The sequence below is a fragment of the Ylistrum balloti genome, unplaced genomic scaffold (genome assembly GCF_031769215.1).
Source record: "Ylistrum balloti isolate Yb309-2 unplaced genomic scaffold, AGI_CSIRO_Ybal_v1 Utg370010, whole genome shotgun sequence".
Classification (NCBI taxonomy): Eukaryota; Metazoa; Mollusca; class Bivalvia; order Pectinida; family Pectinidae; genus Ylistrum; species Ylistrum balloti.
In genome coordinates, this window is record NW_026782083.1 from 2,663,038 (window position 1) to 2,792,689 (window position 129,652).

At 35.2% G+C, this 129,652-nt stretch overlaps 6 protein-coding genes across 6 annotated transcripts; 3 read left to right on the forward strand and 3 right to left on the reverse strand.

Annotated features, from left to right (window-relative positions):
• The first annotated feature begins 1,620 nt into the window (after window positions 1–1,620).
• On the forward strand, window positions 1,621–13,983 carry LOC132548371 (NSFL1 cofactor p47-like). Its single transcript, XM_060212233.1, has 10 exons — window positions 1,621–1,728; window positions 3,313–3,464; window positions 4,725–4,817; window positions 5,289–5,363; window positions 5,895–6,039; window positions 7,176–7,285; window positions 7,869–8,006; window positions 8,891–9,019; window positions 11,490–11,549; window positions 12,836–13,983. Exons 1-10 carry the CDS (start codon window positions 1,621–1,623, stop codon window positions 12,966–12,968), a joined length of 1,143 nt encoding a protein of 380 aa, XP_060068216.1. The 3' UTR covers window positions 12,969–13,983.
• A 12,263-nt stretch (window positions 13,984–26,246) lies between these two features.
• LOC132548422 (uncharacterized) lies at window positions 26,247–29,538 on the reverse strand. Its single transcript, XM_060212286.1, has 2 exons — window positions 29,485–29,538; window positions 26,247–27,380 (listed from the first exon to the last, which is right to left on the reverse strand). Exons 1-2 carry the CDS (start codon window positions 29,536–29,538, stop codon window positions 26,247–26,249), a joined length of 1,188 nt encoding a protein of 395 aa, XP_060068269.1.
• A 3,404-nt stretch (window positions 29,539–32,942) lies between these two features.
• Window positions 32,943–33,869, reverse strand: LOC132548423 (uncharacterized). The gene has a single exon (XM_060212287.1). It carries the CDS (start codon window positions 33,813–33,815, stop codon window positions 32,943–32,945), a length of 873 nt encoding a protein of 290 aa, XP_060068270.1. The 5' UTR covers window positions 33,816–33,869.
• Window positions 33,870–41,609: 7,740 nt separating this feature from the next.
• On the forward strand, window positions 41,610–46,058 carry LOC132548424 (sulfotransferase 1C2-like). Its single transcript, XM_060212288.1, has 6 exons — window positions 41,610–41,628; window positions 41,968–42,123; window positions 42,875–43,213; window positions 44,047–44,150; window positions 44,985–45,162; window positions 45,923–46,058. The coding sequence occupies exons 1-6, from the start codon at window positions 41,610–41,612 to the stop codon at window positions 46,033–46,035; spliced, it is 909 nt and encodes a 302-aa protein (XP_060068271.1). The 3' UTR covers window positions 46,036–46,058.
• Window positions 46,059–48,921: 2,863 nt separating this feature from the next.
• Window positions 48,922–53,984, forward strand: LOC132548448 (sulfotransferase 1A1-like). Its single transcript, XM_060212314.1, has 5 exons — window positions 48,922–49,081; window positions 51,313–51,663; window positions 52,105–52,208; window positions 53,347–53,524; window positions 53,872–53,984. Exons 1-5 carry the CDS (start codon window positions 48,922–48,924, stop codon window positions 53,982–53,984), a joined length of 906 nt encoding a protein of 301 aa, XP_060068297.1.
• Window positions 53,985–63,893: 9,909 nt separating this feature from the next.
• On the reverse strand, window positions 63,894–64,997 carry LOC132548412 (FMRF-amide neuropeptides-like). Its single transcript, XM_060212276.1, has 2 exons — window positions 64,255–64,997; window positions 63,894–64,119 (listed from the first exon to the last, which is right to left on the reverse strand). The coding sequence occupies exons 1-2, from the start codon at window positions 64,995–64,997 to the stop codon at window positions 63,894–63,896; spliced, it is 969 nt and encodes a 322-aa protein (XP_060068259.1).
• Window positions 64,998–129,652: the final 64,655 nt, after the last annotated feature.

A 129,652-nucleotide genomic window follows, 5' to 3' on the forward strand; every position in this document is an offset into this window, starting at 1 on the left:
AAAGTACCTCGATGATAAGATCAGGTGTTCCGGAAAAGTAAGCGTCTTGTGCTTCACCAACGACATCAACCATCTAAATATCAGTCAGTCCAAGTAAGTTATAACACGTTCAATTATATATCGTAACATTTCCAATTGAGACCATATCAAACGTTAAATCACTGGTCCACGAAATCAATTCTTAATTCTAGCTTCTTACCTCCATTCTTTACACTAAAATAAAAAAATCTACATAGCTGTTTTGTCACGAAGACGTATATCTGTGTAAACGACAGAGCCTTGGTTCGTTTCACCTGCGCTCTATCGGGTCATCGAGTGTTGTAAAGATGAACATATATAAATTGAAAGTAAAGCCAGAAAAGTCCATGTGATTTTAAGTTCAAACGAGTCCAAAATTCTTGTTGTCCTAGCTGCACTGACATTCTTTTGTGCTATATTGTTTTTCCTTTCACCGAATCGAAATGAAACCGAAAATTGAGTTGAAATGAAAAAATGTGAATCAAAACTTATTTTTCTAAAAGATGAAACTTCAAGATTGGAGTCAATTCTGTCAATTCTGTCTCTGGGCCGCCTGGTTCTGTATGTCTGTACCAATGTTGCTAACATGAGGGGTCTAGAACAGGTCAAGGGTTACCCCCAGGTACAGGTACTTCTTATTCGGGATTACCTGTACTGATTTCTGATGGAGATGGAGTGACGTTATTTGATGTCCTAATGACGAAGCATTTAGCAGCATTTAAATTAATTTGCCAGGTAGTTTGCCATTTCTGGAGGTTTACAAGATCTTGCTGGAGTTACTCCCCCTGACCTTAACTGTATTAATAGGTCTCTAAAGGAAAACCGGTAAAGAGACGAGCGTCCAAAACGTACAGAGGTGAAGCGGAGGCGGCCTGAGAACTGAACCTTGCGGAACGCCGGATCCACCTAAAGAGAAGAATTGGTATCGTTGGTAAGGGCCTTTTGTTGTCGATGTAGAAATAAGGAAAACGAGCGAAAGGAGTCGTTGCGGATAACACAGCAGTTAAGATTGTGTAAGGCGTTGGTGGAAACCTTGACGAAAGAAGAATCAAGGAGTAGTGTGTCAACCTGTATGCCATATTAAATATTGTTATTATTTTATATCATCATCTCGAAGAGTTGTTATGAACTGTAATTTGTGTGATCGTTTGCGTCTAAAACCATGTTGGAAGTCAGTGAGATTGTTGTGATTATCTAGACGTTTCATAATGTTGCGATCTTCTCATGACAAAATAAACATGACAAACACGAGTAAGCCATCTATTCTAAATTTTATCATGTAGTTTCAATGAACGTGAATAGATGGCATATAGTTTTTTTTCAAAGTATTGGAGTGAATTTGGTTGGTATAGATTTGTCAGTAAGGGAGGTAACGCCATGTTTAAAACATATACACGAGCTTTTCAACTGAAGGATTTACCGGGGAGAGCATATTATTTGCATCTTTTTATCTGGTTAGGTGCATATCAATAATACAATGTTTACAACATACTATACACAAGCTTGTATAAACAGCGAGCAGTCTTAAAACAAAAGCGAAAGTAGACGGACGGAAATGGAACTCTCCAGTTTGAAAGTTATAAAATTCATTAATGCTTCATCATGGCTGACAACGTGAAGAAAGACCAAATAAGTAAATTTATACAGTTAACAGGCACCGACACCGATAGAGCTCAGTTCTATTTAGAGTCATCGAACTGGAACTATGAGGTAACTGGAAGTTATGCACATGTACTGTCCTCTGGCATTGGGATTGATACTTCATTTCCGTTTGTATAACTAGTGAACCGTTGAACAGTTACTGCCTTCTATTGAATGAAGAGGAGATGAAGCACCATCAAATTTGACTGTATACTGAACACAGACTTGGCCGTATGGCATATTCTGATTACACATTTATGGGAAAATGTAAACAAGAGAGCCATACACATCGAACAAATGGATATCGAATCAAATGTTTTGGCGAAGAGAGAAAAAAAATGACAAGAGTCATTTAGACACAATTTCAAATTGATTGCATGCTATTTTTTGCACCGAAACAATATACTCAAAGCGCACATAGGACTCAAATATGAATCAAATGAATGCTTACTTGCAAACAAATTGGAAGGATAGAATTTTAGCAAATGCCTCAAATTGAGCAGATTTGAAAATGTGCCATAACTCATTCTAAGCACAGGAATGTTCAGCTTTTCAAATGCCTGAATACCACATTCTGGTATGAGGTCATAATGATCATCAATTTATGAAGTTTAGTGAATGAAGTAAGCCTTTCAAATTGTCATAGCATTGCTTGCTGCAATAGGGTATCTACTTCCAAGTTAATTGAGTAAAGATCCATTCATTACATACCTCGATCTAGGACACCATGTTGTTTATTAAAAAGTTGATATACTTAGCACATGACTAGAAATGTACATGAACTGTAACATCTCTGATGAATTAACAACTTCATTGATGAAACCTGGTTTTATATCTGTATTTGACAACTGAAATACCTCAAAAATGATGACAAAGCATTTTATTGTCTGCCATGAAAGTAATTTCAAGATCAGAATTGTTTGTTTATGTTGCTACAATGTTTACAGTGATTTCCTGATTGTGTTCCATAGGCATCTAGTGTGTTGTATATGATGCTGCATATACATTTTTTTTATACAAATACAAGGCTAATGTGAAAATATGTAAATGTAGCAGTTTTTACAACATGTGAAAGTGCATGAAACATGGAATAACAAATTAATTGTACACAGTAGGATTATTGATGTGAAATGACCAGTGTGTCAAGGCTACAAGCTTTCGATAATCCCATATGTATACAATGAGTACTATAACAATTACACATGTTTCTGCGAAAAAGTACATGTTGTATACACTTTTTCCAACCTGGGTCATGCTTAAACCTGGCTTGTAACAGGCAATCTTAGTACTTTAAACAGCCCTAGTTTATAGTTTTTGAATTGTCTGGTTAAAACATCTGATTTTATTGGTAAAATAACTTAATTCTATACAGTGAAATCTCTATTCCTCTTCACTTCAAAATTCTGAAATTTGCTTAATACTTTTCTTAATACAATTTCTATTCATTTAACTACAGATGAAGAATCAAGATAGTGTCTAAATGGAAAAGTGTCCCTCTTTACATTTCAGCAAAATAAGTTCTCTTTTAGACATTTATCACAATATTAACATTTTTGATAAACATCTATGGTAAGTTTTATGATATAGGCAATGAAGTATCTTCTTTTGCAATGATGAAGAAAACATGGCAGTGAAACTTAATATTTGTGGCAGGTTGCTGTAGCTAGCTTTTTTGACAATGATGATGGAGATGATGATCTGTATGAAGCTCCTTCAGCACAGCCTCAACCACTGCCGCCAAAGTCTACACAGCCCTCAGAATCTTCAGCAGCAGCATTTCCACCCTCCAGCTCACGAAATTCCAGGTATCAGCTTAATCATATGTAGCAATAAGACTTATAATCTTACTACTGCTTTACTGGATGAGATTTTATATAGATTTATACTCATTTAGTTAGTCAAGCAATCACACTTACAGTTAACAAGATTAATATCTTTGAAAACTGTCTGTATGACAGAGTATAAATTCATGCCTCAAAGCCTAGTAATGATGCATGGTCACCATTTAATAGTGTTGTCTAAGTGTATTTGATATTCTCCTCATAAGTTATGTATCTTGTGGTACCTTCTTGTGAAGTTTTGACTCTACTTTGTTGGTTAACAGTGCATTATAACTTTTGAAATAAATTGTTTGCCCCAATACAGGCAGAGTTATGTCTCATAGCTAAATTTTAAGCCCATCATCATGGTCCATAGTTGGTACATCTGCTTTTCTGGAGAAGTCGGGAATGGATCTTTTTCGAACCTCATATGTAGGTTTCCCTTGGTCTCTAGTTGTGCATGTTCCATTTTGGGACAGATCTGAAAAACAACATGTGATCATCTTTTGTTGGGAGAGTAGTGGATTGTTATAAGTATTTCTGGAGAAGTGTTTGATGGGTCAGTCAGACTGATCAAATAACAAGATAGCTGACAGGCAGCCATCATGGTTTCTGACAGGCAGCCATCATGGTTTCTGACAGGCGTAATTTGATATTTAAAGATGATTATTGCTATTTCTTAAAGGAATTCTCAAATTTCATATAGATAAGAGGAAAGAATAAAAAAGAATGGAAAAGATACAACTTTTAAAGAATAAATGAAAATCAAACAATGTCGGGCACCAAAATCAGTCTGGGATCTCTATTTTATTCTATAAATATATGTTTTTTTATATGAAGGACTTTGGATTGCAATATTTTTCTATTAGTTTTCCCAGCTTAGATTGCAGGACGAGGCAGAAGTGACAATTTTCTTGCCAGAGAAAATTGATTGTTTTTAATATCCTAAATTTAGCTCTGGATCTTTTTGCTGTACACATGGAATGATAGTTTGTAGAGACCATAACTCTGTACATGTTTACTTCATTGATGATAGACTAAGTATATCTAGAGATTTTTATGTCTGAAACAGACTTGGTAAATACATTCTATGTCTCTAAAAGATACTCTTTATCACTAAAAGATGATAATGAACCATTAACCACATATAAAAGGGGGGATCCACCATCAACTCACATGTCATCAAAATGATGATAAGATTTTGGACATGGTTAGAAAATTCCCCTTTGAAAACTTTGCTTACAGATTTGCCACAATAGGAAATTACCAGACTCAAGAAAGTTCCTCATCAGAGGAAGATGAAGGCCAGGCCTTTTATGCTGGGGGTTCTGAAACCAGGTAAGATATTATCATACATAAGTTTCTCTGAAAGACAGAGGACGAATTATATCTGGAATAATTTTTCTTCCTGTGAAATTTAATTTACTTACTGTAATTTTATTTTTACCACATTTAAACCATAATTTGTATATTATTTAGTATCAACATTCATGTATGGTATATATAAAATTCCTTTCGTGTTACTTTCTATCTCTGTGTACACTTGACTGGTCATTTGTCTGACAAATGAGAGAGGTTGCAGTCAAGTCAAGCTGATGAATGAAACTGGTTGTAGTCAAGTAATGATACCCCTTCAATTTCTAACTGGTTATTTTAAATTCATTTAAAGTTGTATAGTTCAAAGTTTCTGCTCTAGTGACTTAGTTTGATATATCTAGTAGAGGAAGAATTTATCTGTTGAACACAATAAAAGTATTCATACATGTACATGAATCATTATGTAAATGTTTTGTTTCATTTAACTTCCAGTGGTCAACAGATTATTGGTCCAAAAAAACGTGATGGGAAAAAAGTGGTGGATAATCTATTTAAATCAGCAAGAGAGTAAGTGTTTGTAACATTAATCAGACTAACTGTAAATGGCTTTCTGGTTCAAACTTTATATCTTCATGTAATGTAGGTAACAAACTTGTTGTTTCTCAATACTGTGTGCTGCCTCATGTTAAAACACCCATCATAAGCTACATATAATGCTATATTTATATATCATATATACATATATCTTCCTCTCTACATAATTGGAAATCTACAAGTACAATAATTTATAGTATCGAAAATTTCTGTTTGAAAATAAAATAAAGATGAGGTGATTCAGAAATCCTCTTGATGAAATATCACTGAGAAGAAAACCAAGTATTTGTGTTTAGAATCTTATCCTACCCCAGGGATTGATTGGATTGATATACCAGTCTTGGCATCTGAAGAAAGCAACCTTTGCAAGTTACATATCAGCATCCTGTGAAGATCTTAAACTATTTTATGTCAGTAAGCAGGAACATAACCAATAGCAGCATTAGTAATATAAATGTGTATAGTAGCAAAGTCAGGAGTTTTGATGCCTATTTGTTTGGGTAGACATGGTGCTGAGGAGGTTGATAGGTCAGAGAAAGCACCAAAAAAGAGTATGGCATTTAAAGGTTCAGGATACCGACTGGGAGAGACAGAGGATGGACCAGCTGACATAGTACAGGGAGCCCCCATACAGTCAAGTCCTAGACAGGTGAGAAAGTGCTGAATTTTAAATAATTCAAATTAAAAGAAAGGTTTATCTGTATAAGACAAGTCCCAGACAGGTGAGACAGATTATCTATACAAGTCAGGTCCTAGACAGTTTACCTGTTACAGCCAGGTACAACAAGTTCCAAACATCCTTTTTTGGGGATGTTGTGATGGTGTAATGGATTTGCAATTATAGGGTTTCATCGCTAGATGATTTGGTACTGTATATCATGATTTCAAGGCCCATACAGGACAAGAATAAAACATTTTTGTTTCTTTATCAATTGTGTTACAATATCTAAAATACCCATGAATTAACAGAATGCACCATACATGTATACTGTAATGTGGTTGATCTGAATAATCCAGATTTTGATTACCTGTCATAGTTGTTACATAGTTTAATGTATGCTTTATTTGATATATAAACAAATGGTTTGTCAGTATTAACTAACAGGCCTCTGCTTTATTCAAGAAATATTTCAATGTTTGTATACCCCTGCTTACTTAAGGGGAAGAGGTACATATATATAGTAATCTGTAATCACTTTGTCTGTGTGTGTATCCGTCCACAAGTGAGTTCTCATTAACAACGTGTACAAGATATCTCATGAACATCTGAACAGGTTTTTATTCCACCATAGCATCACAACACCAATGTCTACACCTGATTAGATTTTGGTGGTTATTGGTCAAATGTAAAGCTCAAAGGTTGAAAAGGTCACTTTGTTATCTAAAGCTTATGAAAAAGTTTTCTCATGAATTCCAGAATAGATTTAGTTCAAATTGACACCATAGCATCATACTGCCAAGATTTAAACCTGATTAGGTTTAAGTAGTTTTTGGACAAGGTTAAAGGTCATCAGAGTTAGAAATTTAGGTAAAGTTAGATTTATTAGATGAAAGAGTATTTATTAAATCATCTGCTGTATATCGGATGTTGTACAGCTATCAAAAGGTACCTTAAGCAGCTGTAAAAACACAATCATTATAGTGAGCTCTTTAAAAGAAAGGTTCAAACGTTCCATCAACATTAAACTGAGTTCCTATATATAAAAGAAAACATTCTATGAATTTTGTATTAAGAAATCTTAGATGATCACAATTTAATTTGTATATTTGTTTCATTGCTTCTAGGTTGATATGGTGCTTAAATTGTGGAAAGATGGTTTTAGTGTGGATAATGGAGAATTGAGGGACTTTCATAATCCCACAAACAAAGAATTCCTTGACTCTGTGTCAAGAGGGTAAGACACCAGATATGTCATACTAAGTAATCTTGAGGCTTTGCACTGGTCAATACTTTTATGAAACTGTAAAAGTGAGGCTTGTAGGTATTTCTACCTGTAAATTCTTGTTATGCATTGTAATCATATTAAAGTTTTAAAGTTTGCACAATATCATACCAATGACTGAAAGAATGAATTCAAACATTAAAACATTTGCTGTCTGTGTTACTTTGTGTGTAGATGATGTATAGAATGTGCAGATAACCCTAAGTAATTACAAAAGTTTTTCCGTTTGTCATGTGAGCAGAATGTTATGTAATTTGTTAGTGATAGTAACATCATGTGAAAACAATGTAATTTTCCCTCACAAACAAATGACACAACAATCAGTACAAGCTGACAAGAGCAGAAAACTCTGAATTATGAAAAGACAGAAAAAGAAACTGTAATTTCCATTGGAACCAGTATCAAATTACTGAGATAAAATTAGCCCTTTTGATTCAAGTCTACTAGATTTTAAATAAAACGTTAAAAATATCATAGTGATCTTTGCTTATCAACACATAAACAAATATCTAATATATGCTGCATGTTTTGGTAGAGAAGTCCCACAGGAGTTGATAAGGCTTGCCAGAGGTGGGGAAGTGAATCTGAACATGGAAGATCATCGGCAGGAGAATTATGTGAAACCAAAGGAGGCCACAAAAGCTTTCTCTGGTCATGGAAACATGCTTGGCAGGTGAGTCATTGTGAGTCCCACCTAGGGGAGGTCACATACTGGGCAGGTGAGTCATTGTGGGTCGCACCTAGGTGAGGTCACATACTGAGTAAGTGAGTCACTGTGAGCCACACTTAGGAGAGGTCACATACTGGGCAGGTAGTTGATATGAGTCAAACCTAAGTGAGGTCACAAATTGGGCTGGTGAGTCCTTGTTGGTTATACTTAGGGAGGTCATGTATTTGGCAGGTGAGTCAGTGTTGGTCACACCAAGGGGAGGTCACATACTTGTCAGGTAGTCAATTTGAATCATATCTAGGGGAGGTTAGTCAGTGTTGGTCACACTAGGGGATGTCACAAAACTGTCAGGTACTCAATGTGAATCATATCTAGGGGAGGTGAGTCAGTGTTGGTCACACCTAGGGGATGTCACATACTTGTCAGGTAGTCAATGTGAATCATATCTAGGGGAGATGAGTCAGTGTGGTTCACACTTGATTGACTTAGTCAACTATGTTGACGTTGTCATCCTAAATATATCACATCAAAAAAATGTGACAAAAGGAAGAAAATTAAGTACAATAAATTGTGTCTACCAGTAGATATTTGTAAAATACTGGCCATTCAGAAGTGTCATATCTTTCTATCATTCCATCCTTACTTTTACCTAATTGAATACAATGTTTAAGATAACCATTAAGATTTGTTGACTTATTCATAAAAAAAGTTATCCCAGATTTACCATAAATCTATGTAATTTAATAGTTTGGATAGTGTGTGGAAAAATCTAACAACATAAAGGTAGATTCTAAGTTCTAAGCATTCTTTAAGTTTAAAGTAAAATGATTGATTTGTGGAACATGTGACAAATACTTTTGTTATAAAGCTTGTTTTCACCTGTGTAGCCCTGCACCTAACATAGCTGTAGCCTCCGCCGCAGCAGGATCAGCAGCCGCAGCCTCTCGTAGCAGTGTAAATGTCGACCAGTCTCGTCCTACCACAAGTCTTCAGATTAGATTGGCAGATGGGTCGAGGTAAGAACTCACATACAGATGGGAAAACTGCATGTTTGAAGGTTTGGTGCATTTTGAAATTTATGTTATTTCATTGAAACTAGTAGACAAATACAAGGGGTTGAAATAGATTTAAATATAGGGGGATCCAAGTGAAAGGTTTCTCCTTAATTTTCCGTTAACACTCACTGTATATAGGGAAAGTTCTCTCGCATTTCTGGCTTGCTTTAATCTTTAGACAGATTAGGTGGAAATGAAAGTTTTGGCTGAAGTTAGATGTGACGGTTGAAATATACGGCTTTGTGAACTTTACAGTGAACTGTGGTTGAAAGTTTCCCAGTATATTGATGTCCATAATTCTAATTTAGTAATTACTGTGTAATAGTAGAAGCTTGCCTTGTTACACCAACAAATCAAGTGGTATAGAATATGTGTGATGAATTCATGAGGATGAAGAAGTTTTGTCGCAGCTATCACACACTGCTGTAATGAAGCAGTTTTGTTACAGCTGTCACACTGCTGTACTTAAGGAGTTTTGTCACACCCTGTTGCACTTTAGTAGTTTTGTCTTAGCTGTCACACTTCATTCACTTTATCTCAGCTGTCAAACATTGCTGTACTTGAGTTTTTTTGTTTCAGCTGTCACACACTGCTGTATTTTTATTTGTGATGAAGCACGCTGTAAGTCAGGACAGGTCTTACAGGGAGATAAGAAGGAGAATAGATATCATAAAAATATAGCATTAAATTGTATGTGAGAAGCTAGCTGAAGTTCTTTCTTGCACACATGCATTTGTAGTTGTAGTTGCTTGTTGTACATCTCCAGTTTATTTTTGTATTTCTGTATTAGCTTGTTATTGTCTTCTTCAGTTTTGCGATAAAGAATGTGTGTACTGTAAGCTTGTGTAGGTCCTGTTTCAACTTATTAGTTGGTATTTTCCATTGCTTTGACATATTTTCAAAGGTATTAGTGTTGTTGTAAAAGGAGTTTACCCAGTTATCTGTAGCTTTGATGTATTCTCTGACTTGAAAAAAGTAAATTTTCAATGTCTAATTCCTTTTTGAGGAATGCTATCACTAAGCTCACAAAGAATATGGCCTTTATGAATAGAAGAAATGCATTTCAGATAAGCAAGGTTTTGACATTTTTCACAATTAAATTCCAGTTTTTTCCCCTTACAATGAATACAGGTTGTCTGACCTTTCAAACAGAAAGAATGTGTGGAGTTGTCATTTTGATGAAAATTCATGTTTCATCACATCTTGAAGCTTTTTGTTGTAGAATGTCACTTCATTGTCATCACCTTAATTAATGACATTGCCAATGATTGCCAAGGATTTTTCTGAATCAGGATATTAAATGTACATGTCATAGTCACATTTGTCACATGGTTACTGTGATGAAGATGTCAAGTTTACTCATACCCAGCATTTTGATAATAACTAAATCCAGCTTGGAATTCACAGACATATTAGGTTCTAGCTGTTTTTTCATGTCTGTTCAGAAAATTAAGATGAATGAGACACAGACAGGTAAACCAATTGTTCATGTTCTTCAGGTGTAGATTTTCCTATTGTATTTTTATTGCTCTGGCAGTTACATCAGTAAATCTTAACTTTAGGATCTTGTTGATAAACTTGAATATTTATGTTACTGATCTGTTAGATATAAGAAAATAAAAAGAGATTCAAAACAGAATTTAACTAATCCATCTGACTGGTAACTAATGTAAAACATGGTCAGATCTGGGTATGTACACACTATGCATCTCTCATGAAACAATTTTTGCTATTTGCTGTCTTGTGAAGTACTTGATGGAATTTTTGTATATATATTTACCATGGTGTTCAGTTGTGCAAGTTCAGTTTTTGGTAAAAAAGTTTGGATTTTGACAATGAAATTTTGACAATGTTATATATGGAGAAGATTTGAATGGTTCAGTCGCAAATTTCATGTGAATGTCCTCCTTGGTTCCTGGCTGTGCTATTTTGATGTATAACTCATCAGAAAGCAATATGACTGACAGTGAACCATCTTGGATTTTGGTGATGAAACAAGATTGCTATTTTTGGAGGACTTAATTGATCTTTCTTCAGTTTCATATAAATATTTTCTTGGTCCTTTGTGATGATCATTCAGATTTAAGGAAGATTGATGAGCATTAATGATTGGCTAACAAGTGGCCATTTTGGATTTTGAAGATGAAAATTTGTTATTGTTATTGTTCTTAAATTGCTCTTGTGCATTATGTAGGTTTCTATATGTTGGTGTTCCTTGTTTATTGATTATCATAAGGAGAAATAAAATAATGTTAGGGAAAATATTGTACAAAGAAAACAAAATACAGATGATAGAATGGTGGGTGCCAACATCTGTTGTAAAGTGTAATAATTTGAAACTTGTATTATTTTTTGTATTTAGTGGTGGTTTAACTGACATCCTTATTATTTACTCCCATTAATCTGACTAATTTTAACCTCTTTGTTACAGAATGGTGGCCAAATTTAACCACACACACAGAGTCAGTGATATCAGACAACATATAGTAGCGTATCCTTTTTACTGTATGTCTTAAATCAGGATTTTATTTGATTTCAATTTTTGCTCAGGAAGAGTGCGTGATTGACAGTACTTTACTTCAGTAAAGTGTTCTGGTTATTGTCTCTCATGAAAGGTGTCGCAAAGGAAGGTTTAATGTTTGTGTTAAATTCCAAATCATTCTATTAAATACAAATACAGCTACTTTATGATTATTTATCAGCATGTCACTTCTTAGTACGTCTTTTCAATGAAGATTTTAATGTATATCTGACAATTAATTGGACTTTGTTAAGTAACTTTGACTTTTTGAATTAAACGAGACTCAAACTGTATTTGTTTCCCATGGCACGACAAGATAAAAATCCATGAAAGCCAAACTCAAAGGGTGATAACTCTTTATTGGAATTGAAGATAACACAGAAATTTAATTTTTTGTCTGGAACATGTGTATCTTCAGTACATAATCTCTAGACATTTCAAGGAAACCAACGGTAAAGCAAAAAAATTGTTAAAATTTCTAAAACCAAAGGTCTTTATCAAAATGGCCTAGTAATAATAGGAACTTATTTATTGATTTGTAACATGTTATTACAAAACCACAAAGCCTCATTCCAAATTTTAGATAAAAACTTTGAAAACATTTGATGCTGCAGATAAAGAGAGTAACAGGTGAAAGTTTAAAGTATCCCCAGCCCACATTCCATCCTCGATACTTCAGGGATTATGTTAACTATCACTCCCTGTACCCCTTTAACATTTCATGGCAAATTTGAAGAATGTTCAGGGGAAGTAATTTGATTGATCTAGAGCAGGTGTCAGGAGAATGAAACTGACCAATCACAGACTGATACACTTCTTTGAAGATTACAAAGGAGCAACACCTAACTTCAAAGCCATTACAGTGTTCTGTTATGTGATCGAAACTCGTTATATATACAATAGAGAATCAAATTACAGGTAGTTCTTTTGTCTTATCCACAAGGTGTCTCACACGGAACCTGTAATGTTTTTAATGAAATGATACAGGGGTGCCAAGAACGATGTTAAATATTATCCCTAGAATGTTGAGGATGCACTATCCCTGCCCCATCCTTGCCACAATCCTGCACCTATCCCCAGGTTCATCAGAAGAGAATAAATACCAAAATATTTGTATTCCATTTCTCTCACTAACATCACTGTTAATATGTTTCAGTTTGGTGATATCACCATCATTATAAAAGATTCAATTTGATTATATATGTAATATTCCCAGTAATATACTATGGATCTGTCTATTCCTTAACTACTGCCAGAAATAATCCACAGTATGCAGGTGCACAATTTGTTCTCATGACAACATTTCCAAATAAGGAGTTAACAGATGAAACTCAGACACTGGAGCAAGGCAAACTTTTAAATGCTGTGATAGTACAAAGACTGAAGTGAATGTCTATTTATGTGTATTAGTGTACTTAGTCATTCAGTCACTACGAGAGACCAGGACTTTGGATTCATTTCTCTCTGTTCACAGAACTATTCATCAGATAAGAAACTTTGTATTCCCAAACAACAGACCTGTTGTTAAATTTGTTTTATATTAAAATGCCTCTTGTGTTAAAATAACATGAGATTGTACAGGTCTCTCATATCTAATGGTGTCAGTCTATCAATGTTAGTACAAGTATTCAGCAGCTTTGTAGCTTTTTATATGTTTTCACAAAATAAACAGGAAGTGATATGGCGGTTGTGAAAATGTTTGTGAAAGGTTTGAGAGATGGCCTCAGTAGTGATATATACAATTAGTGGTGATAATTAGGTTCAATTGATATCATCATTTATGCTGACGTATACATGTGTGTATGTTACTGTAAAATTGTTTTAAAAGTGTAAATGAAGCAAAGCTGTGAAAGAACTGATTTGAAAGATTCATGTATCTCTGTCAACATTTAAGGAGGAAACCTCACATCAGATTGTTGGACATATTTTTGATGTTCCTTAGTTCTGTACAGACTATTATCACATGTAGATCAATTACGTTTTATTCTATTTATTGATAAATAGTGATAGGGCATGAATCCTGAACAAAGTATACAGAAGTCAGATCTGTATACTGAGAACCTATGTTCTCAAAGCTCTTGGAATACAGGGATGACTTTGTCCTGTTTATTTCATTAAGGGATAACCTGACTTGATGTTAAATGATTTAGCCTAGGATCATCTGTGTGTATTGAACTGTGCCTACCAGCTACTGAAAGTCCTACCAAGACCTTTGATATCTGGAATCTGGAAGCTCTCTGTGAAATCCTGGATCATCTGAAACTGAACACTAGGATCACGGCACAAATTTTGCTACCCAAGTATACCCAAAAAATCACCGGCTGTATCTCTTCCCTGTCTGGACGTTTGGTGAAAAAGTTTCAAATTTGTTGTATGGAATAAATAGTTTTGCTTTAATTTAAAACATGTTGTCATGATTATTTAAAGACAGTTGTCTTTTAAAACCAAATACTGTAAAATAAGAGATTATTGTGGGACTCAATTTTCCTGATTTGTTAAAAAAAAAAATCATAGATACTTGATTTTGTTGACAAAAATAGCTCAATATATCTTCTTAGGCTAATTTTAACATTTCGTGAACATATCAATTCGTTTATTAAAAGGGCACCAACAAAATGAACGAAAATAAAACACTTCCAAAATAAATGATTTCACAGTAATTGGAATACCACTATTTTGATATTTTTTGTACTTTGTTACTCTCAGCCATGCTGGGCAGAATGCTTAGTTCTGCGGCATATAAATTGGTAGTGTTCATCCTAACATTTTATTATACTATATAATATACATCTCTTAGAATGGCTTTTCAAATCACTACATGTCCATGGTCTGTGGTCTGTCGGTCTATCTTTGGTCTGAAAACGTCTTTTTATCGTTATATCTTGAGAGGAACAGGAGAGATCTTTATCAAATTTCATAGGAGGTTCCCCTTGTTGGCAATGTTTATTTACACTATTTTTGAAAAGTATGACGAATCCTTCCCGACATTCCATTTGAATGTTCTTCCTGACCTCTGTGCCGTTTGATGTCTGATAAGAAAACATCTATTGGGTAACCGGTTGCCATCGTAGATGGATCTTTCTCAAAGTCTTATGTATGTTTTCCCAACTCCTTAGTGGCGCATTTTAATTCTAAGGCTGATCAGAAAAATAAAATCATCGTGTGGAGTCCATCTTGGATATTTTTAATGAAAGCTTGTTAGCGCTATTTCTTGAGAAGTTAAGAGAGACATTTTATCATCTGTAGGTTCCTCTAGGTACCTAGTACTGTGATGCCTTTTTATGCCTTTGATGCTTGAGTAATAAGTTTGATGACTTGTTAGGCATTTAGAACGGTTCCCATTCAAAATTGTATGGAAGATAATGTTACAATGATACTATCAATCATATACAAGAAGATGAAAATTCAAGGAAAAACTAAAAATAGTCACGGGCAAGGAACCCAAATGTTTTGTACAAACGATGATAACTTGGTAAAGAAAAAAATCGGAACAAGAAGTCCTCACAATTTCATGTATCTACGACATTCTGGCCACCTCTGAAGCGCCGTAAAAGATGAAATGATGACACCTATACATTTAAATCTAATATCGGAAGCTACCAATGGTATATAAAGACCTCACTATCAGATACAGGCAGTAGTTATCATATCGTCAAATAAATCAAAAACTCAAATTTTAACTCGTCGGAAATCAATATCTCGTTGGAAGTCAATAACTTATCGGAAATCAATATAAAATGGCAAGTGAAAACAATCAAGCAGGTGCCCTTAGATAAAAAAGATGAGCCAGTTTGGAAAATAATTGGGAAATATTCCGTCCAAATCCAAAACGAAAAGGGGTCATTGGAAATACTGAAAACATGAAGTAAAATCTACAACAGCGACGTCGAAAAAGACATATCTATCGAGGGATACCTTAACAGTGGAAAGCTGAATAAAGTTCCAGACGAAATTGATGAGAGGCAGAATACTCAACGTCTACTAAATTTGGGGCTACAATCCCGAGAATAATGACGGTTAAGGCAGGCATTGTAGAATACTCCACGATATCAACAAATGTGTTTATCATAGATAAGTAATTCAAGTTAACCAAGAATGACTGGTTAAAACAGTGTAGGATAGATCTTCGGAAATAAAGAGTTGTTCATTAGTAGAAAAATTGTCGGAAAATGTTAATCAGTTCAAAAATCGACTGAAAACTTGTTGGAAATAAAGAACACTCGATTCACCAAAGGCCGTTTGACATGCCTACCGGAACCAGAACGAACTACCAGTGATAGACCTGAGAGTATACGACCTGAAGTGAAGAAGACAATAGGATAGGTGGCAGGAAATCTAGAGGCCGCTGGTCAACCGATTTATCATCTCATTTGATCAGGGTCTTTTCATAATTTACTTTATTATGCAGAGTGGACAAGTATTTCGCTGTGAAGCACACAACCTTCTGACATTGTTGAAGTAGGAGCAAGTTCTTTCTGGTGGTTTTCCTAAATATAGATGCGACAGAAAGTCCTTAATGAGAACCATATCATTATACCCTGCAAACCATCATTACTGAAACACGCCACACAATTTGCTAAATACGCTGTGTGATACAGTATACTAGTAACAGGTCGTGGATTTATTGGATTTAATGATCTTCTAGATTCTTTATTTGTGTGTTAACTTTATTCTCAAAAACACAAATATTGAAACGAGTTGTAAATCCATAGTTGTAGCACCACTAGAATTCGACCTTTTGACAGCAGACGGGGAAAGACAGAAAAAGGGGTAAAAGTATTGAGTGTAAGTATAGCAAGGGCGAGGTGCTAAACACGTGGCACATGGTCTGTCCGTGGTTTAACCTACATGTATATATGGCAAGGTGTGAAAATATGGCATGGATTTCGGCCTCTACTAGTAGTACTCCGAACAGTACTGACTGTCTATCCGAGATTGCCTATGTCTTGGTTGTTTGGCTGAAACCACAGATACATAGTTAGGACCCTCGGGTTGCATTAGGCGAGACAAGGCAAGCAATTACGAAAAACACTCGGGAGTGTCGTTAAAAGAACGTGTTCGTTTCTTATCTACATCAAATAAAAATCACGTAATAATACCAACCAGTAATGACTTTGATTGCAAATTGTATTAACACTATTAGTAAAAACATCGAAATATTAACGTAATAAAATTCTAACTCCATCCTTTAAAGTTACCAACAACCAGCTTATACTGAAAAGCTGTGACACAGAACCCCGACGATTGGTGCATCTCATGGAACCTATTGCCAATAATTAACCTCAATTTTGAAATGCTCGCAAAAGCAATAAAGCTTTAAAGGTCATTGAAATGTCATCTGGTGCATCATTAGCCTTATAATGAATAAATATGTATGGTGTACAGTTCTCTACTAAGCCTTTCACACACAATCAACTTTTTGCCACCGACAGTTTGTCAGGTCAATATCGTGTGGGATGAACACTTCCACCATAGTGTTTGGCTGCGGCAGGGTGTACCATTTGTTCAACACCGGGTTCCAACACAGGTACTGGTTGTCTGTGACGGGGATCTTCTCCAAATGGTTCCTAATGCACCACTGTATAGACTGCAAATCACTGGACCTTGCGAAGAACAACCTAATAAGTTTGAATCCTTGTTTAGAATACCGCTCCTTTCCTAGGTATAGAATTGGTCCGTGTACCAAATCAAACACACGTAGACTGTTGATAACGACACGATCCGGACCATATTCCGCAGGTGAAAATGACGGTAGTTTTCCATTTAATAACGTCAATGATAACCAAACACCAGGTGGCGTTGCTTCTCCCGTGTCTGCAATAGTATACCATCCTTTAGTGTTCTGCTTACTCCTTTCCAGCACTCCGGACGTTTCTATCGCAGCCTTGTCCCACGTGTTGTGGTAAAATAGACGTACTTCCTGCCAATCTTCATCCATATTGTCAAATCTCTGTACAGTTCTATACTTTTAGTACTAGCACACCTTCTGATAATGGTTGACATACATAGTACTTATCCTAGTGTAATGAAGAATCGATTATTGATTCCAGTTACTGCTGTATCAACAAGTGAAGTCATCACATTTTCTTTGTTTCTCAACGCTAGCACACACCCTGATCACCTCGTAGCGTTAAGATATAGGATGAACTTACTTTGTGACTTGTTGCCAAAGCAAATATAGACTGCACTTATCGTGCCATAAAACAAAATTGATGTTTGAATTTCATATCGATAGCGATGTTAAACCAATATGTAGGCCTTCTGTGCAGTAATCAATAATTCGGTATAGGTCTGGTCCACCCATTCTGTCGTACAGGGTTACAACATTACCTTACCTTAACGTTACTCCGATTATCAGATAGTTCAATATAAGTGTAAATGAACGACAGACACGTAAATTATTACCCGAATGTTTATAATACATTCAGACCTACGATTCAATAACCCTACCATGATAAAGTATCGACGATTCGAGCCAATTTCTATTTAGGTACATGTGTATACACACCTTGTCTGTGTTAGCTACCCTAGGTGTATATATATAGCTGTAGATAAAATAAGTCAATCACACAACATATCCAGGTGTACACACATACTCGATACACGAAATAACGTTGATTGGTATTGTCACTACTCACTATGCCGCTGGATCCTTCTTTTAACATTTAATTGATATAGCAATATACCCACATACTTATACGAGGTTAACTTCAGGTAGTCTTCATGGTATTGTTTTTATTGATGTTAACCACTGATAGTTAAACACACGGACATCACTGTCTAAACTACCACACTCTGTTATGATATATTTCAGCAGTGATAAAGATTAGGATGTGATATTTTATGTATCGAAACTTTAATAAAAACATGCAGGTGTCACAACATTTCATAATCATTGATAAAGTGATAGGCCCGATTGACACGTTTTGTGTGTAATCTTCCTTTGTACGTTAAAAAATATTCCTTTGGTCAGTAAGGAGATTTCACTGGTCATACGCGTAAATTTCATGGAGAGTAATGTAGATTTTCTTTGTTAGAAGTAGATTTCACAGAGTAGTAATGTGGAGCCCTCGTGCACAACATTAATTCTAATGTGAATTTCCTGAAATCCCCCAGTGTGTTAAGGTAGATTTTTTTAGCTAGAAGCAGATTTCACAATATGTTAATGTGAGTTTTCATAGATAGAAGAAGATTTCACAATGTGGTAATGCGAGTTTAGTTTTCACAGCTTGTTAATGTAGGTTTTCCTGGCCAAATGAATAGATTTCACAGTATGCTAGTGTGAATTGTCTATGCGGGAAGAAAATTTCACAGTATTGTAATGTAGACTTCCCTGGCTGCATTCAGATTTCTCATTGAGGTAATGTAGAGTTTCCTAGCAAGAAGTAATTTTCACAGCTTGTTAATGTAAGTTTTTCTTACTAAAAGTAAATTTCACAGTATGCGAATGTAGATTTATTTTGCCATTTGAATTATTTCTGGAAAATGTATTATGGACTACATTTGGAACATATATGCCAATTACAACTTGAAAAACAATCCAACGTTTCAGTCACTCGGTTTTTTTTCAAAATTGTGTCATTGTTCTAGAGCTTATATAGCGGAACAAAAAATCACAAACTATAATGCTCACTTTGACAGCTATTGACAAATCACTTAGGATATTGATTGGAAGAAGTATACATTTATATGTACTTGTATTTTTGAATTGCTGTAACAACATGACGTGAGATCACAATATGTGCTTTAACATCACGCAAGATAACCTTTTCCGGTAAATGGCAGTAATATGCGATGCAATGTTCAATATATAGTGGACAGTATGAAAATAAAACTTTAAAAATGTGAAAGGTTACATTTCAGTTTATCAATTTGCTGGATAAAAGCTAATTAATTCAGTCAAGAGGAAATAAAACAGGAAAATCCACTTAAAAGGAAAACAAAGCCAAGGAAATGGACATATATTAAAAAACAAAAGGACGGCAACATGAACCCAACCGACAACGACATAAATATTCCAGAGGAAACACCACGAACGTAAAGACTTACTTCAATAACAATATATAAACGCCAGGAGTCACCTGAGACGTAGAACACTAAAAGGAAAACACTACAGTTCACAAACAAAACACTTAAAACTAAAATATCCAGTGCAAGTATGTGGCGCCTATACAAAAACTTTTAAATCAACAAAAGATGTTATTAACGCAAACACTTTTGTTGTACCACTAATACTTACTTACAAACACGTTGTTAAATATGAAACGTGAATTACAAGTAATATATATATTTACCTACATACATGTTATTAAATATGAAAAGTGAATTACAAATAATATATATATTTACCTACATACATGTTATTAAATATGAAAAGTGAATTACAAGTAATATATATATTTACCTACATACATGTTATTAAATATGAAAAGTGAATTACAAATAATATATATATTTACCTACATACATGTTATTAAATATGAAAAGTGAATTACAAGTAATATATATGAACCTACCTTATTAAATATGAAACGTGAATTACAAGTAATATATATATTTACCTACATACATTTCATTAGATATGAAAAGTGAATTACTAGTAATATACATTATTATTTTACAAACAATAATTATTAGTATTATATATGTTTACCTTCAAACATGTTGTTAAATATGAAACGTGAGTTACTAATAATAATATTTACCTACCGTGTTAAATATGAAAAGTGAGTTACTAGTAATAATATTTACCTACCGTGTTAGATATGAAACACGAATTACTATTAATATATATATTTACCTACTAACATAATATGAACCTTCAATGGATACATATAAAAGATAATTAAAGTCAATAACTGTTTTATAAACCGATATTATATAAGACCCACTATTACATATACATTTGTACAAAACTGACTACAACTGTAATTTTCCATTACACTATTGGAATCTATCGATGATGTATCTGTATCGTAAGGTATGTTTGTTATATAACAGAGTCTTTTCTCCATTAATAGGAGGTACACAGGTCACGAGCCATTTTATCAATGTAATAGGGAACACAATTCACTACCTATTGTTGTCTTTGTGATCGTATCCTCAAGCGTAACTGTTCTCACAGGTGTCACAGAGAGAGGAGCGGTGGTGATAGTCTACAGAATTAGTGTTGATAGTACTGTAGCGCTACATCTATCTATACCGGGCCTCCAAGGCAAGGCAGTTAGACGAGTACAGAAATCAAAACTGGGACACAAGATCTAGATTGAAAATAGCCGTTTGTTATAGTAAACGACATTTGTTATTTAGTTAACATTTTATCATATAAATAGACCCAAAAAATTTTAGAAGAGGATCCTTTATATTTGTTTATGTTGAAAAGGGCTTATTTATACAGCCAGGGGCGTAGCTTCCATCGACAGAAAAATCCCGGGCTTACACATCAAAAATCCGTGCATAGAGTATGTCGGACAAAATTACAAAACTAAGGTTGAAAATAGAAATCAGGGAATGAAATTTGTTGTTAAAAACTAAAAATAAAAAAAACATTTTTGAAATCATGAAATTCATTTTCGCCTGGGCTTACACATTTCTGCTGCGCTAGCTACGCCCCTGACAGCGATCCAGTTTTGTACTTCATGACATTAATCTGATTAGAATATATGAATAGATGTACAACAAATATACTGATTGATAACTTATATGGACCAAGTTTGTTCGATTTCTACGTATTTCAAAACTTAAGGAACATCATTTACAGCACATCGTTCACCGGCTTTTAGTGTATATGGCGAATGGGGTCTACCTATAGATTGAAGGTGGCGTTAATTGGTATGATGTATTGCAAAATACGAATAGTGTTACAAGCAAGCTCTTTCTGAAGTCTTTGTGGCCTTCAGCATAATCTGTGTCACTTTATGTCACCGGCGTATACTTCGGACAAGTTTTGCAAATCTATCAAAATCATTTTGATCAATCAGACAGAAAAAATACTCAAACATATATATAGCTCATAACCATCTTAATTTGGAAGTGTGACACATTGACACACGATACAGAATTAGATACAGGTTAGACGCTGTGAATAAAATGCCACAATAAAGCAATTTACATTTTCCTGTTCGGACCAAGATACAATGTAGGTCTTAGTCTGTTAGTCTGTGGGGTTATGACATGAAATTCGGATGGAGGTATAATAAGGATTGGTACTCAGTAATTTATAAAGCGTTTATTATTGATGATAACCCGAGAACAGCTGTCCAGTTGTTATCTCTGTATAACTGGGACGATAATGATGAATTTGATCTAATTGGGCCTACTTATACATGGTCACTGTGTATTGTCCAAAATCCGCCTCCGGATCCACCCCATTCGGTCAGTCGCGGGTTGACTATTTAAGAGCTCGTGAGTTTGATTTCTCACAGAAAGCGAAGTGAATATACACAACATGAACCGCTTATTCTTGACGTTGTTCATAGCAATACTGGCTTTTGGACCGACTCTAGGAGGCGTGGTCCGTAAAAACAAAGGTACGGTAATAAACACTAAATCATGTATGCTAGTGTTTCTCTCTGTTCGGTGTACAGATTAATTGCTATTCAGTGATTTGTATCTATCAATGGTTTGTAACTTTTTGGAAGGGATTTAAGGACGATCTATAATCAGCTGTAATTTGTTCACGGTTCAGAATGTACGCACGTATCTATGGTTCTATTGAATTTACTAGATATATGAAGATTACCAAAGTTATTTTGTTATGTGGCTTCTAATTCCCCATTAGAATTTGTAATTTGTAAATTGTGATCTACCTCATTCGACTCATGGGTTTCAAAATTAAGATTTGTGGTGTCACTGACGAGTTTTAGAAGGACGAAACAGCTGTGTGATGTAGCATCACTGACGAGTTTTAGAAGGACGAAACAGCTGTGTGATGTAGCATCACTGACGAGTTTTAGAAGGACGAAACAGCTGTACGATGCAGTTTAGTTCATTATTAGACTCATTTATATCTAATTTCAGATTTGTGTTCAAATCTAATATTCACTTGTGTGTCTTTTGTGATGTTTCTTCTCCTCATACACTCAACATATTGAGTATTGACCTAACGACATTAATCTATCTAAATTTCTTTCAGGCCCCTGCCTCTATGACTGTTGAGTTAATTGATATTTATTTGAATAATTGTCACACAAATGTCGAAAACCAGCGTTGTTGATAGATTGTCATCGTTATAGAGAAAAACGCATAATGACGAGGTTTTTGCCGGGAGATACTATGATAAACTCATCTGTATCAATCAGGATAAGGTTTGAAAGACTATATTGGAAATTTTAAAAAAGTTAAGAAAGTAAGTTAGAGTCACATAATTTATTTTTCATTTCAAATTGTGGAAAAAAATACTTTCACTAACCCGACAACCACGATAACCATCATAAAAGACAGGGAGACATTTTCCTCAATACGTTATCATCATGCGTTGACAAGTAACCTTTCTGATACCATACAAGTTAAAATGAAGTGAGATTAATTTTCAATGAAAGCTTCAGGTCTCTGTCTGATATTTGTCCTCATTACATGTATATTGATTCTGTGTTACAGACATGAAGGGCAGGTGTAAAGATAAGAATATGGGATTTGAGACGTGTCAGGATCGCCTAGCCTTATATGACAACCCTGTCACCTTCTGTGAACACTATTTTAAGGAATGCTGTAAAACATGCCGAAGTAGGTTTTACCTTTATCTATCATCTCTAACGTCTCCACTGAATAGAAGATAAGCGTATGCTTCTCTCTGTTTATTTAGAGCTCTTCATGGTGGATGCTCTCGATGGCACAGAAGCCGCTTGCTCTTCCGGAATACCAGCTCTTACTTTAATGATACTTTTCTTTGTTCGTTTTCCTCTTCGAGTAAAAGGGAAAACTGAACATCGAAAATGATATTTCAAATTATTCCTTTTTTTTCGAAATTTCTTCAACTGAAAAGAGTCGATTAAGATATTACTTAATGTATTTGAGTCAGAGCGCAGAATGTGTATTACGGACCCAAGTGTTCCGGAATTGCAAGCGTCTTATGCTTCATTATATAAATGTTTGTATTTGCGTTTGTATATCATTATAATGACGGTGGTGAACAGCTTCCCCTTTGTCTATCATTCCATATGTGATAGTATTACTGTTAGTGATATAGTAGACTCTGCTTCTCATCAATAAAACTAGAAATTCTTGTTGACGAATTATTCGCTTATAGCAATGATATATAGAGAGATTTTCGTATATCTAAACATTTAGAAAATCACTGACCGCGAGAGGTCTGAGGCACTTTAATGAAACGAAGGTCCTATAATATTCTGTGTATTCGGAATGCTGTTTATATGGTACAGATTAAAAAATTCAGCGTTTTTATCTTTGGAATACTTATGCTACTCGAATTTGCTAATCAACATTATAATGGTATTTATTATGGACGTTGATTTGTTTTGCCACTCCATAGATAGGTACAAAATTCATTAAGACCTTTCTGTTTTCAAGGTTTCGAGGAAGCCAGCGAATCCCTCGTGGAGAAAGTCCTGGAAGACTTGTTGAAAATAGAAAAACATCAATAGGGTACACATTGTAGGCTGGAAGAAACTTTAATATTCAAGCACCAAATTTTGTACATTAATAAAAATAAATTTTCATATGTATATATCCTTGTTATTATCAGAATTATAACATTGGAATATGTTTCAACAATACCAGCATATATCAAATGAGTCTTGATCCTTAAAACTAACAGCTAGAAAGTACATGTTAACAAAATCTTAATTTAAATCTATCAACATGAAAAACAGCCTTTTTCACTTTGAGAGCAGTCTATGTTTCTAGCATACAGAAAACACGCATGCTCGCTGTTGCTGAGAAATCTAACGTCGCAATAAACTGTTCAAGAAATGAAAATAATCTAAATAAACCTGAAAGATATACGAAACCGGAACATTTAAGCTATATTTAATCATCATACGACAATTATATGACAGCCTCCCTTCATAATCTCGAAAAATATGTTAATGTTAATCACAATGTACAAGAAACCCAACTCTTTTTACTTACATAACTTAAGAAAGGCATTATTACTGCATGCCTTTTGATACCCGAATATCACTTGAACAGCCAGTACTCAAGACATATCTATGTAATAGTAGTTATTTGGACACAATGTATCCCCTTATCTGCAGGACACAATGAATTATCAACAAAATTGATATTTAATGCCTCACACGGATGAGATTTGCACGACAGCAACCTATCATTTTACTCAGAATATAAGGGTTGGTCACGTGCTCGATTTTGATCCTGCGCAGAAGAGATACTGTAAAATATGAAGTTTTCTTGTAAAATTTTGATTCGTGACTTATCATATACCAACCAAAAAAGGCATTTAGTGGATATTAACAGTACTATCTACCCATGGAACACCACGAAAACATTTTATGTTAAAGTATGACGAGACGTACTGATAAAGACCTCATCATGCTATGAATCCGCATTGCAGGTTCATGACATCTTGTGTCCATTGATATATATATCAGTATACTCACAAAAATGACTCTGTACTCTTCATAGGTGAAATAGGTGTTTGGAGCTTGTATCGTCCACACCTATAACAATGGAAAATATCTGCATGCTTTGTCTGCATTTGCGTTGCTCCATAATTCGTGATTTATCCCAGGAAATCATGTATGTTTTACAATATACTGATTAACTACATCTCGCATCCATAAATATACAGTATCAAGCATTATCAGTATATCAAAAATGATTCCTTATTTTTGCTGAAATCTGTACACGTGATCCTGGTGGAACGTACCATTGTTATTTAGACAACACATGATGTGTTTGGAACGTACCATTGCTATTTAGACAACACATGATATTTTTGGAACGTACCATTGCTATTTAGACAACACATGATGTGTTTGGAACGTACCATTGCTATTTAGACAACACAAGAGGTGTTTGGAATGAACCATTGTTATTTAGACAATACATGAGGTGTTTGGAACGTACCATTGTTATTTTGACAATACATGAAGTGTTTGGAAAGTACCATTGCTATTTTGACAACACAAGAGGTGTTTGGAATGAACCATTGTTATTTTGACAATACATAATGTGGTTGGAACGTACCATTGTTATTTGAACAATAGATGAGGTGTTTGGAATATACCATTGCTATTTAGATAATACAAGAGGTGTTTAGACCATGTGCCATCATTATATGGACAAGCCCCTATTTTCATTAGCTCGGATCAGTCTGATTCAACAGAAATCATATAAAAATGTTAGACAGCTTCGGACGTATTTTAAAACTCTGGAATTATTCAACAGATAAGATTTCAGTAAACTGGATGATCACTGGACCGTCAAAAATTAGATGGATAGTTGGCACCAGTTTGGGCAGTAGGAGTCATACTCGAGTTCCAATGTTGTCCGCAGACTTTATTCACTACTTAAACATTGTAATGTTCTTTTTATCATAAACATTGGAAAATCAGAGATTATTTAGTCATGGCACCACCTTGGATAATAGGATTAACACTGGAATCGTCTGATGATCGACGTACTTGCTAAAGTTTGGAAGGCTCCTTTCACGACCCTTAAGATTGACTTTCAGTAGGCCCCGGTTTACTAAACGGGGGAAAATATTTCATCGGGGTAGAAACTATATATGGTATATCGAGAGCATGGCACAAGGTCATTTGTCGTTAAACAGTAAATATCAGAAGTCTTGTTATTAAGGTAGGCCGCCATTATCCCGAAACCACTCTTCGTTAAAACTAAAACATCACATTTTGCGAGAATTAAAAACTCTGTAACTACTTTTCTTGAACCATCGACCAACCCACTTCCACCTACAGGCTTATCTATATCCAGGATTGGTCCTTCCACTTCGAGGAGGTTTGTGAACAGTGTATTTGCCGTATTTCTCACGGCTTTAGAGTTTGTTGATACAAAGATGCTGTAATTGCTTGCCATCATTACCTTCAGTAAATTCCAGATGAGGTCCAGTTGCTCCTTGTTGTCGTATCTTTCGTTTCCGATTATCTTTTTCTTCACATCAACAGTTATGTGAGCGCATGCCAGTAGTTTTTCATTCTGTACGAATTTGCTTACTGTTTGAGAAATACTTTGAGTTGGTTGAAAAAAAGTGTTGAAAAAATTCAGGAAAATATCTGCAAAGTGTAATTCTAAAACCCACGGAATAAGATTAGGTAGAACGTGGAAATATCTAAAGCGTTCAGTGTAGTCCAAGTTCATACGAACAAAATCGACATCATGAGGGAAAAGTCTTCTGAGATTACTTAAATCATCTTTCTTTAGAGCATTTGGAGTTTTGCTAAAGAAATCCTGATAGTCCCAAGATCTGCCTGTTAGAATAGACGAATTATATTTCCAGTCAAATAAATTCGGAACAAGATAATCGGACAGATTAAAAGATCTTGTGCACCTTATAAGAAAATGCCTACGAAGTAAAACGGATATGACATAGGAACTGTATATACCAGCCATACGGTCTGACCAACCCCCACATGGTCCTGGATGTTGGTCATCACAATCATAAACAATGTAGCCCTTCACCGGAGGAATTATTGTTGATATAGGCGGGTCGGGTAACGAAGTTGTGCTAGTTTCAATATTGTCCTGGTACTGCGATGCGACAGATGGTAGAAATTTTGACGTTGACATTTTATACCCCATCATGAACGACACCATCACCACTATAGCCAGAATTACTAAGGACAGGAACAAAGTCTGCTTCTTCTGTAAAACAATAACAAGGCATAGCAGGTGTAGGAATAATCTTAAATAGTGAGATATCTTCTATCTCATTTACAAACGGGCAATATCCAATTTGCAATATCTTTATGCAGATCCGCCTTAAGGGCGAGATTCAAAGGGAGACAATTCATGTGTGTCAAACTTATATATATAGATATACATATAGCCATTATATAAGGTGGTTGTTTTTTTTTTAATTTTTCAATATTTGTTATTAAAAGACTGAAATCTGTGTAATCCTGATAGGAACGCGTTAGGACTTATGGCGTAGGGGCATGTAAAAAAATAAAAAAATATTCGAGACAAATAAAAAGAGAAACGATTATTGCACATCACTCAAATAGGCAATCACTCTGCTGTATAAAAGTCTAATATCCACATTTCACCAGTGTTTATACAACTCGGACCACAGTAGACACCATAACTCAGTTCTTCTTGTCAGGTTATGCGAAAATAACAGCAAACTAGGAAAGTCATTAATTACAATTAATATAACATCTAGTAATTTTAAATTGAGCACGAGATGATATTTATGAAGTATATCTTACAACACCAGCTGTACGTTATGATCCGGAACATGTGTATACGACAATGTTTATGTCCTGTTACATATTCTTATCGGGATTTTGTTTGGTATTTTTAATTATATATATAATACAAATAATGATAATAATAAAACATATGTGATGGTAATCAGTTGAGTATGATAAAATTTAAGTATCGTACGTGGTGTACAAATACGATGAACAAGTAAGGACTGCTGGAATGTAGACTTAAATACAACATGTTGATTGACTTTGAGGTTAGTAATGTGTAGTTATATAAGTAGTTTTAACCTAATTATTTATCTTAGTTATTCTACTATTTTTAATTCAGAAATATAAGGATGCTGTCGCTTTTTCAAAAGATAAAATGCATGGCTAAAACAGAACATAATGAATAATGAAAAGATAAATCGGATTATTGAATGACAGAAATCAGACAATTAATTGTTGTATTAGTCACAGAATATTTTGTAATAAAACATACCAACATTTATATGATTGATTGATATACGAGTGTCCCAGTACATTAACTTATAATGAATCCTTTTTCACACTCTCCTATCTTAATACATACCATTTCTGCAGATGTCCACAACACACCTGTAATATATATAGCCTCGTGATACGGGATTAATGTTAAAAAATGTTCAGTACCACAATACTACTTGAATTATCAGTAGGAAATGCAGCGAGGTCATTTGGCCGGTGTCTGGTATGCTTAACCAGCTAAAATCGCTAATGTTTACACTAGATTTTTCTGAAAAGTTCATGAAAATTTATAAATATTTATTTTGCTTCTTGTCTTCAAATGATTATTTGTAATCTCTCTAAAATAAAAAGAATTTTGAATTGAATGTTTCTATGTGAAAGATTCTTGTTTTCCTATTTGTTAAGCTTATCATGAACAATCGGGTGATCCTTGTATGTTGTATATCCATAGTGCGTAACAGGTCTGTGAATGGTTATATTACACCCTGATCAGCTGATTATATTGTCCCCTCTACAGTCCAATTAGAATATATCGCATGTGACAGACAATACTGGAGTAATATACATTTGAATTCAAGACGATATATATAATTGACCCATTACACTATTGTTTATACGTTTTATATGTACGTGAGATAACAACACTTCTCCAAGCATGTTTCGTTACATATGTTAGGTGTTAGCTTTCTGTCCCTCTTTTACTTTCTGTATAAATAATTAAAAGCAAAAATGGTTTTAAAAAGACACAATACAATATATATATATATATATATATATATATACGATATCCAATACCTACATATGTTGGTATTTAAAAAAGAAAAGTTAACTATCATTTTCATGTTCCTTTCTTGTTGTAAACAATAGTTTAATTTAACAATATACAGTATATATTTTTCTAACAAAATAGGCGGATGTTACATACAGATCCCAAGGCATAATTTAGCATTTTAACCAATCCATAAACAATCATCAGTTTTGACAGAAAGAGTAGCATTTAATAAAGGATATTACATTACGTCACATTTAACCGCATCGTAAATAAAACTTACGTGGGTAAAATACCCATCGGTTTGTGAAACTGATATTATCTCTAAAAAGTACATGTTGACGTTTTTGGAAAATCATCAGATATGTCAAAATTTCGCAATCTTTTGAATTAAGGGGCTATTGTACCTACCTCATCCAGATTTTGACTTCTCTTTCGATCTTTGGATTTTTCTCAGTCGCCTCCTAGGCTTCAAAATTTAGGCCCCTAGTATCATTGATTAGTCCTAGAAGGACGAAACAGCAGTACGATGCAGTTTGAATCATTGTCTGGTGTTCTTTATCGTACTATAAATTTGTGTTAATAATTTGTGTCTTTTGTACAATCTTTTGATGTTTTGTCTTAATAGCGCTCTGTGTCATACAGTAGTGCTTCTGGTATAAAGAAGTAGAAAACAATTTCACAAAATAAGTTGTTCCTCAGCTGTCGGCAATACGAATGTATGCGTAACGAGGAGTAAGGGAAATAACTCTTGCGATGTTCTTTACAAACTAAGATCCATAGAAAGCGTTATTTTAATTGCAAATGGGTTCAAAAGCTAAGCGTCTTCAAACCGTCAAATCTGGGTATTTACCAGTCATTTTAGTCTGTTTCCATGGAAAATGGAAATTTGATTTCTGAAGTAAAATGGGAATGTGTATTTATCTATCTTATATAGTAATTGTTTACATATTCTGCAAATTGTGTCGAATTACTTAAGAAAAAAAAATACCGACATGTTAGCAGAATCTTAATTTAAATTCAAATTAGACCAAAGTAAACGTACTACACCTCTACTTGTGATATATACAATTATCTGGATAAAGGAAAGCCGTTTAAACTGACCTTATACCCTCACATCTCAAAAGTTTACTTATCTAAGATTGGTCTTGATAATGACGGTGGAAATATGTTGTGAATACATCAACTTTATACATAAGAATAAACAAAGAATTCAAACTCTCATTGAGATATGTAAAAAAATATTTGAAAATAAAAGTTAAACTGGTTTAAGCAACGTATTTTAAAGATGAAACTCCAGGTATTAACCATACGTAAAGAAAATCTATAACTGTTAGATTCTATATTAGATGGAAATAGCATAACTTCTCTCAACTTTTTAACGGCTCTCAAGGATAAGTCTACCCCTATGTAGTGGTTTAGTTATTAGTATCAACAGATAATTTCAAATTTCAACAGACATATTTAAGAAATGGTCTAAATCGGAACTAGGAAGTAATCGACATGTAAACAGCATATAATGATTATAAAACACAGGACAGGTGCACGGACTGCAGCAACACGTGCACTACATTTCAGCATCAACAGATGTTTTGCTTCCATCCATACAGTTGTTTTTTTAACATGTAAGCACAGTAAATGCGATTGCTTGGTGTTTGACTCATGAGTGCAGTAAAAGTAATTTTCTTTGTTAAACACGATGTTTCACATAATAACGGAACGGATTTGTAGTATCGCATGAACTAGATAATGTTTGTGATGTGAACAAAGAGAGTTACAAAAGAAAGTAGAAACCAATCACAATATTTGTTATGTATAAATTAATAGTAGTAATAGGTAATATCCTTTTGAAAACTAGCAAATTTTGTTTTTTTAATATCAATTATCATTTATTCAGCAAGTGTATGTATATATTAATATTTATATGGATATCAACATGTACATATTTATTCAATTATTTTTAAATCCGCCATGGTTTAAGATTCCTGGGTTCAGCTCATGAAGAATTAGTTACCCTCATGTAGCACGGTTTTCATACGTCGCTCACTTCCGTTCCATTTGTAAAGTTATGTTAATACATTGCATTTTACGTGACATGAATAGAAACCATAGTCATATTGCATTATCTGGAAATATATGAATACAAATATAGATTAATAAATTATATTTGAGATATCTCTGCTAGTTCCAGAATAACTATGTTGTTTTTTGTGTAGTTCTTTTGCTATGTTCGCGTCGAGCATGCCGTTCGGCCAGATTTCAGCTGGTCTAGGAATGTTATGTTTTTGTTGTAGTGTGGTGTCGCTATTGACAGCTATGGGTAAGTGGCGAATAGTGATATGTTAGTATTGTTTTAAGTATAAGACTTTATAATTACACGATATAAAGTGTTTCAGACAGACTCGAGACTGATACAGCCGATGGCACGGCAACAAGCAAAGTAGAAGTCTCCGATAAATCTATTATCTACGACCAGTTTCACTCTCTGCATCCCTGGAACATTTCATGGCAAAATGGAAGATTCCATGTGGAATACCTCGTGGATAAGACGAGAAGAATAATTTGATTCTTTGGTGTACATCAAGCGAATCTCGGGGTCGCGTAACGGTGTGTTGTATTGGATTTGAAATTGGGTGCCGCTCCTTTGTGATCTTCAAAGGAGCGTGTAAGTCTTTGATTGGTCAGTTTTTTGTACTGCAACCTGCTCTAGACCAATCAAATGACTCAGTTTGTGCCTTCAATTTGTAATGAAATGTCCCAGGGGTGCTGAGAGCGAAAGTCATCGAGTATCGAGGATGTTGTTTTATTTAAGTTATCCAATGACACCTTAGTTTTTCTTTGATCTTTTCCTGGTGATAAATCCCATGCCATGTGATCACATATGTGATATCTAAAATATCGCATGGTTCTCTCTGATTTGTCCACCCCATTTCCAAGTGGGCGAGACAGATAAACAAAGACAAAGGAAAGATTTCGAACAAACACCGGCTTCGATGTTTCTAAAGTCTTTCCATACGTTGTCCAGCTCCGATATCTCTGACATCTACTAATGAAATGAATTTTACTGTAACAGAAAATGGGATGGGTCATAAAATAGCGGGAAAATCATCGACTTGACACTTGACACTAATCGGCTTTAGCTCCGCCCCTTGGCACGTGGATGAGAAAACCTCGGTGGTCATTGGATAAAACAGATATATAATTGACACTCGTAATGTATCGGATATATCACACTCATCCTTCGAACTCGTGTGATATATCAGATACATTACTCGTGCCCAATATGTATCTATTACAAATACACTCGTAAAATATTTGATAAATTATGCTGATAACCTTTCGACGTCCACATGTGGACTAAAGTCACAAGATAAATCTTATTATTTTCATCTGACGCGGACATCAATTTCCTATCAGGAGAAAATGCACTATATATATACATCTGTGATTGTACTTCTATTCCTCCATCTCTCCTCCCTTTATTTTCATTCTTCCATGTCTTCCTTTTTAATTTAACTGGCCATTTATCATAATCACAAAACATCAATATCTATTACACTCGTCAATCAATGGTGGCCACCCGTTAACAGAACGGACATTAACCAGGTTTTCGTTACCAGATAACAAAGCAGACGCTAGCCCGGTATTAGTTTATTTCACAAATCTTATATTGTTTAGTCTACAGCTCATAAGTCTTACATTAGCCAATTTCGAAGTTGGAGATAACGAGTTTCTTGTTTACTAGTATGGGGAAAGTATTTCGCCAGGGTAGTAATTGTGCAGTGTATAACGCGAGCAGGGCACGACCTCATCTTTCACTAGGCAGTATAGACTGGGATTATTGGTATTCAAGTAGGCGGACATCATTCCAAATCCACTCCTCGTTAACATCAAAACATCACATTTCGAAAGAAGAAAAAAATCTGTCGCTACTTTTTTGTAACCATTAGTAACACCGCTCCCAGCAGGATTTTGGTCTATATGTAGGATACGACCCTTGACCTCCAGGATCTGTTTGAATAATGATTTGGCTGTATTTCGCACCAACTCGGAGTCTGTTGCAATGAAGATACTATAATTATCCTCCTTTGTCTTGAGAAAATTCCATATGTGTATCAGCTGTTTTCTGTCTGTTCTTTGGTGATCTTGAGTTTCATTTCCGCCCATACGAATGTGAGCGCATGCTAGCTTTGTTACAGATCTTAATGTCTTATTTATAGTTTCGACAATATCGTCAACAGGTTTGAAGAGTGTGTTGAAAAATTTTACATAGATATCAGCAAACTGTAAATTAAAAATCCATGGGATAGCTTTATGTAGACTTTTAAATCTTCTAAAGTGTAAAGTGTAATCCCAGTTCATACGAACAAAAGTGACGTCAGCTTTAAAAATATTACCAAGACTTTTAGTATCCTTGTTTCTAATAGGAACTGGAACTCTGCAGAAGAAATTCAGAAATAAAGAAGTTCGACCAGAAAGAATAGAGGAGTTGTATCTCCAATCAAATGAATTGGGAATAATATAATCTGTAAAATTACTTGGTCGTGAGTAAGTCACAAGGAAACGTTTCTTTAGTAAAACGGAAATGACGTAAGCGCTGAACATGCCGGACATGCGATCCGACCAACCACCACACGGTCCCGGATGCAGGTCACCACAGTCAAATACAATATAAGTGTCTAATGGAACTGTTGGTCGCTCTGGTACGGGAGTCAAGGGGAGTTCAACTAAGAATCTCGCCTTGGTTGCTGTTTGTCTTTGGTTTAGGGTAATGAAGGGCCATGGTCGTTTTGATGCTGGTGTTTCAACTCCGGACTTGAACATAATTACAAATATGCCAGCCGTAAATGACATTGAAATACACAACAATCGTTTTTTCTGTAAACGAAAAGAAGAAAATATATTAGTATAGCGTGCTTGACCAACAACAATGAAATGAGCAGTGTGTGAAACGGACTTGTTTCCTTATTCTAAGTACTATGATAAAACTGTTCTATCTTCATAGCACCACTGATCTATTGATCCGTGAAACTGTCATCAGTGCACGTGTAGCCTTATTTTAGCATCATTGATCTATTGATCTGTGAAACTATTATCAGTGCACGTGTAGCCTTATTTTAACATCATTGATCTATTGATCTGTGAAACTATTATCGGTGCACGTGAAGCTTTATTTTAGAATCATTGATCTATTGATCTGAGAAACTATTATCAGTGCACGTGTAGCCTTATTTTAGTGTCATTGATCACTTCCTTTGTCTTTACTCATTGGTCAGTGGCTGTAGCAGGGCTGACCGGTAAGGGATGGTCCCAACTGGGGTACGCATTAACGCGTGATCACCATCTCTGTTGTGTCCTCATTGGTCACTTCCAATGTTAGCCAGATTCTCGACCAACGAGGAACGACCCCAGTAGGGCACTCGCGTGAGGGTACGCGTGTCTATTCAGTTCTGTTTGAGGTAGTCTAATCAAGTTTTAAAACACCCGTAGAAATTTTGCTGATATTGAGAGCTAGTGTGGAGATAACCCACAACTTTGTGCTCTCACCCAAACGTGACATGTTTGTAGTTTTGATGTTTTTATTATTTTGATATGTTTGTATGCAGTTTTCATCATTGTCTTTTTCAATTTTGTTGCAATGAATGCCAGATTGTTTTCCAGGGTTTCTCAACTCTTCCCAAGTTTGATCTCGGGTTTTTTACCCTTGGCGTGCCAATAATTGTAGCCATCTTTAATGCTCTTCAATATTAAAGATGGATATTGGCAAGAAATAACTGTTACATTTTATGCCAACAAATGTTAATATGTATTGGCATTTAAATTCTTATGGCATTAATAAATGACCATTTCAAAAATTCTACACTATGTTATTTTTATTGTCACTAGATTTATTGAAGGACATTAGCAAACAGGCTACAGGACCTGAACAGGGTCAGGACTAACATATATATATATGCTGCTCTGTCACTCCACATATTGTAAACCTGTTGTTACTTCAGGTGTAACCGTACTACATGTGATTGTATCGTATTGTATGATTAAAGTTTTGCCACTGTACGTCCTGATTCCTATAAACACAGGGAGGTTAATCTCTGCAATCTGTCTTCGTACTACAGATAGTAGGGACGGTTGAGCATGTGTTAAATAAAGTTGTATTAGGTTAGTGTTATTCTTAGTCTCAGCTATTTTGATTTAATAAAAATACCCAGACTTTGTAACGGACTTAATAACAAGCCGATGTCTATACGCATTTCAGAGGATATCACTCAATCTGTAATAAAAATGAGTTTATCGTGTTTTTTAACAGATACGGCACGTCAAAGCATCACAAACACAAATTGAGCATTAAGAATAAATTCAAAACGCCGACAAAGGTACTCAAAATAATGATCAGGTTAAAACTGAAATTTAAAATTTAAGTTATAAAAAGCAGACTAAGCTAAGCTTAAAAAACCAATGATCAGGACAAGTAGTTCAAACAATTCAAACGTGGACAAATGGAACCATTCCGGATGTGAAACAGCCTTTTCTCACATTTTTAAAATAGATATTCTTCATTCTGTTAAAAGCATTTGATTTTATTAATAAACTCGTGAAGGAATTTTTTGTATTTGTTTGTTATTTTGGAAATTGTGTGATAAAGATGGGATCTCATCAAAATTTTATTTGAAAAAAGACATATACAATTTTACCAATGTTTTTACAAGCAGTCAGTGGATAACAAAAGGAATTTGCGTTTAAAGTAGTTATTTGTAAAACACTATTCTTCATGATGTATGATGTGTGTCTTATGTACAATCTTTAAAATAGTGGTAGACACTGCTGGTGGACTTTGTCCCCGAGGTCGCCGTTACCTGCTTGCCACGTTTTAATTCACTCGAATAGTGGCACGGTTCAGAAAATATACATGTACTTGACGCTATACTAAAATTATCTGATGTATGAAAATTACAAAATTTATTTAATTATTTGGCTTTTGTATCTCCCCATCTAGTTTTTTTTATCACTTTGGATTTTCTTTAGTCGCCCCCTAGGCTTCAAAATTTCAAATGCTTTGCTAGATGGCATCCGTACCGTCTACGGCGAAGTCGGAAAATGGAACATAATAATCCTAATCAAAACCCCGTACTAATGAAGGGCTATTCATAAATAAAAAAAATAAACTAGTGCATGTTTCATCGCTAACAGCGACACAATATTTCGGTTTTTCCCTCTGTCACTGCGAATAGACAATGTATAGAGTAGCAACATAATGAAGTTACAAAATGGTATATATAAGTTATAAAAATTGTAAAATATATCCTTTACATACTTTGTTTAGATGTCAACAATAACTGAACTGTTTAATCCATTATATGTAAAAAAGAATCATGTCTATGCATTTATCGGACTATTAACGAGCATTGATCAGTTGTTGCGAAAACGCAATTACCCATTTCTACCTGATGCCATGGGTTACGTCCCTTTATCACTTATCGAGTCGTACGCACGAGAGCACACAGGTAGGATGGGACTCTCTTATCAAGGATCGGATTAGACGGGATCAACAACATCTACCGTTAACTATATATCAAAATAACCCATTACACTAAGGAAAGAAGGACAATGATTAGAAGTTTATTTTTAAAAATATTTTTCTCTACTGTGGCAATGCTTCTATCCAATACAAATAGATAGTACAGAGGAAATTTCTAACTCATTGAACTCATACATTTCATTTCTCATTAAGATTTATGACGCCAACATAAAGTCAACTTTGTCAGGACAAATCAGAAACGTATAATAGAGGGATTTGAGACTGTGTTTTTCTTCTTTTCCTGGTTGTTTCAAATTCTTGAAAATGCATGTTTATATCTATTTAGATATCTGATTAGGATGATTTTCACGAAACGAGCTAATTATGAGGCATAAATTGATATTTTCTGTACACTGATTGTACGCTGGAATATGTTGAATTAAAATACTGCTCACATTAACAATACTCATGGTTTTGCTTTTAAGATGAGATAACAAACCACAAACCAAAATAGAATATGAATCAAAATCAAGTATAGTCACCGTATCACTACATACATACAAACATTTATTGCGATCAAAACTATACTCATAGATACATTAAAACTACACAGAACATATCATTACACATAGATAATATGTACCAATTTAATCTAAACCAAACATGTTGCTAATAATTTAAATATTAAAAAATCATTAAGTACGAGTAAATCAGAATTACAGAATTACATACCAAACCCATGTTTGTACGTCCCAGTCCTTGAGTAACGACATTTTATATGAGAGAGACTACAGTGCTAAGCCCGTGACAATAACGGCTGGCTGTCCTATACGCCGAGTTACACTTAATGTGTCGATACACAATCCAGTTAAGTATTAAAGAAATAATAGATAACATTATAACGTATTCATGGAAGGGTGCCAATCTGACCCTTCCGGTGGCTAACACCTATAAGTTTGATTTTTATTATTATGAATATATTGAGTGAAGTTATCGTAACGTTACAAAGAGTAACACAGTGACTAGAAAACGTGCCAGAAAGCCACTGATTTAGTCCATGACAATACATACTTCATCAACAACATGCTTTACCTGGGTAGTTTTTTATGATTCTTGTTACGTTTTCACGATGAGAAGAACAGAAGTAAATACCCAGTTATATTGATAGACATCAAGTATATCGAAGTTAATTTTGGCAGCAAATTTCAAACATTTTTCTATCCTCTGTTGAAGCCATGCGAATTCATGTACTGTCCCAGTTTTATACCACTACCACAGACAACAGATTGTTTCTGTTAAATACTGTCTCATTTTTATACCACTACCACAGACAACAGGGTGTTTCTGTTAAATACTGTCTCATTTTTATACCACTACCACAGACAACAGGGTGTTTCTGTTAAATACTGTGCCAGTTTTATACCACTACCACAGACAACAGGGTGTTTCTGTTAAATACTGTCCCAGTTTTATACCACTACCACAGACACGGGGTGTTTCTGTTAAATACTGTCCCAGTTTTATACCACTACCACAGACAACAGGGTGTTTCTGTTAAATACTGTCCCAGTTTTATACCACTACCACAGACAACAGATTGTTTCTGTTAAATACTGTCTCATTTTTATACCACTACCACAGACAACAGGGTGTTTCTGTTAAATACTGTGCCAGTTTTATACCACTACCACAGACAACAGGGTGTTTCTGTTAAATACTGTGCCAGTTTTATACCACTACCACAGACAACAGGGTGTTTCTGTTAAATACTGTCCCAGTTTTATACCACTACCACAGACAACAGGTTGTTTCTGTTAAATACTGTGCCAGTTTTATACCACTACCACAGACAACAGGGTGTTTCTGTTAAATACTGTCCCATTTTTATACCACTACCACAGACAACAGGGTGTTTCTGTTAAATACTGTCTCATTTTTATACCACTACCACAGACAACAGGGTGTTTCTGTTAAATAGATAGCTAAGGAACACGTAGTTGATAAATCCACTGAAAAATACATAAATAAGAGTACGTAATTTAAGAAAAAAACAGGAAGTTGTAACGGTTTGCACTACCTTAATTTTATATGACAAATGCATAAAATGTTGAACATCAAAATTAAACACTTAAATGTACGGAACCAGGGAAGGGACGTCAAAAACAAAATGTTAATCCAAATACAAACTTTTCACCTACAAACAAACGCTGCGACAACTGATGACCTCAGAACTAGTCCTCTGTCAGCTTTTTCTTGTTCTACCTTTACTTGTAGCTAAAATGAAAGTGAAATTGAAGTCTTTGTGACTAGTTTTGGTAAGCTTCTACATAGATTCGGTCTCGTAAAAGAGGCACAGTTTATTTCCAATAGTCTGTTGATCGCCAAACCCGACGAAGATATTGTCAACCAAAGTTCCATCATCTAAACAATTTCTTATTTCACAAAATAAACTTCAGTAAAGGTTACAAGCACAAATTACACATAGGTCACAAACATAAATTACACCTAGGTCACAAGCATACATTACACCTTAAACGTCATCACAACTTTATAATTAATAAGTAAGTTTACCTGTTCCAAAAATACTCACTCACTTTACCATATCGTTGCAAATTTAACCATACTACAACACATAAGTTAACGTTTGTTTGTAGGGATCGCCCAATCATTGACAAATCGGGAACTATCGATCTCTAATAATATAAATAATAATATTCAGCTCAACCAAGGGAATATTGATACCTCGGAGGTCAGTCAACGAAACATAATATGTTAGAAATAGAGAGAAACGTTCTCATGTCAAACACGTGATCACTTATATGTTTAGGTAAAAGTTATTTTAATGAACGTGTTATATACCATGCAATTAGTTTTATTTACAACATTATATATCATTACATATCTTTGTATGTGTTTTATAACGTAAGCATTCTAAAATAATCATTAACGGTATTGGTATAACAATACTGTTTATTGATAGCTTGGTTATTGACAGTTTGACAACTTCTACAATATAATGTACTAATTAGTGGTGGATCATGGTGTCAATTATGCACAACTGATACTGTTATTAATATTTGTGGTCTACATACAATGCAGATGAATTAAACAGTGATAGTTGCGATGATGCAAGTTAACTATACTTTTACTTAAAATTTACGTTTGAAGTTTACTACTTTACTGGATGTTTACAATGTATGTTAACTATTTTTACTAATAGCTTACAATGTCAATTAACTAAACTTATTGATAGTTTTCCAAGGTAAATTAACTATACTTTTTATTGACAACTAACATTGCTATGTTACTCTACTGTTTGTGGACTATATAGTATGTCCGTGTGTTATATAGTGGCGTTCTACAATCACAGTTATATATACCCTGTTAACATGTTACAATGTAACTACGTTTATCAATGACCATCTATAATGTTAGATACTGACATTTTCTAATATTTATTATTATTTATTATCAACCCATAATATTACTAATACAGCTCATCGAGAAAAACAAGGACCATTCACTACATCTTGAAATACATATAAACGTAATGTGACACCAATATACATCTTACCGGCGAGATAAAAACATTACGTAATGTTATTACACATGCGCATCAGATATAGTAGAAAGTTAAAACACGCTGTAAATAGGGCAAACTTTAACGCCGCTTCCACGACAGTTCACAGCAAAAGGAGGTAAGTTTAGCGGTTTAGTGATCACACTATAAAAGTGCTAGCTGGATCACACTCTAAAATGTGTAATTCCACCATGATTAATGCAAGGGAGTTTGATGTTTCCAAAACAACTACACAATACTAAAGATGGACAATTAAACTGCAGTTATAACATATCGACTGTAGGGTTACGGTAAAGTTTGATATCAGGAGTTATCTCTCTTGTATTGGAGATAACGAGCATTCTTGTTTCCATCGATCTCATCAGTCAGGAGACTATACAGTATGATCTTTATCTATATTAAAATTGAAATATGATGCAATCTACATATTGCTTCTGATCATTTATTTAATTATATGAGTATATATCAACGGTCCTGCTCAACACGGACCAAATGATTATTCATCTTCTAGGCTATAATAGCTGTCACAAGGCCAATAGACAATCAATTACACTTTGTAAAATATATCTGACTAGCAGACATACACTGGATGGTTAGAGTGGACGGTCAATCCATTCTTAAAATGACCTTAAAACACGCTTACAAGTACACTTTTCTCTATTCCTGATGTTAGTTGCTTTTTACAATGTTGAATAACCGTGCAATGTCTCTAATTGTTTTAGTTCAATTTCTATCGTACGAAGGTTACAAATGACACATGCATCTACAACAGCAGGTGTCTATTTAGAAAGTCCATATAACCTCGTGACTTTATCGTCAGTCATCCTTCTTGATCAAATAATATTACATGGTGTTTACGTATTGTTATATGAACACAATGTTTCTCTAAAATATGTAACATATTTTGACGAGATCAATTGCACTTCTTATTTGTCAATATATATATAAGCATGTATTTGTACGTATTTGTCTGCAATCGATATTTTATATATTTTCTTGATATTTAATTGAAATATCTTTTTTTATTTAATTGATAAATAGATTAGATGGATCCTGCCATATTTTCAGAGTAGATACATTTCAGGGACATATGTTAAGGAACTCCCCTGGGTCCCACGGCATATTATGCTATACACTCCTAGATAGTAATGCAAGTCCTTTTTACAGTCAATTCAATTGCCCTATGCCAGAATATGTTATACACTGTTTTACAATAATATATATCTTATTTACAGACATGTCTGATACGTCTTGTCGTATGCCACAATATGCTATACACTGTTTTACAATAATATATATCTTATTTACAGACATGGCTGATATTGCCCTATGTAAGAATATGTAAATTGTTTTACAATAAAAGGTATCTTATTTACAGACATGTCTGATACGTCTTGTCCTATGCCAGAATATGTTATACAATGTTTTACAATAATATATATCTTATTTACAGACATGGCTGATCTTGCCCTATTCCAGAATATGTTCTACACTGTTTTACAATAATATATATCTTATTTACAGACATGGCTGATCTTGCCCTATGCCAGAATATGTTCTACGCTGTTTTACAATAATATATATCTTATTTACAGACATGTCTGCTACGTCTTGTCCTATGTCAGAATATGTTATACAATGTTTTACAATAATATATATCTTATTTACAGACATGACTGATGCGTCTTGTCCTATGCCAGAATATGATGGATATCTGTTGCCTAAGTTTGCACCACTGTTACCAAGTGCTGATACACAAATGACATCTATTCGGGAGTTCGAATCCAGAGATAATGATATTTTGATTTGCAGTTATCCAAAGACAGGTAATGAGATCGTGTATCTTTCTTGAAGAACCATTTGTTTATATGCTTTACCTGAATTAGTGTGTAGGATAATAGCGGTTTTCACCCTTATCTGTTCTTGGGTTCTGATCTACTCCCTGTTTGGTTCTGTTTCACTTTTTAGTAATAATACAAGTTTGTTCGCATTATAATTAATTCGAATATTTCCATGTGTTTGATATCATTATGAAATCATTTATTATCTAAAATTATGAAATTCCTATTGAATTTGGGATTGTTCATTTCCTTATATCGTTTCTGACGTTCATTTCGATCACCTTAGATTATCCTCAGTCACGTGGTCGGTTTAATCACTTATGACCTTCAGCATATGACCTTTAAAGATGGAACAGCTTAATTCAATATATGGCATCAATATATCTAATTCTAAATCTGTAAAGGTGCTGTTTCCTTCTTTGTCTTTTGTACAATCTCCTAACCTTATTGTATCCAAGTTTCACACTGTCGAGTTTGTTGCCTTTTCTTGTTGATTTTCATTGCATTTATTTTCAAACTACGGTACGAAACTTGTCAATAAAAAAGAAAGTTGTTCCTTGTCTAAAGAATAGTTCACAAAGGTTGTATATTTTAACTATTATAACAGAGAGATATATCACTTTAAATCAACTTCTGAAACTTAACAAAGAATATAGATGTGGTGTGGTAAACACCGTTATATTCCTCTCCAGTAAGATCTTACTACACACAAAGTTTTATGTGGTTTAATTGCCAGGTTCAAATTGGGTCTATGAAATCGTGTCGATGCTGCTACAAGGCCACTCAGCGTATATAAAGAATTTCAAAGCGGTCGGTATGTTGGAAGGCTTAGAACTAGGGTCCTTGGCTGACTGTGTGTCACCACGTGTATTAAGTTCTCACGTGCCGTTCCGCCATCTACCAGAACAACACTTGACCAAGGGATGTAAGATAGTTCACGTCCTCCGGAATCCTAAAGACACCATGGTCTCATCCTACAACCATTGTAAAAACGACCCACGTGCCAGTCACACTTCGGAAGACTTCCCGGGAACCTGGGACAACTTCCTCAAGGACCAGATGGAAAACAAGCATAGTAAGTTTATAATTATATAATTCATGTTAATTCTATTTAATACCAATACTCTCAATTAGCTTGTCCAACTTTTTATTCAAATACGAACATGGTTCACACATTCAGACACGCACAGCAAAAACTGCATCAGAAACATACAATGCATTACATTGTTAGATAGCAATTGTGCCACTCCGACGAGATGACACCAAGTCTTTAATGACTGCAGACAGTAGATTTGAATGTAGGATTAGTAGACAAAGATTGTGCCAGATTTAGCATTCAAGAAAGGTCCTCAAACATGAAAGAAATTGTATGATGTTCTCCCTCTATGTCTCCCTTTTTATCTATGATTCTTTCTATAATTGTCTGTCTGTCTGTCTGTTTCTCTCTCTCTCACCCCCCCCTCTCCCCCCCTCTCTCTCTCTCACATCCCCCCTCTCTCTCTGACATACAGAAAACAAGATACTGCTTGTACATACCCTAATAAGGTTTTTGGGAGGGTTCGGTTTGTAGAAGTGAAGTAAGTTGACTGGTCAGAGCTCGGATATATCGGTAAAGTTTAAAAAAGAAGAACACCGTGATACTTGTATTCTATATTAACTTTAGTCTAAAAAGAAATCCGGCGATCTCGAAACTTTCGTTACATTACATACGGCCCAATGTAGCCCCGGGTGGATGGTCGACTTGTCGGAATTGAGAGGGATGGATATTAAGAAGGTTTTTATTACTATAATATAGAGGACGCCATTCCGTACATCGCCATTTCGTTCGGTTTTCAAGAGGTTATCGGTTTTGAAAAGGTTCGGTTTAAGAATGTAATAATTTCCGTAAATGAACGCTTTACACTGTAGATATCTATGATGGTTTCTTCAAGTATGAGAAGGAGTGGGAGACAGCCAAACGTACCAAAGCGGTAACCAGTGTACATACACTGTTCTATGAAGATCTTCACAAGGTATTTGTAACAATTTTATCACTACTGTTTTTACCTTGTTAAGATGAATATCTATCCTCACAGAATATGAATATTCTAGTCTTTGTACCGTGGGACATTACATTCTATTATCCAGTAAAGCTTACCAAAGAATATTGGATGTTGCCTTTGTAGCCAAGGTCCATTAGTTCAAATTCTCCCTTTAAAGTGAAACATACAAAAAGGTAACACTTGTTACATTCCATCTCAATGTCAATCGCATGTTAATAATCCATAGCAAAAAATTGGTATTGGTATTCCTCTACACGACAGGTTTCCTGATAAGAATTGTGACGATGTCCAGCTTAGAATTTATAGCTACAGTCTTACTGCCTTTGTGATTAACAATTTCACTTTTCCTTAATCATGTAGAGCTTGATATCCAAGTCTCTTCGATTGTGGCAGATCATACTTTTCCTCAACCATCTTTCATATCATTCCGATACCAATTTTTGCTGATTCCGCCTATTGTAATGTACAAATTAATTATCATAACATACTTATTTGTCACGTATGATAATAATGTCTGATTAAAGTTTTACTGGTAGATATCCATATTATATCTATGTTTAAAAAAATATTTTCCATTACTTTCCTAAATGTCACTTCATGGCATTTATCTAGATTACGTTAAGGTTGTTATATCAGAATTATCGATCTTTAAAAAGATTTTATATCAATCGTGGCGCGTTTTTGGATTTTAAATCGTTTTGTTTCACATTTCGAAGATTTTTGGATTTTATTTGCTTATTTATTTTATGTCATAGTACTGGTAATTCACCTAATTTCGTATTCATTTTTAAGAATACTTTTTAGGATCCAGTGAGAGAAATAACACGATTGGCGAGGTACCTAGAGGTAGCTGCAGACAAGGGACTTGTTCAAGATGTAGCCGATAAATGCTCCTTTCAAAAGCTTCAAAACGCGGCAGTTACTATAAAAACCGGCGGAGCTAAGATTGTCGTGAATGGAAACAATTTACTGTTTAGAAAAGGTATACACTTGTTTCTAAAGAATGAGTCCCTTATGGCACCTATTAACAGAGACTTCTGACAAGAAAACAAAGATAGAAACCCAACACAAGGTAAATACCAAAGACTGCATTAAACATTGACGAGATGCTAAAGCAAACCGAAAAAAAATATTCCCGAAGTTTTAGCTGTCGGAGGACTGTATATACAGAAAATATTCGACTTCAAGCAGAAATGAACAATAAGCGTATATACTATATGTTAGGTACATGGATAACCAGTAGAGCTGGTAATGCAGTGAAGGTTATCAATTGCTTATTTTCGATCAGTATTAAATCCTTTTATAATCAACAGTCAGTGGTTTGACTACCACTCATCTGGTTCCACGTGGGGAAATGCATTGATAATACCTGTTTCAGAATACCTCGCTTAATATAATTATTAATTCACCTTTACCTTTTCTTTGTTCTTTTGACTGCTACTCGATCTTTTAGGACGCATTAGTTATAGCTTATATCGATCGCTCGATAGATCGACAGAGATCGAGAGAGAGAGAGAGTTAATTGATTTTTGAAAAGTAATTTTCACCAGGAAGTATGTATAGAAAAAGAGAATTGAAAATTTAATGAATTTGACTCTTTTGTTTTAACTTTGGTAACTCATTTGTAATGTGTCATTGCGTATGTTCATGGTCTTTGTACGAATGAGGTATACTTTGTAGTACCGTGTGTATCAATTTATTGGCTCACAGCAGTTGTTAACAGGTTTTCTATTTTCTAACAGGAATGGTCGGAGACTGGAAACATTGGTTTACGGTTAAACAGAATGAACAATTCAACGAACTTGTGGATAGAGAGCTGAAGGGATCAACTCTCAATTTTACCTACGAACAGTGACAGGAACAGTGACAGGAACAGTGACAGGCATTGGTATTGTGATGAGGATTGTCTGTATTACATTATGACATAAACGGATATATTTCTCATATTATTTTTCTGAATGTCAATGATGAGTGTTAAGTAAGATACTGTAATGTTTTTGTTAAACACATTCTGTTGCTACACAGTAAAACGTGAAACAATAATCTTTTCCAAACCTTATAAACATCTGAATATTGTAACATTATCTTCAAATCATGTTCCTGGTACTTATGAGAAAGCGGTTGGCGGTACTTAATAGGAAATTCACCAACTTTATAAGTGAGAAAGCGAACTAACCAAATCATGCTTCCGTGATCAACTCGTTAACAAATTCACGTAGGCAAGGAATTGCTATCAAAGATTTTCATCTGTTCAATGATGATTTCAGGATGAATATGAATATATCTATGAACGATAAAATATCATTCCTAATGTAACTGCTACAGTTGTATAGACTGACTATGTGTGTTGATATCTGATGTTAGGTATAAATACGTGTACTATACCGTGTATTTGATAATAATGTATTTAAATGTGCCGTTTAGTTACATGTTCCTTTGTAGGTGGTAGACACTTGTGTTTGACTTTTTCAGAAACAAAAAATAAATATCAATGTCTAAACAGAATCGTGATCAAAGCTCAAATTCATTTCATCTACAGGAAAATATGAACGAAAGAAAAAATCTACACGAAGACTCCTAAAAAGGACATAGATAAGGTGTTTTGGGAGATTTTGCGTGTTCTGCTTTATCGACGTCACCCGCCATGTAAATTGTGGTCATTCAAAGCAATGTCACGTTCTCAAATGAGACTGCGATCAACAACAACACAGCCAACAGATATCATAACAAGCATCAATCACATCCAACTTCATATCGCTTAAGGAAATAGAATATTTCCCAATTAAATCATTTTGACGACGGTAAATCTTCCCCATCATTTCACTCAACCTATATCTCTGGAAACCTGGTGTTTCAGTATGGGGGTAGTGCACCGCCCAATTCAGATTTTGACATTTCTTGAGATACTTTTGATGAAAGTGTATAATGCATTTTAATTCATGATTTTGCGTTTCTGTATCTAACTCCACATTTGTATTTTAAGACACTAAACACTTTTTTTTATATATAAGCTATAATATTTTGGAAACAAAGCGGATACTAAATGCTGTATTACACAATAGATTAACCCGACGATGAAAGGTAATGTATATAGGTATAGGTAAATATGTTTATAGGCATGCAGTTCATTTCGTGAGTTTGCTTTTCAGTAACTAAATTTGTATATAGATATACGATATGTTTATGTGTATAATAGATTAAAGTTTGGGAAGAGTGAATGATGACGCATAATTTGCAATACTGAATTATTCATGCGAGTGCTTGTCATTTTTTTTCATTATTATGTGACAATGAAATTAAAAAGATGATGCCATCACCATGGTTTTAGTTGAACGTATTGAATGATATTGATGACACGTTTTAGGAATGACCAGTAGATGATTTTACACCAATAGTGTTAAATTCATGTCATCAAACGTAAAAATATGGCCCTGAGAGCAATTGACAAGAATGACACAATTTCTGTTTGTGGGTAAGAAAAATTGAGCGGAAAAAAGGGGAATTAATTTTTGACAGTGTGTGCACTTCATGAAGACAAAGAGGTGTATACAGTTTTGTATAATTTTAATGAGAGGTGGAATTTGACATATTTTGTGATTTTATCTGTTAATTTGTAACGAGGCTCCTAACAAGAGAAAACCTCTATTTATAGCTTTCCTATATACTGAGTATACCTGGTAAATAACTTTTACACCAAAATCTAACCAATCAGAGCTGTGTACTGACAGCTTAACTGGAAGTACGATAACTCGACCGTTAATGTTATATATTGACATTAAAACAATTAGCAGTTAATAGTTATCAGTAGATAATTGATGGAATTATTGATTACGACTGATGACTTATTTGGCACATGTACTTCGATGAGCTTTAACGTTTCTTAACATTGTAATAAGATGTGCAATTGAAAACTATACACTATTTATTTATATTGCTGACTTATGACTTATTTATGACTTTGGTGACCTATATGCATGTATTAATATTGATATACTAAGAGTTGACAAGCAAGAGACGATTAACTGACCTCAGGTCTCTGTATTACTTTATCAAGAGACGATTAACTGACCTCAGGTTTCTGTATTACTTTATCAAGGGACGATTAACTGACCTCAGTTTTCTGTATTACTTTATCAAGAGACGATTAACTGACCTCAGTTTTCTGTATTACTTTATCAAGAGACGATTAACTGACCTAAGGTTTCTGTATTACTTTATCTTGGAACATATTGCAGTAATTCATTCAGTTGATTAAAGAAAATTTCTTTAACATATTCAATGGGTATCACTTTAGATGTAAACAAATGTACTCAATATATCGGTTAGGTGAGTATTTAGGCCTAAAAGTACGGAAGCGTATTCCGGCCACGTTGTGTTTTATTTTAGTTAATAATCTGAAAATCTGAATTAGTAATCCGAAATTGCGTTGCAATTTCAAAATTTCGGGTTAATATCTCAAAATTTCGGATTACTTACTCGAAATTTCGAGTTGCTATCTAGAAATTTCGAGATAAAATAAAACACAACGTGGCCGGAATACGCTTCCTTATAAAAGCCTTTTGCTATATACTTATTTATTAATATATTCAATAGTTTATTCGGGCGTGCATACACATTGCTATGACCATTCGGAATGGCAACAAGTATGTAGGTACAAAAAGGACATCCTCTTCCTACACATTTCTCAGACGTATTATCACCGTTAATACCGCAATACACTGTCCACCATAAAGACAACACCATGTCGGATACACCCCGGAAGTTTCCGATGCCACTATACGACGGGTGTATGCTACCATTGTTTCCAACACTCCTACCACGTGCTGACAAGCAAATGACTGCTATCCGGGATTTCAAGTCGAAAGAGAGCGACATCTTGATTTGTAATTTTCCCAAAACAGGTAGGATTGATAAAGTTTGATCTACTTTTAAAAGATATCATGTCTGACGTAATCTATCACATGTCTCAGATGTTGTTATAAACCTCAAATGTCAAACCTGTCAGAGAGCAAAACAAGATCACGCTTACGTAATACACTGAGAAAAGTGGTACAAAGGGTCAACCCATTTTGACCACGAAGAATATAACTGTGACTAGTTGTGGTGTAATCCTCTAGACACATTAGAGTTAGCTCATTTTGTGATGGTGAAATGGTTGTCATATGCTTATCTTTAAAATGACGATCGGTGACATTGCCTAGTTGTAGTTGGTGACACTCATCATTTCAACACGTAAAACACTTTTTATTTCTTGTAGGAACAACACCTAATGATAAGTCACATCAATCGAATTAATGTATTCTATCGTTTTGTGTTTTTTGGCATTGATACCAAAATGGAAACAATCCAACAAAATGACGTATTCATTTTCTTTTGACCTGCGGCTCTGATCTCTCTTTCACACGTAGATTGATAAAATGTCAGAAAACAAGTTCATGGTTCGAACCGTCTCAGGACGCTTTGGTTTATTTTTCACCAAAAGGAGTCTGTGGTGGCCATCGAGACACAACGATGACCTTCATTAATTGATTGTTTTCAGACACTGATCGTGTCTTGATAGTGTTTTGACGTCTCCTTGTTACATCAGTATATTAAGAAGGAATGAGGTTTGGTACAATCTGGAATTAAAGTTTTGTCAGTCATAATAATGTCATCAGGTGTCATCATGTAAATATGAATCCTATCTCCTGTGAACAGCCAGTATCAGTGGTAGATAATATATAAAGTAATGCAATCAGAATTATATTGTTCTAGTGAGATATAATATATACTAATGTAAGTATATCATAATCATATTGTTCTAGTGAGATATAATATATACTAATGTAAGTATATCAGAATCATATTGTTCTAGTGAGATATAATATATACTAATGTAAGTATATCAGAATTATATTGTTCTAGTGAGATATAATATATACTAATGTAAGTATATCAGAATCATATTGTTCTAGTGAGATATAATATATACTAATGTAAGTATATCAGAATCATATTGTTCTAGTGAGATATAATATATACTAATGTAAGTATATCAGAATCATATTGTTCTGTTATGTACGTATATCAGAATCATATTGTTCTAGTGAGATATAATATATACTAATGTAAGTATATCAGAATCATATTGTTCTAGTGAGATATAATATATACTAATGTAAGTATATCAGAATCATATTGTTCTAGTGAGATATAATATATACTAATGTAAGTATATCAGAATTATATTGTTCTAGTGAGATATAATATATACTAATGTAAGTATATCAGAATTATATTGTTCTAGTGAGATATAATATATACTAATGTAAGTATATCAGAATTATATTGTTCTAGTGAGATATAATATATACTAATGTAAGTATATCAGAATCATATTGTTCTAGTGAGATATAATATATACTAATGTAAGTATATCAGAATCATATTGTTCTAGTGAGATATAATATATACTAATGTAAGTATATCAGAATCATATTGTTCTAGTGAGATATAATATATACTAATGTAAGTATATCAGAATCATATTGTTCTAGTGAGATATAATATATACTAATGTAAGTATATCAGAATTATATTGTTCTAGTGAGATATAATATATACTAATGTAAGTATATCAGAATCATATTGTTCTAGTGAGATATAATATATATTAATGTAAGTATATCAGAATTATATTGTTCTAGTGAGATATAATATATACTAATGTAAGTATATCAGAATCATATTGTTCTAGTGAGATATAATATATACTAATGTAAGTATATCAGAATCATATTGTTCTAGTGAGATATAATATATACTAATGTAAGTATATCAGAATCATATTGTTCTAGTGAGATATAATATATACTAATGTAAGTATATCAGAATTATATTGTTCTGTTATGTACGTATATCAGAATTATATTGTTCTGTTATGTACGTATATCAGAATTTTATTGTTCTATCAATAAGAAATAAAGCTATGCGTATTAATAAGACAAACACCAGAGTTAGTAATTTAATTTCTAGATGTCGATAGGACAATGCTAATACAATTCAGCTTCACTAACTTTATGGTCTGTGAAACTGACTTTTCGTTTTCTAATGGATTTTTTAATTCAAAATTGACGATCATCTGTATTACTAGGGACTAACTGGGTCTATGAAATCGTGTGTATGTTGCTACAAGGCCACTCATCCTACCTGAAAGACCTTAAAACTATCGGCATGCTGGAAATCATAGACTTAAGTACCTTGACCGATATGGCTTCACCACGTGTACTTAGCACTCACGTGCCATTCCGGCTTCTACCAACACAGCACCTGGCCAAAGGATGCAAGATAATCCACGTCACCCGGAACCCGAAAGACACCATGGTGTCTGTTTATAACCATTATAAAATCGACTCTCGCCTTCGTCATCCCAGTACGTCTGAAGAAGTGGAGTTTCCGGGAACCTGGGAAAATTTCCTGAAGGATCAAATGGAAAACAAACATAGTATGTGAGAGATAAATAGATATTTCATGTTATTAACTGACATCGTTTGTTTGTTTGTTTGTTTTTGTCTGTTTTGTTTTTACTTTGCTAGTGTGCTTTTTTGTACTTTGAAATATTAAAACATGTAAGAGTAGAAAGTATCAATTACTTCAGTTAAACCGAGCACCAACCTTGCATGTTACAGTTTATAATAAGTTTTGTGAATTATCATTCTTTAATACCTATATAACATTCATCAGCAAGTTAGAAAAAATATATATACTACCTTACATCTGACCATTATTCAGTGAAGTCTTAAAATATCTATGCTTACCGTCTGTTCTAGCTCCAGATTACAAAATAATCCTCTAAAGCATATGCAATAGATAATCTCTGCAATAATTGACAAGGTGATTCACATGATTAACTTGGGTAAAATGTACGAACGGTTTTACAATGTAGATATCTATGATGGCTTCTTCAAGTATGAGAAGGACTGGGAGACAGCCAAACGTACCAAAGCGGTAACCAGTGTACATACATTGTTCTATGAAGATCTTCACAAGGTATTTATATATATAGTTGATTTATCCCTTAATTTATACTTATAAAAATACAAGCTAATTGGTTGTAATAATCACGTGGAATCATATTCAAAATGATACTGCTACAACGACGATTGCAAGGTGCGTGTAAATCATTCCGAAAGACTATTTTTTCCAGAACTTAGAGTTCCAATATATTAGCATTCATTCAACAATTATTCAAAGATTAAGGCGTATCTTGTAACATACACGAAATAAATGATATTAATATCAATTTTAATTAATCAAATGTGAATTGTGGTAATACTGATTTTGATTTTGATCAAACGCATCTCATCATCAGTAATTGAAAATTTACAAATATAAATGAAACATTTAACTAACGTTTGTTAAAAGCTCCAGACAACTTGGATTGAAATCAGTAAACCTCGTACAATGTCTCCGTATGGACAACGATTGATGCCATGATACCAATTGCACTTCTGAACCAAGACAACGATTGATTACGTGGTATCAATTTCACTTCTAACCCAAAATAACGATTGATGCCGTGATACCAATTGCATTTCTGAACCGAAACAACGATTGATGACGTGATGTCAATTACACCTTCATACAAAAACAACAATTGAAGACGTGACATCAATTGGACTTCTGAACCAAAATATAGAATACCGAGTTGTGAAACTTTGACTCAATCTCGATAAACATGGAAAATTATGGATGAAAGAATAATTTTCAAAGGATTCTCAAAATTAACGTAGAATATGAAAAACAAAATCTTGAAAGGTGTAAGTGTCTACTGCCTCATCGACGACACTAGGTATATGGTATTTAGGTATTATCGACGTTATGTCTTGTTCCAAATTTAGAGAGATAATGACAACTTGGTATGAAACAATATGTACTTGATTTTGAAATAAGTATAATTTATGTCGTCGATGAATCCGAATACACTGCCATCTCCAGCACACCTGCTCTTATCCTTCTTATACCTTTACAGGAATTTCCTTGTCAATTCTGTTTTTGGTTCATATTTACCCCAGTTTCATTTTGGTTTAGTTTCATTTAAGATTCTGTTGACACGTTAAGTATTTCTTTGCTTCCTTGATAAAGATGAATTAAACTGAATGCCGAGTACATTATGTATACTTTCCAGGCTCCAGTAACAGAGATAAAACGGCTCGCTGAATATTTAGAAGTACCTGCTGACGAGGAATTATTGAAGGATGTCGCAGATAAGTGTTCTTTCAAAAAATTACGAGAAGCAGCAGTATCGATCAAAACGGGCAACGTGCCAGTTACGGAAGGAGGAATCAAGTTTTTATTTAGGAAGGGTAAAGTTTATATCCTCTATTTTAATCTCTCCAGTACTACACTCTAGAGCTAAATTAGGGTCGCACTATTGAATCATTCTATGTATTCCAAACCGGCTGGAAACACTGCTAATATTCCACACTTACTATCATCTCTTGCTTTTTCCTGATGCATCACTTTTTGTTAACTTTCGTAGAAATCACATTGACGCCGATTCGTGCCATTTTATTTTCAACTCCACGTGTTCTTTCTGATGCTATTTAGTTACCTATTTGTCTTATATCCCATTTTGTACTTAATATTTAGTACATATAATAGAACCGAAAGTAGAACCATTATGATTAGCAACTAATGTTTTTATCTACAGGAATGGTCGGGGATTGGAAGAACTGGTTCACAGTATCACAAAATGAGCAGTTCAACGAGCTACTTAACAGAGAACTAAAGGGATCGAATCTCAAATTTACATATGAACTGTGATAGTAATACTTTTGGTTCATGCATGGTTGCTATGGTGGAAGAGTTGCTTCCCCTCGTCTTGGAATTCATATACATGTATAACATGGTGCACATAGCAAATAACTTGGATATAAAATAAGCCTATGTATTATGAGATATATGTTTCGATTGAACTCGGAACAAATATATATCGATTTCATTCTTTCAACCAAAAAACTTAAAGTTTTATGGGACTATTGTGAAAATGTGAATGGATGTTTCTTGTGTTTGACATTGGATATTTTTCGTTGGGTTGATAAGATCATTACATTGTCCTATTGTTAAAAGACATGGTCTCAAGCATAGCCTAGAAGGATGGAACTACTGTACGATAAGGTTCTATTCATTATTTGCCGATGTTGAATCTAATTCCTTTTTTTTAAATTTGCTATTCACATGTGTTGATTGTGAAATTCTTCATGTTTTTCTATAGCGATATTGATTGGCCGAATTTAAAGCACTATCACGTGCCCAAAGTAGCTGAGAGTATGTCAGTTCAGGTGTAAAAGTTTGAAAGTCTGATGTCAAAAGAAATATTCTGTTTTCTGGTAGGAAATGAATCTTCTTACTATATCTAATGTTTCGTTGTCATTAACCTAGTTCCTATATTCAGTTAAATTTGCCCATTTTAAATAGTTTTTATTTGCGAGATTGTACAAAGGACACACAACCGATTAGCATCTTTAAAAACTATATCTGTAATTTATTATTAGACACAGTACAGCCAAATATGAATGAAACATAGTGTCGAATCATTCATTTTCGGATGGGTCAATAGGTGTATAGGGGATGTTAATTTCGCTAATTCGTGGGTACTTATAATCAACGAATTCATATGTATGAGATTTAAAAAAATGCCTTGGTGGGCTTTCTTCTTTCCGGTACATGCCTTTGGTGGACTTTCCTCTTTTCAGTATTTACAAAGCCATGTCTCTTGTCGTCTTATAGCGGGCAGCAAAGATCTCCCATATCAGCCAACACAGCCGTCACTTACGGCATGGTCTGTATGTGAATGTACTATAAATATGGTGACTGAACACTACCTATCATCATGATCTGACATATATCTGTTTCTGGATCAGAACAACACTCATGAGTATCAATATTTTACTAAACAGAATTCGTGATCTCACATATAACCTAAACCTGTCCTGATTTATCGTTACTCATTGACAAAGAATATTCATTAGTCTGTATCATCTTCTATCAGTCACAAGCTATTGATCAGCATATACACCACACAAAAACCACTTAAATACTCTTGAAATATTGAATATTTGTAGAAACTACGAACCATCCGCGTACACATGGACACATTTATATATTTATTTCTATACACAGAACCTTTATATATATGTATGTACATGTAATCGCACCGTATGTTCAAGCATTGAAATGTCTTAATGTGTATTTCTTATCGTTATAAACGGCATAGATTGCTGGCAAATATCACAGGTTTAACGAACAGAAATCTCTCTTAATACGTCTGTAAGCGGTAACGGGGGATTTATTTTCTGCTTTGAAAATTTTATTTACAGTTTTTCTTGACTTCGCTGATATGGTATAACACTACGTACATAGAATTCAGAGTAATAGCTTATGATTACACGAATTTCGTAACAATTCACCGACTTTTGATTTATCTATGGATGTCCAAATCATTTGATATCAGAATCAGAGTGACGATGACTGCTGTTAGATTTTTCATGTAAGACCAAATACAAACGAGATATATATTCCTAAGTATCAACACAAAGAGCGTTTCATTGCTGGCTCGCCAGGTTGCTCAACCAAATCTTTATCAGAGTTTCTTACTATCATTCTTTGTAATATGAAATCAGGGATACAGTCTTACTGTCACACGTTTTACTTAAGAAGTGGAGGTAATTGTATGTGGATTTTAAAGAATTCCAATTTCTTTTTTCGATTTTTTGACCACGAATCTACACAGTCTCCTTGAAAGGAAGTCATTCTGCACACTTCCATACCCTTAAGTGAAGTAACGAATTCTCATATTATGAGAGCTTTCTTTTCAAGGAAAGGTTAACAGCGGTACAAATGCATTTTATATAATTATGAACTACACTGCAGCGCAATTCGTGTTAAAAATTGAGAAGAATATAACTGTGACCTTCTCTAGGCCGACAACTTGTTTTCATACGAGGCTGAATTTATCGAAGAGCTTATCGAAACAGATCACAAAGACCTTTCTTAGTCCTTCAGTTTCAGTTTTCAGATATATCTAGGACTACTTGCTAACAAGAACAAGAAATGTTTTGAACAAGTTTATTGTATATATCCACCAAAAAATGGGAAATCCAGGACATGACAGTTGTGAATATAGCAACAGTTCTGCTTTCTCAACCTACGGTGTTCACATGTCGCAGTTGATTCGATATTTCAATCTTATGCAAACATCAATTTTAGTTGTCATAACGATCTCATTAATGCATATTCTATTTCTTTGAGCGGTGTATTATTGGATTTGATGATCGTATGTATGCCAAGTGGTTTCGTTGTTATTTACCGTGTTTTCAAATGAGAAAATGATATGACACACTTTAACTGACAAAGACTGACATGATTGACCAAGTAGAAGATGCTTACTTTTTCGGAACACCTGGTCTTGTTCTCCTGGTACATGTTTTCGAGTCTCCGTGTGAATCTTTCATATGTTGTTATTTCTCCATAACTTTAATCGATTTTGTGTTGGAAGTTAGACCCTGCTTTCATGTCAATATTGTTGTTAACGTGACGACAGATATCGGATGTATTAGTATTCTGTCTGTAAGTTTGTGTTTTCTCTGATACACCTTTTAAGTTGATATTAACCCCTTAAAAGACTCAAATTAATTTTTTTTGTTATTTCTTTTTATTGCTTGGCTGTAAAAAAGTAATTGGCTAATAGAGGAAAAAAAATCTTTGAGAACGTTTTTGATTCGCGCCATATTGTCAACAAAGAAAATAATTTTACCTCCCTAACATATTTTGACATTTATTCCGACCTGCATGTAGATCTCCAGAGATTTGGCAATCTGAGCTCTTAGTTTCACTGACGGGTTTTAGAGGGACGAAACAACTGTATGATGGGGTTCAATTCATTATTTGACTAATACTAAATTAGATTGAAAAGGTGCTATTCACTTGTGTGTCTTTTATACAATATACAGTTGATTTTTAAAAGCTAACGTCTGTATTTACCAATACTTTCAATTTTTGTAATACAACTTCATTTTTAAAGTATTAACAGGAATTGTTGACGGTTTCATACTTAATAAAATAAACATGTCACCTTGTAGTGGTCATTTTCAATTTATAATGTAACATTCTATATGAAGGTTATATAGAAATGCTCTTATATGTATTCTCGCCGTGATCCTTTCTCCAACTAATTTGTTTGTACACTGTACCCTCAACGGCGTTTGACATGTAAAACATGTAAATAGAAACATGATTATTTAAATAAACCCAGAATTACTGTAGATGACCTGAACGTAATACCTCTATACACTTGTAAGTTAACCTGTAGGTCAGAGTAAGCCAGTCGATATCTTCCGATGGACAGATTGAATGTTGTGAATTTCAGTAACGCGGTGCTCACCTCACTAGTCTCCAATTTGTTTTAACGTGGCGAGGTGACACTTTTATCTGCCCTCTAATTCAATCCACAGCACAGGCGTGTCAGGAGGTGTGGCCCCTTAGAATCTCCCAGAATTCTCAGAGGTCTTAGCGGCCAAATTACGTCCAGGAAGTCACACATTACCACACCGACTTAGCATCTGCTTCAGGAAATTGAATCTGACACGTAGAAATGTCCCGTCAGCTCATACCGCTACAGTTACACAGACGAAACAGTCTGTATATCCAAAATTGTCATTTAAAACATATTTGAGTTATCTTCATCATTTATGTTGATTTAGTTTTTTCAGTAGCAATAAAAATTCATGTACATATGTTATTCCAATGCAATATATGATTTCTTAAAACAAGGAAGTAAAGTCAGTCTTATATCCGTTAAAGCAATGGAATTTTCAAACCGATTATCTTTCAATGAATTTTCAGATGCACACATATCTGACAACGCGTTGTTCTATAAGGCATTCCCTTAGGTAAAAAATAATAGTAATAAGAAATTAGAATTAAAGATAGAAACGTGATTTCCTTGAATCCTTTTGAAGTGAACTTCATTTCAGGGCATGCAAAAGCACACACATCTGACAGGTCGCTAGTGTCAATTGTAAATTTTGTTAAAAATCAAACTAGATTATCGTCAGTATTTCAAAAGATTTAACAATTGTTAGGCATTGTGTTGACGGCGTTTTCCGGCAATTAATTTGTATCAGGTTACCAGGTCACCAGGTCACCTTAGAGCAGCGCTGCTGTTTGCTATTATTTGGTAATTCTTGGTGCATTATGCAGATCGGGTTTAAGCTCACCTGGTCCGAAGTATCGGCGAGAATACGCCACGGCATGGCGTTCGTCGTCTGCTTGAAAAACTTAACATGGCGAATTACAAAGGTTAACTTCCTGCAGTATTTTGCATGCCATATTTTAATTCATTGACACGGTTAATAATATACTTTACTTTTAATATCACTGACTTGTCTCACCAGAGCGAAACCAATATGTGATGCAGTTTCATTAAGAAACTAGTTCTACAGCTGCTAATTATAAATTGCTTCGATATATGCTATTACACTCTTGGAGATGCATGGAAGGCGTGGCTGAGGTTTGCCCTAACTGACATACAATGTTTTATTTTATTCAAATACAAGGAGAAAATAAATGTCAACAAAATCAAAATCCAAACTCAAATTCAATTAAACTAGGGCAAAATACGAACAAAAGAGAGAAACTGAGATCTTGAGAAAGTACAAGGTGAATAGGACCAGGTGTTCCGGAAAAGTAATCTAAGTGAGTGATATATCGTTCTCAAAAGGGAACAAGGTACATAGCATGAAAGTTAACGACTTTGTGACCTGTTTTGGAACGGTTCAGAATATACACATGCACTGTTCTTTTGAAATTATTCATTATTTCACAAATGATTCAATTTATTGAATATGAGGCTAGTGCACCTTTTAGTTTTTTTTAATGTTTATTTCCAACATTTTGGATATCTCTCAGTCGTCCCCTAAGTCATTTACGTGTAAGATGTCAGTACCTGACGGACAAACACACTACACAGGGTTTCTAGTGATGCAGATTGATGAAGGTTATGGGAACGTATTACGATCGTTATATGACCTCATTGAGAAAGATTTTGTTTGATTGTGTGATAGGTAACACGTCCATCTTGGGAAGAATGAAATTACTCATATGGATTAACAAAGTTTAAAAAGAAGTGGCAAGAATGTTTGTAATGCTCTTCAAGTTAGTTTTTGAGGATGTCAGCAAGTAAATTATACCATGTGACTAACTAAAGTCTTGCATTAATATGCGTGGAAAATAATTAGAATAATTCTCAGATGGTGAGAGACTAACGACCTCAAGAACTATACAAGGAGAGATAATACTCTTTGGTAGTTTCATGATTTTTTGTATGGTAACATCGAGATAAACAATTACTGAATATCACGAAAGGTCGTTCACAGATTACCTTTCAGGCTTGGAGAATAACTGACCTCCGGAATATATCTTTCAGACAAGTCGTGCACATTTAATAAGCAGAGTAATATGAACAACGAAGGTCAAGGAGAGAAACTAGTTACTATCAAGAAAGGGAAATTTGCCTAGACAGTGGAGATGATAAAGAACAAGCTATAGTGTCATAAAGGACTTATCAACTACTGACAGAGTATATACCTTATGTAGCGTAGTAACAATCAGAGATATGTCTTCAATCACAATTTGTAGATGGAAGTGTATACCTAGCTAGGTTTATGTCCAGAATATGAGGTCAGTAGAATTGCTGTAAGTCTAAGCGATCTATGGCATTGATGTTATCTGTCTTCTATGTAATGTCACTCGTCCTTACAGTTATCTACTGTCAGTGTGGTAATGTTTACTGTCTGGTATGTAATGTCACTCGTCCTTACATGTATCTACTGTCAGTGTGGTAATGTTTATTGTCTTGTATGTAATGTCACTCGTCCGCACAGTTATCTACTGTCAGTGTGGTAATGTTTACTGTCTTGTATGTAATGTCACACGTCCTTACAGTTATCTACTGTCTGTGTGGTAATGTTTACTGTCTGGTATGTAATGTCACTCGTCCTTACAGTTATCTACTGTCAGTGTGGTAATGTTTCCTGTCTTGTATGTAATGTCACTCGTCCTTACTGTTATCTACTGTCAGTGTGGTAATGTTTGCTGTCTGGTATGTAATGTCACTCGTCCTTAGAGTTATCTACTGTCAGTGTGGTAATGTTTACTGTCTTGTATGTAACATCACTCGTCCTTACAGTTATCTACTGTCAGTGTGGTAATGTTTACTGTCTTGTATGTAATGTCACACGTCCTTACAGTTATCTACTGTCAGTGTGGTAATGTTTACTGTCTTGTATGTAATGTCACACGTCCTTACAGTTATCTACTGTCAGTGTGGTAATGTTTACTGTCTTGTATGTAATGTCACACGTCCTTACATGTATCTACTGTCTGTGTGGTAATGTTTACTGTCTTGTATGTAATGTCACTCGTCCGCACAGTTATCTACTGTCAGTGTGGTAATGTTTACTGTCTTGTATGTAATGTCACTCGTCCTTACAGTTATCTACTGTCAGTGTGGTAATGTTTACTGTCCTGTATGTAATGTCACACGTCCTTACATGTATCTACTGTCTGTGTGGTAATGTTTACTGTCTTGTATGTAATGTCACTCGTCCTTACAGTTATCTACTGTCAGTGTGGTAATGTTTACTGTCTTGTATGTAATGTCACACGTCCTTACATGTATCTACTGTCTGTGTGGTAATGTTTACTGTCTTGTATGTAATGTCACTCGTCCTTACAGTTATCTACTGTCAGTGTGGTAATGTTTACTGTCTTGTATGTAATGTCACACGTCCTTACAGTTATCTACTGTCAGTGTGGTAATGTTTACTGTCTTGTATGTAATGTCACTCGTCGGTACAGTTATCTACTGTCAGTGTGGTAATGTTTACTGTCTTGTATGTAATGTCACACGTCCTTATAGTTATCTACTGTCAGTGTGGTAATGTTTACTGTCTTGTATGTAATGTCTCACATCCTTACAGTTATCTACTGTCAGTGTGGTAATGTTTACTGTCTTGTATGTAATGTCACTCGTCCTTACTGTTATCTACTGTCTGTGTGGTAATGTTTACTGTCTTGTATGTAACATCACTCGTCCTTACAGTTATCTACTGTCAGTGTGGTAATGTTTACTGTCTTGTATGTAATGTCACTCGTCGGTACAGTTATCTACTGTCAGTGTGGTAATGTTTACTGTCTTGTATGTAATGTCACTCGTTAGTACAGGTATCTACTGTCTGTGTGGTAATGTTTACTGTCTTGTATGTAATGTCACTTGTCCTTACAGTTATCTATTGTCAGTGTGGTAATGTTTACTGTCTGGTATGTAATGTCACTCGTCCTTACAGTTATCTACTGTGTGTTTGGTAATGTTTACTGTCTTGTATGCAATGTCACTCGTCCTTACAGTTATCTACTGTCAGTGTGGTAATGTTTACTGTCCTGTATGTAATGTCACTCGTCCTTACAGTTATCTACTGTCAGTGTGGTAATGTTTACTGTCCTGTATGCAATGTCACTCGTCCTTAAAGTTATCTACTGTCAGTTGTCTGTGTGTTCATGTTTACTGTCTTGTATGTAATGTCACACGTCCTTACAGTTATCTACTGTCAGTGTGGTAATGTTTACTGTCCTGTATGCAATGTCACTCGTCCTTAAAGTTATCTACTGTCAGTTGTCAGTGTGTTCATGTTTACTGTCTTGTATGTAATGTCACTCGTCGGTACAGTTATCTACTGTCAGTGTTATAATGGTTACTGTCTTGTATGTAATGTCACTCGTCCTTACAGTTATCTACTGTCAGTGTGGTAATGTTTACTGTCTTGTATGTAATGTCACACTTCCTTACAGTTATCTACTGTCAGTGTGGTAATGTTTACTGTCTGGTATGTAATGTCACTCGTCCTTACAGTTATCTACTGTCAGTGTGGTAATGTTTACTGTCATGTATGTAATGTCACTCGTCCTTACAGTTATCTACTGTCTGTGTGGTAATGTTTACTGTCTTGTATGTAATGTCACTCGTCCTTACAGTTATCTACTGTCTGTGTGGTAATGTTTACTGTCTTGTATGTAATGTCACACGTCCTTACAGTTATCAACTGTCAGTGTGGTAATGTTTACTGTCTTGTATGTAATGTCACTCGTCCTTATAGTTATCTACTGTCAGTGTTTTATGTTTATAGTCTTGTGTGATGCCTTCTATCTTTAATACGAGATCTCATCATATTATTATTATTTTTCTGTACCGATTTACTCCATCAAGATATTGTTTAATGTTGCAATTTGCTAATCAATGAGAGAACAGAACAAAATATTTTAGTTATTCCAGTTTAAGGTATTTTCGAGAGAGATCAGAATAATGTAGGTACTTTGCAGAGAAAGCTGCTGTCTTTTACTGACAGATAATTTTACTTCCTTCTTGCTAAAGTTGAACAGCTTTGAGCAACATAGCTTTGTACCAGTAATTGTGGTCATAGTGAATTACATATAGAATGATAGATGATGACTCATATCTAAAAGCGATTTGATATAGAGTTAAATCTGTTGAAAATGAGTTTTATTTTATAGATATTTTCAATTAATCATTTAATATATGCATATGATATAATCTTGAAATTTCCAGAAAACTTAGAACAACAGAAACGGCGAGAACCAATGGTCAAATAATGTCGTCACTTCCGGTGATATTAGGATCTGTTCATTGTGTAGATTTGCTGATTACGTACTCTATCGAAGATCGTACGGTGCAGCATTTGCTGTGGCTTGAAATAGACTTTATGAATATGATGGTCTACTCTTTTACAAACATGTGTTCTATACTTATCTATTTCATTGATACCAAGCAACACCAATCAAATGGAGTAGTATAACCTAAGCAACACATTGTAAGATTCCGTTCTAGCTTCTGCATTCATGGAACCATTCATCTAGGGTTATTTTTGTTCTCAAAGGCGTGATAACACATTTCAGAATTAAATCATAACTTTGGGCGTCGTCGTATTTTTGCCTATTGAGAAGGTGTGATATGGGCGACAGTTTACGCGTACACAGTATTCCTTCATAATTTTGTTGTTTAGACTAAATGCAAAATTATTTCACCATCTGTCGCCAGACAGGAGAAAATTATATAACAGGTAGATTGATTGTTTATGCAAGAAATTAAGCATTTTGAGATTACTGTACTTGACATTCATACACACTTCAGTTCCAAATAAAGTTCTACGCCGTTTTCTGGTAGCACTGACTCTTAAATCTAAAATCTATATTAAAGAAAATTAGCTGATGTCGATTTTGTTCTGATCAATTTTATTCAATATTACATTTTGTTCATTCAAACATTTAGAAACAAAACAACAAAAAGAACAAATGCTGAAACACAATATAAACCATACATAGAAAACCCATTAGTTTTAGCGAACGGGCCCCTATATGCCAACCCCTAGGAATACTGAGCAGTTTTAAAAGTTAAATATACATATGAAAATAATATTCTGTTAACATATCTCATAGTAATATCAATATATGTGTTCTTTCCGGAAAGAACATGCGCAATCTGTATATACATAATAAGTTTATTTACAATATAATAACAACGAATCATCTTCTTTGTCTCGTCACGTGTCATTTGGCTTAGAAGCATAGATGCCTCATTGCTTAGTCTATATGTTTGGTTTATCTTCCGAATCTCATAAATCGTTTCTCTGCTTCACTGTCACCAGAACTGTCCGAACGTCCAAAACGCATGAAGCGTTTATCTTCTAATTGACCTGATCTACCAAATCGCATAAAGCGTTTGTCTTCATTTTGTCCTGATCTACCAAATCGCATGAAACGCTTATCATCATGATCAACAGATTTTCCAAATCGCATGAACCTTTTTTCATCGTCAGCGCCACTTCTGCCGAAACGCGTAAATCGTTTATCCTGGTTGTTGTTGCGACCAAATCTCATAAAACGTTTCTCGTCTTCTCCAGCTCTGCCAAATCTCATAAATCGTTTGTTTTCTTCCATATCACTATCAGTTTCATCAGACCTCTTTCCAAATCGCATGAATCGTTTGTCTTGTTCCATGTCGGTACCGGCGCGTCCGAATCTCATAAACCTTTTATCAGCTCCATCACGCCCGAATCTCATAAACCTTTTATCCTTTTCGTTCTCAAAATCAGATTTCTTTCCGAATCGCATAAACCTTTTTTCATCAGCGCCATCACGACCAAATCTCATAAACCGTTTGTCTGCCTCCATTTCATCGTCAGATCTTTTGCCGAATCTCATAAACCTTTTGTCTGCCTCCATTTCATCGTCAGATTTTTTGCCGAATCTCATAAACCGTTTGTCTGCCTCCATTTCATCATCAGATCTTTTGCCGAACCTCATAAACCTTTTATCTGCCTCCATTTCATCGTCAGATCTTTTGCCGAATCTCATAAACCGTTTGTCTGCCTCCATTTCATCGTTGGATCGTTTGCCGAATCTCATAAACCGTTTGTCTGCTTCCATTTCATCGTTGGACCGTTTGCCGAATCTCATAAACCTCTTGTCTGCCTCCATTTCATCGTCAGACCTTTTGCCGAACCTCATAAATCGTTTGTCTGCCTCCACTTCATCATCAGATCTTTTGCCGAATCTCATAAACCGTTTGTCTGCCTCCATTTCATCATCAGATCTTTTGCCGAATCTCATAAACCGCTTATCTTTACCCTCATCACCTTCTGTATCGGATTTTTTACCGAATCTCATGAAACGCTTTTCATCACCGCTTTTCCCAAAACGCATGAAACGTCCAAATCGCATAAAACGTTTTTCCATGTCGTCGTCGCTGCTCTCATCACCAGGGGTACGGCCAAATCGCATGAAGCGCTTGTCTTTGTTTTCATCTGAATCATCTGCATCGCGTTTCTTTTTGTCGGTATCTGCTTTGTTTGCTTCTTCCGATTGTTTTCCTGCCTCTGCAATCTCGTCTACGTTTTTCACTGGCTGTATAGGTTCAGCTGAACGTTTTCGTCTCAGCTTCAAGCCAGTGGTTCGTTCAAGACTTTCGACTTTGTTCAGTGCATGTCTGAGCAGCTCTTCCACTCCTTCGCCTCCACCGTTCCTGCCGAATCTAAGGAAACGCTTGTCTTCAAACTGGACTGGATTTCTTCCAAATCTAAAGAAGGCATCACCAGTTAAGGCGCGGCCGAAGCGCAAGAAAGTTCTTTTGTCTTTTGTGTCTTCATCGGCTCCTGAAATAGAGTATAAATCAGATAAGATTTTCCGGTAAGCTTGTAAACAATAATTTGCACTTACATGTATGACAAATTAAATCAAAATACGGTTGTATAGAAATTATCAGTCGGAATTGAAATATAACCGCTTCTGTTATCATCGGTCCTGTTATCATATACCTAATACAACACACAACAAATCGGTCCTGATATCTTATACCAAACACAAGTAGGTCTTATCATTATATCCTTATCGCAACACACAACAAATCGTTACACAACAAGTCAGCCCTGTTGTCATATACTTAATACAATACACAACAGGTCATTGAAAAACAAGTTGGTCCTGTTATTATATACTTAACGCAACCAGTATATTTAATACAACACATAAGAATTCGCTTCTGTTATAATTTGCTTAACACAGAACACAAGTCCCTCTTGTTATCATATACAAGTTGCTTGTGTATCATAGACTTAACACAATATTCACCACGACGGTCCTGCTCGATAAATATTTGTTATGGAACACAACAAACTAGCCCTGTTATAGTATATTTAATACAACCCGGCCTTGTTATTATATACTCGATACAATACACAAGTCGCTATTGTTAGCATATACTTAATACAGAATAAAATTAGTCGTTCATGTTATCATAAACTTTATACAATACACAAGTTGCTCCTGTTATGATAGACTTAACACAGAACAAATCAAGTCGGTCCTTTTATCTGATACCTAACACAACACAAAACAAATCGGTCCTGATATCATATACTTAATACAATATAAGTGCAAAGGAACCAGAGCAGTCTGGTTTTCGATGGAATGGCAGAATGTGCTTTAAATGTGTATGGAGACGAACCTCTCAAACTTATCGTCAACATAGCATGTATGGTGTCATACTACTGGCTATCTTTTCTTCTACTGTTTATATTGCCCATGTTATATTCAATTTGTCTGAAGGCGTGAATTCCCTAACTCACAAATCTCGAATACACATTAGCAAAATTGTAATCTTATCTATGCAAAATGAATGCATGTTGAAGATAAAAATGGAGGTACTTATATATTTACTTAAAAGCAAATTTAGTCATAATACTGAAAAACCTATGAGTGGACGGTAAGCCAGGACTATTTATTAAACATCGGTGATACCACTAACACGGCAATGTTTTCCTCAAATTCCTTCTTAATTCAGAATCTATCGAGAGCATAATAATATCATAAATATCATTTTACGTGAACAAAATATCCATACAAAGGATTGGTTTGAATCATCACCTTGAAAATAAATCTTCCCCTGAACTGAATAATTTACATCATCGTCGAGTGACAGATTGTATCAGGCGGCTAAGGTAGTGAGAAATACACTCACAATGGACAACTCTGGGAGTATACGCATTTTCTTTGAGCACATGGCCATACATCATACTGTTGAATATATGCAAAATGACCTTGATTGATTTATATGAGGTTTGTCGCATTGTCGGAAAGAACGAAACCCATCACAAACAATTTACAAAATGGCAATCGTGAAGTCCATTGGGGATGTAGGCACACTAGAAATAAATTGCCATTTTCCATACTGTTCTGAGCAAAAAATATTTTTTTAGATTGTCCTTGCGAGCTTAGGACTAGTAAGTAAACCCAGTGCGCCGATTTTCAAGTAAGCTATCTGATCCAATGCCGCCACCGCGTATTCAAATGATGTCTCAGGGGACCGTAAGGTCTGGCCAGCAGTCGCAGCCAATCAGGGTTGATCCTGTCCTTGCGTGGCCAAAGGTCGTATAGACGTCAAATCTTGTTATCCATAGTCATATACGACCATCAAATGCATAGTGGATATCTCTAATCATATCAACAGACCGTTTACCCTTGTCAAAATGATTCAACAAAATATTGCTTTCCTGTATTCACAGAATATACACCAGGACATAAATCGTGTATATGTAAGTGGTCACCGACTGTAATGGCGTTACACGAGGTAATGGGTCTGTAAACAGAGGATGGTCCGTCCAATGATACATCAGGACACGCTTAGAAAATATGTTTGTGGCACTTAATGTCAAAAGTTGGTACTAGGTGACTTTTACGTCATGGAAATGACACGCTTTTTGAAGTATGATATTAATATACTTATAGAAACATTGGTGTCGCTTAAATAGAACACAGTAATGGAATTAATCCATTGTTTGAACTCGATATCTACCATACCGAAGGAAATGCCAGCATGTTAAAGATTAACAGAAATGCTATTTAAAAAAAGAGCAGAAAGAAAAATTACCTGAAACATTGACGATAAACATACTGTTTCAAAATGATCGATTCAGGAATTCTAGAACGTTCTCAAAGCTGGAAACGGGATAGTGATTCCAAAATTCAAGGCAAGCGAATCGGCTTTAAAAGGTCCATATTATCATGCGCAAGGAAACTGCACATGCATCATTGATAAAAGTATAGTCATTTCGGCATTGAATTAAATCAAACTTCCAGCACACAACTTTCATTTTAAATTCTGAATAGAAATAATTGTTTTTGTCCGAAATAGAAATAACTTCCAGAAAGAATTGAAACGTTTATAAAATGTTTTTTTCGCATCTAATCGAGTTTTTATTGATTACCAGTAAGTCAAATAAAAGCCAAAACATATGTATATCCGACCAAGTTCTTGTCTCCAATACCATCAACCACTAAGTGAACATATATACCTTCCCTAACAGAACGTCGTATACAGATCAACTTTATATCTTAGATAAGTAAGAAGCATTCTGCGAAAAATAACCATTAAATGAGAGAGAGGCCATTTTCTAAATGGCGAATAAATGAAATCATAAAAATTCTCCCATATACAGAGTCAGATTCACAGCATGCACGCGACGGTACTCTTTGGAATCAAAAGTATTTTGTAGTTGCAAGTCGCGACACAAGTGGCAATCTGGCCTTGCGTCTGTCTCGCAACAAATCTAGGATCTTTGAAAAGAGTATGTAGCGAACATACAACATAATAGCATATATAGATAGTCAGTATTTTAAGCGTCCTGTGGGGAATTTTATTTGGATATTGGCATGTAGAAAACATGTTTTAAATTTTGTTTACAATGTAAGTTTTCACAATCGATAATTTGGAACAATTATTGGCGTGTGTGTTCGTTTCCCTTTATTTCCTTTACGAATACCCTTGATTCTTTTTATGAATACCATTTGATTTCTTTACAAATACCCGTGATTTCCGTTACAAATACCCGTGATTTCCGTTACAAATACCCTTGATTTCCGTTACAAATACCCGTGATTTCCGTTACAAATACCCGTGATTTCCGTTACAAATACCCTTGATTTCCGTTACAAATACCCGTGATTTCCGTTACAAATACCCTTGATTTCCGTTACAAATACCCGTGATTTCCGTTACAAATACCCGTGATTTCCGTTACAAATACACGTGATTTCCGTTACAAATACCCGTGATTTCCTTTACGAAGACCCTTGATTCTGTTTACAAATACCCTTGATTTTCTTTGATTTTACCCTTAAAAATGGCGGGATAAACAAACTTATGTAAGAGATGGAAAAAATTTTGTTTATATGTAAAACATAGAAAGTTAGAAAAAAAAGAAATCAACGAAATATGATAGGATTTAAATGATTAATTACTGATAATACTTATAACAATTAACAAGCATTTAACTTTAATTTTATCTCTTTCGATTCATCAGAGAAAATCATCATTAGGAATTAATAAATGAAAAAATTCTAATAAGTTTATAGTCAACAGTTTGTAGTAATTGCCTCCCGATCAATGGATTATATTTTGAAATCAATCAACTTGATAGTGAGAGTGCTCAGTCCTCTGCAAAATATTTGTACTAAAGATTTTGAAATCGATATTGTCCATAAAGATAAAGCCTTCTCTCAATTCTGTTCCCTTCAAACTACTCCGCCATATCTACCCTATCCTCTAACTGTAATTTCACCCTCTGTAATATAACTGAAATAAGTCTACACTATTTATGCTTGGTGGTTCCGTTGTGGTTTTACCTATAAGGGGAATTAACATACCTTATTTGTAAGTCGACGGAGGATAATTATCAATTTTTGAAATGCAATAAGTGGTTTTTCCAGTTTCTTAAATTGATGACCTGAAAACTAATTTAAAAGTATCATTTGAGGGATCGATACATTAGTATACAACCCTCTAAACATACTGCCTCCAACATCAACTTTATATGTGACTTTCATAATCAATTCTCGAGATATAGAGCAATTGAAAATCTACATTTTTTCAGCGCAACCTCAGAAAGGACAACACTCCTTCAATCGTTTGTCATATTGAAATTTAAACGGGTAAGACATTGAATCGTTTTCTTTTAAACAACTTGAACATCCGTTTTCAATGCGTGCACAGCATCTAATTTTTCACACATTTCTGTCAATTTCAAATTTTCTTCCGTCGCCACCTGAGTTTCGAAATTTAGACGTTTAGCATCACCGATGTCTCCTAGAAGTACGCATTGTCTTTATGGTGATCTACTACTAATTCTAACTCTGTGTTGAACGGTACAACTCACTTGTGTGTCTTTTTCTTCAGCACTTTATCATGTTCAATGGTCAATAAAAGTCGAGAGTTATTCTGGGTTCTCAATCACTCGTACTAAATCACGAATCCTGCCTTGTTTTTGTTGGTTACTGACAATTGAGGAGTAGTGTAGCATATCATCGAAAAATAAACGCATGGCAATTTACGTCAACACGGAGGTGTTAATTGTTTGTTGTGGTGAGAAAACTGATTCTCTTATTCACAGAAATATGCCTTCCCATGAGACTCTATTAAGAAAACGAATACATTATATTGTAGCCTTGGGCCAAAATTATAAATAAAACACCCAATAACAATGTGTTGTATGCTAAGCGCGATAACGCACGAAGTGTGTGATTATCTCCCTCTTCTGCGCTCTCGTAGCAGTCATCGAACTGAGTCACGCGGAGTTACTAGGGTGAAAGGTTTAGTGACAGTTGACAGTAGGTCTATAGAGATTAAACACACTATGGACAATATGTATACCTTCACCTTTCCTCAATCGTTACCATGGAAATGAGTTAAATCCATAGACAATTCGAGAAGAACAATATTACAATCGATGCGGCTTGTGAAAGTGGACATCGACTAGCTGCCGACACGGACAACGATGTTTAATCAACGAGAGGCAATTGATGGCGATGAAACCTGAGAGTTGTCCTCCCCAAACCACACAGAAAATGATCTTAACCTCTAAGGAATCCAAATATAACTGTATTACGTTCTGTGTAAATCTTCATTTAGTCCATATTTTGTCCTCATTTCGTTCATTTTGAGTTTCCAATTAAGATTTTGTCAACATGTCGATATTTTCTTGTTACATTGATAGAATTGTTTAACTTCTCTAAACTATGTTCCATTAACTAGATAACGATAAATTTGTTTTAAAGCGTACACATTATCTAGTGTTTAATTCTATAAAGCCAAGAAGCCTTGTTTTGTGATTCTATAAATTCCATGTTTTATCAAGGATCATTGCTGACATGACCCTTTGTTGTTCGTGGTGACATTTTAAGGTTGATATTCCAGCAGATTGTTCTGTTGTTAGATCTTCGCCTACACAGTGATAACAACACAATCATAAAGCACACAGTGTATTGACTTGGAATCCAATGTTGGCTAAAACATGGAATTGAAATGTCTGCTTGTCTATGATGTATCGTGTCGAAGCTGACTCTCCCGGCATTACTTGGGCCTAGGGTCAGCCACCAAATAACATTCACAGAAATAAAGTTTGCAATTTCAAAAAGTAATTATATTGTTTTGCAGCCATCATTTGTTCGACTTTATTCCGATAGTCCGTTAGAATATTACCATTACTTTAGGGCCAAATTTGTGTATAAAATGTATTTTAAGGGCTGTTAAGTCAATACTTGGAACACTAACTGTGAGTAGTACAGATGTTGATGCTGAGAACATTTGTGATATTAGGAAACATCTGCTTCGATGAGACACTCCGATATGGCTGATGACGATAAAACAAACAGTAAGGCAATTGCGGAAACACATCAAGGATTATTTTACCTTATCTAATTCTGCTAAAATACCATGGAAAAACGCACATATCAACATAATCATTATCCAAAACCAAAACGTAGGGAACACATGAACAAATGAAAGTTTGAAAAATTTACACGGAGACCATTGAAAAAATACATGACTAATAAGACCAGGGGATACGTAAGGGTTATATATCTGCTTCATCGGTGATACCCGCCATGTAAATCCTGATCAATGCTAATGAAATGACAAGGGACCAAGTTTTATCAGACTTTAAATATGATGTATGCATCACTTCAGCTTTATTTCTAGGGTTTACGTCACAGGTCTATTATAGATAAAAACTCCTATTTGTTGATTACCATTAGAGGTAACAGTCGTGGGATATTAATTCCAGAAGAAAATATGGGTATATGATAAGAAGCCATGTCAAATTAATTACATCAAAAAAAAGGTGTTATTGGTCATAGAAAAATTACATTATATCAATGTAGTTATAAAGTATGTTTACAAGGTTTAGCGCCCCGTGAACTGTCAGTATTGTTTTACAGCGGGAACTCTAATTAGTAGCTAGTGGCTATCTCACTGAACAACATGCAGGGGGTCCCTCGCACGCTACCCGTGAGTATTTGTATAATACAGTCCGATTAATTATATCTGTATATGTCTTAATTGTTATGTCACTTGTAAAGTACGATATGAAAACTCTACGATCTTTTTTGTAATAAAACAGCGATTTGGCTAAATATAGTGGACACCAAACTTTGTGACTTTGTCCGGCCCCATAGTTAATTTAACTAATTGATCCCTTGAATGCCTGAAGACCGATAGTCACTAAATAGTCAATAACATTGAACTATTCCATAGAGCTAACACCTGATCTAAATCAACAAATATTTAATGTCTTTTCTACGGCGGCTTGGTAGTTTTCCGGAAAAGTTCTGCGCCGTGTGATAAAATCTACATGAGTAAGAGGCTGTGTATAGTTTCAAGATACACCGTAGATACTGTTTTACATACGTAACACGATCTTCTGTTATATATATTGAGGCTATTCATACTCACCTTTTCTTCACTTGGATTATTTACACTAACCTGTCGGTCACTGAGTTTATTAACAATAACAATAATTAATAACAATGAGGTTACCTATACTAACCCGTTGGTAAGTGAGGTTATTAACACTAACCTGTCGGTAACTGAAGTTATCTATACTAACCCGTTGGTAAGTGAGGTTATTAACACTAACCTGTCGGTAACTGAAGTTATCTATACTAACCCGTTGGTAACTGAGGTTATTTACACTGACCTGTTACCTACTGAGGTTATTCACACTACCCTGTTATCTACTGAGGTTATTTACACTAAGCTGTTAGCTGCTGAAGTTATTTACACTAAGCTGTCGGTCACTGAATTTATTCACACCAACCTGTAAGCTACTGAGGTTATTCACACTAAACTGTCGGTAACTGAGGTTATTCACACCAACCTGTTAGTTACTGAGGTTATTTACACGAACCTGTTAGTTACTAAGGTTATTCACACTAACCTGTTAGTTACTGAGGTTATTCACACTAACCTGTTTGTTACTGAGGTTATTCACACTAACCTGTTAGTTACTGAGGTTATTCACACTAACCTGTTAGTTACTGAGGTTATTCACACCAACCTATTAGTTACTGAGGTTATTCACACCAACCTGTTGCTGCTGCTATGATTCCATTACATGCTGCCTGGTTGTCGAGGCACCAGTCGGTAAGGTCGTCTGCCAAAGCCCCTCCATACATCCAGTTCGACAGGACAGCCGCTAGCAACCCTACATAGCTCAGGGTCCTCATAACTTGTCGTCCGATCGGTGTTCTGAAATGATCATGCAATGCAAGTTTTAATCAAAAGTTAGGTTACATTTCAATACAGAAAATGTCTTCATCAAACAGAGAAACAATATCAAATAGCGTAGTAGTAAGATTGATTAAGGCGTTCTAAATATTGTTACCAACATGTTGCTGTACTGCGGATTTCTTAACGAAAACAAACTTAACTATCAATTTAGATAAATGAAAGAAAGAAAGATAGATAGATTCTATTTGAAGCGCAGTATCTATCAGTTTTCTACGCATTAAAACATGATATTTTATCCCTGTTTGTTGACGATGTATCGAATAGTCTTAAAGAAGGTTCAGTTTACTAAAGTTTACATTTCACGGTCGATTCTTCAAATGCTTGGGAAAAAAACTTTACAGAGAAAGGGTTTTAGTATCAAAGATCGACATAACGAAAATGCATGCGGGAAATCGCGATGCGTTTTATGAAACTATGATTGTTTTTGGTTTTGTTGGTATAATATTTTTATACTCTGTATTGATGATGAACGATACAATTGATATATTATTTCCTATCAAAATACATCATGCTTCTGGTTTACGCTTTTTGAATTTATGACAAAAATAATTAAGATTTCCATTTGGGACTTCTTCAATTTCATCCATCAAAGATATGACCAAATCCATTTTCTCTAGTGCATTTTTTTGTTGGCAAAATTCTGTAGAATCATAGTATGCCAATCTCGTTTACAATTGTTGAGTGGTACGAGTTGACAGTGGCTACAACGCTGCTTTTATCTTTAACATATTTATTGAATAAAGAGTCCTCTACATGATGTGACGAAGGCCTCGCATCAGTGACAGATCTGAACTGAGCAGTCGAAACCCTTAAGTCTTATCTCAGCCGTGCTGTAAAAATCAATGTCTAATTGTGTTTTATAATTACCGGTATGTGATCATTTATGCAAATTAATGTCTCCAGCCTTCTGATTTCTGTGAGATGTGTATGCACAGCGCTACCACCGTCGGTGGTCTTTGTATCATAGTTACAATATGTCAGTTATGAATGATATCTGTATTTTAATTAATACAATATAGAATATAGTTGTAACGTGTTGTTTAAAAGAAAATTGTTATCAGGCCCACTTTTTTTTTTTTGGGGGGGGGGGGGGGGGGGGGGGGGGGGGGGGAGGTGTTGAAAGCAACAGCCAATCTGATAACATTAAACTGAAAATTATGGTCAAACCTAAGGGTCACATGCCAAAGTATTGAAGGAGCGCTCTCGTAAAATTTTGGTGTGGAGTGGAACCAATATATATTGAGACAGTATTATACCAGAACATATGTCGACGAAATTAACATGTCTGCTTTAACTGTGCGGGAGAGGTAGAAGATGAAGAGCACGTGCTCTGTCACTGTCCGCTTTATCACGATTTTAGAACGATTTTATTCTTCAGTCTTTCAGACATTATTTTAGAGATCAAGCACCGAACTGTGTTAACTCGCTTCCAACACCTGTTTTAACATTTGAAGTAAGAGACAGAAAGTTTTAAATCAATATATTGTAAACAGTTTGATTTGATAGTTGAGTTAAAAGTAATTGATTAGTGATAGATGTAAAACCAGTGACAATTAACCAAATCCTTCTTAGTCATAATCTATAATAGTGCATTTTTTATTTTTATTGTATGGGGTTTTATGATGAAACTGTATGTAGTATTATGCAAATGATGAAGTTATATGTGATAATTGCAATCAGTTTTAACCTAGATTTATATCTATTAAATCAATATCGGAATAAGAGTTTGATGGACGTATTGACTTTACAGTGTACATTGTACCTATGTGTTAAGTGTAAGGTGAAATGTGTATCCTGATTTATGCATTACTTCCAGTGTTATGTAGAATGTGAGCTGAATACTGTTTATTTACCTGTATATCACACCTGTATGATGTTTCAGCGTGTCACCTATACGTTATTATAGATAAACTCCGGTACAATGTTGATTAAGGTCTTTATTAGGTTTAATACTCGCATGGTATCTAGGTATTCTACTTTTGTCGTAAAACTGTTTAAAATTGATTCCCTTTTCTTCAATATGAGTTTATTAATTTTACTAATGATAATTACACATTTATACATCGGGACTCAACAAAAGCGTGATGACCGGTGTATATTTGGAACAAATTGAATTGGAACTCTACAAGAGTATATACATATATATATATATAGATAGATAAATAGATAATTACAAGCAAGCTTGAACTGAACAATACCGGATTAATTCATAATCGGGCAATCCTAAAAATATCGCCATGGTACTTACCATGATCAATGCATATTTATATACATTGTAAATCAATAGAGCTTTAAAGAATCCTTATGTCACTAAACGAAATGAAACTTTCATCAAACTAGGTTTCTCAATTTCCTTGTTAGTGCCCGGATGTGTGCTTTTGCTATATTTTAATCGTTGGTAAGTATGACTACCAGTAATTACGTTTCCTTGACAACTGACATCTAACGTCGATTTCAAACTTAAATAATTTAAACACGTGTATTAATCTTGATAACTTTTGAACGAATGTCTGCACCGATTAGTGCTGGTTTGTCTCTTAATGAATTTTTTATATAAACTGGGATACGAAGAGCAATGGAGTGATTATGTCACTGCTACAAAAGCTTTCCTTTATGTTATACATCGCACTACGCGAGATTACTCTACTTAGTGCGAGGAAATGAATGTTAAGTCTTCATATCATAACTAACATTGCGGTGTTGCTCGCAAGCTGAGAAGGTCAGTTTAGTAAAGGGCGGATATAAGATTATGTGTCATTTTTCTTTATGCTGATTTGGTTCGATGCTATAGAGGATACTTCATACTACTTAGGCAAAAGGCCGAAAAACAAACTAACATGTAATAGAAAATGTTTAGTTAAAATTAAAATAGAAAAAAAGATTTATAATTTTATATCGTGTGTTAGAGCATTTAATGTAACTTTTCAATATTTTTTCTCTTATGACCATCTGTCCGATATAGATCTTTTTGCACTTTTTTTTTTAAAACAAATTTAAATAATTATAGAAAGCATTTTTCCCAATGAGAATGAAATATGACGTCAGCAAAACGTGTCTAGCTATGAAACACTAGTTGTAACTGTAATGTTAATGCGGTATGCCCGTAAACAAGGGTTATTAACGTGACCCTAACGTTGACCCTGATGCAGTATGCCCGTGAACAAGGGTTTTTAACGTGACCCTAACGTTGACCTTGGTGCAGTATGCCCGTGAACAAAGGTTATTAACGTGACCCTAACGTTGACCCTGGTGCAGTATGCAAATGAACAAGGGTTATTAACGTGACCCTAACTTTGACCCTGGTGCAGTATGCAAATGAACAAGGGTTATTAACGTGACCCTAACGTTGGCCTCGGTGCAGTATGCCCATGAACAAGGGTTTTTAACGTGACCCTAACGTTGGCCTCGGTGCAGTATGCCCATGAACAAGGGTTATTAACGTGACCATAACGTTGGCCTCGGTGCAGTATGCCCATGAACAAGGGTTATTAACGTGACCCTAACGTTGGCCTCGGTGCAGTATGCCCGCGAACAAGGGTTAATAACGTGACCCTAACGTTGGCCTTGGTGCAGTATGCCCGCGAACAAGGGTTATTAACATGACCCTAACGTTGGCCTTGACGCAGTATGCCCCCAAAGAATGGGTTACTTATGTGGTAACAAGGTCAGTATCACGTTTTCCAGTTTTTACCATATAGTATTTACGGAAGAGTGTAAAAAGGGAAGAAATTGGGTAAAACTATTAGTTTATTTTACACCTGTAAGAAATGGTCAAAGGCTATGAAAACTGACAAGTTATTTGCATTATGTTTATATATTAAGAACGTTAAAGTGATTTTGTCAGAAGTGAAAGCAAAGTTCGTTTGATTATATCCCGTCATGATTATCAGCTCAGTCTCTGGGTTTGACACCTCTGTTAGAAAGGGACAGTCCGATCTATTACAACTTATTTAACTTACTTATATATCCACCTATATGTGTATATAAAGATACAGCTTAGTTTTTACATTTATGTATGAAGGTATCAGAAAAGATTTACCCATAAATTCATTCTGTTGACTGAATTTGATTCATAATTTATCAAAAAAATCATCATATTTGCATGCCTCAAAAACGACAATGAATTATTTTTTGATTATCTGAACTTGTATAAACTGCGTTTAAATGAACAATTGGATGTGGAATAGCAGCTGATAAAACAAAGTGATATAATGTAAGCGATCGATGGGCGTGTCAAGGTGACCTTAGGCGTGTCATTTCTGGTGTTAATTTCATAAAACCTGTCCTAGTTAAGCGTAAAGCATATTGAGGTCATTTATAAGAAAATCACCAGGTGGACCATGTGGACAAAGTCGGTGGTGATCTTCTGACCTCTCGGTCGATACGAGTCCTCTCCGGACCTCTGTAATTGGTCTAATAGGACACCCTCCGAAGGATAATCGAGCACCTCCCATAATTGGTAACACGGGCACACAAATGGCAGCTAATCGACGGCCTCCACAGTCCCTCTAATTACTCTATTGTCACGGGCCTTTGGGGTAAAATTCCACTAGAATTTCACTGCTAGCGTTAAAGTACACATGTTCAATATCAATCGCTACTAATCCTTGTATACATATGTATATATGCCCGACTTTCTACGCAGTTAGACATAACATTAATAAGTGATACACACTTTGACTTTATACACTACTGTTTAGCTATAAACCTGTATACATCGTTTAATATCATCTATAAAAAGTCCTGGTACAAAACAGAAACACACGGTTGATTTCATTTATTTTTTTTTTGTTTCTTTATGAGAGTGTTATTTAAGAATGGGACATAAACGGTTTGGAAATTTGGTTTTGGAGTTAATGTAATAAAATACAACCATTCCAGTATTTTAGCTATATTTAGGATACTTAATATCACCCCAACAGAAATTCCAATTCACACGTGGACTCCCTGATGAAATCTATAAAATACTTTTCCTTTAACTGGTCCCGTGAGATTGTAGATTCTATGTAGTTGTTCACCCATCTCAACAGCGTTAGTGCAGAGAACAGAATGATGTGTGATGTATACAGGCAATATATTTGGAATGTGTTTGATTGCGTGAAAAAAGGAACGGAAAGGATTGCTAGCATTCGAGGTCACTCTTGTTGATAAGTGGGGGCACTGCAGTCTCAGGGGATGGCGACAGAAGCTGTGTTAATCGTGTTTAAAGGCCATACGCTTTGCTTCACGTTTACTTACATTTACAGATCACTGGAGTCGTTCCTAGTTACTACAAACACCCAGCGATCTACATAAATCTTAATAGTAACACAATATACAAGAGTCTATTTCGGAAGTGGAGAAAACAATTTTTTATCAAGTTACATGTACGTATAATGCACTAAGTTAATTGTTTAAATGTTGTACATATATTTTATGTATAAAAATTCCTCAGCCTGTTATGTGTATGTTAATTAGGAATTGCGAAATCACACATGTTCAAAAATGTGTAAAACTTTTGCAGATCTGTCCCAAAGACAAAGAATGATTCTTTTGAACACTTGTTTCTTAACCTAACACAATTGAGAAACTTGACAGAAATAAACATGAGATGGAGTAGTGTCAGAGACTCAAAACGATACTGAAAGTCAATGAATGCATCAGGGTGCCCTGCCACGGAAATTTCTAGGGCACTTTAACCATCGTAAAAATGAAGTAACATCGGTCTGAAGCAACAAATCATCCAGTGCTCAAGGATTCAGCGAAATCCTCGTGGCAGGAGAATAGATTTGATTATTTGTGAAATGTTTTTTTTTCAGAAATTGTTTTACTGAGATGTGATCGGATATCGGTATTCGTAGATCGAAAGATCGAAACAGTCAAAAGGTCAGTTTCACTTGACTGAAATTTCATCCTTTAAGGGGTTATGAGACATTTGCAATTCTTTGTTACAACAGGCCACTCATTTCGTGTGGCACGGGAACGAGGATTTAATGAATGTGCACGTGAGTGACCCTCCACAATATTGACGTGTAGTTACTGGGTCGTTTGTTTAACAAGAACGTCTTAGACTGATCCGAGAGACATTACAGAAATGCATTATTATCACTTAATTTTATGCGTGTCCTGATATTAAGAATGGAACATGTAGTGTGAAAAGGTAAAATCTATTACGAGGGAAACGCCATCTGGATAAACAACATCTTCCTTTCAAAATAATCATTGATACCATTGTTGTACTTGTGTTATCTGTCGTTTACTAAGAGTTGTTAATAAACTATTACATTATATTTCCTTTAAAAACTATGTACCTTTGCCTTATGTTAATTGTTCCAAGCTTATTAATGTATAATACATTTATCATTCTGAACCCTAGTATGAACTCGATTTACAGTTGCTACCGACCAAAAGCGAATACTTCCTATTATAGACTTTTTTCATACAGGAACTTGCTTTTTTAACCATGGTAAATGTGCACTCTCACATTTAGGTAAATGACAATCAACTCCCGCGACGCATGCGTGAACAAACCTCTAGGGGGAAAACAATAAACATGATCTAATATCACTATCTATGATTCATCTTTAGCTTTCAGATCAAAACGTTAATGACATATGCGATCATTGAAAATGGATTTTTATATTTTTTTCTACATTGACTGCTGGAATGATATGATAGACTTTATATCTTTCCTACTCGAATGCCTTCAATTACAGGTCTTATGGATGGTGCTGTCTTCAACTTAACGTAAAATCATCGATTTTTCTGTTTTGGGTTGATTATTTTTTCTTAAGGAAATGTCGACACAAATAAAATTTATTTATTTCATCTCGTCGAAATTGCTACTTTATCATATTGGGAAATTGGCTCGTCAACTCCTATGGTTTTGATATGCAGTTTGAAGCCGCCATTATGATGGTTTTTGTTATTACGTGTGGGGAACAGCGGGGTTATAAAATGGTTGTGTAACTGTCTGTAACTCTCTCGTAAATACATTATATCTATCAGAAGAGATCACAACTCTCTCGTAAATACGTTATCTATATCATACCATGCTAGACGTACAAATATCATAAACAAATTTTATACAGGGAAATAAACGATCTTTTCTATATATACAATTTTGTCCATGTCACGCCAGCAACACGGACCATACAATAAACTTATACCCCCTAAACAGCCCTGTCTATATACACCAATCATACCCCCTGTCACGTCAGTAATACAGAGACCATACAGTAAATTTATACCCCCTAAACAGCCCTGTCTATATACACCAATCATACCCCCTGTCACGTCAGTAATACAGAGACCATACAGTAAATTTATACCCACTAAACGGTCCTGTCTATATATAGAAATCATACCCCCTGTCACTTCAGTCATACGGATATCATACTTTTATTACACTTTTCGTTAATTATGTAACACACAAAATCCTGATCTAATGTACACTTCAGTTTCGACTTTAATCATATCTTTTTTAATCAAATGGATAAAAGAAGCCTTCTCTTCTAGATATACAAGTTATTGTAGAGGGACAATTGGGTATGAATAAGTAAAATAATTTGTAACAAGTCAAAATCTCTCAATGGATCTAATTAAGACTTAAACTTCACCATAATTCACACTTACGACTTTCAATATAAAGTCTCTCTGCTGGAATGATAATATCATAAAGACATTTTAACGGTAAGAATATAAGATCTATTCCTATAACTTTTTTATTCAATCGGCGGATACGGTAAAGACAGCATTCATTATCAACACTAGCAAGGACCAGGGAAAGACAACAGTCATTATCAACACTAGCAAGGACCAGGTAAAGACAACAGTTCATTATCAACACTGGCAAGGATCAGGGAAAGACAACAGTCATTATCAACACTGGCAATGACCAGGGAAAGACGACAGTCATTATCAACACTGGCAATGACCAGGGAAAGACAACAGTCATTATCAACACTGGCAATGACCAGGGAAAGACAACAGTCATTATCAACACTGGCAAGGACAAGGGAAAGACAACAGTCATTATCAACACTGGCAATGACCAGGGAAAGAAGACAGTCATTATCAACACTGGCAATGACCAGGGAAAGACAACAGTCATTATCAACACTGGCAATGACCAGGGAAAGACAACAGTCATTATCAACACTGGCAATGATCAGGGAAAGACAGCAGTCATTATCAACACTTGCAATGATCAGGGAAAGACAGCAGTCATTATCAACACTGGCAATGATCAGGGAAAGACAGCAGTCATTATCAACACTGGCCATGATCAGGGAAAGACAGCAGTCATGATCAACACTGGCCGTGATCAGGGAAAGACAACAGTCATTATCAACACTGGCCATGATCAGGGAAAGACAGCAGTCATTATCAACACTGGGAATGATCAGGGAAAGACAGCAGTCATTATCAACACTGGCCATGATCAGGGAAAGACCAACTAACAAAATAGTAACTGAACCTCATCCTATTAATTAAAGAACATGTTATCTATCAGTAAAATGTAATTTCCGATTTGACAGGCGAAGATAACATTTCACATACATGTTTTTATATGAAAATGAAGCAAGTAGATATTTGTATATTCAAATGCAGGAAATTGTTTTAAGTCTGATACAACTATCTTTTCGACTTATCAATTAAAACCTACATTAGAGAATAGTGTGATGACCAAAGGAGTATAATCAGTGTGATTTGCTTATCGGGAGTGAATTATTGTTTCTTCTTGTTGCACAGAGGGATCTCATTTGGAAAAAAACATGAAAAGGCTGAAAAATATTTTACTGTGCCTATGTCCTTTTGAAATTGTTTTCAAACACATATAGAGTCTGTCAAAAATGATATGGGTTTCTTCACAATATACCGTGACATTGGCGAGTGTTGTGGACATTTATAATTAAACACGTATCGCTTAGAGTAGATAATTTTTTTTTCACGTTTAAGGTCTTATATAGTAAAACAATTTCAATATTGATGGCGTGTTTTATCATAAGAAATATTAAACGCATGTTTAAACGTAAGGAAGATTTCACGTGGTTAGTTAAAAGTAGAGAGAGTTTCTTATTTACGGTATATTTTATCGGAGGAAAAGTTTGCAGCATGTTTCATCGAAAACAAAGTTTCAAGCATATGGTGTACTTTATCGTATAGAACGTTCATGGTATTCTTGATTGGAGGACAACTTTCACGATTTTATATCGAAGGAGAAATTTCACGTGCATTGTAACATGGGAGAATATTGCAGTATTATTGTTCGGTCGAGAAATTCGACGTTAACTGTATTTTGACATGAGGAAAGTTTACAACATGTCTGAATGCTGATACGTTGGCTGACAGGAACCGAGCACAAATGTTGCACAAAACATTTGTACTGGGCATCAACAGTCATCTTTTTAGTAGTTTAATAAAGGTGTGACGCCGTGGTACATTTAGATATACTTTATTGAAATCATATTGAAAAGAATACTGAATATTTCTTATTGATAACGGTTTGTTGAAATGTTATATTTAAATATTTTTCTTTCAAAACCGTATCATAAAGAATACTTAGAATTGATAACGGTGTGATGCCCTGGTATCTTTGATAATCTTCTTTCAATATAATCTTAAAAGAGTATTTTCATATTCATTATTTTTCGCTTTTCATTTGATCACTTTGGATTTTCATTATTCAACATTTTAGTAACACGGACGAGTCCAAGAAGGACGAAACGGCTGTTTGATGAAGTTATTTTTTTTAGGTTTTGGCTCTACTGTATCTCACTCTAAATTATAAAAACGTGCTATTCACTTGTATCTTTAGTGTGCAATCCTTACATATTCTTTTTTCAAAAACATATCAAGGAGCGTTATTATAATTGCCACTTTGTTTTCACCATTAACCGTTTTAACCACCTTTATATATCTCAACATTTGCTCATTATCGTTTATGAAAACAGTTTCACTATCTATATTTCACATGAAAAGTCTATTTAAAGTAACGATACGTAATTTGGCTCCTTTTGGAAAAGTCATGTTAGTGAAGATGTAGTGTAGTTGATACCAACGACATCAATTAAAGATAGCTATACAATCCTATCGTGTGTTATGTATGATGGCATTGTTAACTAATACGACCTAATATTTTATTTACGATTTGACCGACCTTTCGTCCACGAGCCCTACAGGGTCAAAGAGCCCCTGTTTACCTGATGGCGGTTTGATATTAAATAACCATATATGATGTCTGAGTACTTATATCCCACATACACATTATGTATTGATGTCTGTTATTGAAAATCTTTATTAATTTACAACCATGAGATCGAATAATATTGCTCTTGGATCTCACGGGAACTTGATCAGGGATTACTGCACAAGAGTAGAGTAAATTGTCTCAGTGATAACATAGAGGATATGGATTTCCGGCGCGTGCGTGTATGTCTGTTCAGGTAGATTCCTTAATGAGGTAACCGTAAAGTAGGTATATTAATGCATCTTTACCAATAATTAATCCATCCCTGCCAGATTTAACCATTGTATGAGGATTTGGTAATCAAAGTCTAGCACCAGATTTATAAAAAAATATACAAGATATAATAAAGCCCATATGGATATCCTGCTTTGATATAGTAAAGCATCGGGCTGATTAAACATGTTATTCTGAATCATCAGTGTTCATTAAGATAACATGTTAATCATGTTTTCCTTGAATTTGACTATAACTAACATCGTTACAGAGTCCCGAATCACAATCATACAAAGCCAATGATAGTAATTCCAAGAATGGATAACACCATCAACGTCATTGCCACGTTTTGGTACACGTTAAGACACTAGAGTAGACCAATGCTTCTAGAAAGACCATTTTCACATTCAATAATATCATCATATCACATCTATGTCAGCGATCCATATTTCTATGATTAGAATTACACACTTCTGTCTATTGTATTACTATTGATACAACATATACATCGAAACAATATGCAAAATTGCTAATACAATACACCAAATACAATCCCAGTTTGACTACTAGCACAAAACCCTGTGTACTTTATCACAATCACAATAGTTTCACCAGCTTTAAATACGAGATACTAAATGTTGCTGTATTAGAAATGGTGCCCGCTCGGAACACACGTTCTGACAAAAGTACATTGTTTTTCAGTCCCCCAGTCTTTTATGTTGGAACCCTAAACAAACTGTTCTAATGACACGATAGATGCATCAGCTACTCTCTGGCCTTTCTGTTCGGAAGCATCGAAGAGAGGCGGAACTTTAGGTTAATTTGTGTGCACGGTACTTTGCGCTTAATTTAGGTGATGCTGCTATTGATGAAGAGTTAGCGGTTATAGTTTGACATTTTCACCTTACGTAACGGATCTTAATTCATACATCGACTGATGTCTAACATTTATCTATATTATACATACAAGCGATCAATTTTCTTTGATATCGGCTCCACGTTCTCGTTTTGGTTTAAGTATTATCTATAGTTAAAGCTCGTATAAAGAAAGTGATCATTTATTTTAATAAACTGTATTTAAATTGTCTTTAATAACTTAAGCGACATGTGCAGTTTCTGAAAAATATTTTTTCTTCCATAGAACGAAAATCCGATATATTTCTAGTTTTGGCTATTTAATGACAATAAGTCTGTATCATCTCGAAAGCGGACTGTGTTATTAAAGATCATTACATTTTGAAATATTTTCAAATGTATCTTAAACATGAATTATGATAGAATCGTGATTGATAAATCAAAGCTCACTTTCTATAAATGTAAATACCGCAATAGTTATTCCTGCTGCAAAAATGGAGATAAATAATGTAAGACACCAACCTGTTTCAATGTAACTCTCTGCCGATGCTCAATGGTATAAAGTCAACTTTTCAAGTGAAAACTTTTCTCCAAAAAGTGTACGATCCCGAGTTGTATTCTTAGTCCAATGTAGATATTGATGTGTTTAAATAGAACAAAGTCACGTGGTGTTATGACGCTGATCCTATTGGATGCCTGTCACCTCCCACATTTCATTGCTGTTCGATCGATGAAGCATTCGACAAATGGTTACGCACGCAAGTCGTACGTAACTAAAGGAGCCGCGACACCCCAAGAGTCCAGGGGAGTTTACACTAAATTACTGGCCTCCCGATGTAGGCTATTTAGTTACCGGTGTTCATTTGTTTTCGACAATTGTAAAAGATGACTGGGTATTGGCTTTGTCTTGGTGATGCACGTTCTCACGCGAGGCCGACAGAATTGACCGGCGTTACGGCTGCCAAGACTGATAAGAAATTGCTGGACATTTGGTCATTTCCAATCTAGCGGGCACGCTTATACAATATACATGATAGTCTCCCTTTCGATCCAGGCTCTCAAGGGAACTTCCGAGTATGTTTACTTTGTACTGTAGACATATAAACAATAAACTTAATCAATTAAATCACGCTTACTTATTACAAAACGTGTTTAAAGTGCTAATTAAGAAAATTATGCAACAATCACAATTGATGATGTAGGAATGATTTAGATTGCTGTGTCTTTTTTTGGCATTGTGTTGAGAATGAAGCCTATGTATAACATTTCCATGCAAGTTGTGCTCTTTGCATGATGTATTATACTGTTTCTAACTCTAAATGTGAATTTAAAGGTACTATTCGCTTGTGTTTGTACATGTAAAACTATCTATTAGTATAATTATCAATCAATAGTCTACATTGTTCATCATTAATTGATAGCACGTTGTTATTCCCTGATTAACTATCAACAGAATTAAAATTGAACATTTCAAAATATTAGAATACAGGCCTGTGTATCCAAATATCATAAAAGGTATAACCTTGGATAAACAGTATATTGTTTGTCGAGATGATAGTGGGAATAAAGTAACACCTTAATTATAATACCAAAGATGATGTTTGCAATAGTTATCATAGCTATAATACAGAGCCGTAAATACGAGATGCAAGGTTCCAGAGGTAAGTCTTCTGGATGTATCTCTACCCGGCCAGTATTTCAGAAATTTATTGCAACGTTTAAAAATGACGTTATTTTAACATCATTTCAACATTAATATAACTTTTTTAACGTCAATTAACGTTAAGTTCCAACGTTAGAATAATAAAAATTTAACGTTATTTTAGTGTAAGATATTTTCATTTTTATTAACGATGGCAACGTTGTTGTAACGTTATTTTAACGTTATTTAACGATAGAAATATTGGGCGGGTCGTACAGTAAAAATAAAGATATGACTCGCGTACGGTAAAATACCTGATAAAGTGAGTTCTAAATATATATATATATATATATGAATGCTAACGGAAGAATACAAACGCCGTAGTTCTGGTTTGATATTGATAAAACGATAGCAATTCTAATAATCTTAAATCATTACAGGATACAACAGATAAAAACCCAGGGAGAAAATTCAGAAAATGCAGCAGAATTAACGTCTATTCATCAATGACACCTGTCATGCAAGTCAGGTCTATCTGAGTAATATTATGTTGTAAAATGCATGGTAAAAGGTTTAAACATATATATATTAGATCACCAAGCGTTGGTGATCCAAACTTTAAAAAACTATATGTTTCTCAGTTTTTATCTGAAAAGTCCTCAAAGATGACAGGCAAGATTAAGTACTATTTTGTCTTTGAAAATTTCATAAATCAAAGGAAAATAGGAGTTAATCGTGCCAGTTATTTTTCAGGATTGTACAGTACACAAACTGGTCCATTATTTTGTTATTTTGAGTGTTTTTGGCATTAAAGTATGTGCTCAACATAGATAGTTTTTAAACATTTCACAACAAAAAGTCATTTTCTTGTGTGAATTAACCGATTTCTATTTTTGAGATAAATTTCACACTTTGAGACGAATTCGTCATTGTAATGTTGTTGAGGACTTATGTTATTGAAAAAAAGTAAAAAATAGTAAATAGTATTTTTTTATGTAATTACACAAGTGATAATGATTCAATGTCTATATAACTAACTCATTCACAAAATGGACATCATATCAAAATATGTTGACTACTTCCGACCAATGAATCTAATATACAATGTAATGATAATAATGGCGCTGTCGTTCATTATTATGATTATTTATATGTAGATAATTTCACAGGAAAAAGTGATGAAATCATTTCGTAAAATAGCAGTGTAAGTCAATCAATTAGTTTGTTCAAGGAACTGAATGAATATATGAACTTTTCCACAGGAACATTGCAGAATTTGTCATTCTCATGATAGACCAGTTCTATTTCATGTGCGTTCATTTGTTATCAATAATTTTTCAACAATGTCATAACAATGGGTGAGAAGGACATGATAGACGTTGTAATGCTTTAGTAACCACATTTCGGGTTGGGTGTAAGAAGGATATGTAAAATCAACGAGTAAATATGACGGAATAGTACCGAGAAATATTCCTCCACAGAAAGCTTCATATCATTCTTAGATGAATGGTCGTGTGCTAAAATAAAAGCTATTTTATAGTAGCGGGGTTCACACACTGAAGCTCGTGTGTTGTATTGGCGTTCAGAAGGGTCAATTGTTGATAAGGGCCATTTACTTTTGACGTGGAAAAATATGAAACTACAAGTTTACAATTTTAAGTAAATTTATCTAGTTATGGTGTTTAACAACAAAACCAATTTGAAGCACATCATCCCATACGTATCATAAAACATGTTTATACTAATCGTATGCATTCATATCCCCTGTTAACTCGTAAAGGTGGACCACTTAATATCTTGAGCAGACACATGTTCTCCTTGTAATATAATAAAATAAGTCATGGTTTCGTATATCTTCATCAATTCTCGAGCCGGTGGGCAGTTGATCTGTTTTAACGAAGTACGGTATGTACCAATGTTCTTCCTTTCCTTCATCTGGCAGGGTAATTCTGTTAACAAATATAATAATTAATGTGTTATATTAAGGTGTTATAATGACCTAAATTGGATTGTATTTTGTGCACTTTGATACACAATTATAAATGATTCAGAACGGAGTTGAATTCAGTCAGAAATACAATAGCTGTAACAAGATGAATAAATGAACGACGAGTTCTATTAAACAACGGCACAAAGTGCGTAACAGCAAAACCAAGATTCCCTACAAAGAAATATACGCTATGTTGTAAACAACAATACGTATTAACAGCGACACAAGAAGCAACCAGCGATATGACATGTTCTACATCCATGCGATTTCCTATCACCAACAACACGGTTTACTGTAAACAGCAATATCACATGTTCTACATCCTTGCTATCATCAACAGCACGGGTTATTGTAAACAGCAAAACGTCTTACTATAAACGACACGAACACCCATAAACAAGAATCCTTCATTGCAAAAAAAAAAAACGTAACAGTAAAACCGCTAATCCGCAAACAACATTCATTCTCACGTGTTACGATAAAACAATTACGAATGTAGCAGTACGTATGTTGAGTAGAAATGTACATTTGATCTATCAAGGAGGTCAAAGGTTAAACAATTAGCTAGAATTAGTATGTAATTGTTTTATTCCCTCGTGATTTGATCATCTTAACATTTTTAACGATAACACAATAAAATAATATATCTTCTTTCAAACAACTGCAAACTCTTGTGTATTGGTGGTTGATAATGAATGACTTCCACTCTTTTCACTTGATTCTCAAGAGCTCAATTAAAAATAACCATTTCACTGCGCATGTACGAAATGTCTTACTCTTTCTCATCTATTTTTTCAGGTATCGACTTAATCGATTTGTTACCATTCGTAAGCAATCATTTCCCTTTCTTCACTATCAACATTAACATCATTAAGAAGATAGAAATGATATTAATGATAAAATATACCCAACCAACACAGGATTTAAAGTTTCTTTAGGGATTTTCATCACAAAAGCAATTTTCCTTCAATAACTTGATAAATCATTTCACTCGTGCTAATGCGATGTCCACGAAGTATCTTTTATCACTACAATGGAGACGGGGAACTACAAATACAGCTGCTTCCTTTCATTTACAAAAAGAATATCAATTTATTAGCAATCTGGAATAGTTTTGTTTTGTATGACCTCATATGGCTTGATCAATCTTTCGTGGAAAAATAATTAAAGGCATGGTGTAAATCAGAAACCTATCGGAGAATACTGGTCTAGTCGTTAAGACTTTTCGACGGATGTTTGAGATACTGTATATTACGTTTTGACCAGGGAAATATAGCGAATGTAGCATACGGATGAGAGTGTTGATTTTCACTGAAAAGAGTACACATTTTTCAATTGACTGACCAATAACACAGCTGCCTGATTCAAAATCACAAAAAACATAAAATTTTATGATGTATTCTTTTATATATAAGATAACCACACATAATATCATATATATCCTGTAATCATATTTGTGTTTTTTTCAGTTTTAACAATCATATTTCAATCATATTGTTATCTTCAATCGTTCAAATGTTAGCCACGGTCGTGAAATGTGGAATTCACTGTTAAAGGTACTCAGTATATTCTCCACAGGGTCGACTCACAAGAAAACAATCTAATAGTTATAGAATATCCACATTCACAATATGAATAAGCACTATTATGAATTTGATAGTAAATATACGGCTGATTATAAATTAAATGATTCATAATTGAATGCTTCGCTTTCAATGTTATAAGACTATGAGACTAAAACAAATCATGAATAACGACTGAGAAGAATAACTCTGTCTTGTTATAGAGAGAGCATCTAGACAGTCAAATATCGATACTATGAATTTCTTTACACTTTATCTTGTTATAGAGAGAACATCTAGTCAGGCAAATGCTATGAATTTCTTTACACTTTATCTTGTTATAGAGAGAACATCTAGTCAGGCAAATGCTATGAATTTCTTTACACTTTATCTTGTTATAGAGAGAACATCTAGTCAGGCAAATGCTATGAATTTCTTTACACTTTATCTTGTTATAGAGAGAACATCTAGTCAGGCAAATGCTATGAATTTCTTTACACTTTATCTTGTTATAGAGAGAACATCTAGTCAGGCAAATGCTATGAATTTCTTTACACTTTATCTTGTTATAGAGAGAACATCTAGTCAGGCAAATGCTATGAATTTCTTTACAATTTATTTTGTTATAGAGAGAACATCTAGACAGTCAAATATCGATACTATCAATTTCTTTACACTTTATCTTGTTATAGAGAGAACATCTAGTCAAATAACAATACTATCAATTAGATAATATTAGAAGTTATCTGATGTGTTCTAATTAAAATTGTGAGATTTAATAAAATAACATACATATATAAAAGAGTTGTTCTATTCAATCATCATTGTGGGTATAACACACGAACTCTTTCCTTAGTGAAAAAACAAAAGAGATTACCGAGCTTTCTTATCTGTTAGGAAAACTTATTTCCTGGTGTGAACGGCTAAGCGAGTTCACGTTCGCAAGGAAGAATATTTGATGAAAACGCCACTTTGGCAGAGTGGAAGTATACCAAATATTTGACGATGTTTTTGTTTTGTTTTTGATGGACAACTGTTCCCAACAAATTAAACCATATAGGTGAATGTACGTTTCAATTCAAATTTTGAATAACATTAAAATAATACATTATAACAAAGAATTAACAACAAACATCCAAGGTAATAACCCCCTTTAATACAAAGTAAGTCATAAACTGAACCTCATAACTGTTTCGTCCTTCAATGACTCGTCAGTGATACTAAGGGCCTAAATTATGAAACCGAGTAGGCGTCCGGGAAAATCCAAAGTGATCGAGAGAAAAGTCCAATTCCGGACGAAGACGTGCACTAGCCTCTTATTTTAATATATGTCATAATTTTCATATATCAGATAATTTTAGATCAAGTTCATGTGTATATTCTGAACGGGGAGTAAAAGTCCACCAACAACGTTTACCACCTGTAATCTCAAAGATTGTTCAAAATAAGAATTAGATACAGAACTATAACGAAATTATCGATCTAAACGTCTTAAGATTTCCAGATAATAAAAAATTTCAACATATAACTCAAATTTTTTAGATACTAATACCCGAAATTTCGGGATATTTACTATAGATACAGTTGTATCCCAATGTCTAATACTAACCCAGTCAGGTCAAAGGAATAACGTGAATTAATTGAGCCAATAATACATTCTATATGTCTTGCCCATGGGAAAGAACATCGAGACGCCACTTGGTAATTTTTCGTCGTCAACTAAATGCGATGTAGACACATGAACACATCAAGAGAGTGCACTGCGTCCAGACCGTTGATACTCTTGATTATATATTCTCGTGTTCTTTTGTCAAATTGTTTGAATAATGGGGAAAATATCGAAAGGATTAACACGAACAAAAGTATTTGAAAAAAAAAAAAAAAAAAAAACGAAAATGAAACCCAGAAAATAAACACTTCAAAACACGATGTTCCAAAGGGATAAATTTTTTATTGAAAGAATAAAAAAAGATAAGAATAATAATATTAGTTATGAATCACAAAACAGAAATGAAAAAAGAATATAAAAATAGCCTTCATAAACACGCTCAAAGAGGGAAATGCACGGTAAAACGAACAGATAACGCGCTTCAGTTTGGTCTGCTTTTCATTTTGACTAAAATAATAAACTTTGTTTATCTATATATTGTTGGTAAGATAATATTGCTGATGTTTCCTCAGTATTTGATATTTGTAAGATATGTTACTATAAGGGACCGAGTCTTAATGGGATATTACCAAATTTGTTGTAAATGTTAAAGAGGGCAAAGAGTACCTCTATATAAATAACACGTATCTAGGACTTAAAGTCTGAAGAGTGACTTTCGATCTTTATTTAAAACTCTACAGAAAGGAAATCAGGTACTAAAGGAAACCCTTGACTAAAGACATCTGAGACTTATGGAGATTTTGTACTAAATGAGACCTGGGACTAAAGGACACCTGGGACTGACACCTGGGACCAAATGATATCTGGGACTAAAGAACACCTGGATCTAAAGGACAACTGGGACTAATACTTGGGATCAAAGGGCAACTGGTACTTACACTTCGGACTTAAGACACCTGGGACTAAAGGAGACCCGGAACTAAAGGATACCTTATACTAACACCTATAAGTTAAAAATCCTCAGATATGCTCCATTTAAAATAACACACAAACAGAAGTTTGCAGTCGACAAAATCTATCAATGAGATGCAATAAAGAATATGTTTAGTACTCAGTATAAAAACATTCTCATACCAAGCTCATCCAGGTATAGGATAGAAGTGGTAAATCAGCATACACTTCTAAATCACTGATATTAATGAATCCTATTTTGAATATTATCTTTACACAATTTATATACTAAGCCTTTGAGAAATTAAAAAAAAATCATATACATCATTAAATGCTGAAACTGGAATGTGAATTTATTTACATAGTTATTTAATTGTATGTACTAAGTCGAAATTTACACTTAACATTTCGGATTTTCGGATAGGTATATCGAAAATTCAACTAATTATCTTTCGAATTAAAAAAACTAGCGTGGCTGGAATGCAATTGCGTATTAACAAAAAAAAAAAAAAAAAAAAAAATCAATAGACTCCATGGTTTTCAATACTGAGTGATTTCAAAATAATGTACCTGTGTACAATCTCAATCGTGGCAATGTTTGAAATTAATAAGAATGTGGTATGATGTGGCATGAAGGTTACAGACGGCAAACATCAGCAACAAAAAGTCCACGAGCATTGTTTACATAAAAATTTAAGTGTGATATGACGTTCGCAATACATTCGCAATATTTTTCTTTCATGTTGTTCCCTGATTTCTAAATCTGTATTGCTCTCGCTATCATCTACATCATATAAGATACTTGGGACAGTCAAATCCTTTTTGGATGGCTTTTGTGTGGGTGGAGAGGAAATGACTTAATAAGTACTAACGGCATCCATATCAATGGCTTTTGTCTGGAGCGTTACCCAGAAAGGTTGGCCCATTGTACGTATCGGGTCCTCGCAAGCATTGGGTCCCATTCGGACGGGGTATCGTAGACAGCATCGCACCGCCAATGTCTGATAATGGTCGCCAAATTAACTTATAGTATAAATGTCATAAGCGCAAGGCAGACATTGACGAGAACAAATGGCTGTAATTCCGGAACAATCTCGCTTATTGATCGCCAGATCGCGCTCCTAATTTGATGCCCATTCTACCTCCTTTACAGAAGATTTATTAACTTACACAAATCGGAAGAAAAACAACTAGAGAATTTAGTTTAAACATTTAGCTACTAGACGGCGCGCAGATTGAGTATGTGTCGGGCGCGTGATTGACGAGACTACACGTCACGTGTTAGGGAACAAACAAATTAGCCTAACATTATTTTGTGTACACATGCTGTGCCGCCAAATCTATTTTAGGTTCGTGCAGAGAAAGCATTATTTGATGACTAAAAACAATACTAGATTATAACATAAAAAGTATTTTGTTTGTGTGTAATATAAAAACCACTTCAGATGACATTGAAACGCTTACCTCCCTATACATCAAGGCAACCTTATAAACAGGTCTTACACAACAAAAACAAGTCCAAGGCCCCCAAAATAAATAGGCCTGAGACAAAACCGAGACCAAAACGTTACAAAATAAATAGTGCCGAGACCAAACATCACATATCAAACTCAGCAAAACTAATAGGGCTGAAACCACACAACAGAAACCTAAACTCGCCAAAATAAAACATGCTGAACCCACACAACACAGACCTAAACTCAACAGAGTAAACAGGTCAGAGATCACACAACAGAGACCTAAACTCAACAGAGTGGACAGGACCGTGACCACACAACAGAGACCTAAACTCAACAGAGCAGAAAGGACCGTGACCACACAACAGAGACCAAAGCTCAACAGAGTTAAACTGGACCGAGACCACACAACAGAGACCTGAACTCAACAGAGTAGACAGGACCGAGATCACACAACAGAGACCTGAACTCAACAGAGTAGACAGGACCGAGATCACACAACAGAGACCAAAACTCAACAGAGTAGACAGGACCGAGATCACACAACAAAGACCAAAACTCAACAGAGTAGACAGGACCGAGATCACACAACAGAGACCTAAACTCAACAGAGTAGACAGGACCGAGATCACACAACAGAGACCTGAACTCAACAGAGTAGACAGGACCGAGATCACACAACAGAGACCAAAACTCAACAGAGTTAACTGGGCCGAGATCACACAACAGAGACCAAAACTCAACAGAGTAGACAGGACCGAGATCACACAACAGAGACCAGAACTCAACAGAGTAGACAGGACCGAGATCACACAACAGAGACCAAAGCTCAACAGAGTTAACTGGGCCGAGACCACACAACACAGACCTTAACAGAGTAAACATGATTGAAACCACACAACAGAGACCTAAACTCAAAACATAAATAAATAGGTACGGAGAATGACAAGAAGACGACAATTAATGACTAATCAGGGACAGATCCACAAATCAATTATGGGGAGGCAAATTCGCATCAAAATATAGACGTACTGATGATACAAGAATACAGTGTACAAAGCACAATATGCCGTATTGGAGTAGTCAGTCCCATTTTTCTGACAGATTGTACCAGAGACACACACTTTAAAATTAGATACAGTAGAGCCAAATAATGAACTATACTGTATCATTCTGCTGTTTCGTCCTCCTGAGATTAAATGCCCGTTTGCCATGTGCACGGAGGCGGAGTGTTCATTAAAGGATAACTTAAATAGCCAGTTCTCGAAATAAAAACATTTAATCTGTAATATGCCTGACAACAAATTAACGTTTTCGAGGTCCTCTGTCTTTTTCTTTTGCCTATGTTTTTACACTCGCTTTTCGAGTTGTAATCAAGAGTTTGTTGATATGTCGGTCAGTCCTTTTTCGCTGTGTTTTGATTATAATTTTTAATAATCCATAACCGTGTCAGTTTTATTGATAAGTATAAAAATACTAGAGTTAGTCACCATCTTTGTACTAAAATGACCTTTTCATCCTCAATAACCAAATTATATGAAGACACTGAATTTAAGATGTTTCTTATAGGAGCGCTGGAGCAAAATGTCTCTCTCTAACTCCAATCGAGCTTTGTAGTGAAATAAAGACTACAGTAAATTATCCTATCAAGGATAACGCTAATTTTTAAAATTGACACCAAAAATAGACAACTCATCTTTTCCCCTAATGTACTAATATAAAATCCTCCATACACGTTTTTTTAATCTCTCTTCGTGATAATTTGGATACCGTGGCGAAAAGATTCCCGTATGTGTTCTGTGACGATCATGTATGTAGATACCTGCCAAGATTCTCTCACAACACTACATGGAAGAAAGCATATCTAAATAGACATTCGTCTATCAGTGGTAATGATTGGTCAACAGCTTCGCTCCGTGGTCATTAGAAGTGTCTGCTAGTACGACCTGATTGTGTTAAATGAGCACATGCTTTCTGTCACCAAAACGACTTCCAACTCGCCATGCTCTTCTTTGGGTGACATGAAGAGGTTAAGGTGGTTATTAACAAGCTTGTGAGTGACAACGTTGATCACACTGTAGTCTGGATCATCAGCATGTTTGTAATTATATTAACATAGATCATCAATACGCTTCCTAACGAGTGACTATATATAATCTGCATTTTAAAAGCACACTACAATCGTGTCTATGTTTTTTCATTGTTAAACGTTTGATTCTCATCCTTCTGGTTCATTCTCGCGTCAGCTTTGACATATTGCTCTTCGATAAGCCGTAAAATAACGGTTACATATAGGATGATGAACAAGTAGGCAGCTGTCATCATGTTTCTATTAAAACAATAAACGACAGAATTTTTAGTTGATAAAATTGTGAAATAATGCGAAAACTGAGAGAGTGTGTAACTGGTGAAATTTAGAGTGGGTTCCCGCGATCATGTGGCTTCTCTCTGGGCAGTATTAGCAAATTGTTGATGACAATATATGTGTATAAATACGTCAGCGTTTGTTTTGATATCATCCTTTGAATAAATATCTTGCAAATGTACAATATTGTTCAATATTAAAAATCTTAAAGTAAATAAGAAAACAATTTTTTAATTAATATCGACCTATTTATATAGAAAGCAAATTAAACATGTGACAGAACACTAAGTATTCATATATTGGCTAAAAATGGAAATAAACCTTCTCTTCCGGTTAAAAAAGGTGATTCAGAGTCCAACCGGAAGTGGTTAATAATGAAAGGACTAAATATCAAGGACGTAAAGAATACATGTTGTCAATATAGTCTCGCAGATATAATGTACCGCCTCTTCACGTTAATTCAGTCCAAGTTCATATTCCACTCAAGGATCATGGTGAACCACGTGGTCAGAGAATGGTGGAGGGAAGACTCGTTATCAAGTAATACTTTGAAATGTGATGGTATCAGAAAACGCATGACGCTGTGTTCTTAGCAAACTGATATATAAAGGAATATAATGGCGCACAGATACAGTCAATACATCGCACTTAGAGTGCAATACAATATATAAACAGCCGGACACTGGTCAATGTCTGACCAGGAAAGCTTCCGACAAACATCATAATGATAGTAGTTGATCAGTTTGTCTAGATCTATTAAAGGTTTCAAATATCATGCTGATGTTGTTTAGAATCGCCTTCCTCCCCAATCTCCCACAGGCCGCCATTTATAGACACGGGCACACGGCCGATTTGTCATTTATCACAATCTTCCGCCATCTGGTCAGAGTAAACATCTTTCCATGCAATACAACTGAATTATCCATAACCATCTCATCTGTTTATTTTACAAATTAAATTTTGACTCCGATGCTATATCTTCATTTGGTATTCACCATTCTATTATTAGTGTATTTACACGTAAGCTTAGCTGAAGTTTATTCATGAGAGCTGTATTCAGTGAGGTGGTTTTTGACGGTTTAGCTAATATGACAGGAAAAAAATACTCACCGCTGACGTTAGACGTGATGATAAATGTAGTAGTTTTTAGCCTTGTCAAGAATGTGATACTCAGGACAATCAGGCTACATGTAGCGTAACAGACATGGACTATAAGCGATGAGAGAAGATTAAAAAAAAACAAACAACATGGTAATTGCAATTTCATGTTGCGATTTTTCCTTTTCTAAATGGTGACTATTCCGATTCTTAAGCATATGGAGTTTAGATATGGCAGATAATACGATGTTTTAGAAACCATAAGAATAATATAGAATTATGATAAATGATAAAAAGTGACAGTTAACGGGGTAAAGTTCAAGGTTTTGGGAGATGCAGGTTGACGAGGATTATGGGACATTTCAGCGTTGCCTTCATGGTCTCATCAGGAACGTTCTACTTCTTCGATATATTTAGCGCAGTTATATGGTATTTGTGCTTTGAATACTAGGTTAGAATTAAATATTGTCAGCCAAATAATGACTTCAAATAGCACCTCTCCATACTAGGTTAAAATTAAATATTGTCAGCCAAATATTGACTTCAAATAGCACCTCTCCATACTAGGTTAGAATTAGATATTGTCAGCCAAATAATGACTTAAACTATATCATTAACGACCAGGATCTCAGGAGAATTTTTCGAAGAGCTTTCACACAAGCTATAAAACCTTACCATTTACTTCATTTTCTTTTTTAGGTATCGAAGATAATTATTTATTAAATTCGTCGTACATAATGCATATACCTTCCAAAAGTAGATATCAAGGTCACAACAGACATATGTACGTCTGCCACTTACCCCTGCCTACAACATCACCAACAATGGAGTTTTCATTATTATATTACGCGTTGGGGTTTTAATTTCCATGTTAAGAACTTTCCCTTTCTAGACATTAACAATCCTGCTTCCCCAATTTGTAGTGTTAACAGGCTGCATATTATTCATTATCTAATTGATAGTTTCACGATTTCTGTGTTAGATGTCAACAGTTGACACATAAACTTGCAACAAAGAATTTCAACAGATTTCATGATGTCCATGAGGCTGTTTTCGTCGTCATGATCTTATTGGCTAAATACTTCCTTTTTGGGATATGAGGTGTTAAATGCCCGTTATTTCATGTGCGTCTGATAATTCCGTTTCTATAAAGCGATTCTCATCGACGAACATGATGTGCTTATGTCATTCTTATCCTGATAGAAAACCATTTGACAATACGTTGTTCATCCCGTTTATCCCAGGACGACCTTTAAGTCAGTCAGTTTCTATTTTAGCCACAGAAGGATAGCATTGAACTGTTTTCATCAAGTTTTGATAAATAGTTATTAGGTGCTGTATTATTGATATTTCTGTACATGAAGTAAAGGAGAGGAAATGATAATGAGTATCTAACTGATAAAGATCGTGAGAAGATTGTTGCACTCTCCCAACGGGATCTCCTGCATAAAATGCATAATATCTTAGTGTGAAACTAGGGAACAGTTTGTGAGTTATGGAATAATTTAATACCACAGTATTAACAGTCTTAGGACACAGGCGCACAACTATTTTTTATACAGGACAAGTACGCATGTGCACTAGAATTGTGTATACATGCCTAGTGCGCATTCACACTACGATTTTGGACATATGCCGAGTACGCATATGTAATACTATTTCACACTCAAGTCCAGTTTGTTTATGAACCACATCGTCATTCAAAAGGTCAACACTCCTGCCGACCAAAGTTCCGTCTAATTGTTGTAATTATATTTCAACAAAACCAATAACATCCATAATTAGCGTCCTTTACATCGCAGCTAAGTAAAGGTGTCAGGATTCACGGAAAACATCGACCCTTCCCAACTGAATGAAACCAGACTCATGACAGAAGTAAACAACGTTGTCGGAACTGAAGAAATGACGGCTGAGGTAACCATTCACAAAACAAAAGAAAATTACAATGTATCGCGGCCATTAGTATCTTACATTGTTAAAATATTCACAAAGTATAGAAAATATCAAAATGTATCGTTACATTGTTAAAATATTCACAAAGTATAGAAAATATCACAATGTATCGTTATATTGTTAAAATATTCACAAAGTATAGAAAATATCACAATGTATCGTTACATTGTTAAAATATTCACAAAGTATAAAAAATATCACAATGTATCGTTACATTGTTGAAATATTCACAAAGTCTAGGAAATATCACAATCACTCTTTGTACTCAACAGACCGTGATCACGGTGATATCATGAATAGTCAATAATTACAAACGTTCGACCGACCTCGGCTAACGTATATTCCGTCAATAGATACAATTCATAATGCATACAAGCCTGCGGTCAGATTAATTAAATATTTGACCTGGGGATGTCGTGGTGACCCAATTCACACTAGCAATATTCCCGAAAGTACCATTTCTGCTGTAGACATCTGGAGGTGATACTACAGGTCATATGGCGGCTTCAACACCCGACAAACTTACTCAGTTACAATTTAATTCAAAATTGATAATAAACTGGCATCAAACAAGATGTTCTTACTCGTTATGTGTTTCTGTATCATGTTTAACGTCAGTTATAAATAGAAACGCTATTTCCGACCCGAGAATATGTTCTATGTTTAACATATCAAATACTTGTTGTTCTCATACTAAGGATATAAAGTGTCGGTTGTCTGTATGCTGCAAAACAACATTGTATAAAAACGATGAAGATTATTTGTTGCTTGCGCAAAGCATTTGTTGTTTGTATTCTCTGCTTCTTGCTTTGCTAGACACCGGCTTCACATCTGAAATCTCCAAACCAAGCAAAGCCCTCATTAATTCTTCATGTTTACGGCATGTCGTAATGCTCTGTAATCAAAGCGTATACGACATGCCATCAATTACACAAACTCACGTGCACTCTAAAGACAGATGTTAGGACCTCCATACATGTACAAGCAAACTCCATTAGACGCGTAAATCTTCTTTTGTTACGTGTAATTACGTCACATTGTTAAAACGGAGAGGTTAGTGAAACCATTAATATTTTAAGACGGAGTAATAATATCAGCTTTTTCTATGAGGAACCATTAATAGTTTTAGACGGACAGTTCTTCTGTGTCTGTGCTACAGATCGAATCGCGCTCCATGTAGATATAACGCTTTCTTAATAGTCTATATAGTTAATAGTTGATTATAAATAATCCATCATGATTAAGTTCGTAAATGCTTATAAATGAGAGTAATCTAGAGATATAGAGGCAAAATAGTTTTGATATATTCTTCTTTAGAAGTGAGTTTCCATTTCGAATGATTTGGACATATTGAAATAAGTTACTCAAGAGAAAAATAGTCAATATTAAAAAATGTGAATTTAAAGCAAGTCAAAAGCGGAACTGCTTTATTTCATTGCAGGCAAATGTCCAATGTTTCCAACAATCCAGACCTCGTGTGGCAATTAATAATGGAAAGAACAATATCTGATTTTAGAAAAAAGCTACCCTGGGAATAAGAGAACGTATCGTGTTGCTTAATGAATAGGAAACCGAATTAGCCTGTATGTACATAGCATAGTGAGCTTTGTCGTCTCGGAAGGAATAAGAAAATTCTGAATTGTCGTTAAAAAATGACAAAAAATATCATAATAATAAAAAGACACATAAATATCAGAACGAATAGTTTTTCTTTTTCTCTCTATTTTTGTTTTTTGTTTTTTTGTTGTTTTTGCTGTTTGTTTAAGTAACTAGAACACGGACCTTCTTCGTTGATATTGGATTAAAAACTTCCCAAGAATCCATTCAAACATCGTGTTTTCGCTGGCTTATCTAGTTGTTCAACCAAAGTTTGACCAACGTTTCTTACCATGATTGTAGAACGATCAAACCAGGGTTACAATTACGTTATAATATTGTCTGCTAGAGAAACTTATGAAGTTATGGTATATAGATTCGTTTCTTTATGGTTTCAATTTGTCTATTGTCAATTTTCCATGTCTGGATAACAATCCTTGATCCCCAAAATACGATATTTGCCTGTCGCAATTGACTAGATAGTCCAAGGCGAATATCCCTAATATCAAAGCTTGAATTATGATTCTGTTGATATATCGGTATTTTCTTTGTTAATATTGACTACGAAAGTCAGATAGCGATGCTGCTAAAGTAGATTATGTCGCTTTAGTAATTTAGAGAAAGAACCTCGTCGTTATAGAAAGTAAGAGAACGGATCTTGTCGTTATAGAAAGTAAGAGAACGGATCTTGTCGTTATAGAAAGTAAGAGAACGGATCTTGTCGTTATAGAAAGTAAGAGAACGGATCTTGTCGTTATAGAAAGTAAGAGAACGGATCTTGTCGTTATAGAAAGTAAGAGAACGGATCTTGTCGTTATAGAAAGTAAGAGAACGGACCTTGTCGTTATAGAAAGTAAGAGAACGGACCTTGTCGTTATAGAAAGTAAGAGAACGGACCTTGTCGTTATAGAAAGTAAGAGAACGGATCTTGTCGTTATAGAAAGTAAGAGAACGGACCTTGTCGTTATAGAAAGTAAGAGAACGGATCTTGTCGTTATAGAAAGTAAGAGAACGGATCTTGTCGTTATAGAAAGTAAGAGAACGGACCTTGTCGTTATAGAAAGTAAGAGAACGGACCTTGTCGTTATAGAAAGTAAGAGAACGGATCTTGTCGTTATAGAAAGTAAGAGAACGGATCTTGTCGTTATAGAAAGTAAGAGAACGGACCTTGTCGTTATAGAAAGTAAGAGAACGGACCTTGTCGTTATAGAAAGTAAGAGAACGGATCTTGTCGTTATAGAAAGTAAGAGAACGGACCTTGTCGCAACAGAAAGTAAGAGAACGGATCTTGTCGTTATAGAAAGTAAGAGAACGGACCTTGTCGTTATAGAAAGTAAGAGAACGGATCTTGTCGTTATAGAAAGTAAGAGAACGGACCTTGTCGTTATAGAAAGTAAGAGAACGGATCTTGTCGTTATAGAAAGTAAGAGAACGGACCTTGTCGTTATAGAAAGTAAGAGAACGGATCTTGTCGTTATAGAAAGTAAGAGAACGGATCTTGTCGTTATAGAAAGTAAGAGAACGGACCTTGTCGTTATAGAAAGTAAGAGAACGGACCTTGTCGTTATAGAAAGTAAGAGAACGGACCTTGTCGTTATAGAAAGTAAGAGAACGGACCTTGTCGTTATAGAAAGTAAGAGAACGGATCTTGTCGTTATAGAAAGTAAGAGAACGGATCTTGTCGTTATAGAAAGTAAGAGAACGGATCTTGTCGTTATAGAAAGTAAGAGAACGGACCTTGTCGTTATAGAAAGTAAGAGAACGGATCTTGTCGTTATAGAAAGTAAGAGAACGGACCTTGTCGTTATAGAAAGTAAGAGAACGGACCTTGTCGTTATAGAAAGTAAGAGAACGGACCTTGTCGTTATAGAAAGTAAGAGAACGGACCTTGTCGTTATAGAAAGTAAGAGAACGGATCTTGTCGTTATAGAAAGTAAGAGAACGGACCTTGTCGTTATAGAAAGTAAGAGAACGGATCTTGTCGTTATAGAAAGTAAGAGAACGGATCTTGTCGTTATAGAAAGTAAGAGAACGGACCTTGTCGTTATGGAAAGTAAGAGAACGGACCTTGTCGTTATAGAAAGTAAGAGAACGGACCTTGTCGTTATAGAAAGTAAGAGAACGGACCTTGTCGTTATAGAATGTAAGAGAACGGACCTTGTCGTTATAGAAAGTAAGAGAACGGACCTTGTCGTTATAGAAAGTAAGAGAACGGACCTTGTCGTTATAGAAAGTAAGAGAACGGACCTTGTCGTTATAGAAAGTAAGAGAACGGACCTTGTCGCAACAGAAAGTAAGAGAACGGACCTTGTCGTTATAGAAAGTAAGAGAACGGACCTTGTCGCTATAGAAAGTAAGAGAACGGACCTTGTCGTTATAGAAAGTAAGAGAACGGACCTTGTCGTTATAGAAAGTAAGAGAACGGACCTTGTCGTTATAGAAAGTAAGAGAACGGACCTTGTCGTTATGGAGACAAATAAAAGAACGCACCAAGGCAGCATGGAAATAAGATAGCTAACCAAATCGAGGTTTGATTCTTCTGGAAATAGACATGTTGCCAGAGAAATAGGAAGACGAGCCGTATGTTTAAGAAAAGAGAGAGATTGCTATTGAATAAAGGGAACGATATATATTCGCTAGTAGCTATGAGTTGGATTTATTATTGCTTAACATCTTATTAACAGCCAGGGTTATTTAAGGACCTGTCAGGCTTGGGTAGTGGAGGAAAAAAACAACAAAAATCCGACTTGATGGTAGTACCTGGCGATTGCCCCTTATATGCCTTGAACCCCAGAATTAGTAATAAAGACTGACAGACGCCTTAACCATTCGGTCACCGCAGCCCCTTTTAGCTATAAGGTTAAGATAGAGAAAAGCACATCAGAGGAACGTTAGGGAACAAGACGTATACTATTATAGACCAAATTGATTTACAGCACTATGGATGCCAAAATGTAGGGAGACACAAAATGTTATAGTGGAAATGATATTACTGAAAATTAGCATCAGGCCATCAATATACAAGAAACGACTACTAATAATACTAATAATGTGCCTGAAAAAATAGTCATCGAAATGAAATCTAGTTGGATTAGCCTTGCTCTATTATTTATGGAATTTGACCTGCCTCCAGGAAACACTTCCAGGAATTAAGGGATGAAAGCAATCATACATCATTCAGATATGATAAAGGACATTTGAGTTGTTCACTGGGTTATACAAGTAGATAGTTTTTGCTAGGAAACAAAATGAAAACATCCTATCAATTGACTTTTCTCACGAAACCTTCCATTTGAAAATGAGTGTTCTTTAACAGTTTACGGCACTATGAAAGAAACCATATTCCAATCTAACGATTCCGAAAGATTTTTCTGGGAATCCTGCTAAGTGGTGACGCAGATCTCTACCGTACTCCATTTGTATTGAAAGCAGGGTTGACCTTACTGATCACGACATTCAGAAATCCACAATCATTTTATTCACAATTACGATATAATTTGACCAAACAACAACAATTTTCCGTGATTTATCATCTCTCGGATTTGAATAATGTAGACGAATGATCGGTCTTTGTCAGCATCGTTGGAACACACGATCTGGAATAGCAGTAACGTAGACAGGTTCTGTCGGGTCCGATTGAAGGCGGCCCGTTTGAGACAGAGCACGCCATCGTCTTCCCTTACCAGTCTCTGGGACAGGAAGTTTCTGTGGGTTTTACACCAAAGAAAATTGTAGTAATGTGATTTAGCCTAGTTCTCATTCTTCAATGACATACAGAGCTACGGGGGCAAATTAAGTTGAAGAAACACAACAAATAGATGTAATATAATATGAAAATGATTGTTTTAAACGTTAATAGAAATGGCACCCCACTGTTGATCAATTATACCGCTAGTGAAACGCTACGGGGACTCGTCCACGTGGTGGCATGCCGGTCCCTCTGAGGGACGATGTTGACAATGATAGAATTAATAGCCAAGATCAATGATTTAGAACGTTTAGAGGTATAGTCAGCGCCCCGAGTCTGACGGCACTATTGACTTGCAGACATGCACGTGAGAAACCAATTGGCGTACTTATTATTTATAGACCTGCCACACAATTTTACATACATATGAAGTGATCGCATATAACATCACATCTATATATACTAGATTGATTTTCCTATAGCTGTGCAGATTAAACGTGAAGTTGTTATTAATTTCAAATCAATAGCGATATTCTCAACGAAAGTTATTCATTACCAAACAGTTATATCTGTCCTGGTATTGTCGAGAATATGGCAAACTTTACCAACACTCTGACGTAGAATCTAATAAGCTATAGAGCGATATTCTTTAGAGAAAATTGCAATATCGATTCAATATATCGATGAGTTTGCAGAGCAACAGGTGTCCTTGAATTTTGCGTCATGCACAAATTCATGTTTCTACCAATAATACTGACACTGAAAAGTATATTGTTTTAAATTTCTATGAAATGTAGATATGTTTAATGTCGGTCAGCTGTATAAACCGTATCATTGTAATGTTGTATTTTCTATATTATTTAATGTCGATCAGCTGTATAAACCGTATCATTGTAATGTTGTATTTTCTATATTTTGGTCATATGAACAGATTTGTTCTCTTGACGTCAGTAACAACATAGGATAGTGACTTTGTACCTAAAATATAGGTAACGATTCACATCATTTATCACTCACTTTAAAAAGCGGAATCCGTCTCGAATATATTAAAGGTAAAGTGATGAATTACAAAACTATTGATCTGAGTTTTGATCGCAGTTATTAACCACAGGAATATGTTATTTTGGAATGGTATATGAATAATGGTAAATAAGCATAAGATTCTACATTGTTTCGATTTGTGATTGAAAACGTGAATTGAACTGAAAAAAAAATTGTTTGATTGTAAGTCACCATCAAACTTGACATTTATTTTGTTCTTTTTTCAGGTATGAATCAAACAAAACGTTAATGGATGTTAGATATGATATTGGTATGAAGATATGCAATGCTTCTATTAAGGATGGAGAATCTAGACTGAATGATAATTACGAGTATATATTTCAAATTATACAATATGATATATATGTACAATATGTACATTATAGTGTTAATCGTAAACTGACAGGTGTGCGTCGGTTTATTTCTCTGGGATGGTGAATCGTTTCGCTGTAAGAAAAAATGCACACGCAGGTGTAGGTGTAATTCGCTGTTATATTGTACAAAAGCTCCTTCTTCCCGGAACACATATAATTTTGCCTGTAGAATAAAGAAACATATTATGCTACTTTTTATCTTTCATTAAATCCATCACTAAATGCGTTAATTGTAGATGAAATCACCCATCAATGTGCACCTGCTCCAAATGATCGAAGGGAAAAACGTTTAGTGTGGAATTATCGTGAATAAAATCATTCGTTTCATGTATTGACCTTATCACGTGACTTTTGAACTAATACGCTAATGATCTCGTGAACCAATAATTCATGAACCACATACTGTAAGACTAAATAATCAAAACAACCTCAATAAGTAGACATGATAGGTCGTGAATTGTTTATTTACTTACTGATTAGGACGCAAATAAATCTGAAACTACTACTTAACTAAAAATTGTTACAAATGTTAAAGAAACATTTCCTAAAAATCTATAAATAACATTATACTGTTTTACATCTCATAACATTTAGATGAAGTTATGATCGCTTTAATGATACCAAGGTCGTACAAAAGACACAAATAAATATCACCTTTTCATTAAAATTTAGTATTATATACAATAGAGCCAAACAATGATTAAACTGCTTCGTACAGAGATGTTTAAGTCTTTAGGGCTCTTCAGTGTTGCTAAGAGTCTGGATTTGGAAGCGTAGGAGGCGAGTGGGGAAAAAACCAAATGAACGAAAGAAAATTTTGAAATATTGATAGGGAGGTGCACAAGCCAGATAATTAATTAAATATTCAATATTTTATATACCTGATAATTTTAAAACAATATTAAGTACATGTGGATATTCTGAATCGTGCCACTATTTCACTGAATTGAAACATGTGTAGCAGATTATTTGTAGCAGATTATGTGTAGCAGATCGACAAGCAGCAATGGTAAAAAAGAAACCAATATAAAATTTGACATCTCCTTAGCCGACTTATGGGCTTCAAAATTTTGACCCTTAGCTTTACTGACGAGTCTTAAAGGACAAAACAGCAATATAGTGAAGCTTAATTCACTACGCTATCTAATTCCAAATTTCTATCAAAATATCTCATTTACCTATCTGCAATTTTCTGTGTTTTAGAGTGTAAACACAAGCAAGCTTTGTTAAAGTGAAGATAAGATCAATATTGTTATCTGTTCTATGAATCAATACTATATATGCAACTAAAGTTACATAATTGTAAAAAATATATGATTTCCATATTTACATTTACAGATACTATGCTAAATGCAAAAAAGCATCAGGTAACAATGCTGCTCTCAGCTGGTAGCAACCTTACTTGTAATGACAGGGACGCTGCGGAAAAGATAGATTCTATTCTCTATTAGAAATCGCATAAATTTTCTGAATTCAGCCTATCATGGTGTCAAGTGTGTCGAATCTTGTCACTAATCTTCATTATCTGATATATTTTGATATTGCGTTCCTACATGAAATACAAAATAGACAATATTGGAAATAATGTGTCATTCCAAAGATGTATAGGTGTTTGTACTAAACACGACTCTTTTGAAATAATATTTCAGATTGCAACTAAACTAAAATTGAGGTGGCGTGACAAAGCTTCCATTAATCAACCGGGGTCTAAAATGATGACAAATCGCTGTGAAACTTTTCAATAAACAACAAGAAGACAACAACACGTCAACATCATCATAATCCAAACTGGAATTCAATAAAAACTGGGCAAAATATGAACAATAGAAAACGGAATCTCATGAAAAGATTTACACGAAGACTCATGAAGTAAAATAAAACCAGGTATTTCAGAAGAGTAAGCGTCTTTTGCTTCATTGACAACAACCCCACCCGTAAATAAATTTCTCTCTATTTTAATGTCATTTAAGCTATAAGTATAGTTATGAAATCAGCGAAGACCTGAACATTTTCTACAACACAATTATGCTTTGTATGAGGTAGGAATGGTACAAACTGTCCCCACTACATGATTGTGAATGGCGACTAAACTTGCAGTCTCAATATTTTCTTACTTTTCTAGGATCTTTCTTTTCTCTAACGCTTCTCTGACTACCTCACTTTTGGCCTTTATATGATAATTCGCCTTTGTGAGGAAGACATTGGGTTTTATTCGTTCCCTAGCCGATCCATACACGAAAAATGGTAGGTGTATAGTTGCCACTCTACGTTCAACATTATGATAGTTTAACGATTGCTTTAACCCTTGTTAATATAATCGGACTGTGTGTGATGTCATTTAAGACACTTCCGGCAGTATATTTCTGAATGGTAGCACTATAAGGTCGGTTTCAGTCCTGTACTAGCACAAGGAGGCTTACCTTAACATTTAACACATGTACCCACTTTGTAACCACCGAGAGGCCACACTTAAATGACCATTGCTGTACGACATTAAGCAATATCAACTAATCTAACCCAATTATTCAAGGAATCCTGCTTGCATAAACAAGTCAGAAGTCAAATTTGTAGCAATCATATAAATGCCAAGATTACATAGGCAATTAAAGCTGCACTTCATCAATGTTTATCATACAAACACTCTCGGTAATCTTTCTGTTAAAACATATTTTGTAATGGTACTTCCTATTGGTTTTCATTTCCTCTAGTTATTAAAGATGCTGTTAATTTTTAAATGATAATTTTTGTTAATGATTATTGTCAACACCTGTGTTAATTGACAGATATACATAGGTGTAAATAGTAATTGATGATACAGGCTCTTGTGGACATGCTATGGCTGACACGACAAACCAACATTTTTATTAAATTGATATATATGGCACTCATTATCCTCCATACACACATTTCCATAAAAGTTTATTAACTTTTATATGTAAATCATCGGCAGTTTTGAAAAAACAAAAATCAAGACAAATGGTATTTGCAGGACTCAAATTGAGGAATGTGCAATTGTATACGTCGGCTTAGTTTGGCTTGTTTTTATTTCTGAACGTCTTTTCACTAGCCACAGTCATGTAAGGACGGCCTCCCGATGTATGTAGAGTTTACACGTTGAGTAGTGTGTTTGAGGTAGGCTGCGATCTGTTCGTGGAAACGTCCTTATGGTAGTGTTTTGCTACCACACTTAATTATATTCTGAGGACGTATCAATATGATCACCTATTTCATTCAGCTTTTAAGTTCATTTTTACCTATAGTACAATATCAATGTACTAGCAATGTGCATATGCCACAATATATTTTCTAGTTACATTAAAATCAATTGGATTGCGATGTTATGGTAAAGAAACTAAAGTGAAAGATTAAAAAAATAATAATAATAATAATAATAAAAAAAAAAACCCACTGGCCTAGTGGGTTGAAATTTACATGTGGTGATTAATTTTCTCAAACAAAAAGGTATTTGCCATTAAAAAATCATATTTTTAACCAATTTTCATATCTGTCGTTGGATTCATACAGGTATACTTCAACTAAGAGAGTGTAAAGTTTCACTTATTGGCTTCCGGTTGTTGAATTCTAAATGCGAAGTCAGTCTGAAGTGCCATCAACATAATAACACATGTCATTTGAAGCCTTTGACATGTATATTTCTATGGATGCAGATGTTGCTTGTGTCGTTCTGCAGATATTACTGTTATTAGATAAAATGCTAAGTGATAACATATAGCGACTGATTTAGTTGCGTGAGCCCTAAAGGTTCTTCCGTTTCCAAATTTATAATGCAGCATCTTGTCATACAACGTGAAACAGTTTGAATGCTGATTGCATTCAACAACAAGACAAGTATTGCATGCAGATATTAGTAACACGCAACGGCGTAAAAATAAAAGGAGCAGAGTTCATGTGCTTCCGTCATTGTTTTGACAAGTAAGAAGAAATGTATATTTTGGCCTATACACGCATCAAGTATATCATCCTTTCACAAACATTTTATATACACAGAGCTTACGTTAAGGTGCCATTTATTTTGTAGCCAAGTATGAATGTGTATCACTGTTATTATTCTTATCTAATGCAAATGTCCATTAATCTAAAATTTAAAATTGGGTTACATCTCGCTTATGCTTATCGAAGACGTCAAGAAATGATGGTAGGAAGCGGAGCACGTGGTAAGTCCTGAAAAATGCTGTAGGAAGCGACCAATGTGGTACGTCGCCGACGAATAAGAATTCAGCTTGAAGAATAGGAGGCGATTGATGTGGTATGTGGTAAATAAAAACGCTTAAGAATACAATATGAAGTTATGCGAAGTTCGAAAGACAGTGACAAAAAAAAAAACACATTACCATTCTGATCCCAAAAAGCATAGGCTTAGTAGGCGCGTTTACAGATAAAGTGCAGTGCTGTTTCGTGACGTCATATTAAAGGTAGAATACAGGTGTATAGTCATCGAGAGCTCGATTTGTGGTTTGAATATGGAATGTATATGTCTCTATAGTAAGTTCTGACCTCTCACGGAAACGTCTAAAGGCTTTTCCGACCTAAGTAATGGTCGAAAATGGCATTTCAACAGCTTTTATACTGTATTTTAATGTACAATCTAACGATATCATCTTACCTGAGTATTTCTCAGAGAAGTTTATCTTTACTATCCCATATGAAAAGATTATTTTTCTCGTTGACTTTGAAGTGGGAGTTGCGTTGTTTAAATACTACTGGACGTGGTATTCTAAAAGGTCGCCTGATAACGTAACTTGATTTACGCTTCATAATGACAACAATAGGTATTCGCAAACAGACGATGGTACTTTATGGGATGGGGTGTGGGACTAGGCTTTGGATCAGAAGGTCTGTTTTAGTGCTCTGTGCATGCATTGTGCATAAAACTGATAGCATCTAGCGTTATTAAAGAAGACGATCTGTTTATGACCTTTATTTCATAGCCACGGATATAGGTCAACAAACAGCGGTATGTCAGTACAGCAGAACCAATCATTATCACCGGAGTAAAACCAAATAGATATATCGACAATGATGAATTACCAGAACGCAAAGACAATTTCCTAATATGTATTTTTCAAACGAAAAGCTATTTTCCTTATTGACCCGACAGACATAACAACAGTGTGTATTTGAAATATGCTGCTGCACAATAGTGAAAACAAATCTGGTATTGTCAAACTTAAATCGATGTATACGCTTGGTCCGGAACATCTGTCATCATTATTACGTAATGTTGGGCGGCGACATTCAGCCCATGCAGTAATTACTATTTCTATTTCTGCTAACGGGTTATTATATTAATATACACGGAGAAGAGATATTATAGATAGGCATGCAACCATTTTGAATGTTTTAGGCCGACCACCAAAATGGATAATATTAGTGGTGTAATGCGCCTGTCAACACCAGTTGTTTGTCGTCATCCATACCGACCTCCTTGTCCGTACTGCTATTGGGCGCCAAATTACAATCACGTGGCAATGCTAATGACATCGGTAAACCATCTGACTATCATGCAACGCGAGATCTCGTGGGAAACGTAGCGCGGGAAAAAGTGGTAATTTGCCTCGTTTTGCACGGAACTCATATGGGACTGGTTTCGTGTGTAAAATAAAAGGACACAACTAGTAAAGATAATTGAACTTACGTTGAAAATGTGCTGTATGCAAGTTGTCAACATTCGAGTCCAATACCCCAGTAAGTGTTAGCACTCTCGCAAAATTCCATTAATTAGCTTATATTTTTTAAATTATCGCATACAATAAAAGTTTTTTGTGTATCTGTCTGTTCTTCACGAACGTAAGATAATTTCGATCTAACTTAGATAGACATAAGTAATGTAAAATATCGATTCTCTTTTTAAATACTGGATCTTGGGCATTGGTATGTCTATTGCCTTATCCGTGAGGCGTTTCTCTCTCTACAAATCACACACTGATATATTTCGATTCTGTCAAAGTTGGACTGAATGGTAGAAATAGAGAATGTCTATTTTAGACGTCATTATAGGTAATCTATGTTCATGTGGAAATACTACATAACATTAAGTAGAATTGCTGTCGTTAACTCTGTGATTTAAGTATATCTTACTTGATTCGACAACTAATTGATGATTTCATGTTTTTGTATTTTTTGATTAAAGTATAATATACTGTTTACAGATTAGAGTAAATACTTGCACCATGCACACAGAAATAAAATATTTCTCAATGAGATTATTGTCACGTCCATAAAACTTCATAATCTTCATCAACCTGAATCTCTCGGAACCCTGTATTGTAAGTTTTCGTGTCAGCCGTCGCCATCTTGTACGAAAATCATGATATTGAGAACATTGAATCAGCTGCGACATGTCAACATCGCCGGTGGGGATTGTTAGACAGAGTAATGAAAAATTCACAATCAGGAATTCGAAATCATAACGCTTATCATACATATACAACTGGACGGGAAATTGTACATGTTTGCTACGTAGTAGGAAAATCTCGAGGTACGCGGCTGATGAAGCTGAGCCTGTCGTGTCTTTGATTTCCAGTTCTGATGGATATAAAGGATGGGCATGGTCAATACATGTACATTTCTTGGTATTCAAAGACAAGACATCAGCAATTTATATATTTAATTAGATTGAAGGATACGATCTCCAGAACTTGTTTTCACAAGATCACGGATTGATTCAGATTCGTGTAAAACACGTCAATAGTATGATGGAATATCTTACCACACCACATCCTTAAGCCGTACATTTCATCATATACAATCCAATGCACATGTTTTTCACAAGCTAATACATTGACAGATTTACGAGCCAACGACAAAACGCCGCTTGTACGAATTCTTGTAGAGCTTAGGAATCCAGCCTAAACGTGGAGGTCCGTATCTTTGTCATTAATTAACGATTGAAATATATCGTCTTATTGAAAAAGAATTTTACACAATTTTACTCATTTACCCAATTTTCTTACCAAACATTGTGTTAAAACTGTCACAGACGTCACGTACGATGACCACTGCAGTTCTCGGTTGGTGTTAGTAGTACATCAGCTGTAAGGACAATTAGATCACGATAGACTTGTACTTAGTACCGCAATGATAGTCCCATAGTCACGCATGAACAAGGACATAATGGTCGACACGATAAAGACAGATACACAGGGCAATACGTATGGTTTGTGAAGTGATAAACAAACGAACCTTTGTTAAGACAATATCATAATCAGTCTCACAAAATAAATCTCCTTTACCATCACAGCGATCTATTACATCTTTAAAGCAACATACTCTTGACTGATTGGCATAATTGTCGTCAGGACTAAAATGATTCCAATGCACAAAAAATATCGAGACATGATATTTCGTAGCACCGTACATCCGTGACGAAATACAGTTTTGGGGAATATAATTGTTTCGTCGTTTAAAATTTTCCCCTTTTTGGCAATTTACAAATAACGGTAAGGTATCATTGTGACTTCTACTTAAGCTAATGGATTCTAGAAAGAACCTGATGTGCTTTGTTTCGTCAGTGTAGAATGTGTCCCTAGAAAACAACTAGAGGAGATACAGATTAATAACAGGTAGAACATGAATGGTGTATTAACTGTTATTGTAGTAAGGTACTATTTCCGATGATGATAAAATAAAATTTTTAGAAAAAGATGACTTATAATTAACATTTATAATGACTTCATCAATAAATATGATTATTTTAAAAGATTATCCTACAAAAGTAACAATATGCGAAAACCATTACTTTCCAATACTCTTCAAGATGTGTTCAAACGCGCGTGACACAATAGGAAGTAAAGACTACATAAAGACTACATGAATTACATGTACGTTTGCACTTGAAAATATTAGAAAAAAAATATATCGTTCAAAAAATCTTAGCGGGTTCATATTATAGACTGATGTTCCGTGCAAGTTCCGTTGACAGGGAAGGTCGCCCTACAAGGAATGATGTAGTTTGTCTCTCCTAAACAATCCGTGGTGCCAGTTCTTGGGATATGGACGGCTTCATGCTTTGGCAAAGTGTCATAATGTTGGTCAATGGATACAAAACGGAATAGATACTCCTACGAATTGACCTTTGACCCCGTATAGTTGCCCAATAATTGTCAAATAGAAGGAGCGGTGTGTACTCACCTCGCCTTTGCACTCGTTGAGCGCATGCGTTGCCTAATATGATTCTATTGGGTTTGTAAGCCAAGCAGCCAATATCCGTCATGGCAGACTGGGTTAATATAGGGTGGTCTCAAAATATCACAGATTATCCATCTCAAATAAGATTTTGAATTTAATACATACATATCATATATTACTATTTCGCACGAGAGGAACCGTACTCGATGACCGAAGAATGCAATGTACAAATGTTCGGGATGATCTCTTTCATACAAGGCACTCACAACATAGTACAGACACACCAGCTTATTCGAAGTCTTAGAAACGTGAAAAAGTTCAATGTAATTTACAGCAAAGATATGACAAGAAAATATCATACAAAATAAAAAATATCCTTTTTAAATAAACTTAACAGTTGAAATATTATGTTTCAGCATATTTGTGCTTTGTTTTTGTATCAAATTTTAGATTTTGTACCCATATCCCATTGTATTCAAATGACACTCGGTCTGTTGGTTACGGTTCAAGGAGTTCGTCAGTATATCGTACATATTTTTACACATAAACAAGATAATGTATTGTATTAGAAGTATGGTTACGATGTGCAATTCACAAATATTGGATAAATCGGCGTCTGAAAAGATTTTCTCGTAGTTATTAGTAGTTGCATCCTTCAAGCAAAATTTCACTTGATTCTATGGGAAAAGGTCATTCCGTACACTCTTTACTCTTACATTTTACCACTCACATATAGAAATTAATCAACATGATTATTACTATGTCCAGTGATGAAACAACCAAAGCGATGCTTTCTAGTCACTGCCAGACGCGAATGAAGCGGAGATTGGATATTTGTTTTTTGCATCAACTCATTTCCGTGTTCATTTCTGGTTTTCTCTAATTTGGTATATAAACACAGGTTTATCAGCGATTCTTAATAGACAACAGTGTAAACTGGTACAATACAACGTAAAGAGGCCTATTCAATATGGCGTTGTTAAATTATCTAACGTCATGTTTCGATATGACGAAATATTTACTGTAGGTGAGGATCAGCATAGTTTCATACTTTTGGGGCGGGCTTTATCTATTTTTTTCACTCGTGCATCGCACACATGGAAATATTCTGTCTACCCTGTGAAATATATATGACATTAACGGAAAACCATTTAAATCCTCTATGTATTTAACACATAGACCACCTTCTATATGAGTTTCTTTTCATATTGAATGAGTGAAGCGAATCTTAGACTTTTCCATTTTACCAAGTTGTTGACGAGGAAACGGACAAAAATTCGGAAAGAATGTCATAATTCCCTTATAAAATGGAATGCTAAATTCTGATTATGGCATAACTTTCATGCTTTTGTAAATATTCGTGAAAGCAGCATTTTATAAAACGAATGTAAATTGTAAATTGGCCACACTTTCACTCTGTATCTTGTTGAAGACATCATCAGGCGTATGACTAAATAAAGTTTTATCTAATTAAATCTAATTCATTAAATAAGTATTAATATGATGATCTGAGTTTGCTGCTAATGACTATTGCGATAACACAACTAATCTGAGTACACCTTGACTAAAGATGTTCTAACCACACGTGGGCATTGTTCAAGGTTTTCGTGTCAAAATATACGTTATTTTAAGTTAGTTTAACTCGTCTGATTTATCCCTTAAAGAGTCCATGTTGCTAAGTTTCTAGACGACTCAGAAGTGTCAATCTATGGCTCACTCTTGAAAACACCAGAAACTTATAGACTACTTTATCCTTAAGTAGCGAGCTACATAACGTCTTATTCATAATTTACTGCTTATGCATTGTGTAACAAATAGTCCATAAAATCACGGTGCCGTAGCTTCATAGTTTATAACAAGGAACCTTGCCACGTCTGGTCAACAATGCTAGCTATCTGAAGGTATGATGAAAGATATATAATCTAATACCCAAATAGTTGCTGTCACACTTAAACGAAGCCAATCAGGTTATCCACATCCAAACTCAGGTTTCGTCCATGGAACATGCTTAATTCAAGAATAAAGTATTCTTTACATCTCAAATATAGTCTCAGTTCATTCTATATAGACACCTTAAAACAATTCTGACTTATAAAAAAACATGTCACACGGTTATAACTGAATCTTTACTGGATGATCCTCCGAGGTGACGAATTATCCTAGAATACTATCAAAAGAAATTAGAACGTTGTTTGGACCTTCGGATATTAAGGGTTTATCGATATTTTGCCAACACAGGCATCGGCTAAAACGCAGCATATAGTTTACTAGTATGTATTTCTAAATCTTCAATAAACACCGAGAGACATTAAATACACAGTAATATATAAATACATATTATCGGTCAGCTTGTAATAATAATAATAGGTGTTATTTATTCTTGATAACTGAGTAAAGATCTCATCGCTCATAAGGTTTAAAATACATAAAATTTAAAATATAAATCCCTTATTATAATATTTATAATAAAATATATATAATATTATATATAATATAATATTTGCAGATTTCTTTAATGCTGAGAGTTATCCAGGGCAATTTCTGACATGTTTAGGTAAGAGATTCCAGATAAAAGATCCCTGGTATCTAAAAGACTTGAAAAAAAAACAAAAAAAAAAAAAAAAAACAACAACGTTTGTTTATGTTGAGGCAAGAAAGGTAAATTATTAATGGAAGACTTGACGGTTCTGCTCTGAGCATCGGATATGTAGGTGAAATAATTTAAATTCTAAGGAGTTTGCTCATATACATAGAAACGTATTAATTATGTAAGATTTATTCGCTAAAAGGCAACCAATATAAAGTTATAAACATATCACAGGATGTTTTAGAATAATCACACTTCAAAGTAATTCTGGCTGTCCTGCAGACGTTCTGACTCGGTGATGCTTCTAATTGAATTGTTGCCCCAGACAATGTAGATTTAAGGTGATAAAACAATCAGAAAAAGTCACATCAGATGACTGACTCATTAGAAAAAATGGCATGAAAGAAGATTCGAAAATCCAAATGCCCAGGAGAAACTAACGTTTATTGAAACTGTCATAAGACTTTTTTTCATTTTTCACATTGCACAAATTTACATTGTCAGTAACAACAGGTGATTCATATTTTTCTTCCATTTCCTGTGTAATTTACATTGTAAGTAACAACAGGTAATTCACCATATTTGTTGCTTAAATTTACTCTTTAGTTTTGTAACCAACATATTGTTTTCTGTGTTTATACACATTTTGTTTTCATTACATCAACTTAATATGAACTTGACATCAGCATTTGGCGTCACACTGAATAAACGATACATTATTATTGATTTTATTATTGAGAAGCATATAAAATTGGTACTATCTGGTAATGAACACAACGCTAAATAGACCCCCCTCTCTAAATGGGATGGTAGAGCATGAAACGTACGAGTAGTTTCCATCAACTCATTTAAGTGGTTCCGTTATAATCACATTTGTATATCAATAGTCAATGGTTATTTAATTTAAATTCTTTAGCTATAAAATACCCTTTTGTGTCAGAATAGAGTGTAACACCAATCAAGAGGAAGCGTCAAGTAGATTAAAAATCTGTTACCAAGCAACCAATGGAAAGATAACAATTTTAATAAATTCTGAATATAAATGTTCTAGTACAAGAAAAATATCACTGCTACCACACTCTGACTAGGAAGGGTATGGCGTTATATCTGGTAGATCAAAATGCGACTCTTAATACAGATGTAAAACCAACGTCTAGGCTAGCACAATCCAACAATATCTGAACAATCAAGTAGAACACTCATGATTTATTAGATCAATGAATGAACGTTGCATATGAGACATAAAAACGCTAATTTTGGTAATGATATCAAAATTGTGTAATACGTGAGTATGACGTCATCACTTAGTTATATGTAGCCTCAACCTCCAGGTTGTGGTTTTCAGGCGCCGCAAAAGCAACTCGGTTATTTCTCGAAATATGCGGATCTCCAGTTCGACCTTCTTGAAATTGCTGTGGAAACGTTCGTTCCTAATCCAATAGGACGGACGTCGCTGATGTTGGTCCCCAGTGTCCTTATGGGTCTGTATTCCTTGCATGCTGTTGAAGAAATAATAAACCCAAACAATTATGGCCTGCTTGATAAAATTTTGTCGCCGCCAAATTTTATACAAGTTAGCACCGGAAAGACATCACAGTCCTTCGTGTAAGGCCGAGAAGAGGGGTAGATAAATTCAGATCGAGAAACTATGTTTTGGAATAGAAAATTCAATTTGTAATGTATACACAATAACATGTATTGAAACGGATCGGCGTAGAGCCGCGATACTGATGACGATTTAACACACGCCCAGACTCTTTAAATTTCCTATTTGGACATGTTTTGTCTTTATTTCGGATTCTGTCGAAATAACACAGTGAATACGAAATGCTGTTATAGATTGAAGTTGTCTCAATACTCTACGTAACCCGCCGAACGATTAAATGATTATATAATCTTAGCGGAATTTTAAAAAAGACGTATGACGAGAGGAATTTGTTTGAATGCCAGCTATAATTAAGTGCACAAAAATAGGTTAAATAATTTATCCGATCACAAGCTGAAACGAAATGTCGTTAAGTAATTAACCGGATCATTTGTTTTGTCAGAAAGTTGTAAGATACTTAACCCGGTGGAACATCATCGTTTACGAAATGCCGTTAAGAAATATATCAGATCATTATTTTTTTAACGAAATATCACTTACCAGATCCTCATCTTTAACGACATGCCATTGTAAGATGTCGTTCAAAGATTTTCCGGACCAGTAATTTGAGCCAACTGTCGTTAATGGATTTACTTGAATATCAGTTTTAACGAAACGTCGTCAAATTATTAACCGAATCATCGGCAGCATCTTGTTAACTAATTTACCGAAATATCAGTTTTAACGAAACGTCGTCAAATTATTAACCGAATCATCGGCAGCATCTTGTTAACTAATTTACCGAAATATCAGTTTTAACGAAACGTCGTCAAATTATTAACCGAATCATCGTCAGCATCTTGTCAACTCATTTACAGGAATATCAATTTTATCGAAACGTCGTTAATTCCGGGTCATCAGTTTTACATTATGGAAAGCCGATTTAAGATATACCGAGACATTAATCCTAACGAAATGTTGTTAAAACATTTGACGAAATGCTGTCTAAAGATTCACCGGATCTTGATTTTTCACGAGAGGTCTTTATAAAATTTACTGGGCTATCAGTATTATTTACTTGGATGTTATCATTAAAACCCAATCATTAGATCTGACAGAGTGATGTGATCTTTTTTTACTTTATCATCAAATATGACGTACATATAATGTTCGTACCTTATTATCAAACCCGACGGTTTTTGGTAGGGATCAACATATTTGATGGGATGACATTCGTTAACCGTCATATTTTCTTATATATATAAAGTGAGATCACTGGAACGATGTTCCCTATTATGCAAACTATTATGACAAGAATTTTTAAGGAATATTTACAACCCCTTGGGATTCAGATGGTGTTCATTATTAGGTTTCTTAGAACTGCAGTGGAATTGGCGTAGAGTTATGAACTGGCCAATGTAGTTATTCTTTCATTTCTGTGCATTCCCCCCAGGACGAAACATTGATCGATACTTAGCACGAACTATCGTCATTCACTGGGCCTTCTACTAAAATCCACTTCTACAAATGCGCATAATGTCCTTTTGGGTAATAGAAATGACGTCCGTAAACTGTACACAAAACACATGGTTACTGGACCATCAGTATTGATCAAGGGACAACTATACAATACATGCATAAAATTCTGGGGTTCTTAATTGATAGTAAACCAGAGAAGATTTTGTAAAGGGCTGTTTTCGGGATGGACACGGTTCTATCTAGATACAATAACAAAACATGTAACATACTTTTTCTATTTCCTCATGCGATTTGAAGCTGGACATGTTTGGTACTCATTAGTTTGCCTGTTCGTTCCGTTCTTGTTTTCACTGTTCTCATTTGTTAATCCGACATTACTTACTTGGATTGACCAAGATTTACATGACTTGGGTCGTCGATGAAGCAGAAGACGCTTACTCTTTCTTAACACCTAGTTTTATTCCCTGTACTTTTTTCAGGGGGCTCAATGTATTTATTTCCTTTGTTCGTTTGTCCTTGTTTTCTTGAATTTAAATTTGGATTACGATTCAGTTTACATGTTGATATTGTCTTGTAAATCTTTTATAAAGATCTGATTATTTCTTGTCCGTGCGCAATTTTATTTAAAACCAGAATAGTTTAAAACACGCGTACGTTTTCTGTAAAAATACTTAATGTCTATTCTCCGTTATAGGGACACGGCCCTGATATTCCCTTCTAAATTGCCGTCTAGCTCACAATGATTGCCCTGTTTGGTAACTAACTATCACCTCCATTTCTTATTTGTTCATGTGAAGGGCATATTTGTCTTAGCTGGCGTTTCTTGGCTAGCAACTCAGCGTCGTTCAAAGTACCCGTATCACCATTGTATCATCCACAGTTTGCAGTCTCCATACATCTTTGTTGGATAAATCGTCATGTCAAAAGCAATTGTGATTTTAAGCCCCTTCTAGAAATTGGTGGCTACTTCACTGAACAACATACAGGAGGTGAGGCCCTATCATACTGTAAAGAGCTATTGCGGAAAGGGTGTTTTCCCAGAGGGTACGACATCTCAGAACGGTGCGAGTCTAAGTTTCAGGAATAATACAAATCATCCCGAATAGAAACCGTCAAACTGTTCACCTGACATATTGACGCCTTATTGAGTGGTTCGATGTCGTATAGTTCTGTAGACAGTGACGAATAGCAACCATAAACACCAGTATTACCCTGTATCCTCTATTTACAAATGTTATTTAACATGTCTATTTTTCTTGAAGTCAATTAAATCGACAGATAAACATTCAGCGTTGTTTACGAAACAAATTCCTCTGTCGGAAATCCAGATCTATCTCCTTTTTCTTATCATCAACGCAGGAGATCACTTTCCTTGGAGGAGACAGAAGATTTCAGTTCGTAGAGTGATGCACGTTGGGAAGATTTTTCTTTAATATGCTTATTTATTTCTTATGTCGACGGAATCAATAAGTTTTTATTTCACATTGCTTTCTGACAAAAAAAAAAAAAAAAAAAAAGAGAGAGAAAAAAACCATGAGGAATCTGCGATAAACTATGCATACGTCGATTTAAGATTGCATACTATATAGTTTGCACCAATTCGCAACAAGGTAGGACATTCGTCTTTTGAAAACTTTGAACATCCTATCAAGGAGTCAGTTCGGTCTCATCTTTTAGAACAGTGATGTATAGTGTATACAGGTGCCTATCTGCTAAATACGTTACTATGAAGTATACATTGCATGCCGAAACAGTCGAATAACAGACGACAGAACAGAAAACTTGGCAATGTACAATTGTATCTTGTTCTCATTTCGTGGGCCTCTTCAAGTCTGTAATTGCTGCTGAACCTCGTTCTAAATGACTCCTGCCTACGTTATAGGTTCTAATGTTAACTTCCTGTTAACAATCTTTTTCGATATGTGGATTTTCGGTCGGCCCTTCCCCGTAAATACTTTATGGCCCAAATTTCTTTGGAATGTCTTCCATGGTCAGGATGTGAGACATCAACATTTAAAGAGATGAAATCTGCAATTTTGTAACTCTTTATATACAGTGAAAGAGTTCTTCCTGAGATACCGAAAGAAATCCGTGCCGAGGACTTCCACTGTCTATAGTTTTTTCCGACCATAAAGATGACAGATTACAGATAAAAATGGATGGTAGTGAAGTGTATCAGGATCTTCTTCACATACATTGTGGACACGCATTAATAGTTTGGACTAGACATGTATCAAAATGTTGTTCTATTGATAGGGTGTTCGCGTAAACTTAAAAAAGAAACGTCATTGAATTGTCATTTGAGTGCTTGATTTGGAGCTAATCTGTATAATCAGTGGTGGAGTATCTAACTGAGTCTGACGGTAACTTCAGGTACCATAAAGCCAAGACGTTTGCCATGAGCAGTACATATCAGTTGTCCATGCAGTTCTGACGTGCAATACGCTTCACTGAGTACGTAAGTCATGATTCTTAGTGATTCTGTATCGTCAAAGGTCATGTCATATCGTTCACTGCGTGTAGTACACACGCTTTGTGATTGATTAGCACAAATTATGATGACGTCATACCCAGTATTTTGTTCGGTCTAAATCATAATTGTTCCACAAAATGAACCATCATCATTACACTGGCTACATGATAGGTTAAGATCACAAGAAAAGGAGTTTGTGAAGTCTGGTTGTATTGTTCCAGTACAGTAAATCTGTTGGTTGCGAAGCATTCATGCACATTAAACACCATCGATTTGAGTTGTTTTACAGACAGACAGACATTGATACCTCTGACGGGGCACCTAACGTCATTCATGAGGTCAAGTCAGTCAGGGGGAGATAATTCAATCTGTTTCTTAGGCTATATCACCCAATATAGTCCGGAACGAAACGTTTCTAGTTACCGTTTTATGTGAACTAGAAAATCTACAATCACAAGTTCTAACAGACAACATTTACAAATGTCAATAGAAAAAAGGACACACAGTACTGTAGCCATCATTTCTGCTTTAATAGACTATGACCTGTTTGTGATTTGTCTCGATTGATTGGTTTGTTGTTTAATCTTGTCATTCCATTTCCCCGAAGATTCCCAGAGCTGTCATATGATTAGTCAGTCACGTGGAAACAATGATTGACCGAACAGTAAATACATCAAAATCCATATGACCACAAATAGTATCGCCATGACGAAAGCCGAAGAGTAGGATTGGGATTCATACCCTGGCAATGCTATCACTATATTACATGGTCCAATAGTCTAGTTTTTAAACTAATTTTGATTCGCTTAATTCAATGATAATTTAGGATCACTGATCTCGTGTAACAATAATTGTTGTATATATGTATAAAGTCAAGAAAATTATAAGAAATGTATGATAAATATTGAACATTAGAAACTGTACCGGTCATGACGTAGAGAAGATGGGATGGAGTAAATGGATCAAAACTGCATCAGTGTTTATGGAGGTGCAAAACGATAACCAATATAAAATAAAAAAAAACTGAAAGGACAAAAAGGATTTACGTGATGTACAAGTCTTATTTTGATGTTATCTTAGTGTCGACGGTTTCTTTGAAATATCTTTACTTCAAAGATACGTTGTATCTGATGATGAAATAGGGGATATATCTAATACTGACTTGTGATGAAATGAAAGCTGGTAATCGATAGATCCGTCAGCCACATTGGAATTATGGTACAGATATTAAAACAATTATACAAAACTTACAATATTGTTAAAACAGTATTTTGCATACCTTTTATTATTATACAATATTAATTCCTGAGATGAGAACAAATTTTAATCAATCTGCACATGGTTGAAGTTTCGTGACGTATACTGGAGTAGACTAATGGATCATCTGTTTGTTTCTCCGACAACAGTAGATCTCTGGACTGACCGATCGATGGCGTGTTAACTAGTAAGGAAGTGATACGGAACGCCATTCCCTCCCCTCATAACAACAGAGGTGTTTAATATTCCTCCCCCACCAGAACTCATTGCTGATCTTTTGGGTAATGATCTATGACGTGGTTCATTAACGCGTTGCCCTGGAAACCTGTTAGTCATGTTATGTCAGGTACATGTCATACTAGTACTTTAGTTCCCTGGAATATAGGGTGTGTATGCAGAGAGTTTTATATGTTTGATAGTTTTTAATGGAGTTGTTAATTCTTTATTTGATTATGACCAGAGAAGCCAGACTGAGCTAGTGCCAGTGTGACGTACCGATATTAACATGTAATTTCAGGTTCAGTACATATCGTGATTCTTCGGAACTAACAATAACACAAAATCAAATTAGTGTTTCTAAAATAATGTACAGTTCGATCACAAGTCTTTGGCATGTTTGAAATGTTCTGATTGGCGGCATTTTCTCTTCAAAAGGTAACTTGTCAGATATCTTATCGTTATCTGTACAAATGTGGGGTTGTAACTCAATCACATTAGTTCATGTGATGTTATATAACACAAGATGGTTAGCGGCAATAATTGATCCAGACTACATAACAAAATCAATTACTTCCGGTTTGTTGCATATTGATTTTCTATTTTTCTTGTCGATACATTTATAGATATGATATATAAATTTCACCACTTCATTAGGCATAATCGTAAACCGGAGCTCCCTGTCTGAACTATTATCACAGAATTTGAATTCTGTATGATGTTAGGCCTAGTCCTTGCTTCCAAATGCCGAAACGTCCAATATTTACGGTTATGTTCTAAATAGTAGATTTCAATCAAAAGTATTCCAACTAAAGTTGTCCTGTTGTAACAGTATATCCTTACTACTGAATCACCTTGTTTTAAAGCAATACAAACGGTTCTACCAAAATAAGAGCTGATTCATTTGATGTTGTAGTAGAACAGTAGAGTAGACATCCCTGGGGACTAGGACACGATCCTCTAGGGGGAGGGGGTTAGTGATCAGGAACATCCTTCTCGAGTCATGGCGAGATGATATAAAAAAGACCACTTCTCCTTTCTTTGGATGCTATTCTATCATCAGATGTGGAGAAAGATGTATTGCTGTGTAATGTTTTGCCAATAAAACAACCCACGTCAACATTTACATTGATTCATATGTACTGTAATTTCATTACACGTTTGACTTATTGACACAAACAACAGAATGGTGGACAACAAAGAGTGTAGTTTGTAAAAATGAGAAAACCTTGGCAAAGAAATAAACTTACTACTTCAGCTACTCATCATGGTGTCGCAGTAATGTTTTATATGTGTCAGATCCGTCTACCGAATACATACAAAGTTTGTAACATATGATTTCTGGTAAGTGTCTATATATGATTCTCCTAGGTACAAGTTTGTATTGTTAAAACTGCAGGTCAATGTTCCTACTTTAGGATTGTCATCATCGACACAAGGAGTAGAGTATCCCTACTGTAGGTTTGTCATCATCGACACAAGGAGTAGAGTATCCCTACTGTAGGTTTGTCATCATCGACACAAGGAGTAGAGTATCCCTACTGTAGGAATGTCATCACCGACACAAGAAGTAGAGTATCCCTACTGTAGGATTGTCATCATCGACACAAAGAGTAGAGTATCCCTACTGTAGGAATGTCATCATCGACACAAGAAGTAGAGTACCCCTACTGTAGGATTGTCATCATCGACACAAAGAGCAGAGTATCCCTACTGTAGGATTGTCATCATCGACACAAAGAGTAGAGTATCCCTACTGTAGGATTGTCATCATCGACACAAAGAGTAGAGTATCCCTACTGTAGGATTGTCATCATCGACACAAAGAGTAGAGTATCCCTACTGTAGGATTGTCATCATCGACACAAGGAGTAGAGTATCCCTAATGTAGGAATGTCATGATTGACACAAGGAGTAGAGTACCCCTACCGTAGGAATGTCATCGTTGACACAAGGAGTAGAGTACCCCTACTGTAGGAATGTCATCGTCGTTACAAGAAGTAGAGTATCCCTACTGTAGGATTGTCATCATCGACACAAGAAGTAGAGTACTCCTACTGTAGGAATGTCATGATTGACACAAGGAGTAGAGTACCCCTACCGTAGGAATGTCATCATCGACACAAAGAGTAGAGTATCCCTACTGTAGGAATGTCATCATCGACACAAAGAGCAGAGTATCCCTACTGTAGGATTGTCATCATCGACACAAAGAGTAGAGTATCCCTACTGTAGGAATGTCATCATCGACACAAAGAGTAGAGTATCCCTACTGTAGGAATGTCATCATCGACACAAAGAGCAGAGTATCCCTACTGTAGGAATGTCATCATCGACACAAAGAGTAGAGTATCCCTACTGTAGGAATGTCATCATCGACACAAAGAGTAGAGTATCCCTACTGCAGGATTGTCATCATCGACACAAGCAGTAGAGTACCCCTACTGTAGGATTGTCATCATCGACACAAAGAGCAGAGTATCCCTACTGTAGGATTGTCATCATCGACACAGAAGTAGAGTATCCCTACTGTAGGAATGTCATCATCGACACAAGCAGTAGAGTATCCCTACTGTAGGAATGTCACCATCGACACAAGGAGTAGAGTATCCCTACTGTAGGATTGTCACCATCGACACAAGCAGTAGAGTATCCCTACTGTAGGATTGTCATCATCGACACGAGGAGTAGAGTACCCCTAATGTAGGAATGTCATGATTGACACAAGGAGTAGAGTATCCCTACTGTAGGAATGTCATCATCGACACAAGAAGTAGAGTATCCCTAATGTAGGATTGTCATCATCGACACAAAGAGCAGAGTATCCCTACTGTAGGATTGTCATCATCGACACAGAAGTAGAGTATCCCTACTGTAGGAATGTCATCATCGACACAAGCAGTAGAGTATCCCTACTGTAGGATTGTCATCATCGACACAAAGAGTAGAGTATCCCTACTGTAGGATTGTCATCATCGACACAAAGAGCAGAGTATCCCTACTGTAGGATTGTCATCATCGACACAAAGAGTAGAGTATCCCTACTGTAGGATTGTCATCATCGACACAAAGAGCAGAGTATCCCTACTGTAGGAATGTCATCATCGACACAAAGAGTAGAGTATCCCTACTGTAGGATTGTCATCATCGACACAAAGAGTAGAGTATCCCTACTGTAGGATTGTCATCATCGACACAAGGAGTAGAGTACCCCTACTGTAGGAATGTCATCATCGACACAAAGAGTAGAGTATCCCTACTGTAGGATTGTCATCATCGACACAAGGAGTAGAGTATCCCTACTGTAGGATTGTCATCATCGACACAAGAAGAGTACCCCTACTGTAGGATTGTCACCATCGACACAAGAAGTAGAGTATCCCTAATGTAGGATTGTCATCATCGACACAAGAAGTAGAGTACCCCTACTGTAGGATTGTCATCATCGACACAAGAAGTAGAGTATCCCTACTGTAGGATTGTCATCATCGACACAAGAAGTAGAGTATCCCTAATGTAGGATTGTCATCATCGACACAAGAAGTAGAGTATCCCTACTGTAGGATTGTCACCATCGACACAAGAAGTAGAGTATCCCTACTGCAGGATTGTCATCATCGACACAAGCAGTAGAGTACCCCTACTGTAGGATTGTCATCATCGACACAAAGAGCAGAGTATCCCTACTGTAGGATTGTCATCATCGACACAGAAGTAGAGTATCCCTACTGTAGGAATGTCATCATCGACACAAGCAGTAGAGTATCCCTACTGTAGGATTGTCATCATCGACACAAGCAGTAGAGTATCCCTACTGTAGGATTGTCATCATCGACACAAAGAGCAGAGTATCCCTACTGTAGGATTGTCATCATCAACACAGAAGTAGAGTATCCCTACTGTAGGAATGTCATCATCGACACAAGCAGTAGAGTATCCCTACTGTAGGATTGTCATCATCGACACAAGAAGAGTACCCCTACTGTAGGATTGTCACCATCGACACAAGAAGTAGAGTATCCCTACTGTAGGATTGTCATCATCGACACAAAGAGTAGAGTATCCCTACTGTAGGAATGTCATCATCGACACAAGAAGTAGAGTATCCCTACTGTAGGAATGTCATCATCGACACAAAGAGTAGAGTATCCCTACTGTAGGAATGTCATCATCGACACAAGGAGTAGTATCCCTACTGTAGGAATGTCATCATCGACACAAGGAGTAGTATCCCTACTGTAGGATTGTCATCATCGACACAAAGAGTAGAGTATCCCTACTGTAGGATTGTCATCATCGACACAAGAAGAGCACCCCTACTGTAGGAATGTCATCATCGACACAAAGAGTAGAGTATCCCTACTGTAGGATTGTCATCATCGACACAAGAAGAGCATCCCTACTGTAGGAATGTCATCATCGACACGAGAAGTAGAGTACCCCTACTGTAGGATTGTCATCATCGACACAAGCAGTAGAGTATCCTTACTGTAGGATTGTCATCATCGACACAAGCAGTAGAGTATCCTTACTGTAGGATTGTCATCATCGACACAGAAGTAGAGTATCCCTACTGTAGGATTGTCACCATCGACACAAGGAGTAGAGTATCCCTACTGTAGGATTGTCATCATCGACACAAAGAGTAGAGTATCCCTACTGTAGGATTGTCATCATCGACACAAAGAGTAGAGTACCCCTACTGTAGGATTGTCATGATTGACACAAGGAGTAGAGTATCCCTACTGTAGGATTGCCGTCATCGACACAAGGAGAGTATCCCTACCTACTGAAGGAATGTCATCATCGACATAAGGAGAGTATCCCTACTGTAGGAATGTCATCATCGACACAAAGAGTAGAGTATCCCTACTGTAGGAATGTCATGATTGACACAAGGAGTAGAGTATCCCTAATGTATGATTGTCATCATCGACACAAGGTGTAGAGTATTCCTACTGTAGGAATGTCATCATCGATACAAGGAGTAGTATCCCTACTGTACGATTGTCATCATCGACACAAGAAGTAGAGTACCCCTACTGTAGGATTGTCATCATCGACACAAGGAGTAGAGTATCCCTAATGTAGGAATGTCATGATTGACACAAGGAGTAGAGTACCCCTACCGTAGGAATGTCATCGTCGACACAAGGAGTAGAGTACCCCTACTGTAGGAATGTCATCGTCGTTACAAGAAGTAGAGTATCCCTACTGTAGGAATGTCATCATCGTTACAAGAAGTAGAGTACTCCTACTGTAGGAATGTCATGATTGACACAAGGAGTAGAGTACCCCTACTGTAGGAATATCATCGTCGTTACAAGAAGTAGAGTATCCCTACTGTAGGAATGTCATGATTGACACAAGGAGTAGAGTACCCCTACTGTAGGAATATCATCGTCGTTACAAGAAGTAGAGTATCCCTACTGTAGGAATGTCATCATCGTTACAAGAAGTAGAGTACTCCTACTGTAGGAATGTCATGATTGACACAAGGAGTAGAGTACCCCTACTGTAGGATTGTCACCATCGACACAAGACGTAAAGTACCCTACTGTAGGATTGTCATCATTGACAGCAGTCGAAGTAAGGATTTCGATGCTGTTTAGCAGTGGTGACATAGGTCGTTGGAAATATATCCCAGTCTATCACCCCAAATCACACTGACTCGGATAATTATAGGGATACTCTTGTTTATGTCTCAAACCAGGTAATAATATATAAAACACCAGAAATCGATTGAACTTTTACCTATACGTATGTATATATCACTTCGCCGATAGCACGGCGGCCATCTGGTGTTGAATTTCTTGTTTTTAGTTTGCTGGTTGCTATCGATACCAACGATGGCCAGATATTCGACAAA

Bases quoted from the DNA above. Each gene is read 5' to 3' on its own strand.
- LOC132548423 (XM_060212287.1), bottom strand. From the start codon at position 33,815: ATGTCCGGCATGTTCAGCGCTTACGTCATTTCCGTTTTACTAAAGAAA.
- LOC132548448 (XM_060212314.1), top strand. From the start codon at position 48,922: ATGTCGGATACACCCCGGAAGTTTCCGATGCCACTATACGACGGGTGT. The intron at 51,664-52,104 runs GTATGTGAGAGA...TTTACAATGTAG, and splicing joins TCAAATGGAAAACAAACATA to ATATCTATGATGGCTTCTTC. The intron at 53,525-53,871 runs GTAAAGTTTATA...TTTTATCTACAG, and splicing joins CAAGTTTTTATTTAGGAAGG to GAATGGTCGGGGATTGGAAG.
- LOC132548412 (XM_060212276.1), bottom strand. From the start codon at position 64,997: ATGCGTTTTGGGAAAAGCGGTGATGAAAAGCGTTTCATGAGATTCGGT. The intron at 64,120-64,254 runs GTCTGATGAAAC...GCGTTTCGGCAG, and splicing joins TTCATGCGATTTGGAAAGAG to AAGTGGCGCTGACGATGAAA.
- LOC132548371 (XM_060212233.1), top strand. From the start codon at position 1,621: ATGGCTGACAACGTGAAGAAAGACCAAATAAGTAAATTTATACAGTTA. The intron at 6,040-7,175 runs GTGAGAAAGTGC...CATTGCTTCTAG, and splicing joins TACAGTCAAGTCCTAGACAG to GTTGATATGGTGCTTAAATT. The intron at 7,286-7,868 runs GTAAGACACCAG...ATGTTTTGGTAG, and splicing joins CTTGACTCTGTGTCAAGAGG to AGAAGTCCCACAGGAGTTGA.
- LOC132548422 (XM_060212286.1), bottom strand. From the start codon at position 29,538: ATGTACTTTTTAGAGATAATATCAGTTTCACAAACCGATGGGTATTTT. The intron at 27,381-29,484 runs GTAAGTTTTATT...ATTGTTTTACAG, and splicing joins CCGATGGGTATTTTACCCAC to AAGAAGCAGACTTTGTTCCT.
- LOC132548424 (XM_060212288.1), top strand. The intron at 42,124-42,874 runs GTAATGAGATCG...TTTAATTGCCAG, and splicing joins TTGCAGTTATCCAAAGACAG to GTTCAAATTGGGTCTATGAA. The intron at 45,163-45,922 runs GTATACACTTGT...ATTTTCTAACAG, and splicing joins CAATTTACTGTTTAGAAAAG to GAATGGTCGGAGACTGGAAA.